This window comes from Scleropages formosus, chromosome 17 (genome assembly GCF_900964775.1).
Source record: "Scleropages formosus chromosome 17, fSclFor1.1, whole genome shotgun sequence".
Taxonomy (NCBI): Eukaryota; Metazoa; Chordata; class Actinopteri; order Osteoglossiformes; family Osteoglossidae; genus Scleropages; species Scleropages formosus.
The window spans coordinates 7,802,029-7,946,207 of record NC_041822.1 but is presented as its reverse complement, the minus strand read 5'-3'; the positions used below and the strand labels follow the sequence as shown (position 1 = coordinate 7,946,207).

The 144,179-nt window shown below is 41.0% G+C and overlaps 5 protein-coding genes across 6 annotated transcripts; 2 read left to right on the top strand and 3 right to left on the bottom strand.

Moving 5' to 3' along the window:
- The first annotated feature begins 19,526 nt into the window (after nucleotides 1-19,526).
- LOC108938652 (ras-GEF domain-containing family member 1B-A-like) lies at nucleotides 19,527-39,061 on the top strand. Of its 2 annotated transcripts, none has more exons than XM_018759455.2 (14): nucleotides 19,527-19,830; nucleotides 24,518-24,700; nucleotides 24,932-25,054; nucleotides 25,318-25,455; nucleotides 28,583-28,795; nucleotides 28,987-29,061; nucleotides 29,786-29,881; nucleotides 29,975-30,077; nucleotides 31,297-31,376; nucleotides 32,165-32,260; nucleotides 34,470-34,565; nucleotides 34,896-35,019; nucleotides 35,740-35,812; nucleotides 37,699-39,061. In XM_018759455.2, the coding sequence occupies exons 2-14, from the start codon at nucleotides 24,524-24,526 to the stop codon at nucleotides 37,721-37,723; spliced, it is 1,419 nt and encodes a 472-aa protein (XP_018614971.1). In that variant the 5' UTR covers nucleotides 19,527-19,830; nucleotides 24,518-24,523; the 3' UTR covers nucleotides 37,724-39,061. The 2 variants fall into 2 exon arrangements, with proteins under 2 accessions (XP_018614971.1, XP_018614970.1); XM_018759454.2 differs by having other exon boundaries at nucleotides 35,740-35,843.
- Nucleotides 39,062-43,069: 4,008 nt separating this feature from the next.
- meiosin (meiosis initiator) lies at nucleotides 43,070-46,891 on the bottom strand. Its single transcript, XM_018759111.1, has 8 exons — nucleotides 46,359-46,891; nucleotides 46,050-46,140; nucleotides 45,760-45,883; nucleotides 45,152-45,269; nucleotides 44,523-44,755; nucleotides 43,556-43,940; nucleotides 43,234-43,323; nucleotides 43,070-43,151 (listed from the first exon to the last, which is right to left on the bottom strand). Exons 1-8 carry the CDS (start codon nucleotides 46,397-46,399, stop codon nucleotides 43,088-43,090), a joined length of 1,146 nt encoding a protein of 381 aa, XP_018614627.1. The 5' UTR covers nucleotides 46,400-46,891; the 3' UTR covers nucleotides 43,070-43,087.
- Nucleotides 46,892-52,131: 5,240 nt separating this feature from the next.
- On the top strand, nucleotides 52,132-68,867 carry prkg2 (protein kinase cGMP-dependent 2). Its single transcript, XM_018759031.2, has 19 exons — nucleotides 52,132-52,189; nucleotides 53,913-54,449; nucleotides 55,971-56,137; nucleotides 56,906-57,019; nucleotides 58,715-58,820; nucleotides 59,272-59,335; nucleotides 61,234-61,311; nucleotides 61,959-62,053; nucleotides 62,193-62,261; nucleotides 62,434-62,532; nucleotides 63,484-63,634; nucleotides 63,851-63,987; nucleotides 64,606-64,695; nucleotides 64,890-65,031; nucleotides 65,470-65,633; nucleotides 65,851-65,973; nucleotides 66,156-66,218; nucleotides 66,906-66,972; nucleotides 68,208-68,867. Exons 2-19 carry the CDS (start codon nucleotides 53,926-53,928, stop codon nucleotides 68,301-68,303), a joined length of 2,349 nt encoding a protein of 782 aa, XP_018614547.2. The 5' UTR covers nucleotides 52,132-52,189; nucleotides 53,913-53,925; the 3' UTR covers nucleotides 68,304-68,867.
- A 4,044-nt stretch (nucleotides 68,868-72,911) lies between these two features.
- Nucleotides 72,912-80,102, bottom strand: bmp3 (bone morphogenetic protein 3). Its single transcript, XM_029259564.1, has 3 exons — nucleotides 78,702-80,102; nucleotides 76,881-77,866; nucleotides 72,912-73,636 (listed from the first exon to the last, which is right to left on the bottom strand). The coding sequence occupies exons 1-3, from the start codon at nucleotides 78,928-78,930 to the stop codon at nucleotides 73,445-73,447; spliced, it is 1,407 nt and encodes a 468-aa protein (XP_029115397.1). The 5' UTR covers nucleotides 78,931-80,102; the 3' UTR covers nucleotides 72,912-73,444.
- Nucleotides 80,103-81,820: 1,718 nt separating this feature from the next.
- cfap299 (cilia and flagella associated protein 299) lies at nucleotides 81,821-137,251 on the bottom strand. Its single transcript, XM_018759061.2, has 6 exons — nucleotides 137,017-137,251; nucleotides 131,926-132,056; nucleotides 120,997-121,087; nucleotides 92,713-92,855; nucleotides 83,206-83,335; nucleotides 81,821-82,470 (listed from the first exon to the last, which is right to left on the bottom strand). Exons 1-6 carry the CDS (start codon nucleotides 137,125-137,127, stop codon nucleotides 82,375-82,377), a joined length of 702 nt encoding a protein of 233 aa, XP_018614577.1. The 5' UTR covers nucleotides 137,128-137,251; the 3' UTR covers nucleotides 81,821-82,374.
- Nucleotides 137,252-144,179: the final 6,928 nt, after the last annotated feature.

Here is a 144,179-nt window from a genome sequence, read left to right as displayed (position 1 = left end):
GAAGTAGAGGGCATGAGGCAGGGTAAACCCTGCACTGGATCTTAGTCTACTGTAGGGCAATCGCGCACACACACACACCACGGGCAATTTACTGTCAAGAATTCACCTGAAACATGTCTTTGGATGTGTGAGAACGCTGGACACACGGCAGAGACCTGTGATTAACCACGGTGGTGGAATTAACCATTGCAGTGCCGCCATATCCTGACAAATGCCATACACATTATTTTACCTATAATATGAACTTGTTGCACCCAATTGACATCCTGCTTGTAATTTTTTAATACGGCTGACTGCTCAGTAAATCAAAATTACCGGCCTGTTTTACTGACAGTTACTCTTTAATGCCAAAAGAAAATCAAGCTCTTTTAGAAATAACTAAGTAGTGCTCATACTTGACCCAGTATGTAAACGAAGAGCTCCTTGAGAGCTGTACTTTTGAAGATCAGGACGAGAGCATGACAGCTGTTTTCTCAGCCTAACTTGGGCTCAGCATGGGAATAGAATGAAATCCTCATCTCGCTTTCACATCCTATTCTGTGAAGAATCCAGTGCATTTAAAATCGTGAACAAAATGTTCTAACCGCATCATCAGAGAAAGACGCGAAACCGCAAATATCCGAGCCAAGATTTTCGGAACCGTTTAGCCAACTGCGATAAAGTGCTTTTAAAAACATTCACTTCAAAAAACTATTTGAAACTTCAAAACTACCATAGAAGCACTTCATTCATTATGGATTAAAGATAAACGAGTGAACATTCCTCAGTTGTTGCAGTCTAGCCATGTTATGTATAGTCATTTCTAATAGACCGTCTCGTGTGGCCCGTATGTCATTCAGACCTCTTGCAACGCTCAAGTGGTCGCCTTTAATAGGAGTTTAATTGTCCCGGATAACAGGACAAAATGTCTTGGCAATAAAAGTATGTGATGAGGGCCACCCAAAAAGAGCCTGAGGGACACAGTTCTGGGCCTACAGAACATGCTCACACAGATGCAGTAATAAATAAATAATAAAGCAGTCCCACACACACCAATAGTGGCAGTATGAAGACGCAGCTGTATAAGGCAAAGGGGTGTGCTGAATGCCTAACGTGGCACGTGCAAAAATACCAATATCCTGTATTTTCTCTTTATTTACCCACAAGCAGATGAGGTTCCTTAAGCATCACGACGATATAAACTGCATCTCGGAAATGAGCAGGAAAATGAGAAAATTATTCTTCCCAGAGCTGAAAGAAAACTGGTTATATCCTGAATGGAATTATTGCTTCTTAAATATCATGGAAGTTATTATTCAGCTAATGTATTATTTACGGAGAAAATTTATGATAATTTAATGGGATATACAATTTTTAAGGTATAGTACTGCTGCATCTTCTGTGCACGTGATTTTTGCAGTCTCAGCTTTATTTTTGTGCTTCCAAAATACGTCAGTGTTTCAACACGCTTTAGATGGCATTTTAAATTTTATTTTGCTATATTTACCTTTAGGGTGTTTTGCACTTTCTGTCAATTTATTTTATTCCTGTCCAACACAGATTATATTAATTGTACTGCTACTGTTCGAAATGTGAACCTTTTCAAAAAAAAAAAAAAAACACTAATTTGGCATGAAATACTTTGTCAGCTGTGAAGCAGAACATGTTAAATGCATTTATGCAATATCAGTTAATTACTACAAATTAATTCATCTATATTCAGATGAAGTAAATGAATGCATTATAATGTAATTAAACACATGGATTAAGTAATTATTCAGTAATTCTATAGTTTTTGATATTTTATTGATAATAAATCTGGTTATTATTATTATGAGATTTGTTAATGTTTCTGGCTTTTTGTCGCTTTCACATCCTGTTGGATAAATACTGTATGACAAGATAGTTATTATTCAGCCATCGTGGCAGTCTGTTGCTGTCACGTGCAACCTTGGGACACCTCTCACATTCCCTGATGGCACACACTTTCAAAAATGAGAATGAATGAACAAAATGTAAATTCTTGAACTCATCCATCGCATCCATCCATCCAGCCTACTTAACTGATGGTGACAATTTCTCCGGTATTGTACAATTTATAGTTTAATTTGCTGTGTTCATCAGCTGCAATTACTAAATATTTATTACAGGATTTAAGAACTTTTTACAGGATATTGCTCAAACACGGTTTGCTATAGGGAAAAAAGAACCTCACTTATAACACATATGGAAGAGAATAGCTTCATTCCAGTCAGCCATTGTGCTCATAATAATCTTACGGCTCCATTCACACCAGCGCCGTGTGTAACTGACCCTACCAAAGCCCTAGGCAGACACGGCCATTGTAAAGCCTTCGCTTTGATCCTGGACTTTCAGAATATATAAAGGAACGTGGATATGTTTCATGGTATTCCTACAGACTCTCTGCCAGCAGATTTTTTTTACCATCGTTTTTGCAAGACAGAGAAGCGTCATACAATACGACTTGTCGCTTTATAGTTTTCTGAATTGCAAACACAAAGTGCTCTTACTTCTAACTGCTGTTTGATATTTGTGAACTGCTTGTCTTGTACCGTGCAATTATGAAAGTATAAGAATCATTAAGACCGAATGCTCATTAGAGCGTAAGTTGAGCTTATTCCTTCCCTGTGCTCCATGTGCTCATAGTGATGCCCATCCATTATTTGCTGCCTTGCACTGAAGTGTCTTCCACTTGGAAGCACCCTCAAGGACATTCCACTCCAAAGAGAATCAACATGAGGACAGGAATGTAAACCCATCTGACAACAGAGACTTATCTCAGAGAGGCAATGAAGCAGTTGGCATCTTTCGGCCAAAAGCACTTTACGGGACACAATAGGAATGAGTAATCAGTCATTTCATGCTTGTGATGCTACCGTACAGGCTGAACAGATACCTTCCTTGCCATTTTTACGTTTGTAATTTGATTCACTTCGCCTAGTCTCTGAGCAGGTATTTGGAAGTTACCAGAAGAGCCCAAGGCACAGCTTCATTTTCTGAATACTTCCAGCTGTTATTTGTTATCAAGAAAATGTTGTTAGACATTTTGTGGGACAGGAGGTAAAGCAGTATTCAAGAAAATGGGATCGTAACCTGAAATATGCAATTTGTTCAAGTTACAGGAGGAGCCCTCAGGCGGTGCCACTGAACATGGTTTTTATAGAACTGTTCCTTTAAAATATACACCCGTACATAGAAACGTGTTCATTATTTATTACGGTTGACCATGTCCTCAGTTTGCTTTAAACTTAATGAAACATATAGCAATATGCATTTAATTATTATATTTTGTATTTATTTATAGATCAAGCTTTGTAAAAACAACATCGCCTAAATAAATGGAAAACACACACACACACACACACACACACACACACACACACACACACACACACACACACACACATTTTCAGAACCGCTTGTCCCATATGGGGTCACGGGGAACCGGAGCCTACCCGGTAACACAGGGCGTAAGGCCGGAGGGGGAAGGGGACACACCCAGGACGGGACGCCAGTCCGTCGCAAGGCACCCCAAGTGGGACTCGAACCCCAGACCCACCAGAGAGCAGGACTGTGGTCCAACCCACTGCGCCACCGCACCCCTTAAATGGAAAACACTAAGAAGAAAAAGTTGGTGTAATGTTACTGAATATTTTTATAGTTGTTATTCTGTTCCCAGGGGGTGCGGTGGCGCAGTGGCGCAGTGGGTTGGACCACAGTCCTGCTGTCCGGTGGGTCTGGGGTTCAAGTCCCGCTTGGGGTGCCTTGTGATGGACTGGCGTCCCGTCCTGGGTGTGTTCCCTCCCCCTCTGGCCTTACGCCCCTGTGTTCCCGGGTAGGCTCCGGTTCCCCGTGACCCCGTATGGGACAAGCGGCTCTGAAAATGTGTGTGTGTGTATTCTGTTCCTTGCTTGCATTCAAAGCAACATGCAGTATATAAGACATTTATATCGTTTGGTATTTTATAGAGGTTAACTCGCAGCCTTCGGGTAACAAGTCTGCATGCTTAAATGCTGTGTTATCTACTGCTACCCAGTTTTTTTCATATTCTTATGACAAGGAATTGCAAAACATGCAGCCTACCGAGACTATCCATCATTTTTAAGTGTCTGCAAAAAGATACGCAGTGGCTTGTGTCAGTGGTCCAAAATACACAAGTCACAAGTGTGGTCGGGCCATGCAGAGGTACATTCTCTTCATGCGCTGGTATTCAGAGCATCCGCCGCTGGAAAATTTTCATGTGGTGCCTTTTAAGAGTGTTTGAAGTGTCATAAGCGATGTTTTTGGGGTAAACAGACACGTGTTGTACACAAACTCTGATTACCCACCAGAAGAAATTATGCAACAATGAAAGAGAGCACGAAGGAAGGTCTGGACTTTGCTTGAATTTCAAAAACAGCTGCAAAATGCAACACCGGTCCTAATTTGACAAGTCCCAGCATTTTTTCTTGAGTGACTATCTTAGTTGTACAGTGCGCTATTATATGCAGAAAAATAAAAATAAAAATAAAAGCAGACTCCAATAGTTAACATCACTGAAGAGCTGTTTTGTGGCCCCTGGGAGACAGTGGAGTTGCATAAATCTCGAACGAGTTTAAGATGGACTTCACTCGTCGTATAGCGCGACCCTTTCGGTTCAGTGTCCACTTTCTGAAGAAGTGCATTTGTCCAGGGTGTAATCATTGTGAACACAGAGAAAATGTGGCGGCGTGGGGTTCCCGTGAAAAGAACAAGGAGCAAATATGAGAGACTTTAATGTATCGGCTGACCCAGCTCTCGGTGTCTATGCAACCAACTAGAATGGTCTCACACACACACACACACACACACACACTGACATTTCTGCTGATTCGAACAAAGTGTCAGCTTGTGTATACTGAGTTCGACACTTGTGACTCATTTGTAAACCTGTGTGTGTTTTGTTCATGTTTCACCTGGGGTACCATGATAGAGACGTTCAGAAATTGTGTGTCAAGAACTTGCAAAGGGGGGTGGAGTGGTGCAGTGGGTTGGACCAGGTCCTGCTCTCTGGTGGGTCTGGGGTTTGAGTCCTGCTTGGGGTGCCTTGTGATGGACTGGCGTCCTGTCCTGGGTGTGTGTGTCCCCCCCCCCCCCCCCCCCAGCCTTACACCCTGTGTTGCTGGGTTACGCTCCGGCTCACCGTGACGGTAAGCAGGTTAGAAAATGTGTGTGTGTGTGTGTGTGTGTGTGTGTGTGTGTGTGTGTGTGAACTTGCAAAGGAGAGAAATTCTTCATTACATACTGAAGGCAGTACAAGATCAGTTTATTATTAAAAATATGTCTTTTACTGTTCCATTATATATAACAAAGAGAAGATTAATTCCTCCTTTTGCAGTAATAAAACGTGTTAATGTTTTCTCATGCTACTCTAAACAAAAGTTCTTAGATGTTATGACATCTCCTGTAAAGGTATAGCTCTTTAAACACTACCAAGTAAAAAAAATCTAGTAATTCTCATTAATAATTATCATTACAGTGACGTCATGTTATGTTCAGGTGGTGCTAAATATTGTAACTCAAGCAAGTGAAGAGTATTGTCATTTTGCCATCTGTGATCGCCCACAAAGTGCTGTTTGTTTTTTGTTAATTTTCTTTAAAGAATCAGTTTTATTTGCTGAAGACAGAAAACGTTAGCTTTAGCTCGCCTCTTTGCAAGTACTTGAGATTCTAAGTGAGTTCAAAGATTTCTCCCGTCCAAAATTCCTTACGGATCCTCGGAGCTGGGATTGCTTTGCTTTTTAATTGTATAGAAATATTTGTGTAATTTGGGGGGTGCGTTGGCGCAGTGGGTTGGGCTGGGTCCTGCTTTCTGGTGGGTCTGGGGTTTGAGTCCCGCTCGGGGTGCCTTGCGATGGACTGGCGTCCCGTCCTGGGTGTTTCCCCTCCCCTCCCCAGGCCTGACGCCCTGTGTAGCCGGGTTAGGCTCCGACTCCCCGCGACCCCGTATGGGACAAACGCTTCAGACAATGTGTGTATTTGTGTAATGTTACGCTCAGATGTGCTGGATTTATGAAAAGGCTGTTGGCGAAGCATGGAGAGCAGCTGATGACAGCACGGAGTGGTCACCTCTCAGTTACTCACCAGCCTGCAGCAGCACGGTCACGTGTGCAGTCATCTTTTTGTCTCCCCGGCTATGCCGCACTGACGGGAGAACTGAGCACTGAATACGTTCCAGGAGATCTACCTCCGGGACTTTTTGCTGGGAAGATGAAGCAACATTCTGCTGCGGAAGACTGATTACTTGCAACAGCGTAATATGTACTTATGGGTTGCAACAAAAACTTGCTGTGTTAACAGTCTACTACTAACAAGTTTCAAATTTATTGTCATAGATACAAGTACCATGTACATGTATCATGAAAATCTTCCAGTCTTGGAGTTTGATTCTAGGCAGCACATATGCTGTTTTATTTTGAAACTTAAAAGAAAAATGACTATTAATCTCTGGCTGATTTGGGTTTTACACCTCAGAACCTGAAGAAGAGTGACCACCTTGCTTTATCATGACTTTTACAGATTTCATAACAGTTAAGAGTATGGTTGTATATATGGTCATTTAGCTGCACGCTTTGGAGTGTTTTTGAAAGGAATGTAAAAACAGTGTAAAAAAAGAAAGCAATTCTTACTTTCTTCAGTCTCGATGTGCACTGATTTATTGACGGAAACAAATGTGTCGTGAACTTTAGCGCTAATCCAAGCACCGGATCTTGATCTCTGTTCATGTCAGAATAATTTGGCAATTTTGCTCAGCGAAAATTCAAAAGTGTTATCGTTGGCCACAACTTTCTTCTTTTGAGGAGTCTTCTACGCACACAGTGGACCTCACAGAATCAGTGAGCTAATAAGGATTAACCTGGACTGACCTCCAGAGGTTTGGCCTCCCGCCATGCATGTCCCCTACAGTCCTGACCCAATGGCAAAGGGAGCCCTGGAAGCCACCTTACCGTCAAGGTCATGACCATGTTTCATTTCCTCACTATTCAAAAGGAAGAACAATGCATAGTTTTTTCGGATTCTGCATGCTGTGATAGGAAGGAAGGCATTGGAAGTTGTGCGCTGAACGGTGAGGAACTGCTTGTGGTGCTTGTGGTCTTGCTCTGAGTTTGGCCTGCACTCGCTAAAGACACATGTGGAGACAGGGAGAAAACACAATGCTGAAGGAAACACTTTACAGGGCATTTCCTGAACAACAAGTTGGTGACACTAGAATAGAATGCAACAGCATGGAGGCGTATGAGACGCCCTTTTGTTTCATTACTTCAGAGGTGTTTAACCGCAAAGCGCTCTGGTGTCACTCAGTTATAATCTAAATTTACCCATAAACATGTAATTATGCCCTCGAAATCTTCAAAGCGAGCTGCTATTATTAGTTTCTGAACGCAGTGGCGAAAGGTTTGTGGGTTCGCTGTAGCTGCGAAGTACAGACCGTAAACGTATCCTCACTGTTTAAAGAATGGATTTTTTGCAGAAGTCTGCTAAATTGTTTAAGCTTCATCTCACTTTTTCAGAAGAATAGTGTAAACCATTATATGCACTATGGCAAGAGGAATGGCAACGGTAATTGATATATTCTAAAGTAAGCATTGAGCCATTGCTTACCTTAAAATATATTTATGACCATTACTGTTTATATTGCTATGATATATATATCATATAATAATTAGGGATATGGTTTGATCATAATATATCTTGTTTAGAATGTATGTGCGGTTTTCTACAAAAGGGAACATTTGTCTGTTTTCCAGCTGTAAACATATCCGTTCCAGTGTTGCCGGAACCCAAGAGAGTTTTTGAAATGAATACTAGCTGATTATTTTCAGATTTGCAAGTTGCATTTTAAATAATACACGCGCATGAGCTGCAAGAAGTGTATTCTGCTGCTTCTGTAGTTCAGTTGCTCTTTTTCCCACATAGCTCAAAACACATTTGACAAAATACTTTATTGTGGAGCGAACATAAAGGAGCACTTGAAGGCTTATCTGAAGAAAACACAATGAGCGTCGGGCTCGGCTGCGTGCCTTTGGTTTCTTCCAGGCTGCTTTTACCGGTCTCACAATTTGATTGCTAAATTGGTGTCGTATGCTTCTGTGCAGCTGCAACTCAAAACATCATCCAGCTGTGTTTACCGCTGTGCCAGTCTAGTTGTTTGAATTCCGCTATTTATAGTCAGGCTAAATTTACACCACATGTTTATCCTGGCTTCTGTAAGGCCGGTCTTCGGAGAAAGGACGAAAAGGAGAGAAGAAGTGCTTCCTTGATCTTGCTACAAATCTTATTTATTTTTTTTTTTTTCCAGAAAAACAAATTAATATCCTCAGGTTGTTTGCGTTTAGAGGAGCTTTTACATACAATAAGTGCGGCTGTCAATCAGTTGAACTTCCCTTGGTTTTATGGTGCAAGACGCACCTTTTGTTTCTCCCGTTTTCTTTGTACCGGAGAACTGTCACATCTGGGATGGCGTTAAATAGCGTTGCCAGAATGTGGCTGTATTACGCTGCACCGGGTGAGGACTTATCTCTACTATTCTATTTAAAACAAAGACCCAGCCGGCTCCATCTGGGCTACGCTTGCGTGCCATTTGGCACTCTGAGAGCAGCCCAGCACTGTGCCATCTGCGGCCTTTTGTCTCTCTACCGCTTCAGGGGCTCGCTGGGTTGGCGGAGCTGATGGGCTGGCCAACGTCACTGTGCTGTCAGATTCTAAGACTGTATTCTTGACCAACTGCTGAGGATGTAAATGCGCTTATGTAATACAGCAAGTGTGAAAAATGATGATTCTCTGTCTTCTGTTCCCTTGGAATCTCGGTGACCGTCAATATATTCTTCGTCAGTAGACGCTATTGAGCAAAAGGAAGGACATGCCCCCCTTGTGTAATCTGAGAAGTACTATGGAGGTTAGACAGTTGTAAGAGTCACAAAGTGACATCGGGGGACATACTCTTGTACTGATTCTACTGGCAAACAGCTGGAGGGCGACAAATAAAGTATCGCAGAGCTTCTGTGTCATCACTTCGGTCACCTACGCACACGACACTTTTAGTTCGTCCGTTTAAGAACAAAATATTTAAACTTTATTCAAGTTAACCTTGCTTTTCGCAGTCCGTTGAAAAAATTAATAAGTACACATTCCGAGCAAGCACACTTAACTTACCATCTGCCCTGAAAGATTTGTGTCTGAAACGATTATTAGTTAATACTTTATTTTGTCTGGTATGTTATTACACATTGTATGTTTGGATTTTTCGGGCTCGTGTGAGTGGTACTGACCGTACGAAAGATAAAATCTGGCCAAGACAACATACCGTTTCAACCTTTCTACTTAGGTGTCCCGCTTATTAATTACATCAGCGGTATCGACTCTTGTTCTCTTTCCCAAGAACCAAGGGAGGAGGGACACCTGCGTTCAAAGAGCTGATGTGGGTGTTGTCTTACAGCTTCCTCTACTTCCTTGAGCTATCCTGGTTCTGTCGCTAATTGTGTCTGTGCCCCACCCAGACTAGGAGCTTTCCCGCTCCAGGATTTTCACACCATCTGCTCCCAAGGAGCTTGTACTGCGAACCTGCGAACACAACAATGTGTGATTGCTTAAAAGGATATCACTGAAAAAAATATTTTTTTCATAAGTCTCAAAGTGTTTTTTATCACCAACACCACAAATTCTTTTTGCTCATACCCCCCCCCCCCCAGATTTACAGTCATTTCCAGCTCATATCAGTCTTGGTTGGAATTTCAGCCTAGCTTCTTCCACTCGAAAGCAGAAGTAAAACAGTTCTGTTATGGAGAGACACAGACCAAAGCGCAAATCTCCAGTCAGTTTTATCATCTCTAATTCACTGGAGAAACCTGTGATTTTTGACACTCTTGTTTTATTTTTCTTTCTGTCCGATTCCCCAGTCGCCAGATCTAAATTGAGCCCTAGGCGCTTCGCTACATGGGACAGAAATTAAACTGTCAATACAAATCAGTGCGAGGCCCTTCTCGACAGTAACCGTCACAGAATAAGAGCGCATAACCCTCTTTCTGAGTCTCTCGACTTACTAATGACATGGTTTACTGTGTCTCCAACTCACTGGTCTGCTAAATAGAGGCCAAGGAAATCAGAGGGAACCAAAACAAAGGGATGTGACAGAAATCAATTCTGCTTACAGAGCACCAAATTTGACAGATTGATTGTGGTGAAGCAGCGTGTGTGTGTGTGTGTGTGTGTGTGTAAGGGATAAGGGGCAGGAGAATCACAAAGGACAGCATGGTGGGAGTAGTTATAGTCACCCCATCCTTTTACTGTGGATGACTGTGACGTCTCTTCTAAGGACAAGATGTCATGATACGTAGAGGTGGTGAATGCAGATAAATGCTGTAAGCAGTTCATTCTGTGTTGTGCTACAAGAAGGTGCATTACAGGGTGAACCATCTCTTCTACATTTACAGCTACTACATTTATTCATTTTTGCTTTGCATTCATTATTCATGCTATGTTATTACCACTAACATCCCCTTGCACACACGCACACACTTTCTGAACCACTTGTCCCATACAGGGTCGCGGGGAACCGGAGCCTAACCCGGCAACTAGGGGAGTAAGGGGTGGAGGGGGACACACCCAGGACAGGACACCAGGCCATCGCAAGGCACCCCAAGCGGGACTCGAACCCCAGACCCACCGGAAAGCAGGAACCGATCCAACTCACTGCACCACTGTGACACCCTTTTCTGCGTCACTCAACAGGCATTCTTTCTCACAACAAGCATGAAAAACACAATGCTTTCTAGATCTTGACTCTCTTAAAAGTGAATAAAGGAGAAAGTATGTGTCAGTGACGAGGACGGGAGTCAGGAGGTAGGGTTTGGACCCAACTGCGGGTGCTTTTATTTCAGTGCCGAAACACAGGAGCAATCGGAGGCAGAACTCGGGGACAGGCGAGGGTCTTCCGAGGTGCGAATGTCATTTCAGGGGCGAAGCAACACTCAGTAAACGCGTGAACAAGCCGAGGTCAAAAAATCCAGGAGAATCTGGAACTTTACACAGGGAACAGGGTATTGGGAAACAGAACGCTGAATTCACTAGCCAGTCGATGGGCGTTGTAGATTCTGCACCCGTTGCCGTGACGACGCTGCCTTTATACCTGGCCATGCTAATCAGCAACAGGTGCTGTCGCTGAGCTTGCAGGTGTGGGCGTGACGGTCTGGTATTCATATATAGTTTTTCTGTTGTACAAGAGAGTGTAAAACTGCCTCTGTTGACTGACAATAAACTCTTGAATTTGAATTCCCTCCTTGTGTCAGAATAAAAAAATTGAATTTTGTATTCATAAAAGGGGGGGCGCAGTGGCGCAGTGGGTTGGACCCGGTCCTGCTCTTCAGTGGGTCTGGGGTTCGAGTCCCGCTTGGGGTGCCTTGCGACGGACTGGCGTCCCGTCCTGGGTGTGTCCCTTCCCCCTCTGGCCTTACGCCCTGTGTTACCGGGTAGGCTCCGGTTCCCCGTGACCCCGTATGGGACACGCGGTTCTGAAAATGTGCGTGTGTGTGTGTGTGTATTCATAAACTTTGCCTACGACTTTGCTGTACTTTCTCCAAAATAACATGTTTTTAAAGACGTGCACACGTACACGCTCTCTCAGAGGGACAACAGTGGTCCTCCTAAACAGTAAGTCAAGCGTGTTACACACAGTCAAACTCTATAAAGCAGGGGGCACATATGGTTCTGATCAATAAAATGATGGTCACTGACTTCCATTGGGTAGGTTGTGGAGAGGATAGGAACCTACTTGTATGGTCAGTACTGGTTTAGCAGAACATAGGCAAAGCTGTTTTACTCATTATACAGACAAAGGACAGTCAGACTTTAGTACTGGGAGTGCACACACACACTTTCTGACCCGCTTGTCCCATACAAGGTCATGGGGAACCGGAGCCTAACCCGACAACATAGGGCTTAAGGCCGGAGGGGGAGGGGACACACCCAGGACGGGACGCCAGTCCGTCGCAAGGCACCCCAAGTGGGACTCGAACCCCAGACCCACTGGAGAGCAGGACCCGGTCCCACCCACTGCACCACTGCGCCCGCCTACTGGGAGCACTCCATGGCAAATTATAAGATTAATAGGACAGTTTCATTCAAACATCAGCCATGTAGCAGAAAGTCAAATAAAATTTACAAGCCTAACAGAGAGGACAACTATTTAAGAATATAAATGTAGTTAAACATTAAAAACAAAGAACATGTTGCATATCAAAAAGTGCAAGTCACCCAGGACAAAGGGGTCAGTCAAGCAGGGAATAAAAAGAATATGAATTTTAAAAAATAGAATATATTTGGCAGTATTATATTTAGGAAGATCCTTATATGACTCAAAGATTTCATTGTGTTTTAATCAGGACATTTTTTCCCTTCCTACGTTTCTTTTTCCCTTTTAACACATTGCATGATACAGTTCATAAAATTATTCTAGGGCACTTATAGTAAACATGACAGAGTGATAGGCTAACACTTCTTACATTTAATTTAGCAGACACTTTTCTCCAAAGTGAATACAATGTTAATCTATCTACAGATATTTACTCATTTGTAGAGCTGGGTAATTTTTACTGCAGAAATTTAGTGTAGGTACCGTGCTCAAGGGTGCTACAGCCAGAGGTGAGATTCAAACCTGCATCCTTTGGGCTCAAAGGCAGTGTCACGGCGAACAGAAGACACGATGGAGGCTGGACCCAAGTTCAGGACTGTTTATTCAGAACCAAAGGACTAGGCTGATTCTCATGGTTGGGGACGGGCGAACGGTCGGTCGATTGGCAAACAGGGCTGGAGTCGAGGGACAAAGCGAGCAGTCGTGACCAGGGAGACATGAAGCCAGGCTAGGGAGCGAAGAGGAACAGAACATGGGATGAGGTAGTTTCAACAGCACAGATGGGACGGTTGTCTCAAGTGAGATTCCACAAGTGGGAAGTAATAGAGTGCTGCTCTTTATAGCCAGCTGCTTCTGGTTGAAGTGCAGGTGTGGTCATGACAAGCAGCAGCTCTAGTCACTACCCTACCAGCTGTCCCTATAGCTTGAAAAACATATTATTGAAAAATTTAAGTGTAATTACATTTATATTACAATGTAATGCATTTAGATATAGCTACTTTGAGCAGCTGAAGTGCAAATAAAGAGTAAACCTGAATATTGTAGCACGCTGCGCTCTGGGTTCGGATGGAGCGTAGAAGGATGCACAGGCAGCGATCATGATAAACATTTATTAGAACACTGGCACACAAGGAAAAAATGCTCTTGGTCTGAGGACCCCGTTGCCTCAAGGACCTACACCTCAAGCCAGCCTTCCCAGCCTGCTAAGTGTCCCTCAAACTTTCTTCCTTTCCCACTGGCAAACATAATCTCCTTGTAAGTCCCCACAAGGTTAAACACAATTCCATTTTATCCATAATTCAGCTATTTACAATAAACACATTTTCCCACCCAAACTCATGGTAACGTGGGTCGCTATAATATGTTCAGATCATAAGGTAGTTATGTAACAAACATAAGACACACTTTGATTTTTTGTATGAATTATTTTTGAAAAACTACAGCAGAGGCCCTGTCTTGGCATGGCATCAGATAGAATACATATTAATAGCGGAAAGATTGCCCTCGTTTTTCAAATTAAACATTAAAGAGTCTGGTATATACATATATGATGCCATTGGAAATATATACAATTCATATTCTGGTGCAAGGAGGGTGTGGTAGCACAGCGGGTTTGGCCAGGTCCTGTTCTCTGGTGGGTCTGGGGTTCGAGTCCTGCTTGGGGTGCCTTGCGATGGACTGGCATCCCATCCTAGGTGTGTCCCCTCCCTCAGGCTCTGGCTCACCGCAACCCTGCTTAGGACAAGCGGTTTCAGTGAATGTGTTTTGTTGCTGGTTGAAGTGAATTTAAATGCATGCCTGTGGAAACTGCTAAACCATTGAGGTCATTATGCAAATATGTCCCTTTTGCAAGTGCAGAATTAACCCACAGTAATAAAAGTCACACTTATTTATATTTGTGGGTGCAAATGCAGTATATATTTACTGACTTTCAAAAAATAACGAACTTTGTAAAAATTCTGGACAAGTTTAAAAAGTGTCTTTCTGGAATTGTATTTACAAATGCACAACCAGCGAACGTGTCTCCATTCGTTTAAAAGTTTGCATTCAGTTTTCCACCCAGGTCTAGTGCCAAGAAGGACAGCAAAACAACTGTCAATACTTAAATACCTTACTTGGGCTCCAGCAGTGTTGTCACACCTAAAACTTTTGGGTTGTTCTGTGAGCACCCGTGCCATAAAGCACCATCCGCTGTAAAACAGTGTACAAATATAAAACAGAAGGTGTCATCCCAGTGGGTCTTAGGTTTCCTCGAAATTTGAAAATTCCAACAGCCTACTTGGCAATGCCACTGCGACAAAGGTGTTCTGCCAGGACACAAGAAAAATGGAAAAGGCCAAATAAATTGTCTCTCCCCAGCTACATTTTCTACCTTGAGCTGCATGTCAAGCCCTGTCACCTGAAGCCATTAGAGATTTGTTTCTGAGAATGAGCAACCATGGTGTGTGATTTTGTTCAAATATCTAAAGTTCACTTGCCCTCATCCATGTTCACGTCTGACTTTGTTTGCCCGATACTTGCTAATAACACTAATATTTTTCTGCCCCCAATAACTGACAAGTTATTACACCACCATTTTCTAGCGATTCACATCCTGGCGTTCGATCCCCGCTTAGTCTGTGTGGAGTTTACATGTTCTCCCCGGGTCTGCATGGGTTTCCTCTGGGTGCTCTGGTTTCCTCCCACAGTCCAAAGACATGCTGTTCAGGTTCCCACATAGTGTGTGAGTGACAGAGAGAGAGTGTGTTCCACTGATGTATGGATGAGTGACCCATTGGAAGTAATGTATCTAGCAGTGTAAATCACCTTGGTGAATAAGGTACGGGCCAGCACTACATAAAGTTTGTTGGACGTCGCTTTGGAGAAAAGCATCTGTTAAATGAATAAGTCTCATGAAAATGTTGATACATATATAACACAAATATGTACCTTTATGAAAAAGGGACATTGTTGGCATATTTATTTTACATTTACATGTATTCGTTTAACAGATGCTTTTCTCCAAAGCGACGTACATCTCAGAGAAAATACAATTTGTGCATTTCATTAGGAGAGAGACATAGTCGCATACATGTGATTCTTAAGTTAATTTAGTTTGTTTCTTTCCACTTGATGCACCGATGTTCATCGCTCAAGTAGGTGCACGAAACTCAGGATAGAAGAATCCTGATCACCCTCCTACAATCTTTTTTTTTTTGTAAAAGGTACACAAACATTTACATACAATACAGGAGTAGCAGCTGTGTAAAGGCTTACCTGGGCATAAAGTTACGGTGCATGAACATTTACGCCATACATGAGCTGGAGAGATCTTGGGCGAAGTGAGTCCGGAAAAGGTGAGTTTTCAGACCCTTCTTGAACGTAGACTGAGTTTCAGCAGTTCTGAGTGAGGGGGGGAGGTCATTCCACCACAATGGAGCTAGAACTGAGAACCTTCGTGCTTTACCTTTCGTGTGCTGGACCACCAAGTGGGCAGAAGTAGACGAGTGAAGGGGTCCGGTTGGGGTGAAGCGGTTGATCAAGTCTTGTAAATAGCTGGGAGCAGTTCTATGATGCTTTAGTAGGCCATAACCAGGGTCTTAAATTTGATCCAGAAAGGTATGTGGGGTGCAGAAGAGGCTCTCTGAAAAAGTCCGCAACAAACACGTCTTCAAGTGCCTGTCAGCCCAGTTGAACGCCCTCGGCTTCTCCGGAAGTCCCTGCCAGTGCAGACTTCGCATGAAAACTCTGAAAGCTAACTGTTCCCAGGCAAACTGCTCAAGGACGTGGACAGTAGCCACCCACGCACCTTCAGATATTATGCAGGAATGGATGCAGTGCTGGGGAAAGTTTCAGGAGAGGACACACAGCTTCTTTTGAGCTCTGATATCAAATCAGAGGAAGACCAACATGCAGCCAACAGTGACAATGACTGCAGCACAGGATTCTGTCAACCACAGCCTCATGAAGACTCTTTTGGCTTCCTTGGAACATCAACTTATTCTGTACCAACAAGTAAGAATCTTAATAGGGCTGCTTTGTAATATATACCAGTTTTCTTTTTAATGAAATGTTTAAGAAACGGCAAATGAGATCATATGGTGGTCTGATGTTAAATCTGCAGTTAATTTATAGGATATTTGACTTATGCTGGCATGTGTGGGAGGAGTGGACACAATGCACATGCAGTCATGAATGGAGCACAGCGGGAGGATGACACATGTACTTCTTTCTATGATACTTAATTTCTCTAAAAGCAGGGGTAACAGGTAGGGTTAGAGCTGTTACCTTGCAACTGAAAGACCCACATTTGAATCCCCCCTCCTGCTGTAATACCCTTAAACAGGGTAATAACCCCAGATTACTTCAATTTCCTTGCTCTTTAAATGGATATATAATTGTGAGTGGCTTATTGTATCAACCTCACATAAACTTATTGTAAATTGCTTTGGAGGAACCATCAGCTAAACACCAGTATCTGGGTCAGGACTCAGGTCCAGCTCCTGATGGTGATTGCACAGGTACTGAGTTTGGAATAGACCTGGACTTAATTTTCAAAACACCGAAAAGTAGTTAGTGCAGTTTTGGTGAACTTTAGAAATATTTTTAATTTACGCGCTGTCATTTCTTGGTCATTCTGACAGCCTTGCCCGTGGAAGAAAATTCAGTCTCCAGATTTTTCAGCTCTTCGCCACAGCCTCCTTCCCCACAATCTTCCGAGAATGGCGTAGACCACTCTTTTAAAACTGTCATTCAGTACCTGGCCACCTGCTTCCAACAGCTGGTATCGGAGTGCCGTCAGCTGACAGCGCAGCTGGAAAGCCAGCGACTGAAGCAGCTGGACCGGCGACAGCGGGAGGCAGCAGAGTGTGAGGCCCAGCGGGAGAAGTCTCGGATGGAGCATGAGTTGCGTGTCCTGCAGCTGCTGACCCGCCTGCAACAACCTATGCCTTGCCGCTGTGCCCAGCCACTGTCCAATGCAACATTATGTCGTGGAATCACAGCCCACAGGAACCCTAACAATAGACAGAAGAAAGTTTGAGTCCTCTCAACACGTCAAAAGTCTTACTTTCAAGCTTTGAAAAATATATTAGACAAAGTTTGTACCAGTTTTTAATACTGGTATTACTACAACTTAAGAAGTTTGATAAGACTTATGTTTTTTATGGCTTTACGGTCAGCTATGTAACGCTGAACAAGAGTGATGTTCATGGGAGGTGGTTTAATGGTATGGGGTTACTTTGCTGCCTCAGGCCCAGAATTACTTATAGTCATCGAAGGACCAATGAATTCAGTGTTGTATCAAGAAATTCTCTATTAGAATGTCAGGGTGTCTGGGATCTAACAGTCAAAATAAGTTGGGCCGTGCACCATAACAACGATCCAAAAGGCAAGTATTAAAAGCAAACATAAGAAATTTTTGGCTGAAATAAAAGATTTCTTTTTTTTTGTTTTACAATGCCCAAATTTGGTTGAATTACTAAAGGGTTCACATACTGACTATATGCTGGGGACAATTGGTAGCATAGTAGTTGGAGCTGCTGCCTTGGGATCTGAAGATTACAGGTTTGGTTCCCACCTCTGGCTGCAGTTTCTTTGAGCAAGGTACTTATCTTAAATTACTCCTGTGATATTCCTGAGCTGTGTAAGTGGATAAACAATTGTCAGTACCTTAATACTTTAAGTTGCTTTGTAGAAAAGCAACAGCTGAATGAATAAATGTAGTGTAAATGTACAAGTGGTGTCCTTGATTGCTTAAACCATTTCTTCAATAAAGCTGTGCCAGTGTAAAATGCTGTTTGAGTTGGTAAGACTGAAGGCTGTAGAGATGTCTCCCCATGTTCAAGAAGGGTTTCCTCCCACAGTCCAAAGATGTCTTTCAGGCATTTTCGCTGTGATGGAACAACATCCCACTCAGGGTGTATCCTGCCTCATTCCATATGCTTTTGGAAGAAGCTCCAGACCACTGCAACCCGGTACCACACAATCACTGAAAATGAATGAGCGAATAATGTCTTATAAAGACTGGAAAATGAAGGACTGAAAATCATTTTAAAATATTGCTAATTTTCATTGTGACAGGCTTTTTTAACATCATTTGAAACTGGGCTGCCACCTTCTTCTGAGAGTGAAAAGATTCCTCCGACAGCTTTTGCATTGTTTGCTGAAAGAGAAGGCAATATGTACTTACCAAACTTACCCAGTCAGGAAGCAACGATGGGTCGAAGACTTTTCACATACTTAAATTCAGACATACGTAGACAATCACGTGCAATATACTGTATACTAATGTGTCCACCCATGTTTAACTTACCTTGTGAAAATATGACAAAAATGGACCACAAGGGTAGGAAACCTTGTACAATACCCCTTTAGGGACATTCCCACGAAACAAAATGCCTCTTGGAAAAGGTAATAAGCTTAACAGAAGTCATAAATTACAAGAAATGTATGTTATCCCCTTTCATATCCTTTAGAGTTTCTAGTGGTGGGGTAGGAATATTTATATTAAAGTGAGAGTGCAATGTCTACAAAATAAAGACATCTCTGTTTGTGTGCATGTGATTGACACTCTCCGGTTTTTCAAAGGGCTGCGTTTGCCTAGAGGGGCCAGATAAACATAGACCCTTGGCCTGCCATCTGGCAACTTGAGAATGGGAAACTCTCTATGAACCTGAACCTGATACATCCATGTGCCCCCTTGGGGGGGGGGTTTGGCGGAAAAGTGTGTTGAGAAGCCCACGTGTGCCATTCCACGAGCGCTTCTGGGGACTTGCACTTTGGACACACCCGCGTTTGTCACAATGGACATCCGCAAAGCGCCAAAAGCCTGTCCTGTGAGATCAGCCCTATATCTAACCTGGCTTTAAATGGTACTTTGACTAATGCTGTGACTAACTGGTCACCTCCTGCTATTCATTCACGTTACACCACTGCTTGAGGAGCTCAGCTCTTCCAGATACAACTAGTCTTTCACCTTACTATTACTTGGGCAGATTACAAACAATGTCAGGTAACCAACTTCACAAATATTTTACCAGACAAATAGGAGGATGGATGGTGCCCTTACTATGAATTCAGTGTAAAATACCTTAATAAAAAAAGGTACTATAGTATAGCAGGAGGGGAATTCAAACGAGGAACCTTCCGATTAGGAGGCAACAATCTTAAGATTTATGCTTAAGACTGCGCTGTTGATCCACTCCAGTTGTTTGTAGGAAAGTATCTTAATCAGAAGCGCAGCTCACGAGTTTACGAGCCGCAGGCACAACGCAATAGGTGAGCAAACGAGCGTAAACGAGGGGTCGCTGGGGGCGGGGCCTCCGTGCCCTTCCCCCTCCTGATTGGCTGCTGCGAAGGAGGTCCGTCTTTCGACTGACACGTTTTAACAGTCGCGCGGTGCCGGAGCTTCTGTTCGGCGCGCGACGGGCTGCCTGGGAAGCGCGTGTGTCGGTGATTCCTCGGGTTCGTCTGTTTTTGTCGGTGGTCAAGTGGGCGGTTGAGCCTGAAGAGGAGTCGGTTACTCCCGAGATTACGAGAGATATGCGTATCTTTACATACATTTCTATGAAGTCGTGAGTGTTTTTTTTTTTTCCTCTGTCGTGCTCAGTTTTAACAACAACACAGGACACAGCAGAGCAGGCAGGGGGGCGGGTTTTTAATATCAGGAAAACAAAACTTTTTTTTAGCTTTTTTTTTTTCCTCAGGTATGTTCATTCTTATTCCATTCAGTTATTTGTAAATAATGCCTTAAATAAAATGTGTGTGTATTTTTCCTTCAAGCCCACATGTTTACAAACTATCGTGCAGTAAATTTTGTGTGCTTTCTTTTTGTTCCGTTCTTTAATTTTGCTTTGGCTGAATTGGTTCGCGGGACGCACTTCGTTCGTTCGTTCGTTCGTTCGTGTCGATTCATCGCGGCGCTGCGGCTGGTCTTCGACGATGTCTCGCACCCGTGTGGTTAACGACATGATGATGATGATGATGATGATGTGTGCTGCACCGCTAGGTTTCACCAAATCAGTGATCAGTTGTGATACACGCAATAAAAACGAATTTTAAATATGAATTAAATGCAGTGTAACATATTTCTCACGATGTCAATGAGGCTGGCATGCCCCCCCCCCAAAAGAAATCATCATGTATTCAATGCGGTACAACGAACATGGTCAAAAAATGCGAAACAGTGACTGATCAGTATTTGGGCTGGTATTAAGTTGAGTCCACACGGGGTTTGGAAAGCATCTGAAGCAAATTTAGAAGATTGCCTTGCTTTGTCAGCACACAGCAGCTAGTGTAGCCTGTGAGAAGTGTGTGAAGGAAGGGGTCCCGTTTGGATTGCTGAGCATGATTTACTGTCACTTTACTGTCATTTACTGTGCACTATTTTTAGGACCCTTCTCTCCAGTGGCCTGTGTGTGAGTGGTTAAGAGGATTTCCCAAGTCGGGATCACTGGTTTTAATCGCCTGTCCTTCAAAGACATTGTCTTGGGAGTTTGTCTGAAAGAAACCCTTGGGTTAAAACTGTTATGCAGTGTCTCACTGTCTCGCAGAGGGTTTGATCCCCACCCAGTCTGTGTGGTGTTAGCATGTTCTCCCTGTGTCTGTGTGGGTTTCCTCTGGGTGCTCTGGTTTCCTCCCACACTCCAAAGACATGCTGTTCAGGTTCCCACATAGTGTGCGAGTTACAGAGAGAGTGTGTTCCACTGATGTATGGATGAGTGACTGATTGCAAGTAGTGTATCTAGCAGTGTAAGTCACCGCAGTGAATAAGGTGTGTGGGCTGATAACACTACATAGAGTTCATTGGAAGTCGCTTCAGAGAAAAGCATCTGCTAGATAAATAAGTGTAAATGTAGGCCCAACAGTGAATTTGTGGGCTGTATTACTTCACTCTGACTTTGTTGTAAATCTGCTTTTTTTTTTTTTGTACGCTTTGTGATCATGGGTAGGGAAATTAATCACCGTAACCTGGATATGGAGCTGCATAAATGCTTAATTGAAATGTAATATAAATGTTACCCTAGGTGAGGTAATACAGGACTAAATATATACTGTAATTCACTGTGAAACCCTAAAGGTAAAGAAGCTCTTGGTTCTGCCACCTTTGTACAGGACCTCTCAGATGGTTATTACTTATCAATATTAACTGCTGGCTTAATGTACATGTTCAGCTGATGCTTTGTCCAAAGCAATTTGCAGTGTTAAGGTTGCTATTTTCCCATTTATACACCTGGGCAACTTTTACTAGAGCAACATTTAGGGTAGGTACCTTGCTTAAGGGTACTACAGCTAGAGGTGGGGATCAAACCTGCAGCCTTGGGATCAAAATGTAGTAACTATAACCACTACGCTACCCCTGTAATTCGAAATTTTTAATGCACATCTTTTTTTTTTTTTAAACTGAGTTTCTTTGTCAAGTGCGCAGGAAACATAAACAGGACTGGCATTCACCAGAGCATGACATTATTACACTATGCATGATGCACATCAGCAGTGCTTTTTGTTGTATGAATGCATTAATAAAATGACTGTGGAACTTTCCTTTGGATCACCTTTGCCTTTTCCTTTAGGGACCCACCAGGGATGTCCCTTGTATGTTTTTCAGTGTGTCCAGGGTGTGTGGAGGGGGCTTAGCTCTTGGGACTGTGGTTCTTAGGGATCCAGCCAAGCCAATAGGCAGCTGTGGCTTAATTTTCCAACTCCTCCACTTTCTGGTATTTGGTCCTTCTGCCATCCCATTGCAGAAAGTCATTTGCACCTCATTGTAGAGGCAGGGAAAATGCTGAATGTCTTCTGCACCCAGTTTACTGCCAGAATACAACATTGACACTGTTTTTTAAAAAAAAAAAAAAAACATTAATATATCATCTGCCACACATGAAAATGAAGCTGTTTGTAGTTTGAAAAACATTCTTAGAAAACTGTATAGCATGGTTAAGAATGTGTGACACGCTTTGCAAGCTGTGATTGCTTTTTGTCATGCTTTTGATCTCAAAAGTAGTGTTTTTGCACATTTTCCACAGGGTCACTGTACTGACCTTTTGTACCATCAATTAACTTCCCCCATAGGAGAGATTCTGTGAGCCAGACAATCACAAGACATCTTGACTCCATTTGTCATCTCAGCAGTCTTTTTTTTTTTTTTTTTTTTTTTTTTTTAAGTGTCCCTCTGCATAAACATAGCATCTCTCCTTCTTGTGTGTATATTTATATCAAACAATTTAGATTTTTTTAAAACACTGACCTGAATTATTTTTGCTGAGTATAATTAGATTGCCATGGAACAAAAATACATCACCATTGTTTAGGATTTTAAACTAATTTATTAATTTGTATTACTTGGGATGTAAATACATACATATGCTTCACTTTCATGATTGCAACACAGCCCAGAAATCACTCTGGAAGTGTTTGCCTTCATTCAGCGGGGAGGTGACTTGTGGCCTATAAATTTGACAGCTGGAAGCAAAATGTAAGCATTTTCATCTCCCCTATTTATGTTTGCCCCCGCCCCTCCCTTGTTTGACACTTTTGTGTCGGGGTTGCGTGTTGTGGCAGCTGCCGTTTGCAGGCATTCAGGGACACTCGGAAGGAAAACTGTAAAGATGCTCTGCGGAAAGCATTCCTCCCAGACAGTGGGAGCACTGCGGTGACAGTTCTGGTTTTGTGAGGAAGGCGCACACCTTTCGGGATGCGTGCAGATGGAGAGGTGGCTGCGAGCCTCTCGTCTAAAAGTTAACTGCTTTAGATGTTAAAAAGATGGTGTTAATAGGTATTTTTCTGTACATTCTGTATTAAAGTACACTGCACTTTCACAAAGCATCGTTTGAGCATGATTGGTGACCCCAATTGTAATAGTTTTGTAGCACTGCATGTCCCAGCAATTTGATTGGATTTGATACTAATGATGACAGACAGCTTGCAGATATACTCAGCTCTTCACATTTGTCTGCAAGGCTGCAGTCTGGATGCTGACATCTGGATGCTCTCCTTGTGATCCCCTGTCTTTGCTGGAATGGGGGAACACATGGTGGAACAGGTGTGGGGAGTTCTCGTCAGACTTCCCAGACTTTCATTTTGATGCAAATGTCTGACACGGCCACGGCAGCGAGGGGATTGCGCGCGGCGTGCCGCTCCCTCCCCGATGCTCCAGGTCTTTTGCACCCGCCACAAACAAATGCCTGGAGATGCTGATGGCAGCCGCAGGGTGGCCTATTGTCTTGGGTTCCTCCACCCCGTGCCGGTGCAGCGAAAGCTTCCATTGTGCACGTGAGGGCCCGACGACGCAGTTCCGCACTGCTAGCGTCGCCTCGAGGGACCTGCCTAATGGCCTAATAGTTGCTGCCCTCGAGAGGCCAATGTGAGAGGGTTGGTGTGAAAAGAGCACCCAGTTGGAGGCAAGCAGAAGGAGGAGGGAAGGTCGGGAAGGGTGGTAGAGCAGCTCATGCTGGAATCCAGATCCCAGCTATACAATCAGGTGACCATTACCACGGCAACATGCGGCCCCTCTCTGAAAAGCACACTTTCTTTGTGAGGATGACCAGGGGGAGGAGATGATCATGACCACTAACCAGTTGTTTACATGCTCGGGGCACTTCTCAGACTCTCTCACCAAGTAACCTTTACACAGGACGCTCCTGCTCTGTGCCCCTCTTTGTTCGCAGTGAGCAAAACACTGTTCTCAAGATCTGCTCTGCGGGTCAACGTTTCTGAATGTTTTTCGCTCATCATGTCATGTGTAAATGGCTGCATTGTGCCAACGCCCACGTGAGGTGACGGCTTGCGGAGGATTGTTGCTCTTAAACCTCGGCATGTGAGATGTTAGCTGTGCTTCCAGGAAGCTAGCAGCACCGTGGTGGATTAGAAAGTATGTTTCACTGCCCGGGCCACATGGGCATCTTCGCTAGGAGCAAATCGCAAGAATGCCGCACAGCTCAGCTGCTGGACACAAAGGAAGGCACAGAATTGTAGGAGGCTTTTGTAGTGGTAGCCATGTTTCTTGTGTATGTGTGACAACCACCTTTTAGTGATGCTTCTCTCACACACACACTCTGTCAGAAACTGCTTGTCCCAAGCAGGGTCACGACAAACTGGAGCCTAACCCGGCAACACAGGGTATAAGGCTGGAGGGGGAGGGGACGCACCCTGGAAGGGATGCCAGTCCATCACAAGGCACCCCAAGCGGGACTTGAACCCCAGACCCACCAGAGAGCAGAACCTGGCCAAATCTGCTGCGTTGCCACGCCCCCTCTAGTGATGCTTAAGTGTCCCCCCCCCCAAAGGTTCATATTATATACATTTTAAATAATTTCATTCTTCTTGCACTGTTTGGAAACACCTTGCAATATAATGTGTCATTCAGACGTTTTTCCTTTGCTCTGTTTTCTTCAGATCAACATGCCTCAGACACCTCATTTCCCACCTATGTTTGGCACCAGTGGGTATAACAACAATCTCTGTCAGACAAAAGAGCAGAGTTATGGGGGTCTGCATTACCATGACAACAACCTTGTGTCAGGATCTCTTGAGGCTCTCATTCAACACTTAGTCCCCAGTGTTGACTACTACCCAGATGTAAGTTCTTGTGCATTTATGCTCAATCAATACATTTGATTTCCTAAATAATTACAGCTATGAATATAAAACTATCCAATGGATTGTTCATTTCTTCTACTACTGTTTCTTTCCAGTTGTGAAAATGTGAGAAGGTACACTGTGTTCAACATGTATGGTTTGGAGAAGACGGTATAACTCTACTCAGCTTTTAATTAAGGCGAATTAACAAATGGTCTATTTTGCAAACAGAGGACCTACATCTTCACCTTCCTGCTCAGCTCCAGGCTCTTCATTCACCCCTTTGAGCTGATGTCCAAAGTGTATCACTTGGTTGTGGAGCACCAGAGGCTTAGTGAACCTCAGGCTGACAAGGTAAGAAGCCACTTAATCCTGATCTTGCTCTGCAGGCAGTATGGATTTTACCGTACCTACAGGTCCTTTTCCCCTTTTTTGCATACATTGTTTCTAAGGAACTAAATACAAGTAATTTTTTTTTTTTTTTTTTTTTAAATCTAGTGAAGGTGCCTGACATCAATGCCATTTTTATTTTAGCATCACTATAAACTATATGAAAAATATATGATGTCTGAGTATGTGTTTAAAGTCATGGCTCCTCATTTGTGTTTCCACCACAGATAAGGTTAAGGAAGATTGCCCCGAAAGTCCTGCAGCTGCTGACAGAGTGGACGGAGACTTTCCCGTATGACTTCCGGGACGAGCGCACAATGCGTCGCCTGAAGGACCTCACCCACCGCTTATCCAGTGGGGATGAGGTCAGTGTTCCCGTCACCCTCTATGCATCTTACCTGTCAAAATGAACTCAAGCTGCCTTTTGATTTCAAACAAGGAAAAACCTGAGTTGAATTTTGTAGAGCAGCTGTGTCTTCTGCAGCAGTTTCGTTGGGGAGCATTAGGGTTCGCTCGCTTGGCGCGTATGTTTCCTTCATTGACGTATATGTGCAGCGTGGTGTATCGCGTGCACTTCGGTTTAAATTGCTGCTTGAACCAATAAAGACCACTGTTCCCGAGAAATGAAATTCACATGGATTGGCAATCAGGTGGCAGTCAGGGAGACAGTGGGGAGTCGGGGGCTCGCATTGAAAGTTCGGTTTCTAGCTGCGAAGCCATATGCACGTGCGCAGGCCGAGTGCACACGGAGAAAGGGCACATTGTTCAGGGATCTGCCAGCTTCTGTCTGCCACATCACTATGCCTTAGGCAGCGTTTAAATTGTCCTGCGAATGCTGACCTGGATGTCACAGGGTTTAACAAATGCTTGTTCTGTTGTCATTTATGGGAGCATTCGGCAGAGTCCTCTCAGTGTTCGTATCGGTGCAGAAGTCCTTATTGGACAGATTAAGAAAGTAGTTGCTTTGAGTTAAAATTGAGCTGGGACGAATTAATAATTCTGCTTTTCAAAGTCCTCTATTGGGGACTGTCACCTAACATTTAACAGTCTTGTTTTTGCCATGTGCTCTGTTCTCTGCACAAGAGAAGCATATGAATTCAGTTAAAATCCTGCCTTCATTTTTTTTTTTTCCCCTATGTCCTGAACTGTATTGTTTAACATCTTGGGTTTTTTTTTTTTTTTTTTAAATCCCCACCTTATGTTATTTTTCCCCTCACCACTGAGATCCCATGGTTTTGTTGGTACTGCCAAGTTGGATACATGCAAATTTTCCTCGCAGCAGGTTCCTGCAGGTCACTGGGTCTGTGTTACCAACAGAGGGATTAATGTGAGCAACTAGAAGCTGCCTTAGACATGCCTCTAGGCAGTGATCGAGCACGAGTGCCTGTAGCAATGCATCGTTTTTAAAATCACTGTTTTGGTTGCACAAATACACGGTTCCACGCCCAGGGCCAATTTTGGCATGACCAGTTTGGTTTGGCCCTGTTCTTTGTGGACGGCCACTGTCAACCTTGCAGGACCTCCTCCGTTGGGTTGTCATTGTGTGGACAGTCAGAGGTCCTCTTTATTGCCAAGTAAAAAAGTGGCACCTATAAAAAGCTATTAATTTTGTAGTTTCAGAATGAATTGTGAATCATTTGGACAGTGACCCAAAGAAAGAACTTGATCTGCTGGGTTTACCTTTGTTGTGGTAATAGATCTGTCAGGCTATTATTGTAACAAACTTGTTACACTGACTTATTTAGTATAATTTATAATTTCATATTTTTAACTTATTCCTTAATGCTTTCCATTGGTGGTAGTTATTTTCAAGCACATGCACTGATCTCTACAACAGCTTTTTTTTTTATACAGGGTATACTCTGCTCTGCACATTGTTTGTGTCCATGTGATGTGCACCAGACAGGCAAAGGTCCACAAGCAGTAGGTTATCCTGGTGCCCCTGGCTAGCACAGACAATCTCTTCATTTATCAGTGTTTCTGGAGTGGTTTGAGAACAGCAGGCACTTTCTAATGTACTTGAACCCATCAGAAATAAACAATTCATAGCAACGTGCTTGTGCATCTTGCTGAGAGCCACAGGGCTCTACACCCTATGCCCCTTCAAGGCAGCAGCCTGTCTTGGACACAAAGTTCAGTGAACTAAAGGCACTTTATTTTCCCCCCTCACCGGATGTGCAACAAACTTCTGCAATGCTGTGCACCCGTAATAGGTTTCTCCGACATCCGTCAGTGGCCATTTCCAGCCCGCTTCACTCCAACCCCTTGATTAGCGGGGACTGTCATTATGGAAGTGGTCAGCTAAATAGAGAATAGAGGGATGCAGGCTTGAGGTGTGGCCAAGCAAAGCAAAACAAAAGCCTGCACCCCTGAGCCCAAGTGGCAGGGGTGTGCGTGCTCTCGTCCACGCACCATGGGTTCACATTCATCCACGCCTCCACTTTACACATCACCATGGGGGCCTCGTGGAGCTTGTCGCAGGGATACGGCGTGATGCAATGTAATGGTGCCAGGATAGAATCGGAAGGTGGCGTTAACCAGCCTCTCCATTAGGGGTCATGCCGTGCAGCAGGCTGTTGCTGCTTCCGTTGCCAGGACCTGCTGTGGAAGGAGGGTAGAAACGGAACATTTTTTTTTCTTTTTTAATACTGTGTGTCAGAACAACAGAGTGGCGTGCTGATTGAAAATGTCAGCTAGTTATCTTCAGGAAGTGTTTCTAAATTTACCTCTATTTGAAGCAGGTGGGGGCGCGGTGGGTTTGGCCAAGGCCTGCTCTCTGAGTGTGGGGTTCGAGTTCCGTTTGGGGTGCCTTGCGATGGACTGGCATCAGCAGGGATTCTTCTGTGTCTTGCTGAGAGGAATTTATTATCGCTGGCTGATAAGTGAATTACGAGAAAGGGGTCACTCATCTGTCTCACCAATAACCATACTGTAGCTGGTTGGTTGATTGGAGCATATTTCAATTTCCCAGGTGCCTAACTGTCTGTTTGACACATGTATCACAGAGAAGATTATACTGAAAACTGTGTTCTTGGGGTCGTCGAACTCCGTGGGTTTGTGGACGTCGACCTCTGAGGATGCGGTTTTGAATGGGCCCCTCACTTAAGCCCGAAAAACAGTGTCAACGGCCTCCTCGGGTCATTATGCAACCACTGTACTCGGTGGTCTGAATGCTTATCTAATGTCATGCGATTATATGTTGAGGTATGAGGAAGAGCTGCAGAATATCCTCTTTAAGCCCAGGATGAACTAGTGCACTAGCGGTCTAATCGGCTTTAGTGATCTCAGTTTTAAGGAATAATTGGTATCCGAGTTAGAGGATGTTAGTCAATACACTATTACTCGTCCTGAAACCTGAATCCTCAAACCAAGTGTATGCTGTTACCATGGTATGATGAACCTTTGTCTGTTTAGTCACAACACATGATTATCAAGAGTGTTTGTCTTTAGCAATAACCACCAGTTCTGGTTTTCCTTGATTTTCTGGTACAGCTCTACCGTAAGGCTGTCCAACAGATGACGCAGGGTCTGATCCGTAAGCTAACGGCCCTTGGTCAATATGAGGAGACCTTGATGAAGATCAGCATCACAGTGACAGACAGGCTAGCAGTGCTGAAGACCAAACCCCAGGCCATCCAGAAGGACATCTTGACCATCTGCAATGACCCCTTCACCCTTGCCCAGCAGCTCACACACATAGAGCTGGTGAGTGATCAAGGGAGTAAATGGGATGGAGAGAAGGATTCAAGTCATGTTTTGACAACTGCCGAGTTCTGAAGAAGAAAACAAAAACTATAGAAAAAAAATTTGGAGGCATTAATGTTTGATTTTGTGCCTCGTACATCAATTGGAGTATTGTGTAAATACAGGTCTGACTCACCTATTCATTTTTTTAGGAGAGATCAAGCTTCATTGGACCTGAGGAATTTATCCAAGCATTTATTCAGAAAGACCCACGTGACAATGATAAGGTAGTGTGGAGATGTTTTAAATCATATTTTGGTATTTCGGGGAGTTCAGAAATTTGTTTTAATTTGGGGAAAAATGCTAGATGACAGATTTCTTGTTCACTTTTCTCCAGTCCTCATTATGACTAGCATTCTCAGGAAAAAGACTACTACCCTGACAGCCAGAGATTTGTTTGGACACATTTCTGTTGAATAAAATCCATGTGGCCTTTGGCTGCAACATACCTGTAATTTTCATGGCTTTGCTACATTTTATCTTTGATTTTTATACGCCCTGGCATGTAAGCAGAATGGAGCCACCGCAGGTAGCGCTGGTGCCTCATTGTGAATTCACGCATTGCTTTGAATCTTGCTTAGGGTGTATGGAGTTTGCGTGCTTTTAATCTCTTGACAATCGTGAAAGAAGTGTGGAAGCCCACTTACTATGAAAACCACGAGTGGTCATCATGACTGCATCGTACCTAGCATAGAAATAACAGGGGAGGCCAGGGTAACATCCCCACCCTCCCAATATTCAAGCAAGTTTGTTTAACTCCACTGAATACTACTGTCATTTTTTTGCGATATTAAAGGTAAAATGTTCATGTTATAAGCAGAATGCTGGGAAGATGAAAGTAGCTCTAGATCTAACATTTACTCCAAACTGCATCACTGGCATCTTTTTTAAAATCATGGAAGATTTCTTGATTCTGTAAAAGAGTGGCTTTGCGTGTCTTTACTCCCACAGAGTCGGTTTAGTGGCCACAAGAAGGCGCGCAACCTCGAGGCTTACGTGGACTGGTTCAACCGACTCAGCTACCTGGTGGCCACAGAGATCTGCATGGTGAGCTCAACCTCATTGGTGGTCCAGCTCTTTCCTTTGTTGCGCCTCATCAAATTCGGAAGGTGAATGCTTTCCTTTCCTATCTCCGTGCAGCCCGTGAAGAAGAAACAAAGGGCGCGGGTCACTGAATTCTTCATCGATGTGGCACGAGAATGTTTCAACATCGGCAACTTCAACTCTCTCATGGCCATCATCTGTAAGTGCTTGCATCTCACAATTTTGCATCAAACAAAGCTGCACATAGTGAAGATTCCGAAACTGATCATGCACCTGTAAAGCACCTTCTACCTGGAAGCAGCTGAGATAGTCTAGTTCAGGAATTGGTTTATTTCCATCGGCAACCGAATCAAAAAAGTGAGCAAAGCTGGTCTTCTCTTATAACCAATAAAACCAACATAAATGCATTTAGAGTTCACAATTATGTGCTCCCTCCATCGTTTGCCACAGCAGGGGCATTATAGGTAGTCAGGGCTCTAAACCAGTCTGCTTAGGTGGCTGTAGAGGCAGCTGGCCGCCTGGTGGGGGAGGGGGCTGTTAGCACAGCCAGCGGGCAGATGGTCAAGCGCTGACCAGGCAAGGCGTTTTGGCTGCAGTGAGGGGGAGAGGCGGTCCATCTGTCCCAGCCTCATCTTCTCTTCAGAGACTTAGCCCCAGGCAGACCCTCTCCTGGGAGCTGCAGAGGGAGAGTGAGCAAACAAGTCATGGGAAAGGTTCACTTCCTCAGCTGTGTTTGTTTCTGTGCTCTGAACAACAAGATTTCTGACATTCTGTGCTATGCAATGTGACATAACAGGCTTCTCGAGAATTAGGCTCAAATATGCTGCTGTCATTACTCATTGTTTAGTGCATGCCTTTATCCAAGCCTGCTTGCAGGGATGTTATTGTTGTGGTTACAACGGCTACAAATTTAGTATTTGCATGGAAAAATCTGGGCCCACTAAGAAGTCTGTTCTTTAAATCGTAATGGCATGAAAAGACAAAGTGAAACAATGCAAAACTCGCATGCAAATATAACCTCTTAGTCTCTGTTTCCTGTCCTGTTGACAGCGAAACATAGTTCAGCTTTCTTCATTTTTCCCTCAAAATATAAGTATCAGTTTCTTCTACGAGATTATTAAAAAAAGAGAGATCCATGTAGGGATTAATGGGAGTAATTTCTCATTGTGTCAACATGAGGAGATTGGGGTCACAAGTCTGCAGTGCTGTCATCCTCCCAAAACCATTGCTATGAGCTAAACAGTGTCTAACGGTGATGCGGACTCAAGTTTCACTATGTACAGTACACAAGCACTGATTTACAAGTGCTTGTGAAAAATGATGCGGCGCAGAAAGTGCCGTGGACGTTTTACTGTCCAAATGTCCTAAATGATGAGCACTGACATGAATGGCCGCAACTCCTCTCCTTCACTTCACAGCTGGCATGAACATGAGCCCTGTGTCTAGACTGAAGAAAACCTGGGGCAAAGTCAAAACAGCCAAGTTTGACATTCTTGAGGTAAGGAGTAGTTTCAAGTTGATCTACATTTACATTGTCTGTAGGCGATTCAAAGTAGTGGTGTTTGTGGAACAGCATTTTGACAACATTAGCAGCATCATTCCTAGACAAAGGAGAATTAAATCTGAAACACAGTACATTGGATTAATGTGCTGTGAGTGCTCTGATAGTTTCAGCTATGTGCTTTCAGTGAAGTTTGCTATAGAATGTGTGAGTTTCTAAAAATATTTCAAAAAAACAGCAAAGGGGAAGCCCAGTTCAGTTCTATATGATACTGTATGCTCCTTGAAAGCACCGATTGAGGAACTTGTGGATTTGTACTTAACTGTTTTTGAGATGCCATACATTTTATCACACACACAAATTCACACTTGCTGAAGCCTCTTGTCCCAAGTGGGGTCGCTGTGAACTGGAGCCTAACCCAGCAACGCAGGGCTAGAGGGGGAGGGGACACACCCTGGACGGGATGCCAGTCCATCACAAGGCACCCCAAGCAGGACTCAAACCCCAGACCCACCAGAGAGCAGGACCCAACCAAACCTGCAGAACCACTGCATCCCCCTTACATTTTATCAATGATTATTTTTACACTATGGGTCACAGGGTCTGATGTTCCTCCTGAGAACTTAGTCTAAGCTCTAATACTGGAAAATGACTCAGTGTCAGCCCTTTCTAGGGATGGTGTGGGATGCAGGTTTTACATCATGTGCAGTTTCCACAAATGACAAAGACTCAAACCATGAGTGTAACAATCGACTGACTTTGCGATATCTGTTTTTATCCCGCAGCATCAGATGGATCCTTCCAATAATTTCTACAACTACCGCACAGCACTCCGGGGAGCCACGCAAAGGTCCATAACGGCACATAGCAGCCGAGAGAAGGTGAATATAATCACTTCTGTTTGGTTTGTATCAAAGAAGCCATAAAAAGGAAAAATTTGCCTGTCTTCAACCTGTTGGATAGTTTTAAAAAGGATAAAGAGAAACGCGCGCGCGCACACACATTTTCTGAACCGCTCGTCCCAGACGGGGTCGCGGGGAGCCGGAGCCTAACCCGGCAACTCAGGGCGTAAGGCTGGAGGGGGAGGGGACAAGCCCAGGACGGGACGCCAGTCCATCGCAAAGCACCCCAACTGGGACTTGAACCCCAGACCCACCGGAGAGCAGGACTCGGTCCAACCCACTGCGCCACCACGCCCCCCTGGATAAAGAAACAGTGACATTAAAAAATAAATATAGCTACATTATTTAACCAGAAAAAAAATCACTGCACCGTTGAGAGTACAAGAGAACTCCATTTCTGGATCTGGGGTACTGCAGTGTGGAACACATTTTGTTCTTATCATTGTTTGGAGGATGTGTTTGTTCTTAGGATCTGAAAGAACTGGGAAACTCTACAACAAAAAAAACAGTCTGCACTCTGTTTTGAAAGCAAGAACAAAACAAAATTCCGCCACGTCATCGAGAAACTATAAACACAGATTAATGATTACGAAGAGGGAGCAATTGAATCGACGACTGCACTATCTAGTCATCTAAGAACAAGTGATAACTCCAGCAAACAAAGTGAAATCCATTGCTTGCTATGAGTTATCACTTGAGTAGAAACTTATTTACTCTAAACATGATGGGCCTTTGGTTTTGAACGTTATATAATCCAAAACTGCAAGTGAAGACATAGAGGTCAAATCAGAAATAGACTGCGATGGGTTTGACATCAAGGGGACGTGCAATTTCCTTCTTAAAAACATTCCGTTCCCTTGTGGAAAACATGGCAGAGGGCCAGTTCACATTTTGTTCCAGGCTGAGTCGCATTCATGAGCACAAACTGGCTGCCCCAGCCTTGAGAACTGCGCGGCGTGGCGATAGTGCAGCTGCCCAAGAATGGCAGTGCTGGTGAAGGCCTGAGCGCCGGTTGACGTGGAGCGACTGTGCTCGTAAAGATGCTTTACGGCTAAAGACCGTGCCGTCATACTCAACTCTGAGAACGCGAACTGGTCACTTCGACTTTGACGGCGAGTTCACGAGACAGTGTTCGTTGTTCCCACAGGGACGTTTGCCCTTGTGACTTTTTGTGTTTAGTAAGACGCTCCCATGCAAATGTATTTTCCCCCCTTGTACAGAGGCAACCTTAGCGTACCGTGTTTTTCTTAAATTCAAATGCACTTTGACTTTGCTCATATCCTTGTAAGAAATTCAAGATAAAAACATGACACACCAACATGAAGTAGCTTTCCAATAATGTTATTATTTATAAATACTTTTTATTTACAAGTATCAAATTTTGCAGTTTTCTGTTTTAACACTGGGGGCATGGTGGCGCAGTGGGTTTGGCTGGGTCCTGCTCTCCGGTGGGTCTGGGGTTCGAGTTCCGCTTGGGGTGCCTTGTGGCGGAGTGGTGTCCCGCCCTGGGTGTGTTCCAAAACCCCCCCAGCCTCACTCCCTGTGTTGCCAGATTAGGCTCCAGTTCATTGTCCTGAGCAGGGTCACAAGTGGCTTCAGACAGTGTGTGTCTATTTTAACACTCAAGTGATACTTTAAGTGTATTATTCACTCAAATACTGAGCATGTAGTTCCTTAAAGGGCACTTTTAGAGCATTGCATAACTATCCATTTACACGTTTGGAATTTTAGTAAAACCAATCTTGGTGATGGAGATGATTATAGATCCTGATAATCATTTCAGTTTCCAACTATTTATTCTTCACTACTGGCTGCTTCTAAATGAAGTATAAACACTGGTGTGAATTTTCTTTTGTTTTACTGGGACCATGCTATTCTGAGATCATTGCTTCGCTACCATCTTCATAGATGGTTTAGGAAAGGTGAAGCTTAGGCCATGACACATTTTTATGAATTTCTGCCCAATTTGAAAAGAACCAAATTATTTGATTTATTGATGAATCACACCAAATTGGCTTTTGGAAGGATTATGGGGGTACTTGAGAATTTTATCAATTGTTATTGTTAGCCTTGTTCTATAGTGAAGTTGGTAATAATGGAACGTTGGCATTTCAGTGTAAATGACTTTCAGGGGAAAGTACTGTGAAAGATTTTGTCACTAAACTATTTCTTTTTTTTGGTTGTACAGATTGTTATACCTTTCTTCAGTTTATTAATCAAGGATGTTTACTTTCTAAATGAGGGATGTGCCAACCGACTACCAAATGGACATATTAATTTTGAGGTAAGTGCTGCACATTTTTAAGAAATACTATATTAAATAGCAATATACTATATATCTGTTTAAACTCCGTTGGTACTAAAGCTCATATGTTTATATTCATTTTCAGTTTTTGTAGATTGTGATGTGGTATATGGTGTGTATACATACATGATTATACTGTATATAATCAGTATATTTGGTATGGCATCATACATTTAGATATAGTTAGTATTTAGTTGCATTTTGTGAAATGAGTCCTACCTTCCCGAAGGCCAGATGTTTGGTAATTCCAAGTGTCACTTTTTGATGTCCGCAATAATCTAATGGTGGCCTGTTCCAACTCTGTCACAGAAATTTTGGGAACTTGCCAAGCAGGTGAGTGAGTTCATGGCTTGGAAGAAAGTGGAGTGTCCCTTCGAGAAAGACCGAAAAATAATAGCATACCTCCTGACTGCTCCAGTCTTCAATGAGGACGGTAAGTCATTTCACACAGAAATGCCTTCATCACGGTCTCTCCAAACAAGCCATGTGGACTTCAGCATGAAGCTCAAAGAGTTAAACTGCCACTCAGACCAGATCATTAGGATATTTTTAGCCTATTTTTGTCTGCCTCGATTTAGTTCATGTCCCTTCAGTTGGAAGCTCAACTGATTCATCGGCTTGACTTCTTATCTTATCGCACATTGAACTGAGATCAGGGCGGGCCGGTGTGCGTAAGCCTCCTGACCCCAAAGCCCACCAATGGAATGTACTGACACCATGGCTTCCAGCTGCCTGGGCTTCAGTTGCCCGGCCTGCAGATTACAATCACAGAGATTAGTTCCAAGTCTGTTCTGATCCACACAGATTTGGTGTGTGCTCCACATTACTATGCTTCTTGCTGGAGCACGCTATGGTTATTGTACGTTTGTATGAGGTGAGGGATGAATGAAAATCTTTACTTTTTGCTTTGTCATAAAACACTTTCCATTCAAAAGGAGTGAAATGGAAACATTTGATCTCACTTTTGATTTTATGGACATACAATGTGAAATATATGTGAAAACATTAATACTGTACATTCCTAGATATCAGTGCTTCACTGATCTATTTTCACAAAGTGCATTCCTCGGGAAGTATTGAGCCTAAGGCCTATTTATTTGTGCAAAGGGATTTAGTTATGATAATAACATACATTTTTTTTTTGTCTTCACAGCCTTGTATCTGGCCTCGTATGAAAGTGAAGGTCCCGAGAATAACACAGAGAAGGAGAGATGGAAATCTCTGAGGTGTGTGCGAGGCATCCGCACTGTGCATCAGGCATGTCAAATTACGTTACTATTGATCCAAGACTTATATAGGTCACAGCCACAGACTAGCTGTTTACTCACCTGATGGTGCAAGCACTTTGTTACCTGTATGAAGCCAATGAAACGAACTGAGGGGAACTGAACTGTATCACTGTCATAGTAGTGTTAAATGTTACATGTCAGTGACATTGAAGCAGTGTTCTGATTTATGGAGTAAATGATAACAAGCCTCATCTGAGTGGGACCTTTTATCTCTAACCTCAGTCACATTCTCAGTAGTATTTTGATTTTTTTTTTTTTTTTTGCTAAAACTATTACCAAAGCTGTGCTACCAATATGTGAGACAATATTTTTGATTTGGAGGAATGCAATGAAACTGTTTGTATGGTTATGGGGAAAGGCTTGATATAAATGTTATTTCTTTGTTGTATTTGCTTCTTTGCCTTATGACTTTGTTCAAGTGCTCTGTGTCACTGTGTGAGAAGAGGGGGGGGTCTATAAAAATATAAAAATAGACACCCCTCCACTTTAGTAAATTTGACTTGCGTAAATCCAGATTTACATAAATTCCCTGCATACACATTATTTACGGATAGTGCTTTTATTTTACGCAAAACATCTGAAATACCTTAAGCACAAGTTGGTATAGTCAGACAAGACAAGAAGCTGCATCTTCCCAGTTCTCGCGTGTCTTGAGCCGTGAACACATCTCCTCTCGTTAGTGTAGTGCTTCCCCCCCCCCCCATTTCATTATTCACAATGCCTGGTTGGGGGTGGAGGGAAAGGGTCTTAAAACTCACCTCTTCTAGACTCACTTCAACGATCTAAGAAGTTCATGTAATGTGTAAATGTTCATGCACTATAACTTTAAGATCATGCCTCTTAAACAATGGATAAACCTTCACGCAACTACTCCTGTAATGTAACTTAAATGTTTATATACGTATATAAAATACCAGGAAGGAATCGTCGATATTCGGATAAAGGTTTATACAGCCACTCGTGTGATGTAAATCGATTCATATGGTGGAAAGAAACAAACGAACTGTACTTAAGAATCATGCATCTGCATCCAAGACTCTCCTTCTGATAACATAGTGACAGTCAACCAATGTCACCAACCGCTTGTCCCGAGCAGGGGGCTGGGGGACACACTCGGGGCAAGGCACCAGTCTATTGCAAGGCCCAACCAGGGCTCAAACCCCAGACCCACCACACAGCGGGGACCAGCGGGGGGGGAAAAGTGTCTGCTAAATGAATAATGGTAAATGTAAGGAAAACGAGAACTGTCTTGCAAAATTGAAAATGATACGGAAGTATGAAGGTGGACAAAGATTATGGTCTATAGCACGGGAACTAGGTTTAGCCATATCGACTGTGAATATGATGGAAGGATGCTGCGCATATAAAGGAGGACATGAAAGGAACCGCTAGCATGAAAACAACAATAATGGAAAAAATGTCAAGGTGCAATAACAGATGGAAAAATTATTAATGTTACGTTGAATTGTGGGGGAGGAGGGGAATCTGACAGACGTAACTTTTGACTACGTAAGTGGTTGAACAGACTTTGTGTAGGTTGAGGGGTGTCTGTCTGTAAATTAAATTTCTCTGAATCTTGTGCCTGCAGATTTTTACCACTTTTTTTGCTTTACAGGCGCCTTCCACATTCATTTTATTTATTTATTTTTTTTTTTTTTTAAAATCCATGCCCCTACCTATATTTAATTTCCTGTCATAGTATTATCAGAAAACATGTTGATGCAATGGCAGGTATAAGAAGCCTTGCAAAGACAAATGGGCATTCTGCTTCTCCAGCACACTGGCACTGAACGGCTTTCTTTCTTTCTTTTTCTTTTTTACAGGTCCACTCTACTGCTGAAGTACTGAAGATGTGCACAGCGTGCAGCGGACTCCAAAAATAAACACGTGTCGCGGTCAAAGATGGGGTGACAGTCTTCAGTGTTTTTTTTTTTTTGACACACTGATAAGAGACTATATCTGTTTGTTACTGAATGTTTCTAGACAGTTTTTCATCTCTTTGTAACAATTTGTATTCTTTTTGTATCTTTAATTATTATGGAAGAAGAGCCAAGAACATAATGCCATTCTTTAATTCATCTGCCACCATGCCATGCACCAGTTAGTTGTCCTTTCCAAACATCTTTACTGTGTTTGGCAGAAAGAGGAGTTTGCCGCTGGTTGGCTTACTCCGTCAAAAATTTTCAAAAGCTGCTCTCTGAAACCAGCAGTGTATCCTACTTCGTTCCAGACACCTGCACTGTGCATCAGCGATATACCTGATGTATCAAAAATTTCACTCCAAGCTTCACAGTATTTGTAGTTTTGTTCCATGTGGAACAAATATATACCTGTGAATAATGTATAAATTAATGCTTCCATATATTTGATTTGGAAGAGGGGTTTTCTTGAAAGTGTGGTTAAACGTGTGTTTATGGTAGTTCCAGTTCAGCGTATCGTATTGAAGTGTAATATGAAAGCACACAAATGCTGGCTGTGACCCACCGGCCCTTATTGTCTGCGGCATTAATAAGGCGAGACGCTTTAATGAAGTGTTTGTGTGCAGATGCCAGGACCACCTCCCTTTTTCTTTATTACCAGTGTTGTTTGGACTCCTCCGTCAGCCACTTTACAAAGTAAATATAGCACTGAAGTACGACTAGTGGTCCAGCGCTTACATTCCTCCGGTGCAAGAGAGGAACTGAATTTCACGCCACGTATTACTAGAGATGTAGTAATTTTACGCAAACCTTGTGTGTGGCAGAAGAGAGAGTCAAAAATATTGACAGTACCTGTTTTCATATAATGTGAAATGTCAGAGATGCACTTTGCAAGTGTGTTTTTGGTCATGTTTTTCTATTGTGTTTTCACATTTTTGAAATGTACGTTTCCAAATACTTTTGGGGCTATTGTCTTTTTCATTTTATTTGCTCAGACTGCTATAACATTGTTCTCAATTCTGCACTAGGTACATAACAAGCTTTGGTAGTTATTGCCCTCGCATATTTTATAAAAATTTATAGGGGGAAAACTATTAAGGTTCCGGTACGTAAAAATTAAGTTAAACCTTTTCGTGGTTATTTAGCTTACCCTGACATTGCTTTTTCTTTAATGAAAACCCACTTGTGTTACATTAAATCATATAGGTGTACTGTGTAAAATATATATACTTTTCTGCGTACTGTATGTATTGTCTCTCCCGATGGGTTGGAAACATTGCTAATACCTGAAGTAATGTAAATAGAAAGGACTAAATAAAAGTTGAATATGTTGACTTCAAGTCACAGCCGCAACCAGGGTTGTACACTGTCTTCAATACTGTTTTGATTAAACATTAACATTTATCTCACACTTTTCTCCAAGGCTGCTTACAGTGTTAAGCTACCTACAATTACTCATTTATACAGCTGGGTAATTTTACTAGAGCCATTTAGGGTAAGTACCTTGCTCAAGCGTACCATACAGCTGGAGGTGGGATTCAAACTTCATGCCATTGGGTCCAAAGGCAGCAGTGCTAACCACTCCAGTACCAGCTGCCCATACATGCTTCAATACTGTATACAAAATTTTAAAAATATTTCAGTAAATCTATACTGAGACAAATTTCTATAAAGCACAAAACAAGCAGTTACAAAGATGTTTGGCTTTGCTGTGACTGAAGTTACACTGAGATATAATTCAAGAGTGTGTCTCAGCTCTTCTGTGGTCAGGTTCTGCTCTCTGGTGGGTCTGGGGTTTGAGTCCTGCTTGAGGTGCCTTGCAGTGGACTGGCATCCCATCCAGGGTGTGTCCCCTCCCCCCTCCAGCCTTGTGCTCTGTGTTAAGCACTGGTTCACCATGACCCCACCTTGGACAAGTGTGTGAGAATCACACACACACACTATCTGAACTGCTTGTCCCATACAGGGTCGCAAGGAACCAGAGCCTACCCGGCAACTCGGGGCATAAGGCCAAAGGGACACACCCAGGACGGGACACCAGTCCACCACAAGGCACCCCAAGCGGGACTTGAACCCCAGACCCACCAGAGAGCAGGACCCGGTCCAACCCACTGCGCCACTGCACCCCCCGTGTGTGAGAATCCACTATAGCAAACCACTGGTCAAAGTCAGGCTGTTGGGGATTTCTATTTTACTTTAAATTAAAGGTGAGGAATCCATGCTGCAGCAGTACAACATAGCATTACTGTCAAGCTTAGGAAATCGAATAAAGTGCTAGAATTAAAATGATGAGTAACTGAAACTACCATTTATGTGTTTGTACAATCAGTCAGGGTCAAGTCTAAGGCTAGGGGTTTCAAGATCAGTTTTGTGTATCGAAATAAATTCTCGGATACATGGATACTTGGAACTTTAATGTACCAAGCTGTACACCACCAAGTGGCGGCTCTGTGACGCCTGTTCGATTAATGTTTGAACGGGCAGCTGTCGCGCGCCACCATGTGTTCGGAGTTGTCGTTGCAGGTTGAAATCCATTGGCGTTGCAACGCGTGCGTCTTAAGGTGGGATGGCAGCACTTCGCGGTGGGCTATACTACACTCAGGTCCTGAAAGTGAAAAGTGTATTAGTACTGTTTGGTGTGGAGCATCTGTCAAAAGTCTGAGTACACATGGGCAACACTTGTGCGGGGTGATGGGACAGAGGAAAGGAGGAAAGAATGAAAGCAATGTAACACAAGTGTCCCACATCTCACACACTGGCTGAAACTACCTAACCCAAGTAGGGTCAAAGTGAGCTGAAGCCTAACCCAGCAACACAGGGCACAAAGCTGGAAGGGGAGGGGACACACCCAGTACAGGACACCAGTCTGTCACAAGGCACCCCAAGCAGGACTCGAACCCCAGACCCGCCAAAGATCAAGACCCAGCAAAACCCGCTGCGCCACCACATCCCACTTCACATCTCACACCTGTTGATTCATTTCCTGACCACCAAACAGCTCAAGGAAAAACCTGGTTTTTTGCAAGTTTACTCACTCTTTTGACGAGTAGAGCTGCTGTCTCACAGCGCCTGGGTGGTGCGAGACAACATGGGTTCAATCCCTGCTCAGTCTCTCTGGGTTTCCTCTGGCTGCTCTGGTTTCCTCCCACAGTCCAAAGACATGCTGTCCAGGTTCCCCTATAGTGTGTGGGTGACACAGAGAGTGTGTTCCACTGATGAATAGATGAGTGACCCATACCCAAGTACTGTATCTAGCAGTGTTAGTCACCTTGGTGAATAAAGTGTGTGGGCTAGTAACACTACGTATGGTATCCATTGTAAGTTGCTTTGGAGAAAAGTGTGTGCTAAGTGAGTAAATATATTTGTATTAGTCTTTGCTAAGAGGGTGAACCCAGTCCTTGCGGTTCCACACTACAGTAAATACTTACGCAAAATGAACAGAAATACAGAGCCAAGACAAGTCACCAGCGCTTTGGGGCACTATTGATGTATGGCTTCTCCTTTGTATAGTAGAGCCTTAACTTGCATCTATGGATGGAGCAGCAAATGGTGGTGATTGACAAAGGTTTACCGCAGTATTCCCCAGCCCATGTCCTGATATCCATTACAGACACATGACTGTTTCTAAAACAGATTGGAAATTTTGCACACTTGGAAGTGGTTTTTGGCCTTGCCCTTTATGCACCGAGATTTGACCGGATTCCTTTATCAACTCATTATATTGTTCACTGTAGAGGGTGAAATGCTCAAAATCCTACCGATTGTCTTTGGGGAAAGTTGTTCTCAAAGTGCTGGCTTATTTGCCGCCGCACTTTTTGTCAAATTGATGAGCTTTGACCCATCCTTGTTCTTCAAGGACTAGGCCTTTTTTGGAGACTCATATACTGTAACATGATTGCCTCATCTGTTTAACATCCCGTTTTACAGCACGTTGTTATTGATGCACACATCGATTTCAGAATAAACATATATCTTCAAAAAACAATGCAACTGATTAGGTGAAACATGAAATACCTTGTCTTTATACTGTTTTTGTTTGAATACAAGTCAAAGTAAATTTACAAATCAATCCTTTTTGTTTTTATTAGATATTAGTTATTAGTACGGCAGTAAGAAGGTGGCTGGGGGTGCCGCACTGTTTAAGCAGTGTGGCGTTATATGGTAGTGGTAAGGGCATGTTGGAGCTGCCGGTAACAAGTTTGGTTGAGAAGTATAAGTGTGCAAAGGTGGGTTTACAGCTGACTCTAGCAGAGTCAAAAGATATGTTTGTAAAAAAGGTGGTGCCATCAGTAAAGACAGGTAGGGGGTGGAACCCCAGAGATGCAGTCCAAAGCGCAAAAGGGACACTGATGCTGTCGGATGTGGTTGGACACGTGCAGAGGGGGAAGGCAGGGTTTGGCTCTGGCCGTATGCGGCAGTTGTGAAGTGCTGCCCCGGAGGCAGACAAACGGGTTGGTTGTTGAGCAGGTTCACAGGCAGGAAGAGGAGAAGAGCCGTGCAAAGGCGTCACATTAGTCAAGCAGGGTCAGTGGGTCAACTGGGAAGGCACAGAGAGGGGGAAGTTATGCTGGCAAGATGTGTGGGCTATGGAGGTGAGTTGTCTTAAGTTCATTGTTGGAGCGACTTATGATGTGCTGCTGATGCCACAGAATGTTAAGCAGTGGGCAGGTGGTGATGGTTCTTGTAAGTTGTGTAGCGGTGTGGTGACACCGAGGCACATTTTGTCAGGATGTAAGGGTTAGTTTGGGGCAGGGGCGCTATACTTGGTGCCATAATCAAGTTGTTACATGTTTCGCAAGCATCAGGTGGTGAATTCCTTGCCTGTTTGAAGCTAAAACAATTGGTTTTGTGCAGGCAGAAAAGAGTAGCACTATTTCAAGGCAGACGTGCCCTGGTAGGTGGGGTCACGCATGGGATTGGAAGTTATTTGCTGATTTGGGCAAAGAGCTCCACGTTCTTGTGTAACCTATTTTTTTAACACTCTTGTCCTGAATATGTATGGAAAACAAATGATGTTTGAAAATTGCTGATTTATGCTGTTTTCAAGGCTTTATAACATTTATTTCAGCTTAGAGTAGAAACCACACTCAATTGATACAGCAGGGGAGAAAAATAATACAACACATACTTTAACACACCTGTTAAATAATACATACTAAGCCAGCACCACTGGTAACAAATGCTTTTATTTTGTGAAATAAGATATAAATATTAACACTATTTTCAAAGCAATAACCAATTTCATAAACTGGAAAAGCAGTAGATACAGAGAGCTGGGCTCTTCGTCCACATCCTAAGCTTCATACTCCGTCCTCACGTTGCGGTTCTGTTGGCGGCTGAAATGCCAAGCTTTCTTGCTACAGCAATGAGTGTAAGAAGGGGGTTAATATTCTTGATGACATTTTCTTGTTACATGTGACTTCCAGTTAAGATACTGACCAGTAAACCTGTTGCTCCCTTTTGGACATGAGGCGCCACAGACTAGCCAGCTCTTTGGTGACAGTGGAGGATGGGGTGCCAGGGTAAGAACTGGAACACAAGCAGAGTCTCTATGCAGTGTCTGTTACACATGTTACGTATAAAAAAGATTTGTGGACAGATCAGCATTTTTTGCTATTTTGACTTGAATTCTGAACAATAAGGCTTTTGGATTATGGGTGGACACATGAACTAGAGTAGAACATGTTAACTGCATACAGGCAGGATTAGAACCCTCACACCCTTGACATAAGATGTAAAATCAGTTCCTAGAGACTCTCACCGATGGTAAAGCTTCCTGTTGATCTGGCAGAACATGATGAAGCCATTGATGCACTTCTTTTTTGGGCTGGGTTGTGAGCGAGGGCGTCCCCTAGTGCTGAACCTTTTCTTTCTGTTTGAATGCCTTCTTCTTCTTTGGGGTCCACGATGGGTGGGTGTACAGTTGAAACTTCCGTCCTCACTCTCAGATGATGGTTCGCCTCTCCCCTGGTCCACCAGTGTTACAGGGGATTGTATGTGTGTAACAGTGTCACTGCTTCCACATTCTTCCTCCTCAGAAGGAACCTTGCTGGGCTCTATCGATGAGTCACCTGGTAGGTGTCCGGGCCCAGCTGCATTGTCTGGGGCCTCAGGTTTTTGGCAGAGCCAGACATCTTCAAAGAGACCTGCAATGGAAAAAAGTTACATACAAAGCTCTGAGATCATAAATATGCATTATATTTTGCGTTGGAGGTGCGTCGCTGCTGTTCGTGGTCTTTCTGGTAAGTGTAGTTGTTTTGCTACCGCTTTTTCCTGTTGCGCATTCGTGTCGTGTAGCTGTGCAGGTTGGTAGATACAATCGGTTGTGTTTATGTAGCGTTGCGTGGAACTGTAATTATTTTGTTTGTAACTGTTCATGCATCGTAACTCCAGAAGCATCCCCAGATACAACCTTTATTCAGCCATTACTCTGGCATTGTACTTGCTCATTTGTGTATCTTATAACATTTAATACAAAAAAGAAAAAAATTGGTGTGGGTATCGGGATTTGTCTATGCTGTGTCTTATGCACCTACTTGAAAGATGAACCTCGGTGCAGCAAGTGGTAAGCAACAAACTAGGTTTGCTTGAGACTTTCATGTCTGCAGCTATGTCTCCTTCTCTTAATGTAATACATAAATTGTACTTTTACTGAGATGTACGTCACTTTGGACAAAAGCTTCTGCTAAATGAATAAGTGTAAATGTGAGATTTATCTATTCTCGCACCTTGCAGCTCCTGTTCCGCCTGTGTTTCCGGGAACAGTTTTTGGGTGATGTCTCGGCTGGGGGAGGCAAAGAAAGAAGGGCTCAGGTTGAGGCTCGCCTCAGGCTTGGAGTGGGGCACTGGGGACAGCTGGGAGCCCCATCTGTCCAGAGAGTCCAGAGCAAGAGTTTCAACTCCCTCATCTGCTGAGATGAGTGATCCCAGCATAAAATCTTCCAACAATACAGACTGCATTCTGAGGAGAAAACAGTACATAATGCATATTCAGAACTGCTCAGTGAAGGTCACAGCAAACACCAACATCTCAGGAATTATCACACTTGATCATCATGTAAAGAACAGAAAGGTACAGTCTATCTGTGAAATGAGAAAAGAAGAATTAATAAGGGGCTATAATGGCATATATGCAAGATAACTTGTGGTTTGTGCAAGATATTTTAAATACGTAATAACAATGCGAAATAAAATGAATACTTTAGGTGCTTGTGATGACACTGCACACTTTACAAATATTTACTTTGCAAACCTAGCAAATATTTTGAAATGCTTATTTTAAAATCATGCAGACAGCTTCTGGAATAAAATCTGTTTATCAACAGATAAAAAAGAGTTAAAAAGCAGCTGTCTTGACCCAGGCGAGTCGAGGACACTGCAGCCAGGGCTGCCGTCTTCACTGCCTGCTGGGCCCTCCGACACAGAAGAGAGGTCACTCTCCACCAGCGAGCCGAGATCCTGCTGCATGCAATCTCCTGGGAAGGTAAGAATAGCATCTTCTAGATGTAAGAAATTTAAAGGAGATCCAGAGAGGATCCCTGCAGAAATCTCGGCGAAATAATATCAATACAATTATCAAAGTGGCCACAGCATAGCACGTCTATAGCACTTAAAAAGATAAAGGAAAGGCTGAAATTTTAATCCACATGTTTGCAATTTATTATTACATTGCAAATTGAAGATTTTGATGGAATAGGACTGACTCTTGGGTTCTCATGTTTGCAAGGTTCTGAAAGGGCTCTGAAAAGGAGTAGCCGTCTGCATCATAACCCTTACATACCGCAGTCAACCAGACACAGACACACAGGGATATCCAGATATTACACTGCTGAAGAAGACAGGAGTTCAAACAATGAGGGAGGGGTATGGTAACCTACCGGGAGAAGCAGACAGTTTAAATCAATGAGGAATAATGCTGAAAATGAGACGTCTAGTAGCATCCCTTCAGGTGAAGAGCAGCGGTACCTGTGCCTCCCTCCTGTGTGCCGCCAATCCTCGGAATGCAGTCGGCAGGGAGGCTGTTCTCCAGCTCTTGGATGTGTTTATCCAGGAATTTCAGGTAACACAGCAGGCAGGTCAGTGTCTCTTGCTAGGAGTCAGCAAGGCACACAAACAGAGAGTAAGATGCCGCTCCAGGACGACACAAGCGGCCCTCGCTATACGTTATCATATTGATGGAGAGTCAAGGTAGCATCACCAGGTGACTGGGCTGCAGGAAGGACCACAGGGTCGGAGTAAAAGAAGGACAGAAATACCTTGGTGAGTGTGTGGCCTTTGAGGTAATTAGGGATGGGCAACATGGCTGCAATCTCTTTTAGGCGGAAATTAATATCTTGCTGCCCTCTCCTACAGGAATAATAATAAATAATACCACCTGGTATTTTTACAAAAAACATCAGGATACGTACAAATGACAAAATGACACAGAACGGGGCACAAACCACCAATCGTGTTTATGAACCACCTATGTCTTTCAGATTTTTATACTCCTCATAATTTCATGCACGTGAGAGAAGTAAAACGCTCTTATTAATGGTAATACCGTGTAATAGCATGTGAAATACCTTGACCTTCTGTCTTCTCTCTCTGTTTCTCCATATGACATTTTCGCTTTGCAGCCGCTAGGGGGTACAGGGACACTAATGATTCGAGGCGGGGGGGAACTGAGCAAAAACGTTAAATAAATTTGATTTGTTTTGGTGTATTTGGATGACAGCCCGCCGACAACTTCAGTGGAGAACAGTTCGGTTATTTCCACGTTAAAGACATAGAGTAGCAGCGGAAATCTCGCGACTCGACTTAAAAGCGCTGGTTAAACACTTGCTTACTCGAAATTCTATTCAGCCCGCAAGCTGATCACATTAAAATTGACTGAAAATCACTAAGATTGAGGGGGGGAAAAAATCCTGACGTAACGGTACAAAATGGAAAACCATCAGTTTAGTCGTGCACTTCTGGAGGGAAGCGGTTTAATACCAGCTCGAGCGCAGGACGGAAGCTCGCGCAACTTCGCCGAGGAATGTTGCCCTGTCGCTCATTGGACGTCCTGAACACCCGAGCAGTGCTTGACTGGACGATCAGATTCCAATCTGTGACGTGATTGGTTCCACCGTTGTCATGTTAAGAATTTCCAATTTCCAACAGTTCGGAGAACCCCTGCTTCATAACTCATTAAAAGCGGTCTTTCCGTGGTGCTCCGTTAAATTTTAAGGTGAAAATTATTAAACCGATCCAAGTTCATACCGCACAGACAACCTTGACAAGTCGTCTTTTTGGACCGCTTCATAAAAGTGTCATATAGTGCATGTTTGCCGAGTAATGACTGTATTTTTTTTGTCATACACATTAATATAATTGCATAGTTCTGAAATATACATTCAGTGTCAGTTATATTTAGTTTACCACGACAACCTTATAACAGGTTATTTTATAAGGTTGTCGTGGTAAATAGACAACCTTAATATAGATTGTTACCGTTATTGCTGAATTGAATAATAGTTGGCGTAAACTGACACTTCTGAGGAAAAAGAGAGAACAAAAAGCTTATTTCCTGAGATCACACCTTCCAAGGGAAAAAAAACACCAAAGACAGTAATGGACCGGTTGTGCTGTTCAAATACTGTGAGAACTACTGTATAGAGATCTACAGCAAAAACGTATCAAAGCCGAATGTACAGTCCAAAGCCATTTTTTCCACGATCCAAATTCTTCTTCCCATTATCAATATACCATTCTGTAGGATTGCCATAGATTTGGTTATGGCCCTGCCAAAATCGAATCGACACAGATCACCCATCCTTTCTCTCGCCCAGGTGGTTTTGTCCGGGGGTTCTTCTTCTACCCTCCACTGTCAGAGTATCCATGATTCCCCCTTTTCTACCAGGCCTGCAGTCAGGAATCTGACCTGGTGTCCTCCACAAAGTCGAATCACGCTGTCTATAGAGAGAGCGCAAACGCTATTAGTTATAATAAGTCTGCTGCTTACTGAAAGGTCTGGAGTTCATTTTCCAGAGGACATCCCGTCCTGTGTCCGTAATTAAATAAAGCTGTGGCGGTTAGACTATACAGAGAGGTCATTTCTAAGAACACACATGCACACAGGCAGCCAGATTTGTCCGTCCGGTGAAATCCAGCGAGGCTCCTTTGTTTGACGAAAACAATCTGCTAATTTTTACTGTCTCACATCACATATTTTATTGGAGAAATTCAAAATTTTCAAATGTACAAAAGCTGTAATGTTCAAAGGGGTTGAACTTTAGACCTTGAGGAAACAAAATGCTAATTGTTAACACAAGGTTGCCATAGGGATTAAAGAACATTATGATCAAGTGATGTGTTTGCGTGTGGAGGATTCTCTCTATGATTTTTGGAGGCGGATTCGACCCCTCAATGGGGCATGGGGTAGTGCTCTGGAAGTACAGGCAGCGGCCTTGCACATGGTAACAAAAAGTAGAAGATTAAATACTATATAACTGCAATGTATATGAAAGAAACAAAAATGCTGTGTAATATAATACATGTACACAAAAGACAAAAATGTAGGCTTCACCAAGGTGTGTCGTCCTGCTCACGTTCCATGGCAAAAAAAAAGTATGCACAAAAGACAGGGGCTTTCTGTTTTTCGACACACTTTTATAAACCATGGTTTAATTCAATTATACCAATGTAAATAAAAATCACTGCTCAAATTCACAGCGTGGCTGAAAGAGACTGAGGAGCGCTTGCGTGTTTTTAGGACCTGCGGGACCTGCTCAGTAGTGATGCATTTTTAATTTTTTTTCTGGATTTCACTTACATAATGTTGGTTACACGAACTTATTAAAAATCAAAAAGGTATGACGTAATTTGTCTGGAGTTTAGTCATCACATCAAAAAAGCTGAAATTTCAGCAAGCGTATGTAAATTTAGCACATCAACTGTAATGAAACTGGATTGAGCTTGGTCTTCCAAAGGATTATATATAAGACTTCTACTGATTATGTTGTTATCAAAGCAGTATGATTATGCTATTGCTGAATTGCTTCCTTCTTTGTTTGGCTGCTTTATATGTTTATGTATGAACATATATGTGTATGGATGTATGTATGCAGGTTTTCCATTGTATGCCCCTGTAACCAAAATGAATTTCCCTTTGGAATTACTCATTCGATTGATTGGTTGATTAAAGTACAATAAAAGTATTTTTTTCCCTTGAAAAATCCATTTTCCCTAAGCTAAATCAATTATCAAGTATTTTTTGTGGTGAAATGCTGGCCAATTGTTTCTAATATATACAAGGTGTACAAACCAATACATTTTCATTGGGAAGGTGATTAGGAATCGGCGATATTCTAGTGAAGTTTTGAGCAGCTACTTCTTGTGTGATGAATATCAGTGCATATGGTGAAGGAAACAAACTACATGGGCTCGAAAGTTTGGCTTAAGCCTTAAGGTGGAGCTCTTTGAAGAAAGGGGTCCTCGGACCGAGAGCGTTGTTTATCTGTGTGCTGGTGTTTAAATAAACATTCAAAATGAGTGCTAATTGTGTGTCCTTCTTCGCTGTGTTTTTATTCTAGAACACCGCGCTCCACAGTGAGTGTAAACATCAGAATCAGAACAAGCTTTATTGCCAAGTACGTTCACACATACAAGGAATTTGTCTTGGTGACAGGAACTTCCACAGCACAGACAGAATGACAGTGACAAGATAGATGAGAAGATAGAGTATGTGAATAAGGGATGAAAAATATACAGTACCCAATACACACACATTTGCACAACCCCTTGTCCCATATGGGGCCGCAGGGAACCAGAGCCTACCCAGTAACACAGGGTGTAAGGCCGGAGGGGGAGGGGACACACCCAGGACGGGATGCCAGTCCATCGCAAGGCACCCCAAGCAGGACTCGAACCCCAGACCCACGGGAGAGCAGGACTGTGGTCCAACCCACTGCGCCACTGCACCCCCAGTACCCCCATATTATATACAAAAATAGTCACTAGTTACAAATGCAAGGGAGTGTGAGTAAGAGATATGATGTGATAAAAAGTTATAAATATAAATAGCATTATGTATTGCACTGGTTTACTCTCTAGGGGGGGGGGATTTAGCTGATCATGAGGTAGATGGCCTGAGGAAAGAAACTTTTCTTGTGCCTGGCTGTCCTGGTGCTCAGTGCTCTGTAGCGCCGGCCAGATGGCAAGGGTTCGAAGAGGAAGTGGCCTGGATGTGAGGGGTCTAGAATGATTTTGCTAGCCCTTTTACTGACTCTGGACGAGTGCAGTTCTTGAAGAGCTGGGGGGGGGGGATGTGCCGATGATTCTTCCAGCAGTCCGAACTATCTGCTGTAGTCTTCTGATGTCTGACTTCGTAGCTGAGCTGAACCAGACAGTTATAGAGGTGCAGAGGACGGACTCAATGACTGCGGAGTAGAATTGCATCAGTAGCTCCTGTGACAGGTTGAACTTCCTCAGCTGGCGAAGGAAGTACAACCTCCGCTGGGCCTTCTTCACAATGGAGTCTATGTGGGGCTCCCACTTCAGGTCCTGTGAGATGGTGGTGCCCAGGAACCTGAATGACTCCACTGTTGCCACAGTGCTGTTCATGATGGTGAGTGGGGATAATGCTGAGGTGTTTCTCCTGAAGTCTACGATCATCTCCACTGTTTTGAGCGTGTTCAGCTCCAGGTTGTTATGACTGCACCAGACAGCCAGCTCTTGGACCTCCTGTCTGTAAGCAGACTCGTCACCATCCCGGATGAGGTCAATGAGTGTGGTGTCGTCTGGAAACTTCAGGAGTTTGACAGAGGGGTCTTTTGCGGTGCAGTCGTTGGTGTACAGGGAGAAGAGCAGTGGGGAGAGCACACATCCCTGGGGGGCGCCAGTACTGATCGTGCGAGTATTGGATGAGAATTTTCCCAGTCTCACTATCTGCTGCCTGTCTGTCAGAAAGTTGGTGATTCACCGACAGATGGAGGTGGGCACAGAGAGTTGGGTTAATTTGGACAGGAGGAGGTGTGGGATGATGGTGTTGAAGGCTGAGCTGAAGTCCACGAACAGGATTCTCGCATAAGTCCCTGGTTTGTCCAGATGTTGCAGGATGTAGTGCAGTCCCATGTTGACTGCATCATCCACAGACCTGTTTGCTCGGTAAGCAAACTGCAGGGGGTCCAGCAAGGGTCCAGTGATGTCTTTCAGGTAGTCCAACACCAGTTTTTCAAGTGACTTCATGACCACAGACATTAGGGTGACAGGTCTGTAGTCATTAAGTCCTGTGATTTTGGGTTTCTTTGGGATGGGGATGATGGTGGAGCGTTTGAAGCAGGAAGGAACTTCGCACATCTCCAGTGATCTGTTGAAGATCTTTGTGAAGATCGGGGCCAGCTGGTCAGCACAGGTTTTTAGGCAGGCCGGTGAGACACTGTCTGTGCCTGGCTTTCCTTGTCTTCTGTTTGACGAAGACCCGACGCACCTCCTCTGCACAGATCAAAGGTGCAGGAGGGGGGAAGGTGGGAGTTGTTGGAGGTGTTAATTGATTCGTGGAAAGAGGGTCTGAATGGGTGTGGGGTGTGAGACAGGGTTCATCAAACCTGCAATAAAACTCATTCAAATCGTCGGCCATTTACATTGCATTACAGGTTTGGCTCTGTGAAAGGCTGATCGGAGCATGATCATGAACATTTACACCTTAGTTACATGAACTACAGATAATGAGCGAAGTGAGTCCGCAGTTTTAAGACCCTTTAAATTATACACACACACACACACACACACACACACACACACACACACACACACACACACACATTTTCAGAACCGCTTGTCCCATACGGGGTCCGGTTCATTAAAACATTAAATGTGGTGGCCCGCCCGGGTCCTGCTCTCTGGCGGGTCTGGGGTTCGAGTCCCCCTTGGGTGCCTTGTGATCCTCTCCCCTCTAGCCTTACGCCCTGTGTTAGGCTCCGGCTCCCGCGACTCCGTATGGGACGGTTCAGACAGCGTGCATTAAATGCGGACAAAGATTCAGCAGTGCTAAGCAAGAGGGGTAGGTAGGTCGTTCCACAACGGAGCCAGGACTGAGAACCTCCGTATACAATAAAACCTATATCTACAGTATGTGAAGCATGTAAAATCATTAACACAGACAATCACGCTGAAAACGTGTACATATGAGGACGCCAATCGCTGTGGATGGGCTCTGCGAACAGCCCCGCCCCGCCGTGCCTCGCCCCGCCTCGCTCAACCCCGCCCCTCTAAGCCCCGCCCCCAACGTATCCAGCACCGGTACTCGACGCGAGGGCGGACGTGTGTTCTTAATCCCGTTTCCAGCGAGCGGGAACTCCGAAAATTAATGTGAGGCCCGACCTCGAATTTGTTGCTGAGTAAAGACAAAGGAATCCTGGAAGCACCTGCCGCCGTAAGTGTGCATTTCGTGAGTGTTACATAATGAACTTTACACAGTGTGATTTACCCTTACTGAATACACACAGCAGAGTTTTATTACAGCATCAGACAAAATTACAAATGATGTAATACACCAAATAAAGACATTTGCAACATATGTAACGTAATTATTGTATGGAAATGCACATACTGTGCTGGACACGCTGCAACGATGTGGACGGAGCGATACGGACTGTGTGTCTGTGGGGGGTGTATATATTATATATATATATATATATATATATATATTTATATATATATTTATATGTATATAAAGGAACTGAACGATCTCTTTCTTTCCGCTCTACTTTTTTACAGCATAAACGGATATTAATCGGCAGAGTCTCAGAGTGTCGCTTTCAAGCGCAAATGTTTAACGCTCGTTACAGTTCAAAGGCTTGCGAAGATACCTCTCTGGTCCGGAAACAAGTATTTATACACTAATTCAGACGTCACAGAGAAGGAGAAAGAAAAATATATAGAGTTATTATAGAATTAGAGTTCAGCAGCTGAACCGGTGATGAAAACGTATTATTTCTGTAAACTAATACATTTTAATCATCGGACGATCTTGCAATGTAGGCATCATACAACTAGATTTAATTTACATATATTAGAAGTTATAGAGAAAACCTCAATATCTATAAAGTCATATATTACGAGGTTTTCTCTGTGATCTATGTTAATTATATGGAACATTTACATTTGTTCATTTAAATTACATCTAGCTGGTGCTTTTGTCAAAGCAAGTTATAAGGTTAAGGTACATTAATTAACATTCAATTATTCACCCATTTAAACAGCTGGCTAATTTTGCTGGAGCAGATTTTTGTAAACAACTAATTTGAAGGCACTATAGTTTAGGGGATTTGATCCTGCAACCTTTGGGTCCAAAGGCAGTCACTGGAAGCTTGACACTACCAGCTTCCCCAAAACCCCTCTTTGTAACATAACTACTAGCCTTTTGTTTAACTTTTCTAATTATATTAAAGGAATACAAACTGTCTCACTGTATTCAAGTATGTTTGCTATTCTGGAATTACAAGTTTTGAATTGGTATATGTGTGTTGGCGTCACTGTTGCTCTGCTCTTTTGCAGCTGCTTACAAGGAAACATTGTGCTCTGGTATTTCTCCCACATACAGGGAGTTACTCAGTGTGTGTGTGGAAAACAGTCACGCTGAAGGCCATATTTCAAAAAATTCATTCATTTCCATCCATTAGGTGGATGAGATGCTTTTTCAAGGATGGCCTGGGTAGATTTTCAGCAAATCTGCCCAGAGTGTAAGGCATTTAATACTTTCAATCTCATGAATATTTAATTAATGGCTCACGGACTGTTAGGCTCCATTTCTCTTACTGAAGTGAGTTATTTATTTTCCGTCTGGAAAAAATGGGAACTTTACTAATATATAGACAAAATGCACTTTAAAACTAAATGCTGATGAGACATTTTATTATTAATAAGTAGATAGGAACTAAAGGGTCTGTTGATCCTTTGCAGTCTGAGTTCAAAGTCATTTTGACTCATAGCAGGAGATTGAGGAAACATAAATGTCAACTACCCCTCAAGAGTTAAAATCAATATCTAACACTGCGTGGAATTAAAAACATCTCATAGTTATTTCCTATTGTTATTTTGTCCTAAATGTCTAAAGTTAATGGTATATTTTCTGTTTTTTTTCCCCTGAACTATAGGTTACATGCCACTATGGGGAATGGATCTGTAAAGCCAAAACAGCTGAAGCAACCACATGGAGCTGTGGTGAACCTCTCTGTTAGCAACAATGGAAGCAATCACTTCAAAGACCCATGCTTTACTGCGAATCCCAAAAGTACGGTAGAACTTCTTAAAACCAAAGTGGCTGATCTAGAAAAAGAAAGCAAAAAAAAAGATGAGGACATCTGTGAAAAAAACTCGACAATAAAGGAACTGCAAGAGCAACTGGCCAGGCAAACCAGAATGATCGCAGAGATTACAGAGGAGCTACAGAGTAAGTGCATCCAGCTGAACAAGCTTCAGGATGTGATGAAAATGCAAGGTGGAGCAGGTCTCCACCCATTGCCGCTCAAAGCAAAGTTTAACCAACATGTCAGCAGCCTCTTCAAGGACACCCTGAACAGGAGAAAAGGAGCCAAAGCAGGAGTCTCAGCAGAGCCCACATCAAGGACCTATAACTCCAGCAGTCTGCCCAAGTTCTCCTTTGATAAGGCCAGGGTTTGGAAGGATTCAAGGTGAGACTAGGCACTCTTGTTTTTCAGTGATTTCTGTTCCAGCTCAAAATCAACCACAGTGAACTTGATGTATGTTAATGTGAAAAACATTTTTCCATGGAGATTGGATGGAAGAGGAGTAATCCTCTAGCAAAAGGACTACAGTTTTATGAGTAAACACAGATGCTACTTGGATTTACTAAAAGCATCTTCTGAGAAGAAAAAGAATGCATGAACATAGTAGGAAACGAAAAACAATTTACTTTCATATTACACCCCTCCCCGGTTAATGGATACAATTCATTTCCTAACATTTGTCAGTTATGTGAATTTCTGTCAAAGGATGAAACCATTTTCATTGTTTCTGGATCATTGGATCACCATACACTGGTGAAATTTATTCCAAGAATAGATTTATTGACCTTACAAGTCTCTAAACAACGTTTAATAAAATGGTATGCGGCAATTTAAACATCATAAAAAGCTGAAGAACCCTGAAGCACATAATATAAATGTTAAAACACAGAAAACAGAGTTATCAGATTTCCCCATCATTCTCTCTGTTAGAAAAAGAGCAATATAAAATATAATCAGATAAATGTCCGAAAAAAAGGAATAGCAGCATTCATTCATTGTTGTAGGTGAAAATAAATATGATAATGGATTTTGGGCTAGGCTACTGTCAAACTTGTATGGCACTGACCCCTCTGAGGTCAGCGACTCAACTATCAGCTGGGGATGGCCCTCAAGGTTGTTCCCCCTTGTGTAGCTTAAAACCAGCTATGGAAGACATATTGTATTCATCTCAGCAAATCATATTCATGCGTGTTCCACGGTGCCACATCTTTCCTCGCTCTTTCTTCACGTTCATGTTGATGGGAGATCTTCAGGGCTCTCGTCTTCATGAAACAGAAGTAGTAAGAAAAAACCCATGACAATCGAACAAAACACTTTGTTTTTGATGAAAATGCAAACAGGAGGTTATGAAACAGAGGAGGGGGGTTGTGGAGGTATTTTACAGTGATGGTAAAGAGTGAGATTCATTTCATATTCAAGCACATAACAGGAAACATATGCTGGGGAGAAGAAGAGCTTTACTGCATGGAGATGTTTTGGACAGTTTGTCCGCTTTAGTGTGAGCTTGTTGCTGAATGAAGCTCAGGTATAAATTTGCTCAGTTTGTTGTAACACATTTCATCTTTGCTATCCAGGGAACGTGCATAATCAGAGATACTGCAGTGTGCTTGTAGGTAACACCTCAAATAAATATAAAAGCTAACACCAAAAAGGATTTTTTTTTTTTGTTTTGACAAAACCAATCTTTTGAAATAACTACATCATCAGTATGTGAGTCCTGGGAATTTTTCTAAAAGTTCCAAAAGAATGGCAATAAACATAGTGAAATTGTATTTTTTTTTCCCTCTTTTTAATTTTTGAGTTCAGCCAAACAATTTAGCAAAACATTTGCAATGGAAGTATAAACATATATGCTTGGCTTGCTGCATGGGACGCAACATAAAAATCAATCATTTATGTTGGCAGTGTGAAGAAGCTCATTACAGATGCCCTTAATAAGAACCAGTTCCTGAAAAGACTTGAGATGCAACAGATAAAGGACATGGTGGAATGTATGTACGAGAAGACCTATCAGCGAGGAGACTATGTCATCAAGCAAGGGGATCCTGGAAATCATCTGTATGTTCTGGCAGGTGGGGCTTTTGTTGCAAAGGTCACCAAACAAAATAAGAAGCTACAGTCTGTTGTTAAAAACTTTGATGATGAGAGGGTTATGCACTTTATTTTTATTTAAGTTTATGAGAGGTCTGCTTCACGTAACTAGGAGAAACTGCAAGAAAGAATATTTATGGACAGTGAAAAACAAATTCTGCACTATACTGGGGAGAAACAAACTTCTTGACTACTTTAAACCTTAAGAATAAGATTTTTTTGCATCAATTGGAAGGGGGTATGGTGGTGCAGGGTGTTTGGCTGGGGCCCGCTCTGTGGTAGGTCTTGGGTTTGAGTCCTGTGGGGGGTGCCTTGTGGCGGACTTGTGTCCCCTCCAGCCTTGTGCCCTGTGTTAGCAGGTGAGGCTCCAGTTTGTCATAACCCCACTCAAGACAAGCAGTTGTAGACATTGTGTGTGTACATAGATATCAAGAGTTTTCCACATTTAAACAATAATTTCAAAAAGGTACACAGTGTACCTGATATTTCATCAAATGTATACATATATTTCAAATTGATGAGAAGTTAAATTATTGCACCTAAATTTTGAGTGCAGTGTGACGGTTGAATGTCTCACCATTTCATACTTCGAAACTTTTAAAGGGAACTTGAGTATTTTGCAAACCCATTAAGTAAAAACAGCATTTTCTTCCTAATTTCACAAATTAGCATTTTAGTGCATCTGGTTTACACCTCGATGCCATACAGCTACTTGATGAAGACTAATTATGTTCATCTTGCATTCACAGAAGGGCAACTGGATGTCTTTCAACACAACAAAATGCTGACTACAATAGAAGTTTGGACCACATTTGGTGAACTGGCAATACTGTATAACTGTACCAGGACTGCTTCAGTAAGAGGTAAAGTGTTTTCTCTTTGCAGAAAAAAATGGAGAGAGTGGTTGGAAAACAACCCACTGGTAATAAGAAACTTGTCTTTTGAAATTTTTTTTTTTTTTAATAAGTCATATTCACTTTGTGTAATCATTAAGAAGACTACAAACTTTTGACATCAAGTTAAAGATGATTCAGTATTACTCAATAATTGTAGTTGCTCAATAGCTATCAAACTGTTTTTTTTCCATCTTCCTTTGGGACAATGAAAGTATGCCTAGAATCATGACCCTAAAGGCAGTGATGTTAAAGATATTACCCAAGGAGCAGGATTGTCAGAATACATTTTACATTTACATTTATTAATTTAGCAGACACCTTTCTCCCAAGTGACATACATCTCATAGAAAATACAATTTGTGGATTACATTAGCAGAAAGAGACACTTAGATGCAGATGCATGATTCTAAAGTACAGTTAGTTACTTTCTATTATATGAACCAATGTCCATCACATGAGTAGCTGCATAAAATTTTATCTGTATATAGATGATTCCTAATCACTTTTCTAATGATAATGATATATATTTTTTTAAATAGACATTTACGTTATACAAGTTGCTAGGTCAAAGTTAATCCATTGTTCGACAGGTATGAATTTGAACTTTAAGAGCATGTACACTTACATGAACTTAAGAGATCATGGGAGAAGTGAGTCTGGAAGAGGTGAGTTTTAAGGCCATTTAAGAACAGACAGAGACTCAGCAGTTCTGAGTGAGAGGGGGAGGTTGTACCATCACACTGGAGCCAGAACTGAGAACCTTTGTGCTTTTAGATGTTTTGTGCATAGAATATTTCCTCTTCACAAGGTAAAATTTAGAAAAGTGAATATATCAAAACACCTTACAAGTTAGGATACTGTTAATAATAGGGAGGGGTGGCGCAGAGATGCAGCGGGTTTGGCTGGGTCCTGCTATGTGGCCTGTCTCCGGTTCGAGTCCTGCTTGGGGTGCCTTACGATAGACTGGGATCCCATCCTGTGTGTGTCCCCTCGTCTCTTGGCCTTGGGCCCTCGCTCGAGCCCCAGACCGGCCACACAGAGGGAACCAGCTGCACCACCACACCCCCCCCATTGTGATATATACATATTGAATTTGTTGATGCTCTGTAGGATCTTTGATTGAGTTTGATGGATGGTGACAGTATGGGCATAAGGTAAGATGAGTTTTCAGTGTAACACAAGTACTAAAGCTCAGGTAATGTGTCACAGTAAACGTGACAATGAAATACATTAACTGATGGTTGAATATTGTAAGCAGGAAGATTTACCGAATAAAATGTCTCAGTTTATATTGTTTTTTTATTTCAGAAATAAACATGTTCATGAAGTATAAATAAAGAACCTGCATATTGCTTTATTATATTCCATTGCAAGCACAACACAAAAATTTAATTCCACATATCACAACAGTCCATATCTTTTGTATTTGTCTGTTTAGATCTGTTTCTTGAAAAAAGTATTATTCCATGTGTTTGCACTACTAAAAATATTTGCTTTCTGTTGTCTACACTAGCTTCTAACATTTTTTTAGACTGCTGAGAAGTGTTCCTGCTCTATTGATGTTTTTAATTTTAAGGAGTATTTACGGTCAAATTAGAAACGCCAAGTCCAGTATCTGACATATTCACCTTTATTTTGCATTTTCTTGTGTTATGTACATAGCGGTCAGCAAAGTGAAGACGTGGGCTTTGGACCGGGAAGTATTTCAGAACATCATGAGGATAAATGCACAGACTCGACAAGAACAGTATCGCAGCTTTCTCAGAAGGTGACAATACTGTGGTTTTGGATAGATTTAATATGAATTTCAGGTCTAATACTGACGCTGATATTTTTGGCAGGTGTAGGTTGCCAGTAATGACACGTGTAATGATTATTTTAGTATGTATTTAAGTATTAAAATCAACTAACAATTTATTCTTGAATTAAAAACAACAATGCATTGTATTCCATCAGTATGTTGTCTTTGTAAGAAAAACTGTGAAAATGTAGTGTTTGGTCAGTTAAGATATACATGCAACAAATGGAAAATTAAAGCTCTTCTATTATGAGTTACATGATTTTTTATCTTTCTTTTGATGTTTATTGATTTTAGCATAATAGTTTTAAGGTTAAAATAAGTTCGTCATATAAATCTTGGAGTCCTATAAGACTAAACATTACATGACAGTCGTATTTCATATTCATTCATTAGAATTGTTCTGTTAATTTTTTTCAAGTGTCTCCTTGCTGGCCAATTTACCAGAAGAAAAATTAAATAAGATAGTGGACTGCCTGGAAGTGGTAAGTGGACAGTTAAGACAGAGTATGAATGTTCAGAGATGCTTGAGATTAAGCAGGATGTTACTGAATATTTCCTAGTTCTGAAAGAACTTTATAGTAAGAAATAACTGGGGTGGCACTGCGGCACAGTGAGTAGCACTGCTGCCTCACAGTGCCTGGGTGGTGTGAGAGAATGTGGGTTCAATCCCTGCTCAGTCTGTGTGGGTTTCCTCTGGGTGCTCTGGTTTCCTCCCCCAGTCCAAAGATGTGCTGTTCAGGTTCCCCCATAGTGTGTGAGTGTGTTTCACTGATGTGTGGATGAGTAACCCCTTGTAAGTAGTGTATCTAGCACTGTAGTCACCTTGGTGAATAAGGTGTGTGGGCTAGTAACAGCCAAAATCTGTTATAAGTTGCTTTGGACAAAGTGTCTGCTGAGTGAATAAACGTAACTGTGGAATACTGTATCACTAGTTCCTTTTAGTCCATTAGACACCGTATCTCCAGATCTTAACTCCTCTTCATATTTTTTCTCATCGTAAACCGTATATATTATTATTTTAATTATTTGAGCATCTCCTAAACAGTGTTTATTCTAGGACACTGGTTATTTGTAGGAGACCTGAGAGTGACAGGGCATATACTGTGTGATGCTGAGAGATTTGCTCAGCCGCCATCTCCTGTTAATGTGGGTTTCCCCTGTAAGTGTGGGATTTGTCAGTCGTGCCTCAAATGGCCCTTTCAGAATGCTTTTGCCATGCAAACTTCAAGGGCAATCCTCTCAATTGTCCTTCCCCTGGGTAGAATGAGAGAATTCTGTTATTCAGTCATTCCTGATGGAGTTCATTATATTCTGTCTGGAGGGAATAGGGGGTATGTAATCCTATAGTACAGCAGATGTCACCTCAGAATAATGCAGATAATGTTGAACCCGATTAGTTTAAAAGAGTGAGGGAAGGAATTCCTAGCGGAGCCTGTCCTGACAAATGTTTATGGGGTTTTTAGCATTTTCCACCGTCTGTCGATTGTATTCTATGGGATTGGGGTTAAAAGCTATGCTTGATCATACATATTTAAGTACAACATATAAACAGAACTCAAATTGAGGTGCGAAGGTAGAGAGTTTTTAGAGAATAGATTAAAAAACTGCCGGACAATACAGTAAATACCAAATGAAAGATTCCCATAATCAGAGGCACTAAAATACTTATATGCATCGTGGATTCAGTTAAGTCAGTTAAATGAATTCAGATGCAGATCTGTGTTTTCTCATCGACTGAGAATTGCCTTGCTACGGTAATGTCACATTTTCTCTGCTGACCAGAAAACTTGAGACTGAAAGCGTGAAGAAGCAGCTATTAAGATAAAACATTGTGGGATTTGTTGCACACTGTGTCAATATCACATGAGCCGGTTTTATCCGTTTTTTTTCTTTTTCATGTAACTGTCACTGTATGACTTTACGCAGAGCTCCATCATTTAAAAACAATGAAATGTATTACATCCAGCTTTTGGGCGGCGCAAGATGGAAAAGTACATGGTTCTTGGCAAAGCGTCGCAAAACAACGCAGTAAAAGTTACAGAATTTCTTCAGATCGAGCCACAGAAACACTGTTAGAATGCAGTAATGAAAGATGTATGTTAAGAAAAGGCTTGATTTTATAAATGACTGAAGCAAAAACATAAACTAGCAGTGTTTATCTGTCAACAGTTCTTGTTACAGGTACAATTTGCATCGTGCTGCATTTCCCCTACTAAAGCCAACATCTAGCTTCTGTTATGGGAAGTGTGTTAAATCAGATGAAACCAATGAATGTATTTCACAGACACGCTAAGTCCTTTAAGGCTCAGTTCACTTTGGATACAGGGGATTGGGTGAAAATCAATGTCTCACTTAAGATAAGGATTTCCTCTCCTGTCAGGAATATTATGACAAAGGGGATTATATCATCCGGGAGGGAGAAGAAGGAAGCACTTTCTACGTTATTGCGAAAGGAAAGGTAAATCTTGTTGCTTCCGTCTGACTCGTGTTGCTTTGTAAGCATGTGCTGTACGGGGAATCGTGCTGTTTCCACAGGGATGGCTGAGCCCTCTGACTTGTTTTCCTGTGCTGAAGGGCTCAGTGATAGCTCAGTAACTGGACACCAGGCCGAATCGGTAGTTTTCCGCTGGGAAAGCTCTGGAGCCATTAGGAGGAAATGAACCGGTGCTGCACCTCTGCGTTTCTGGGCATCAGTGCTAATGAGAGAAGACAGATGTTTTTCAAAGTACTACATTAACGCTGTAAAAGGGGCCTCGTGCCCAACGTCCCCAGCTGTTCTGTTGTACACGGAAACTGCTATCCAAAATAACCCATTAGTGTTTGGCACCGAGTAGAAGCCGTGAGGTCAAACAGGCTAGCAGTGAACAATCGCTTTTCACGCAGATCCTAGGTGAGAATAGTAATAACCTGGATAAGGAATATGTCCTTAGCAACGTTAAAACAAAATCGTTATTGCAACAATGAAGAGACTCATGCACTGACTTACATCTTCCAGCTCTAAGGAGACCTGAATAAAAGTTGCCTTTGTTTAGATGTTCTTCTGTCTTTGTGGAGTGTGTGATCCAGTGGGATGTGTAAATGCTGACTGCTGTATCTGCTGTTCAGATCAAGGTCACTCAGAGTAGTGAGGAGCACGAGGAACCCCAAACCATAAAGATCCTTCAGAAAGGGGACTATTTTGGAGAGAAGGCCCTTATAAGGTTACACTCTTTCATACATCACCGATTTTCCTTTTTTGTCAGCTCTCCAAAGATCCCGAAAATGTCTGTCTTTTTTGGTCGTTAATGCTCGTTCTCATAGTTTCGGAAAGAAATGTGTGTTTTCCTCTCGCTTTTGCAGTGATGATGTCAGGTCGGCCAGCATAATTGCAGATGAGAATGACGTGGAATGCCTCGTGATTGACCGTGAGTGAGTATCCAGCTCATTGGAATTCTGCAATTCTTTTTATCCGCTTCAGACTTTGGGTGACCCAAAATCTATGAAATTGGGGTTTTCTGTTTATGTACAAAAGTATATTTTTGTGCAATTAGTCATTTTTAATATGGAAAAATGGAAAATATATGATCTGTTTTCCTTACAGGACCTTCAGTCAAACTGTTGGGACATTCAGTGAACTTCAGAAGTACCTGCAAGGCTATGTGGAATGTATACCATGTGATGGCAAGAAGAAACATGCTAAGTAAGATCATTCTAAAGAATCAGCCTTGGACATGTATAACTTTGGTGAACATTTTACGTTTGATATGTTGAGAACAAACTATCCAACATATTATTTGAACTATTTATTAATCCTTTTGTCTAGAACAAAAAGCTTTGAGTAAAATAAGGGGATGCAGTTTTATTCAGGTTGGATTATGTTACCGTGTTTGTATGCAGGACGTATTGTACCGGACACTTACCATATGTTTGTACGTATAATAATTGTGCAAAATTTTGCTGAAAAGTATGGAAATAACACTTTGTGTTTATTATTTTATAACACCAAACATAACATTTGTAGGTTTGTATAGCTAGGGTATTATTTTTACAGCTATTTTTAGTTTATAAAATATTATACTACCAATGTTTAAGTACTGCAGGAAGAACACAGGTGTGAAGTTTCATATCCGAATTTCATATCTGGTGTATCTGAATTTTTGCACCACTCTGACTGAGCATGGTGGCAAGCATTGGCTTGACAGAGGTGGGATTACACCATGGCATCAAACAGCCTCCTGCAGGAGTGTCCTTCTGTGGATGTGGGATTGACCTCTCTTCCTTCTCCTCTTTCTCTTTGCAAGTCCATCATAGGGACATGCAGCAGTTTTGATTAAACTCGGTTTTATTGATCTTATCTCATTAAGCCTTCTATGGTAATAAACATAGTGAAATTGTATTTTTTCTACTTTTTAATTTTTGAGTTTTAATTTTTCTCCTATCTCACTGACCCTTGAAGCAGTCAGTTAAGGTCAGTTCAATAGTGTATAGCGTATTCTATAACATGATCCTCTGAAGACTTCTTGGAAAAGGAAAAATAGAGAGTCTGGGGTACAGAGCATTCTAATGATACCTGTGCTGGCAGTGTGCACTGTTCCAAGCGGAGAGAAGTGTACACATGTTTAAGGCTATATTAAGGAAGTCTTCCTTGCAGGAGCTTAACCTCTACACAGCTGACCTCACCACTGCCTCTGGAGGTCGTTGAGCTAAAGGAGCGGGTATCGGCTTTCTCGTCCAGCTCGCCCTTTGAGAGCCTTGATGTCATCACCACACTTGGAGTCGGGGGATTCGGCAGGGTGGAGCTGGTAAGAATATTGTTTGTATTTGAGTTGAATTACCCAGTTAAAGCTAATTTACATATCAATTAAAAAGTGAAGATTTTCTGTTGGGTTTTTTGATTTTCTCATGATTTATGAAATTAATTGTGTTATAGTAGGGGATTGTCAAATAGTCATTTAAAACCAGTATCTATGATGTGTGCATTTGTTAAGAACGTTCATATTTGGGGTGCTGAACTACAGGTGAGGGTGAAGAATGAGGATGTGACTTTTGCCCTGAAATGCATCAAGAAGCAGCACATAGTTGATACCAGTCAGGAGGAGCACATCCACTCTGAGAAAAAGATCCTGATGGAAACCTGTTCCCCCTTTGTGGTCAAGTAGGTTTTTCACTCCATCACCGAGCCACTGGCAGCACTACCTTTGAATAAGTAAGACAGAGTGTCTTGAACGAGCACTGTACTAAACAGGAGAGACTCATATCGGCTTAAGTGGTTTTATCTGAAACACTGCCATAGAGTGCCAAGCAACCACAGACTTGCTGTAAAATCATTATTGTCAGAAATCGAATGTCATATTCTGAAACACTTTATAGTGAGATGCAGGTTAGCCTGGAAGTGTATAGTGAAATTAAGGCAAAGCTCAAGCTCTATTTGGAGCAAATGCGCTTATGGGGAAAAAACAAACATTCAACCACACCCGTCAAGATGAGATGATTGAGGCTACCAGTCTATGGCAGAGGCGTACTTTCTCAGAGATCAAATTACTTGTAACTGGGGAGGCTAGAGGATTTAATAGAACAGCAGGTTGGATGCATTTTCTTAAACTGCCTGTATCAGAATAACACAGTGAAGGAACTGAAGCCACTGCAGAAATCCAGTATTTCCTCTTCTAATTTTGTACTTTAATTCTTTTTTTTTTTTTTGCAATAGTAAAATATTGTAATTTGTTGTCAAGGTGATTTTTCACTCAGATCTCGACCCTTTTGTTATTTGTAGGTTGTACCGTACTTTCAAGGACAGGAAGTATGTATACATGTTGCTGGAGGCATGCCTTGGAGGAGAGATCTGGAGTCTTCTCCGAGATCAGTAGGTTACTATGAAGGTCCTGACTCATCGCTGTGGCTCCTTCTCAAGCATATTAAAGATGCTGACAGATGTATTTAGCTGGTTTAGCATATTTTGAAACAATAACAGACATTTACACCTTGTTTTAGGAGTAATGTTGTGTTTTTCCTGTTTATGCTGAGCATGAAGACATCTTTGTGATTTTTGCTTTAAAGGGGCAGTTTTGATGAGCACACTGCCAAGTTCTGTGTGGCCTGTGTGACGGAAGCCTTTGATTACCTGCATCGCAATGGAGTTATATACAGAGACCTCAAGCCTGAAAACCTCCTGCTGGATACAGAGGGTTACATTAAACTGGTTAGACATCAGTTTTTTGCCATCTGTTCATCCATTTCAACCCATCTCTTGTTTCTTGTCAGGTGTACATGTTACCACGGTGATTCTTCATAATCTAAAAATATGTTAAGACTTTTATCTGAAGTACAATGAGAACAAATCTGCAGTCAGTGTTTTCTTTTTTGGGGCAGCTGCTCTAGTGATTTGTGGCAGCAAAAACGGTGGTGTCACAGACTTAGCATTCAAAATTGTGTATTTGTATCTAAAGCTCCTTGTGTTTTAAAATGCGTTTTTGTATAATGTCCATTGCTTTGGAGAAAAGCATCTGCTGAATGAATAAATATGAATATTTTTTGTTTCAGTAACATACTTTGTGTATGTTCATATGCAGTATAAATGTACTGGCGTCAGAACAAATGATGTAAAACTGCTCCATTTAAGTGGTTTTTTTCTCACTAGGTGGACTTTGGCTTTGCGAAGAAGATTGGGCTTGGGCAGAAGACTTGGACATTTTGTGGAACACCAGAATATGTGGCTCCTGAGATCATTCTCAACAAAGGTCATGACTTCAGCGTGGATTTCTGGTCCCTAGGCATTCTGGTCTTTGAGCTTCTTACGGGCAAGTTAGTACAATATTTTTTTAACTCCACAATAGCAGCTGGAGCCTCATGTCACGTTCTTGCTTTGTGTTTATTTACACCAACACATTGCATGTATGTCACTTGTACAAGAACACAGCAGTCTTGTTTGGAAGGCCGATCTAATTGCTTTTGAATTTTCACTGTTCTGAATTAATTCTTTGAAAAACTAATTTTCCTTTCAATTTTTTGCTTCTTACAGTCCTCCATTTTCTGGGACAGATCATATGATGACATACACATTCATCTTGAAAGGTATCGAGAAGATAGAATTTCCCAAGAAAATAACTAGACGGCCTGAGGATCTGATTCGGAAGCTGTGCAGGTACAGGCAAGGTGTGAGGTGCTGAAGTGAGCTCCCAGTTTTCTAGTAAGACATAGTGATCACAGCTAGTCACTTCAGGTGTTTATTTAGGTCGCACGCAGGAAATGTCAGAATTTCTTAAACGTTCGGCGAAACAAATCATGTATTGTGAGATTTTCTCTAACCTTGTGTCACGTCTGTAGACAAAATCCGACAGAACGTCTGGGAAACCTGAAGAATGGAATCATAGACATCAAGAAGCATCGGTGAGTGCGAATGCATTCTGTACTGAACTGACTCCTTATGGTAACAAATTTCATTTTCTCATTGTTTTAATTCCACTCTCCACTTTGTTCCCTTTGTCTGTGTTGCTGCTATTGATTAATCATATTTGGGTGTCTCCAAGCCAGCTTCCTCAGCCTCAAGAGGCTCTAATGGCTCCTCACTTCCCCTGCAGAGCCTTCCGCATTAGCACGGCACACCAAAAACCCTTTTGTTTAACCCTGCTTTCTAGCTTCAAGCAAATGATCACACAACCACGTTGACCTCAGCCTTTCGTTCGGGCCGCTGCAGTCCTTGGCTGAATTTCATTTGAGGAGCCTGAGCCAAGGACGTGTAACTGTTCACATTTCAAGCCCTGTTCAGAAAATCTCTCGCACTTTTATGTCCCGGGGTCTTGCTCGGTCAAGGACTGCTCGGTTTAGCGGCCAACAGCTTTTAATATGATTTGATGTAATTACGTGATTGTTTGGTAATAATAATTAAATAAAAAGAAGTCAAATGACAGCAGATATTGGCCAATATTTTGAATCTTCAGCACCTTGCTCTTACAACCACTATCCAGCTATATACTCTGTGAATGAATACTATTGCCCTGGTATGCAATGTGATTTTATTAGTGCTGTATTATTAATGTGAAGCATCAAAATTGAATTAGTTTCTTTGATTTGCAGGTGGTTTAATGGATTCAACTGGGAGGGACTAAAAGTCAGAAAGTTGCCATCTCCTCTCAAAAGACAGGTACTGCTATAATTTTACTCTAAGCCAGCATTTCTGTGGATATAGGAGCTCCTTAAAAAGGGAATTTCAGGCAGAGCCTATGCAGACAATCATAAGTTAATTTTGTTTCAGTAATTAAGTAATAAGTCATGTAGAATCCAGATTAATAAATTTAATCAAGATGAATTATGAAATTGTTTTCCAGCCAGCTTTATGTGTAGGCTACACATTTTTGGTCCTCCACATATTTACAGAGGGGAATTTCAGTTGTAGACAATAAAATTAAAAAAAATTTTAAAATTTCCTTGCCAAGTATGTATCAATAATCAGCTGATGTTCCATAATTTCATCAGAAAAGGAAATTGCATTGGGGTTTAACAAGAAAATTTATGAAGACAAAATCAAAAATTTTGTTAGAAGTTTTTTGATAGTTGAATGAACCCCAGTCCAGTAAACTTCCATCTTGTCACGTTCCCACAATAAGCACATGCAGATGACCATGCATCGTCACAGTGTCTCCCTCAGTTTCCATGTCTCCCACAGTGCATAGCAAGTACCAGTACACTAGTAAAAACAGTGTATAATGCAGCGATCATAGCCCTGGAATTGTTCAGGGCAATGAGCTGTTTGTCAGCTTGAGTTAATTCTTGCAGTAGTCTGTTTTCTTTTTTTAGCACAGCATTTTGTAACATTTGCCTATATTTACAGGAGTCCGTACAGAGTAAACCAAAATTATTTCTTAGATGGCATGGTGTTGGAGTGAGGTCTATACTGAAGGCTACAGAACACTGCAATGACGATAGACTTCTCAGGATCACCATGTTTTAATCTTTTAATGCCTATTGGAACTAGAAGAGTGTTGAATAGGACTAAATTTTCTGATAAAGATGGAATCTTATTAAACGTCAGTATTGAAGACAGAGATCATACCACTCCACCAAAAAGAATCGTTGTCAAGAAAGAGCTGTGGAAAACCAGAGACGATGATTAAAGAAACGAAACAGATATTGGACAGAATTACAAAACCTTCACCGTATAGACATTTATTTTTAAAAACGATATTCTGAGCCTGGATTTTGCACATGGGCCAACAAAAGCTCCTCTTATTGGGAAAATATTTGTTAAACACGCAGCCTTTTTTGACAACCGGTCACGGTAAAGGTTTTCGCTAGAAATACATGTACGCAGCAAAGGTTCAACAGGTGGAGCAGTGCAGGTGGACAGATGTGTCCATCTATGACTGTTTCTCTGTGCAGGTGCTTGGCCCCTCAGACCACCGTTACTTTGACAGCTACCCGCCTGATGAAGACGTTCCCTCAGATGAGCTGTCTGGCTGGGATGCAGACTTCTGAGAGCCTCTGTCGCTCGACGCTGTGCGAACAAAGAGAGAATTTTTTTGCTGTCGTGCTGTTCTACTGGCACTTGTTATGAGAGAGCTCAGTGTCCCCTCTGCAATATACAAAGGGGCACTTTAACTTGAGCTGGCCGAACAGTTAGGTGGACGGAAGTGTGTGTTACCCTGGTTTGGATTCCAAGAGAAGGGCTTGAGAATGAGTGCCACTTCTTCCTCCAGTCTGACACTGCACGAGTTATCATCGACTTTCCTCCAGAGCGAGTCCACTTTCCCTCTCTAAATTATGAACTGCGAGTGTCACGGAGAATAGTGTGAAACCAGAGATAATATTTACCGTATGACCTAGGGGTAAACTTTGCGGCCAAGTGAACGGTACTTCCTCTAAATGACAGAGGTGTAGATGACGTATGGGATTTCAACGCTTTCCGACACATTTGAAACAACCGTGGCTATTTAACTGATTCGTGACGTGTGGAATCTCACTCAAGCAATTAGTTGTGGTGCATTTATGTAATTAATACTGTAAATAATGTTTTGCATTTTGCTTATCTTTATGTGTTAAATAGCCCAAAAAAGTGAAAAAGTATATATAAAGGTTGATTAAAAAAAACTTTTTGCATCGCTTTATTTACTGCTTTTTTACCAAATGTTGAATTGCATGACTGACATATTATTTTTCTTTTTAAAAAACATCTGCCTTGAAAACATTTGTAAATTCAAGGCAAGTCTTGCTTTAATATAGGTGCTGTTGTGATGCTTGTATTTGCTGCAATAAATCTGGTAAATGCCCTGTCTAATATGAAGAAGATGGTAAAGTTTAAAAACAACTGTCATGTGTAGCAGAGGATGCGGGGAAGGCAGAACCCGAATGCAGGATCGTTCATTCGGGGCCAAGGGGATAGACTTGTTCTTGCTGTCGGGGACGGGCGAACGGTCGGTCGATCTGCGGATGAAGTCGGGAAGCGAGGCGAATGGTCAGGAACCAGGGAACGAAGAAAAAGACACGAGGACGAAGGGGAAAAGGACATGGGATGTGGCGAGTGCTGTTAGCGCGGAGGGGACGGTTGTCTCGGTGAGATTCCGCGACCGAGAAGGGGCTGAGGAGTGTCTTATAAAGCCTAGTGCTCCGATTACCGTCAGGTACTTAATGGGAGCCCGGTACTGCGGATTGTGGTGCGGGTGTGGAAAGTGACAATAACTTGCAGAACAGCGTATGCGGTCAACAACTTTTCAAAGTAAAGACGGTGACGAGAGAGTCATGAAAGAGGATTAATGTTATACGTTGGTATCTATGGACAAATCACGGTGGGAATATTTTTGTTCCAGAAAATGCGAAACATAGTAAAACAATTTCCTGTGTGATTATTATTTGCAAGCTATACTTTACGTCTTTGGTAAAAGAAAAAGGTTCAAAACACCAAAAGAATTCCTTAATTCTTGAAAATACAGCTGCAAGTTACCCAGAAAGCACGCCAGTGCACAACAGGTCATCACAGCTTGCCTAGCAGATCTTGATCTTATGGAAGAACTTCCAAAGCATCCAGCAGATGACAACATAAGCATTCGCAGTGCACTACATATAATATACAGTATACCGCATTAATACCACTATCAACCCAAGGGGAATCTATGGTTTGCCAGTTGTCACCCGGGCAATGCTGTGCGACTCAGTCTTTATTTTGTCTGATAGTTCTGCTATTTTCTGTGTTAGACATATTAATGTGCGTTCTTTTTTAACATGACATGTCACATAACGTATTTTGCATATGTAACTGCAGTTCTAAAATGCTGTTAAAATGTAGTTGCACAAGAACTGAGACAAGGAGGCGGGAAAGCTACTCCTAGGTCTTCCTGGGAATATTAAGATTTATGCTTTGCGCATCTCAGTAGCATGTCTGGTGTTCATAGGAAGTCGCTTCGGAGAAAAGCGTCTGCTAAATAAATAAATCAGTGTAAATGTCTGTCTGTCGCCAAAGCGTCTTATGCGAAAGCTAAAGAGAACCATGTACAGCAGGCCGACACACAGAGCTTTATTCATTTGTTCGAATGGCTTACAAAGAGGGTTTCCTTTCACACAGGGAGCCTTTACACAGAAATTAGCACGTACATCAGTAGTGACAAGTACCTTTCACAGCTTGGCCAGTCATGTGATGTCTAGCACACCACCCCCCATCCAGCAAGCAAACCGCCCCTTGCCCCTACCCTCCTCTCACCGCACAGAATATAATAAATGCCAGATATGTAAAATAAATAAATGTCATTATGAGTTCCTTTCCATATACAAATATACTTTTATATGAAGTTCATTGTACAATTGTTTTACTTCAAGCTAAAAATTTACAAGAAAGATTGTACAGTGAGGCAGAGGACTATTTTATGCACCCACAATATATTACACAAAAGTTAAAGGTGTACAAGGAAAATCTCTTGGTGGCAGATTCAGATCATAAAAAGATACAGGAAAAAAGCAAGTTATTTCATTTTTCTATCTGCATTAATGGCTAGACACTCATTTATTGCCTATTGCATTACATGCAATTCTTCAGTCAGAAACATGCATGAAAAAATATATAACTACACTGGAATTATGTCTGGAGGTAAATATTATAACGGAGAAAGAGAAATGCAAAATTTCCTCTTGTCTATAAGGTAAAAAAATTTTTTATTGTGGCACACTGGCTGACAACAAAATACATTTTTGAGATATATAATCTATAAATGCATCATGTATTTAAAAATACCACTTATTAATAAAGATTTATTATACTCTTATAAAATATTATCTCGGAAATCACAAAGAAAAGAAAATATTCAGATACTGGACACTGAGAAAAAGAAAAAAAAAAAAAAAGACTTCTTGGAAAAAAGTAGTTAACCTGCATCCCAAGTTTCTCATATGTAGTTATAAGTATATTATTACATAAATACCCCACAAAAATGTGAATGCAAACTAATAATGAATAATGCATTGTGAATTATAATCCATCCATCCATCCATCCATGCACCCACCCATTTTCATTAACCACTTATTCTGATTGAGGTCGTGGGATGAATAATAATGTAAATGTATATTTAGCATTAATATTAAAATCATTTAAAAAGGTACTCTTATACAAAATATAACAAAGCAGACATTTTATACAGTTTATATACAAAACCAATATACAAATCTATAAAATGTATTGGCCTCAATTTTTCCAAATAAATATTTCACTGATCTCAAGAAGGCATAATTTTTGTATTGAAAACAATAAAATGTACAGATTTGTGGCTACAGTTGATTCAGTTTCCTTTAAGTATATCAGATACTATTTACACTGGTAATAAATTTGGTTCATCCTGAAATGTTCCTCTATGCTATACTGGATGTTTTTTTCAGTCATCATTTTTACTCACACATTACTACAAAAAAAAAAAAAAAAAAAAAGCCATAGGATTATATCAGGTAACAGGTTTTTAAAAAAAAAAAAAAAAAAAATGGTTGCTATGCCATTTCCCAAAAGTGCATACTTGTCGCAAACATCTTCCTCGTGATAGCAAGGCCAGATAATGAGAAAGATCGAAGGAAATCGAAATTTTAATTCACTTTTTTTGAAGTCTACGACTGCAGAGCCCATTCAGGGAGCTAAATAACAAGTCCGCATCCTCGCCCCACCGTGTTACCTAATATCCGCAAGCAAGATGTACTGAACGTCTGTCTTCCAGCGCTCCTCTGTGCACGTAAAATGTAACACACAGATGTTGAGCCATTCAGATCCATAATATGGCAACCAAGAAGCACAGTAACTGTGTGTGTGGGGATGAGAGCATTGCTATATCCAGCAAAAAATACCTGTACTGCAGTTCCAGCCTTTTCCTTACACGGTGCCATCTATTTAGCTGAATGAAATCTTGGTTTTCCAGGGTACGAGGCACCGCTTGACTCGTCTTCGGCTGCATGGTAACAGAAACGAAGCCAAGGGCCGAAACATCTGCGGCGCATTTTTTTTAACACAGCTAAATACTAAAATGCCATTCCCTGATCAAAATGTTTTCCAATAAACTGCAGATCTGACGCTATGAAACATCTGTCAGAATGAACCGTTTCATACATCTGGTCGACATCTCGGTCGTCGAAACATTTTCGATTACTACCTTGCCTCTAGACAAGTCTGCAATACCGGAACGCATCATTTCTCACATTATGTGTGTCATTTATTGCGAGTAACCCTCTTAAGGATCACAGGAAACACGAGAGGCGGTTCATACCTTGATCACGGTCATAATCCGGACGTGAACATCATTACATTTCCAGGTGAGGTGAGACAAAGTGAGGAATTATACATTTTAACCAATATGCTTACTGTTGCAGACATCTGTACCGAAGATGGTACTTCATTGTTTGCAATGCTACACTCGCGATGCGAAATGAATGAATACGCGTAGGCTGTAACCATATAGCTTTCCGAAATGAACCAGATTTGGCTTTAAATTATATCCAAGTATAGCAGCCATAAGAATATTTAAACATGATATTAAATACAGGGTAACACGGTTTACACTAATAAAGCAGTAAAACAGATGCTGGTAGCACTGTTTTAAAACGGTGTCGAAGGAGTGGTCTAGTTAATAACCGTAACAGAGAGGATGAGGGAGGAATAAAACGAGAGGTTGACCGTCAAGCGCAAAGCTCAAAAGGTGGAAATACCAGCATCCGTAACGCGTGCAGACAGGCTGTGTCACAATTTACACACGGAGGCTGAGTAAAGAGGCGTTATTCCCACCAGAAATAGCCTCAAATCCTAGGTTCGAATCCTAACTCGGTTACTGCCTTTTTTTAATAAATTTAAAAAAAAAAAAAGGCAAAGGCAACAGGTCTGTTATAGTGTGATTAACTTTCTGGTTAAAAAAGAAAAAAAAAAAAACGAATCTGTGGTGTGCCCTTTTGTGGTCACTAAATTATCCATTTAATTATGACTGTGAATAATGAGGGCTCGTTCCATCCAGTCAGAGAATGGTTAAGCTTCAAGCATCCAAGTGGAAGACAGTCTTCACGAGATCATGTCTGTCATTATTCATCTCTAGTTAGCTACCGAGATGCAGTCTCTCTTCCAGTGCAATAACAAGTGTCGTGAGAATATGCTGGATGGGCTTTTGTTTTATCTGCATGCGCAGGAGTCCACGGTCATGTTGGGGTAGACCTTGAGCACCACGTTCTTGTCCTCGTCGAAGAACAGGATGCTGAGGGAGGACATCTTCTCGGGCACGCAGCAGGGCTCTGGGATACCAGGCACCACGCCAACAGCCCTCACGATGCTCTGGATGGTCGCATGGTTCGAGGGTTTCAGTGACTGAAAGAGGAAGAGGAAACTGATGAAACCTAGAATCACACTGGGACTCTACATTTATTCATTTAGCTGACATTTTTCTCCAAAGCAACTTACAATGCTGAGATACCTAGAATTACTCACCCACATTGGCCATTTTACTAGAGTAATTGAGGGTAAGCACCTTCCTAAGAGCAACTTGAGCTTTAAGTGGGATTCAAACCTGTGATCTTTGGGTCCAAAGGCAGCAGCTCTAACCACCCAGACTTATCAAAAGCTCTTTCGGCTGAGTTCAGTACATTGTCAGAGAACCACTGACAACCAAGCTTCCTCTCAGAAAAAAAAAAAAAAAAAAAAAAAACCCACAAGCCGGGAGTGTGAAAACACTGCATCAAAATTTGTACAGCAGGCCTTTCTCTAATCATTTTCTCTTCTGTCACTAAACTGCTTCAATTGCTGCATTAAACTGGTCATCCTTAAAATACTCCAAACAAGCTATTCAAATGTCATTATATTACACTTCAATATATTCCCATCTTAACTCAGTTGTTCACCCCATATAATCTCACACACATTTATTTGACATTACACACACACACAAAAAAAAAAAATCATAATCCCATGTAACTGTGATGTTTTCTAAAGTGAACAGAAATTCTTGAAATAATTAAATATACCTGGACTGGTGGTAAAAAGGAGGAAATTAATTTGGATTCAAGAAACAAACTTGGAAAATTTCCAGACCTGTTCAGGGGGAAACTGCTAGGCATAGTGGGACCAACAGATTGAAGGCTCGACTTTTATCTGCAGCTTTAGTACCCCTGAGCAACGTACCTACTCAAAAAAGCGCTCCAATACAAAAACAGATTAAGTATCTTTGGGTGAAAAGCGTCAGCTAAACGAGTAACTGCACATTTATTTCTGCCTGTCAAATTTAATTGCGTTTTGCCAAATGTAGCCACAAGATGGTGCTCTTGTCCCACAGTCATACGGGCCAAAGACGCAGCAGATGCAGGGGAGCAAAGCTTTGTGAAAAGAATGCAGACTCAGATTTCTCACTAGGAATAAGGACTTCTTTTCATCAGGGCTTGCGAACTGTATTTGCTCAAGAATGTTTTGAGTTTGAACATTCTGAGTTTGTTTAATACTCAGAGTACGAATGCATTTTTTTATGCGTTAATATAGCAAAACAAACTTAATTCACCTTTTTGTTCCTGATTTTTTTTTTTATTTTCATGTTCAGTATTATTTTAAATAGGACAAGCAAGACTTAGATAAGTAATAAACTGCATTTTTAAATCAGTAAAACTGCAAATATTGTCTTAAAGTCTTATGACGCAAATTGTAATTTGTGGCCCTTTGCATTTTATGTGGTTTAAATGTGGCCTGCTTGGCCTCTGAACTTGAGCACCCCTGCCTTAGTGTATTTTCCTCCGCCAGAGACCCGAACAGAATTGCACATGATGCGCACCGGGGAGTGAAAGTGAAAAATCAAAGTGAAAAATGAGGGAAAACAGGTTCTCACGGTAGCACAGCAAGTTTTGCTTGGTGTCTCAGAGCCTGGGTGGTGTGAGAGGATGTGGGTTCAATCCCCACTCAGTCTGTGTGGAGTTTGCATGTTCCCCCCGTGTCTGCTCTGGTTTCCTCCCACAGTCCAAAGACATGTTGTCCAGGTTCACCCATAGTGTGTGAGTGAGAGAGAGTGTGTGTGTGTTCCACTGATGTATGGATGAGTAACCCAGTGTAAGTAGTGTATCTAGCAGTGTAAGTCACCACGGTGAATAAGGTGTGGGGGCTGATAACACTAGAGTTCACTGGAAGTTGCTTTGGAGAAAAGCATCTGCTAAACAAATAAATGTAAATGTTCTCCATATAAACCTTACAAGATACACTTCCATAACCTTCTACACGAAACAATAACGGCACGCATCAACGTCCCTATAAAACAAAATACACTAATTACGCATACACGTAAATTAAAAGTGCGAACGTGTAAAATAAAGAAACAAAAAGCCGCACGCAGCAGAGTGTGTGTGTGTGTGTGTGAACAGTACTGGAACAGTCACTAAGAGCGCGTGCAAGCTGAGAAAGAGCGACTTGGGACTGCAGGTGTGATCAGTCACACACGGCCGGGTCGGGGGTTCGAGCGCGTTCATTCAGGCACTGTAGTGGCTCCTGTCCGCACGCGCTTCACACACGAGTTCTTTTGTTTGTTTGTTTGTTTGTATTTACTCCCATGTTGCAACCGATCGAAAGCATAAGCCTCACACGCTTCAGTGAAATACGCAACACAACTGCACTACACAGACAGAACCGATGATCCGATGTTAACGCACTTCTCCCGCCTCCGGCTATACTGTGACACTTTGGCAGAATTTCGTCACTGACTGTATTCAGCATGGTAAACCACTGTCACCGCTGGCCTGTGATAAATGTGCTGTCTGGTTTCTCCGAGTGCTGCAAGGAGGACAACATCATTTTATTCCATTCAAAACTCACCTGTTTCGGACTCATTTCTTCCCCATCTCTTAAGTGCACGATAAGCCTGCGTTTATGCTTAATACTTAAAGTTTTTTTTTTTTTTTTTTAATAATGATGAACGGCTTTATGTACACTGATTCAGATGGTGGATCGTGACTAATTGACTGTGCTTTATAATCACGTGCTTGCATCCGGAGAAAAAGCGTCTGCTAAATGAATTGTTAACCAAATTTCATTTCCATAAATGCAGATTCTCTAATAAGAACCCTGACTATAACGAATGAAATCAAAACTGTACTTCATTACCGGATGGGCGGCACGGTGGTGCAGCGACTCGCGAGTATCACTCCTGTCTCACAGCGCCCTGGGTGGCGAGATGGGACGTGGGTTTGATCCCCGCTCAGTCTGTGTGGAGTCTGCATGGGTTTGCTCCGGTTTCCTCCCACAGTCCAAAGACATGCTGTTCAGGTTCCCGCATAGTGTGTGAGTGACAGAGTGTGTTCCACTGATGTATGGATGAGTGACCCAGTGTAAGTAGCGTATCTAGCAGTGTAAGTCACCGCGGTGAATAAGGTGTGGGCTGGAAGTTCATTCGCTTTGGAGAAAAGCGTGTGCTAAATAAATAAATGTAAATTACTATCTTTAACGCGATCGCGTCAATAAAATTTCTCAAAATCGTTTTTGGGAAAGGGCTCCACCTAGCGGAAAAGCGTGCGACGTGCATCAAGAATAGCACCAACGAATCAGAAGGAGCGACGCACGAGAGCGAGCGGCAGCCGAGACTCACCTTCGGCATCGGGAACTCGCAGGACCCCGAGCAGTAATACGCGTCGAAAGACTTCGGGGAGATAATCCACTCGCTCCAGCCAATGTCGGCGAAGTCCACCTTGAGGTACCTACGGGCGCAGTTCCTCGGCTCGTTCCATTGCTTCTTGCGCGCTTTCTTTATCGTGCGCTCGTCGAACTGCAGCAGCGGCATCGTCGACTCTACTTTGTGCTGCCGGCTCTGGTTCTTGCGGAGCTTCTTCCTGGGCCGCTTGGCCGCCTTGTTCTCCAGCGGCTCGTACGGGCCGCTCTCCTCCCAGGCGGTAGTGCTGTACGGATACTCCGGGCCCGGCAGCTCGTTGTTTTGCAGCGGCAGCAGGATGCTGCCGCCGCCGGTGCTGCTGCTGCTGAGGCTGGTGCTGCTGCTGGCAGAGCGCTTCGTCCTGCGCGCCGCCGTGCCGTTGGCGTTGCGCGCGAGCACCTGCTGCTGCAGCTTCTCGAGACCCGGCGGCGCGAGCGGCGCGCTTCCTTTGTTCCCCCGCAGCGTGGAAACGACGCTCTCGGGCTCGGAGATGGCGGAGTCGTTGGCGTACACCAGAATGTAGGGGGGGCGGCCCGAGAGCAGCTTTCCCCAAGGTCCGCGTCCTCGCGGCTCGACGACGCCGACCGCGATCAGAAAGCGGTCGTGCGCTTTGCCCTGGTCCACCGCGCGCGTGATGTCCCTCCACTGCCACGACGTGGAGTCGCCGTGCAGCGCGGACGCGTTGAGGCGAAAGCGCCCCAGAGTTCTCGTTTTGTTATCCACGGAGGCGAAGCTCCGGATGCCGAGCTGAACGTGACGCTGCGCTCCGGGTCCGCGAGGGCCGCACGTGTTGCTGGGTCTCGCGCACGAGCGCGTGCCGTTCCGCAGCTCTCCTACGTAGTAGTGCAAAGTGGCCGAGAGAATGCGTTCGGACCCGGACAGGGAGCTTAGGTTGAATATCTGCAGCTGCTCACCCTCCACAGTACCTGAAGGCACGAGGGAGACAGACAAGTTACCTTTACGTGAAAAAGCAAGTTTAACAGTGGAAGGCGATGCGTTCTAATAATAATGATGCCGGAGAACTACAGTTCTTCGCTGTACTTTCACATGTGAAGTTCTAAGACTAACCGCTAGGTGGAGACATTCTCCCGTAACAAGAAAGGGATCTGAGCCAATACCGTCTTGGACGAAGAGTAACTTATGAGAAACGATTAGTATAACTGTGAAAAGCGTTCCGACGAAATAGGTAACAGGCACGGAAATTTACTTCTGATCGTTTATGTAAAAATATCAATTTTCTGATCTCGTTCACCGGCTGCTCTTCCTGTGCCACACCAGTCTCATCGTTTCACACGCGAAAAAGAACATAATTTTATAAATTTCATGGCATTAATTAATAGAGCCTCAATAACGAGACCTGCCATACAAGTGAAAAATCACTATATAGTGAAATCCATCATAAAGCATAACCGATTGGTGAATTTCTTTATAATGAAGCCGAGTTACTAAATGGAGCCACAAATAATGTGTTTGCTGTCTGCGTCTTACTTAGTTTACAAAGACACACAACAATCAATCTCAGCACTCACTCACTTATCACTTAGCGCTTCTCATTATTTCCCAAAGAGAAACATGTAACTAACCCCCCCCCAACCTCCCCCACTCGCTGCTTCCTAACAGGTGAACGGCAGTCGCTGGCTGGCAAAAGTACATTTATTAGTTTAAGGTTGCTAATAATAATGCCGTCGCAGCGCACTGCATATACAGAAGAACACGCAGGGCAGCCGGCTTCACACGAGGGACGTGGTCGTGGATACGCACCCGCGAGCGCCCTGAAGGCGCGCACCGTGTTTCCATCCTTGAAGCGAAAGCCCGCCGCGCTGTACTTCTCATAGAGACTCTTCATGTGCTCCGACACCGTGTCCCGTAGCAGCGGCTCCCGCGCGTCCTCCGCTTGCAGCTCGTTATCCGCGCGTTGGCCCGACGCGCCGGCCCCGAGCAGAGAGGCGAGGGCCAGCAGAAGGGCGCACGCGTGTTCGCAGGGAGCCATGATCGTGATCACGCCGCGCGGCGAAGCAGCTGTTCAAAGCGCACCTCCCAGCAGCTCCTCTTTCGGATGCGATCTCATCACCTGCAGACACACTGGATGAGAGGTGGCAGGAGCTTCCCCGACACTGAAGATGACTTGCTGGGCGAGCGATCGGCGTCCACCGAGTGACAAGTCGTTCCTGGCTGGAGCTGGTGTGCCGTGTGCCCTCCTCCACCTTGTAGCTGAGAGGGGCAGTTCTCCACGTTTTGTATCTGATGTCTGGGCTGATCTAGGAATGGACAGCCAATGGGACCCGTGCTCTGCTCACTGTGAAGGTGGTGTGTGTCTGGGGCCATGGGGCCAGCTGGGTCCTCCAGAGACAGAGAGAGAGAGAGACACACACACACTCTAACACTGACCTTCGCAACCCGCTCCATTTTTAAACACTTCTACAAGTGTCCGCTTCTAGGCTTCAGCACGTCCAACTGGGCATTGTACACCAGTGTTTTCTCTCAAAAAGACACATCCGTGAGGAAAAACAAACTAAAGGTATAATGATGCTGGCAATATACAGCTACAGGTGTATGCTTAGCTTAATTTTTTTTAGTGCACCGGGGAGTGTCCCTGTTAGAGCAATTGCCATGCAATCCTAAAGTTTTTGGTTTGAATCCCACTCCTGTTTTAGTACCCTTGATCAAGGTACCCTAAATTGATAGAATTGATAGAATAAGAATATCCTGTTGTACAAATGGGTAAATAATTGTAAGGCTGATGATCTAACACTCTATGTCACAACTGACAAATGCATAAGCTAAGTATAGGCTCAAAAGTAATGCGCAGGTGCATTCAAATGTTCAAGTAATTAGTTTCAATTTGATTAATTTACAGAGATAAAAATGTCTTATATATAGAATTGAATTATACAGTCCCGAACCAATTGAGAATTTGTTTGGGTTGCTACGAAATATTCTCGCATGCTTTAAATATTATATTTTATTTTAATAAACTGCTTTTGTCAGATATTCCTTTTTATTGGATGACTCGTTTCTGGACTGCGTATGAAGTTGCAAAGTGAGATCCTGGTAGAATATCTCAGTAGAGCGGAGAGTTTGGCATGTGGTGAATGAAATGGATTATTACTGGAATTAAAGGCTTTCTGCCCTGTTTTGTCAAGTTTAATGGAGTTAAGCACACACTTCCTGAACATTGCAGTGTGATCCGGATACAGCACCACAGCCCTCACACACTAAATAAGAGTCTTATAAAGAGCTTAAATACCCCTTTCACTAATTCTTTTCTATATGCATTGAAGAGGAAACGATAATGAATCCCCTTCTAACAGAGACATTACGTTTTAAAATATCTATTACTGGGAGAATGCATGACAGACCTATAACCTGTATGAGAATATCACAAGAGATATGCAAGATCACCAACACTGGCTTTGAGACATTGGAAACAACCAGATGTATTAATGATTTAATGCGATAAGAGTTCTTTCATGTTTGTTTATCTGAAATATTTTAATAGATAAAACAGTGCTAGCATTAAAGAGAATGAACTTTTTTACAAGCAAGCAAGCAAACAACCAAATGCAAATGTGGATGCTAAATAATTTCATTTAATTCAAAGAAGACACTTGTATGATCATTGCGCTGCTGCTATGGCAGTAAATAATTAACATGCAATTTGTATAAGTGCTGATGAAATTCCTGTCAGGTTTCTTTATCACAATTGCCAAATCATTATAGAAATAATTTAAAAACTTTTCAATAACAGAGGCATATGTTGAGATATGTGGTGGAGCAAACTAATGACAAAGCTGTTTCTTGTATAGGAATTTACATATGGGGTACACCAAGTAAGGTATCTGTTATAAAAGGTTAATCACTTTTCTCATTTTAAATGTATTTCTTCACTTTCAGTTTAAATTTGCCAACAGAACTGAAGCATGACATTTGGCTGTTCTTCTAAATTCATATTGAGACCATTACCGGCTTTGACTGAAATACATTCAAATTGGTCTGCGCATTCGGAAAAAAAAAAAAAGAAAAAAAAAAAACTACATTTGTTGTTTATTTTGTCCTTCTTTTGAGAAGCACATCTGCTGGTTTATTTGTAGGTGTTCAAGTCAAGTCATGCTGCTCTCCAACAGAAAAGTGGGCAGTTTCCTCACTGCCATTACACCACATGAATGAGCTGTGGCCAGAAGACTTAAACCATTTTAAATGTGGGTGAAAGCTCATTTGCCACCCAGCGTTTAAACTATTGTTTTTGTAAAAAGAGAAAATGAAAGGCAAAGATAAATTGCCGAATGAAATCATGTTGCAGAAAAAAACAGTAATACGGAGAATATCTTAAAATACATAATCTTAAAATATATTAGTAGGCAGAACTTCCCCAGTAAATTTTACTTTTAAATTTGCCTCATAATCTTACTTTTAGCCTTTACGTTAATCCCATTTATGCATTCCTGCAAGGACATTTTGATTATTTTTGTTTGTAACTGAAGTAACTTAGCAAAACATGTCAGACCAGGAAATGGATGCTACCTCCCTGGACTGAAATGTGCCAAAAAATATTTAAAATGTGCCACGAGAATATTTTAAACTGTAATCTATAGAGACTTGAGAAAAAGCCATTCAGTGACTGATATGTAAATTATCAAGCACTTTGAAGTTAAGTCTGGCTGGCATCTGTGTGCATGCCAATTGCTCGAAGGCCGCTTTGCTCTTTCTCACAGTGCAATTGGAACTTCCGTAGCTGCGGAAGAACATAAAAGCGCTCCAACGTATTTCAAAGCCTTTACACCCTTAATTTGTTTATACAACAGAATAACCATTTCGGGGTGAAAATGCTATCAAGGTCCCAGAACAGGTTATGGCTTCATAGACCATTTGTGTAGGGATTTCAACAATCTTATAGCTTTCAACTGCAGATTCAATCAGCAGCTTGCACAACACTTGGGTGCCGTGAGAATTTACACAAAAAGAGCATGGTAAAGTCCTTGTAACCGCACAGAATAAGTCTTTGTGACATCTGTAAATTACAAGTTTAAAGTATAGGAGACTAGCTCCCTACGGCAGTAAAAAACAGTCATAGAGTAATAGCCTTGGAATAGTCCATTTCTTAGCATCTTTCATGACCGAAAATGTCTTTTCTGTTTATGATTGAAAAGTTAATATTGCTGTGCTTAGATGATTACAAAAAGTAAAGTGGTAATGTCTGTTTTCTGGGCTTTAATCAATAAAATGCAGCGTATTTTGAATAAATGCACGGTGCTTTACGCACTTACACTTGAAATAAGCCTCAAAATAACATTACTTTGCCATCCCAAGAAACCAGACCTTCCGACCCACGCAAAAACGAGCACGCAAATGGTGGGGATTTGAAGAAACTTTTACTTAAATTAAAGACTTCAGAGATTTTCAAGATGTATTTTAATCACTGTCTCTCCAGATGAGCTCAGGTTGTCCTTCTGGTAACGTGGTCATACATGACAACTTGAACGTAGAGGTCAGATTGGAGAGGAGTCCTTGAGGAGTTATCACCAGGTGAAGCCTTAGAGACAGAGAGAGGGGAGTAAGTTTGATTTAACTGCTCACTCTTTAAGTACCCATCCCTTGTTTCCAACAGTTACCAGTTACTAGGCTGTGGAGCAAAATATAACACTTGACAGGTGTGATATGCTGCAATCCCATCCACTTCTGCAGAGGCATATGTCTATAGAGGCTGTGAGCTCAGAGCAGGCTTCGGTTTTGGGCTCCCGCGTGGTTTCTGAGCCTGGGTTCCCGTGCTTCCGCCTGCAGTTTTTAATGGGCAACCGAGCTAGGCGTGTTCACCGCAGTCAGAAACTCTGCGCTGACATTCCAGCCTCAACAGGAGGGCACAAGTGAATGCCATCCCTGGTGTCTGCGTTTATAAACACTCAAAAAATAGGTCTGGTCCATAAGCTTGGAAAACATGAGCACCATCGAAGTGAGCAGCATTTCCCAGAGTTTTCAGGAGATCTTTGGGTGCAAATATAGAGTGAACCTAGTTCTCTGGACCTCACGCACAAACCTCAAGGTTTCTGGGTAGAAATGGTTTGATAGAAACACAGTTTATTATTGGGAAATCCTGCTGTTGACTTTAGCAGCTGTTTGCTCCAAATAGGGTTTAAAGTATATTATATATGCCAATATGTGTGATTTATAAATTTAATTAATGTAAAATTTGGGTTTTGCTCCTCTGCAATTTGCAAATAAAAATAGGTTGTGTTACTAGTGTTTACTCAAAACTTGTCTCTGTACTTGCCTTTGGATCCACATTAAGTATTTTTCGGTCCCTCTTGTTTTTGAAGAGCAAACCATTTGGATTGTCAGCAATCACTTGATAGTTTGTACTGGAATTGGATGTAGACACCTGAGTTTCCCAGTTGTAGAAACTTGAAAAATAAAAAAAAAGAAACAAGTAAGGTACACACATACATTTAGCTGACACTTTTCTCCAAAGCAACTTACAATGTTAGTCTATCTACAACAATTAGCCCATTTATACACCTCAACAACTTTACTAGAGCAATTTAGGGTAAGTAACTTCTTCAGGGGTACTACAGCTGGAGAGGACAATCAAACCTGCAACCTTTAGGTCCAAAGGCAGCAGCTCTAACCACTACACTACCAGCTGTCCCACACCAGTTCTCCATAGATAAACTGCTATGTACCCTATGGTTAGGTCCCACAGGTAAAATTCATGGTGATTAAACCCAGGGAAAATAAATCAAAATGGGTGGATGAGATGGCTTGGGCCTTCTCCCTCTTGTTTTCAATTACACCTACAGTTAGCTAGGTGCCTGTAGAAAACCCCACTCTCCCCCATGTATTATGCTGCTTGATAAGCCTGTAAAGTGCAAAAAAGTTTATAGAATATGTGTCCTTGAGTGCACTACTCCTGAGAATATGTGATGCATTAAAGGGGGAAACATTTGAACGCATTGATCATTGATCACTAACTTGTAGAATGGGCAGAACAATTAAGATATATCCTCTTTCCAGTTTTACCTTTTTGCAGCTTTTTACATGAAGTTTGATCAGATCTTTTGTCATTAACAGTAGTATATGAATGAAGCTTAAGAGAGAAAAAGTGACAAGTATTGTTTTATGTCATTTCCTTGGAGAGGAAGAGAATGAAATGTGCAGTCATATGTGTGAAAAAGTAATTTCCTCTTTACGGTCACTGTAACAAAATACTTCTGGTAGGTGTTGAGCAGGTTCTCACATTGCTGTGGCCCACTTCTCCACGGAAAACTGCCTTAGGTCAGCAACATGTGAAAGTTTTCAAGCATCAAGAGCTTTTTCAGGTCTTGCTGAAACATCTGAATCAGATTCACATCAGGACTTTGACTAGGCTATTCCGTAACGTTAATTTAGTTTTCCAGCCATGTTGATGTTGTCTTGCAGCATGACCCAGCTGAGATTCAGATTCAGCTCACAGACTGATGCTCTGACATTCTCCTTCAGAATTTTCTGATACCAAGAAGAATTCATAGTCCTTTCAATAATAGCAGGACACCCAAATCTCGTGGCTGCAAAGCATCCCCAGACCAGTACACTACCACCACCATGGTTGACTGCTGGTAGAAGTTTCTTACTCTGAAATGCCATATTTGGTTTTTGCCAAAAGTAACGTGGTCCATGTAACCCCAGAAAGCTCTAAGTTTCATTCATCAGTACATGAAACATTGTTCCAGAAGTTGTGAGACACATCCAGGTGATTTTTGGTGAAGTGTAGATAAGCTTTCATGTTCTTTTTAGTTAGAAGAGGTTTCTACCTTGTCACTTTCCCACATTTCCCATTTTTACACAATGCGTTTCTTGTTCGGAATCATGACCACTAACTTGAGCTGAGGCTAGCAATTCCTTGCATCTTGGTCTGGTGTTCTTTTTCAGCTCATTCATTATTTCATACTTTGCTCATGGAGAGATTTTGACAATACAACCATACCTAGGTAGAGTCACCACTGTTCCAGACTTTCTCACTTTGATGAAAACAGGACTGGTTTACGATTCCGAGCCTTAGAAATGGCTGTGTAACCACTGTCTTCAGGAGCTTCCTTTGAGCATAGCATGACATGATTTTATGTCTTTCCATTTTGCCAACTTAATATTTGCTGTAAGGGTTTAAATAGTTAAAAACTATATTTCAAAATATATTTCTGATTCTTTCAAAAATGGTAACTAAAACTGCCCTCTTACTTAGGCTGATTAAAGTCGGAGGGCTAGTATTTTTTCACACCTGTAACCACATTTCATCATCATCCAAACCAAGGAAATGACATAAAAAACAATACTTGTGGATTTCCTCTCTCGGACCCCATTCGTATACTGCTAGAACTGACAAAATGTGAAATGTGATTTATTGTGAAAAGATAGAGAAAACAGATAAAAAATAGGAAATCAAAAAGGTGGCAAATACTTTTCCACAGCACTGTATGTGTACTATATGTAAAAAATATTCTAATAACCGCCTTCTAGCTTCCATATAACTTTGAATTTCACTTTTCCTTTTTATGACTGCTAAAGGGGAGTTGGAACCATGTTTACTTCATCAGATACACAACTGTGAAACTCCCTCAGTTTTGCCATGCAAAGGGCATGAGACATTCCAGTTGGTCAGAATGGATTTGCACAGACCTTGGTTAGTATCTAAAAGGAGCAAAAAGGTTGGTGCTGTGTGTCAAGCATTTTGAATGGAGGGCTTGGTCCCAGTGAGATGTTGTTGGCCTGATTCTAGCAGTTCTCATCACTAGCTCCTCTGCTGTGAGCCAGCTGCTTTACAGTAATATAATTCCAAATGTCACACTTTTAAGGCGCTGGAAGTTGCTTCAGTGGACCTCAGTCATTCCCCGGCTGGAGATCTTTTCCAAGAACAAAGTTAGACCTTAGGGAGAAGTCTCTTTATAAATCCATGGAGAGGCACATAGATGAGAAAGCTATAATAAATTGTGCATATCGTGGATGATTATGGTAAGAGGCTGGAATAAAGCCAGTGCAGTACATGTTATATATCGCTCTGCTGCTTAATAGTTTGTTACATGATAAACAACAGATGTAAAATGTTATTCATCCAAACTGTCGAAAGAAGTCACGGACTGCTTACATTTAGCCGTGGTGAGCTTTGAATTACCATTCTCTTTGGCTGATGCGAGAACTGAGCTGAATATCTTTTGGAGATTTTTTCGCAATAGCAATGTGTGGTGAAGCATGAAGCCTAGATTAAACTTTGGAATATATTAAATGCAAAAATACTTGTTTACGTTCAACATCAAGTAAACAAATACAATTCAGATACTACTTACACTGTACCTTCAGGAGGAACTTGAATATATATTATTGTAAGGTATAAATGTTCATGCTCATGCTCGGATCAGTCCTTTACAGAGCCACTCCTGCAACGTAACGTAAATGTTTATATGTATCCAAAAAGAAAAAAAAACTACTAGGAAGGTGATTAGGAATCGGCGATATTCTGGAAAAGTTTTATGCAGCTACTTGTGTGATGAATGTCGGTCCATATGGTGAAGGAAACTAACTGTACTTAAGAATCATGCATCTGCATCTATGTCTCTCTTTCTCCTAATGTAATGAACACATTGTATTTTCTATGAGATGTACGTCGCTTTGGAGAAAAGCGTCTGCTAAATGAATACATGTAAATGTAAATGTAAATATTACATTTATAAAATGAATCACATGCTCACTAATAGTATATATTTAACAAACACAGCAATTTTAGCCAGGATGATAACTATTCCAAAACTGAACTGCAGTATAGTATATGGCTGAAGTGAAGGGAGCAGAATAAATCTCTCACACACATAAGGATTCTCCCCAGAAGTCCACATCTTGAGAGATATGATATCTCTGAAAGCCCTATCAGCCTCACTTCCCCCTTCCCTCCCACACACTTAGTGTGGTCTCATCTGCTCCTGGGAGCCATTCCCTGCCTCCAAAATCTCTAGACCATGGGAAGGCAGAGTGGTTCAGTCCACACACTGTGTAGCTAAACAGATACATATTGGCAGTTTTAAAAGTTAAAGAAAAGAAAAGAAATTGGAGGAAATATGTAGGAGGGGAAACTATACATTACATCCTTTTAAAAATACACTTTTGTTTATTTTCATACTACTGTCTTTGATTCTTTCATTACAGTCAATTATTTCAGTGACTGGCAGTACATTAAAAATAGGACAGTGATAGTGAGGCGGAAATGTACAAAGTTGACACAGCCATGTGGGGGAACACAGAAGTACAATATTTTCCCTAGAGAAATAGTCATTTGTATGAAGGAGTTAATTAATCTCATTTTAGCTAAAACCTATCTCAACATGGCTAATCTTAGTACCACACACACACACACACACTTTCTGAACCGCTTGTCCCATATGGGGTTGCAGGGAACCGGAGCCTACCCGGCAACTCAGGGCGTAAGGCTGGAGGGGGAGGGGACACACCCAGGACGGGACGCCAGTCCGTTGCAAGGCACCCCAAGTGGGACTCGAACCCCAGAACCACCAGAGAGCAGGATCCGGTCCAACCCACTGCGCCACCACACCCCCTATCTTAGTACCATTTAGTAGTAATTATTATACAATCTCAAACTGTTGCCAGGAGTAAACTTAAATTCGTGTTGCACGGTTTTAAAAAAAAAAAAAAAAAGAGAAAAAGTCACTGTTTTCATGTTATAAGGCCGACCATAAAATTGTTACACAAGAAAGTCAACACACAGTCAGAACCACTTGTCCCATATGGGGAGGTCGCGGGGAGCCGGAGCCTAACCCAGCAACACAGGGCATAGGGCTGGAGGGGGAGGGGACACACCCAGGACGGGACGCCAGTCCATCGCAAGGCACCCCAAGCGGGACTTGAACCCCAGACCCACCGGAGAACAGGACCCGGTCCAACCTACCGCACCACCACACCCCCACACAAGAAAGTGATTTCTTTAATATATTGCAAACACTTTTTATTTTCTCATCTTGCACACAGAAGTTTAATTCTCTTTTTTTCCAAGAACATTTGATAGTATTTTTAGTTCCTATTTATACCAAAATGTCATGTGGTAGTTAACATACTTGGTTGACCACTTTTTTTCTACAGTGAACCGCTTACATTGCGTAGAGAAAAATAAGATGAGATGTTTAAACTAAGACTGAAACAGGCAGAAGGACCAAAACTCTTAAGTAAGAGAATACTAACTTTCTTCTGTGAAAATGCTTTCATGAGCACTTGCTCACAAGCTTGAGAGTTTTAAGGGCATTCCTATACACTAAAGAAAATCAGCACCAGAGGAGTTAGGCCATATACTTAGAAAATTAATGATACCTTTTTGAAAGAAACCTACCCACTAACTTGCAAAGTGCTACACTTTTCTGTTGGGCGGACAGTTCTATGACAATATACCTGCTGCACTGTACCAAATTCAGACATGAAATACAAAAGAATGAAAACACATTTTTGTCTGGGAAAAAGTCCTGCATTCAATAAAAGACTTTTCTTTCAGTCACACCTGACCGACATCATAAATAGGATAAGTGGCCTGCATTATATTCTATGGTTACCATTTCATACATAAAGATGTCTGCATTTTCACATTTTTGTGTTGTCTCCAAACATTTTTGCTTTCTGGATGTTGGCTGTTCATGATACCTCTTTCGAACTGGATGACAAAACTTTTTCAATTACAAATGCAAGAAAGGTATAAAAATGCACTCACCAACCTTGGACAACATCTTATTTCTTACCTGTGGGAGACAAGTCTACTCCAGCTTACAAATGACTGAAATAAGAAATTCATAACACATGTTCTAACAGTTGAAACTTAGTTTTATATGTGCTTAAGGTGTTATGTTTTCATGTTCTCCAGTGTCGTACAGGCAGCGTGCTCCATTACATAAGGTGGTGACACAATAGGGTGTAATATATTCCTCCATATGGCCAGATCTCAAGTGATTAATAACTTTTCTGTGCTGAAAAAGGTTAACTGTGTTTCATTCCCTGTGGTCTTCTATGTCTTTTAAAGTGAGGGTAAAGTGGCATTATGAAATGCTTTTTCTTCAGAAAATCCCATTCAAAGTACACGACGAAGATGTGTCTGAGATGACTTGTTACATTTTTATTCCTTTTTTAAACTAGTTTTATATCATCTTTTGAAATAGTAATACAGACAGGAGCAATATCTTAATTTCGTGTAAAAAATTGATAGGGAGAACAAAAAAGTATGGACTTATAAATGTATAGTATAGTATAAAAAATAGTATAATAGTATATTTGGCTATTCTTTTGAAATAAATTTCAACTTCCTAAAGAAGAAGTTAACTGAAAATTTAATGCTGACTCTTTTATCAGTACTAAAGGCACGGCCAGTCTATGCTGTTTTTCTTATAATTTCGGTAATCTCACGAATGAGCAGCTTTAATGACAGATTAAAAAAACAGGCATCAACACATATCACAGTAAGAGTTATAAAGAACATAAATAAACTTAATTGAACGTCCGTCCCCTTTATAACTGGAAGAAATAGTTCTCAACTCATAGCTGTGCTTCCCTTGTGTTGATATTATGAAAGAATTTAGAATTTACTCTTACTTTAAAATAATTTGTCATAGGCAGCAGCACCTCAACTGTGCTTCAAAGATATTTCTAAGAGCCCCCACCCAGTATGAACAAAGCATTGGGGAAATATGGTAATTTACATCAGGAGCTGGAATCATTTTCCTTGTGTTAAAAGTTAATAAAGAAAGACAGCAATGCAAATATTTTCACAGTGGCAACGAAGCCAGACACACAGGTGCATTGCAAAAGCTGAGCATAGAAGCAATATGGTTTTGGCCAGAGGAAGCAAGTCATGTTTTTCTTAAAATGAAATCCTTCAAGTTAGATATTTCAAACACTCACAAGATGCACACACTCACACATGTAATGCAGATAAGCTTTTTACGTTACAAATCCTTTGCCTGGGCAGCTTTCACCTGCAGTCAGTGGGCTTCAGAGTGACTGGTCCTTTGTTTGTGAAAACTTTAGGAAAACAGAGGAAGGTGCAAGAAGTTCTTGCTGGACTGTGTCAGTACAACACAAACATTTTGAGGCTCAACTGATAACTTTGCCTGATACTCAACAGTGTTTTTCTTGTTTAAAGCAAATCCATCTTGCGCTCTTGATCAAAATAAAAAACAAAAAAGCCGAAGTTTTCAACAAAAAAGTCATTAGAAAACATTTCATTATACCGACACATAGGACTGATCAGAAATTTAGAACTGCTGTACATCATGCGAAGTTCTTATGCCCGCTTCATAGTTTCTTTGTTGAGCAAATAAAAAAAAAAGAAAAAAAAAAGCTAAATAAATTAGTCTTTCCTCTAACATATGCAATATGCATGGGTGAATTATATTCTGAACACATTTCAGAACAAAGTGCTGTGTCTGCTCAGCATAGCAATGGTTCTGTTCAAAGGATCACTGAAAGTAAGGGGAGGTTAATGTTTAGAGCACATAAACATATGGTCATTTTGCAATGGAACATTAAATAGACATCAGAGATGTTGAAGGCACATCTGGAACGACAGGAAGCTGTATGCATGGATCAACGTTGTGGGATAATTAGGTGATGGTTATGAGTGAAGACTGTGTGGATGTTTCTTGGGGGCTACATTGAACAGAAGCCTGCATTTGTATTTTATGTTTGATTTATGATGATCAGTTTTAAGCACAGTAGAAAGTTATAGACCAACCTCTCCTTTCTCATACCCTTTCATCTAAACATTCATCCTTTATGTCCAACTTCTGTGAAATCATTTTAAACAAAATCACTTAAAGGAACATCTACAGGGATACTGCTCATGAAAAGCAATTAGTCCAAGTCCACACAGTTTTCATATACAGTACATTCGAACACTAGGTAACTTGCTGGTCAACAAAACCTTTTTATGTAAATACTTCCAACACTTGTGCGGCAAAACTGCACAAATGTAATTAAATGGTTATTTAAACTCACAAAAAATCTGAACAGAATGTGTTTTTTAAAATGTAATTATATGAGATGGAAAAAATGTGTTTTCAGAAACAACGTGTGCTACAAACGTGCGTGTGTCAGATAGATGCATGAGATGTTCGATAGGACTTGTGATATAAGAAATTCCCCGATCAAAATGTATTTTCCGGAAAGCTCCTTTTTGATGGTGTAGGACCAACGGTGCAATAAAGGGACTGAATAATAATATAACATAAAAAAGATCAGCATACTGATAGGAGCATTTTATCTGTAAAAATCACCAAGAAAGCTCAAAAACAAAGAAACCCCAAAATCTGCACTGGACTTTATACTCATTCCATTTCTTTGAAAGTCAAGTGTCAAATGGAAAATCCAATTTCATGCTTTTCTCTGGCATATTACTGGCATAACCAAACTTTGTGATACCGCCAAATAAGCGACCGAACACCTGCAATCTCCCAAACTGTTACTTTACCGCTACGACACATGCGCTGTAAGCTGATGGAACGTCGGGCATTCTTACATAATGACAATCGCTCTGTTAAATGAACGTCCGACATGGTGGCACATGGCCTGAAGCGGAAGGGCCGAATGATGCCGAGCGAAGAGACGGAAGCCCCGATGTGGAGCAGAGCCTGCGCATTCTGAGTGGGAGGGGAGTCAGCATCTGCTACCTCTTAGCGACAGCCACATGGAGCGCGGCGCATGTTATTGCTCCCTGCAGGGCTGTGAGAGAACCGCGAGACACGCCCGGCCGCTGCATGAGTGGCCTGCATCCGGGCATGCCCACTCTATGACTCACTGACTTTCCTACACACAGACCAGTTGGGAATCTGCTGGGAATCAGCTGGGAATCTTCACTAGTGTTCCACACCAGGGCATGGTTAGAATGACCACAGTGAGAGTGAAAATTACAAAAGTCTTGGAAAAGAGGCTGTTCTTTTGAGAACACAAATGCAGGAAGGTGGATTAAGCAGGTAACATTTAAGTGCAGCCTCATTAGTTAACTACCATATACCAGAAGCATCCACTACCTCAACAGAAATAAAGGTTTTGATAAAAAGAGCCTAATGAAACAGCTAACCCAAAAAACTACTGATTCTAATATAAGCAATGACACGTGTCTTCTACACACTGAAAACAAAACTGCATAAATGGGTCAATAACTGTAAGTAGATTAACACTGTAGGTCTCTCTGGAGAAAAGCATCAGCTAAATGAATAAATGTAAACGTAAGGATAGTTTTACAGCTGTAGGAAAAAAACTATTTTTCAACAGGAAAAAAAAAAATTCTTGTAATTGCATACTGTTTAATGTTATCTGTTTCATATGGTATTGAGTGTTTCAGTTTAAAGACTGTATTTAAATGTAGCATCATAATGTTAGATTATATGAAACAGAAATTGCAGTTTTTCTGCAGCAAATTGCTGTTCAAGACCACTGGAGGCTGACGCCATCAGCATGTGGGCAACGGAGGGTGAACGTCTATTTAAGGTTACAAAATTTATCATTTGCGTCAATGAGAAATATGTATGGTGCTTGTGTTGCTATAATTCTTCTTTCAGGTTGAAGACGTAGAGTATGTCGTGTAGTGCGATGAAATTGACAAACTTCAATGATTTTACGTCTTAGACAGCAGAATGTGGAAAAATGAACGAGGGTGTGAATACTTACAAGCCAGGCACTGTGCGCTATATAATTATCAGTACACTCATTTCTGTTTAATGGAAACGTGTAGAACCACAAAGGATGTGTTACCTAAAAACAGGCCTACCTTAAGTCAGTTGGCCTTGGCAAAAGTCGTTTCTTTCCATTGAAATATGGTTCGAAGGCTTCAGTTTTGAGTCTGTGGGAGTAGTCTATATACCCAGATATTTCCTGTCCAAGAGAATTTCGGTCCCTTATGAAAATGATAGACTGTAAAAAAAAAACAGTAGGAAAAACTGGGTAAATAATCATGAATGACTTACCCTGTGACCCAGAAAAAAAGAACGATATCAATCACTAATATTGAGGACAGAGAGGGTAGAGGTTTACAAATAATGTCTCCCACACTGGAACAACTTGGAATAAAGAACAAAATATTATATATCAATTATCGACGGTACCGACAACATAAATGTCGCAAAAATTCAGCATCAAACAAAAATTATAGGACTTTAAAGATAAATTTAAGTTTCAAAAAAACTTTTTCGCAGACTTGTAAAAATAAAGGAAGCCACTCACATCACACCAAAATCATACCAAGCCAGCGGTTCGTTAAAGACAACATGAAGCACATGAAAGTCGAAGAGGTGACAGAAGTTGGATATGTTTTTTATGATGATACGATCACAAAGGCACGGCCCTGATAACCTTCAAAACGACGTAAACACTAAAGTTGTTTTGTCTGAATAACAACATCACTCAGAGGGACAAGTGGGGAAAAAAAAAAAAAAGATCTGATGCGGCTCGTCTATTTACCTGGATGCTTCACAATTAAACAGAGTGAAAAGATCTAAGTGAAATATTGCAGCGAGGGATATCACCATTTGTACAGTCATAACTCAGAGCATCTGTAGATTTCCTTACTTGTGGAGGATAAAAGTGAGATAACTAGCACTCCAGACCTCAGAAGAAGGGTGCTCTTCTTTATCTCTTAAACAGATGCTATCGGGTTTACAGCTGGATGAAGGCTGAGCCACTTGCCCCGTCTGTGCCTCCAGCACTGGAAATAAATCACCACGTGGATGCGGAGAATTATAGTCGGAAGACGGAAGCAGGAAGACCACCTTTCTATTCATCACATCAGACTCCAGCGGAAAGCTAACTGCCCCCCAGATTACTAACATTTTAAGGAAAAGGGAAGAGAAGACAGACGAAATTGACGTGAAAGCTGGCGGCAGGACCTCCGAGACCCCGAAGGTGCACCGCCCATGTTCGGTTGCGAACAACAGGTGTTCTCACCTCACTGAGGTTTAAAGGAGTTGCTACTCATTTAGTGGCTTGAGGTGTGAGGAACATATAATTCCACTCATATATAAAGCTGACAGGCTTGATATTCAATATCCAAGTCACTCTTTGCAGATTATTTGTAAATATTTATAAGATGTTATACATATAGCATATACCATTACTAATGACACTTATTCAAAGATATTACTTAGAGATTAAACAGTTTTGAGAATGATAAAAAAAAAAAAAAAAAAAAAAAAGATGACTGTAAAAAACATTAGGGGATTCTTGACTGTATCACAATTCCATATGCACACGAGTCTTCCAGCGCACGTTATGGGTGATATTTAAATACCGCCGGTGAAAAAAGCGAAATTCACAAAATCGGCACGATATTTTAGCAGCAAATATCACCTTGCGCTTTAAGGTGGTGAAAGCACTTTGCCCGACGTCCTGTAAAGTTTCCTCGAAACTGTCATGCTTCATTTAAGCCGCCTTTAGAGTGCGGCACTAGAGAGAGCAGATACTCTGAGGCAGCTGCCCTTTAGCAAACGGAGCTGGTAAAGGAAATAACTGCATTGCTTTATCACAGAGCTGCCCGACACACACAAGGGTGTTTTCTACTGCAGGGTTTTCCACTGACGCACTTATCTAGGGGCGAGCCGTGCGCCAGGGCGGCGTGGCGGCCCCTCTCGGAGGATCACACTTCCACAGGAACTCGAGGGCCTCCCCATGCCCTCCGGCCCGGGAACAATCCTGCACTGTCAGGGAGCTGTGCAGGTGTCTCTGGGTGTCAGCTGGCCTCTGTTTATTATTGGTGGGCTGTGCTTCGGGAGGAATCCCGGGCCATCACTAACAACTGTGTAAATTTGTTGGGGTAATGAAAACACGGGCTCTACAACAGGAATGTTTGAGGTTGGAGCCCTTTTTTGGCAGGCTTGCCCTGGTGTGACTTTAGGTATTTCTTGAAGAGGAAAAAGAGCCGCTTGTTTGACTTGGAAGGGACTTCATAGAGCAGGGTCTGTGTAGTAGATGCAGCAGTGGAAACCAGCTGTTTCGAGGTGTGCTGCTTGTTAGGGACCGAGAGGCGTTGCTCTACACATCCTTCGGAGGTCTGATCTTCGTCAACGGGCTGTTTTACTGAGATGCTCATAAGCACCCAACGGATTATTCCAAGCACGCTGAGTTTACATCAAAGCGCCATTAGTTCCAGAACATCACAGAATCAGATGGTAATAACACGAGAGGGCATTCATTTAACAAACAGGCATGGGTTTTAAAACATTATCGTGATTCATTGTGAATTCACGTTCTCGTCAACATATAATAGCCGTTTAATACACATTAACAACTTCATAGGATAACTAGGAAGTTTCTTTGAGATTAGAGTCACTACTGTACTCCTGATATTTACTTACTGAGTCATCATGGTCTCTAGAAACCCCAAGCCCTTCCTCTAGTGCCCTCGGGATGTGCAAAGTAACCACCCATCTAACCTATTCCTTATGGCACAACGGATGAACTGACCAAAGTTTTCCATTCCAAACACCCTGCGCTCTGGCAACTATATTTTTGACAATGCTACTTATGGGACAGTAAGTCCATTGTAGACTGGCTTGCTATTTGCACAAAAAAAAAAAAAACAAAAAAAAAAGAAACATGGACATGGATTGTGAGGATTAAAGGACTGAAAGGCCATTAACCGAACAACCGCCAGTAGAGTATTGATATGTCTAACTAGAAAATCTGCCGGACACCACATTCGGTGCAAGACTGCAATGTTACAGCTACCAAGAACTTTTTCGCAGATGTTATTCTTAAAAGCATTTGTGGGAGATAGAATTGTTTACCATCTCAAATCTGCGGCTAACTATGGAAGTTGTGGGAAGTTCCCATGCAACGAAATCTACCAGTACTACTGGTGAAATTATGCTTCAAGGTCAACGACATATTAATGATATCTTCCTACTCTGGCTAGATTTCTGTCAACACATGTATGCAGTAAGAATGAAAATAATCGTAATACACTCTTCTTGCTTAAAATGATAGGGTGTGTCTGCAGACAGATGTCTTGGCGTACGGAACGAAAATGTTAAACCATGCTAAAAGACCGCTTGCTGTACTCGGTGGTTACGTTTTATATCTGTGTTGTGCATAAGTGTTGTATAACATTCTGTGTTCGACTCGCACTAAAAATAGAATTAAATGCATTAACAGCAATTGAATATTCCAAGAAAGGGAAGATTGTACACAGAGAGCACGTACGAGGAAGTCTAGTTTAAAGCGAGCGTAATTAAAGCAAACGCAGGTATTTATGAGAGTGACAAATCGTAAAGGCACCTCTGGTGAAAACGTTTTTATTTTAAAGATATATTTTGTATACATGCAAGGCATAGGATGTCTCGGCCACGTGTTTATGCATGTGCTGGACACTACATTTACAAACAGCACTCCGATGTTTGTGCGAGAAAATAAATGCATCCGGGCCAGGTGTTCTGGGTTCCCTCCTCCGAACACCCAGCGGCAGACAGGGTTACACCCTGAGGTTAGCCATGAGGGCAGAACAACTGTGGCCATATACCAAAGGGGCAGCAAAGTGGCCAACCAGTGAGTCAGTGAGCAAAGAGCAGCGATCGCACTGCACTCTGCTTTTTACAGAGGTATCCAGCAGAGCCAAAACCACAAAATAAGTGGCTAGAACCCACATACTTCAAATTACAGGGAGTTCAAAATCAAAAACGCTGTCCTAGTTTTCAAACGGTATCTTAAAAATTCTATTAAAACCTCCCTTTTCATCCCACATTTAGTCGTTTTTCTGATTGTTGCCATGGCACAGATAACTTTTTTCAAGATTGGTTCAAAGCGTGACGAATTCACGACAGCGAGGCACACAAGCAAGGGACGGCTTTCAAGCGATGAAGAGCTATCAGCGATAGACAAAACAGTGTGATAAAAATAGGAGATAAAAGCACTGCAACGTACATAAAAGTTGATCTGGACTTCATATTTGTCTTATGATGCACCGTAGGAATAAGAAAGGACGCTCATACAGACGACATAAAAATATCACGCCGTCTTTTGAAAACAGCTCCTCTATGGAAAACAAAAGAGCAAGGTTAACTGAAGATTTCCTGCGCAAAAAGATTTTTTTCAAAGGTTAAAACGTGCACATGGACGGTGCACGTGAAACGTTAGCGGCAGTATGGTTAAAACACACGATTCTGGATTTTTCCATGCATTCTGAGGGCTGACTAGAGCAAACGAGCCACAGTGCAACACAGACGCATCCACCATTCACTGCCCTGGCGCACACCTGTGTGAGGCTCCTTCATCCTCAGCTGCTGTTGGGCCCCTGTGACGGGTCCCTGCACTGGGGCCTTGATTCAGCCCTGCTGCATCAGTGAATGCGCTTAACTGCACGCAGCTGGCCAGATTGAGAACTTCTGCAGCACCCCTCTGTTCACTGTCATTTGCTGGCCTGGTCCTTGAGGGCCTCTCAATGCATAAGCTTTGCTCGCTTGCACTTGTGAACGAAATTTTTTTCTGCACACCACGAGAAAGCACTACATTTAAGGTAAGAAATACAGAATGATGTGCGGAGACCGAATGCCCGGACGATCCCGCGAGGATGCTTTTACTACACAGTTCAATATCCGTTTAATTTTTTGCCATATGCTGTAGCTGATGGTACATATTTATCGGCTTCCTCAAAATAATTTGATAACAACTAGATACGAACTAATTCTTCACAATTAGCTTCTATTTGACGGCAAATATTATTCCAAATTACCGACTTAAATGACCGTATTGTGACAGAACTTTGCTCCACAGGGGAAAAAAAAAAAAATCTTAAATTAGACACATGCTTGAAGTCTGTGAGGAATTATGGGTTGAAAATAGAGCAGTTGAATTTGGCAAGTGTGGTAAAAACACCAATCACTCAAAGCAGTCCTAGCTACAGATTTTATACACCAAAGTGACCAAACACAGGCATACCCTTTCCTCTTGTTGTGCTCCTGCAATCATTTTCTGAATTCCTTTGGCTTCCAAATTACTTGTGGGGAAGAAAATTTATGTTTAGCATACAACATCTGTGGAGTGGTGCAACCCTGCAGGGACAGCAGAGCGCTTACATTTGTGCACCAACAAGAGGCTGACAAAAAATGTAAAACATGATCAGTCTTCGGTCAACAATTTTACTTAAGACCGTGGATTAACTTTTCGAATTGCGGTAAATTGGTTTCAGTTTACACCAACTGATCACAGACTGAATGCTTGAATCTGATTTTGTTGTATCTCAGAAGAAAACGGAAAGAAAAACTGCAAAAGGTGATGAACATAAAAATGAAAATTGAATAAATGACAACAATTAGTAAAAGAAGAAACTAAAATTGTCATATATGTCTTTGAGAATTTGGAAGTAAAGATCATATACTGTAACTTGAACTGTTGCGCCTTGATACTGAATAATCATCTCAAAACTATGACCCTGCTATTTGATATGCCACTCCGTTTTTGCCAAACCATAGAAACCAGTATTTAGGATACAGTGGTTGCTGTCTGATCTTTAGTTGGTACAGTTCAATTATTCTTAAAAAGGGGTTATAACGAACACATGTTTTGTCTACTGCTTGTTATAATTTAAAATTTTGTTAACTCATACTGGAATATCTAACTGCAGACTCAAATATTGTACACTTTCAAAGATCTAGAAGGATCAACAGACTGACTTTGATAATTACACATTTAATCGCTCCAAGATTAGAGCAAATGTTCCCTGATCTTCTATTTTAAATCTAAAACTTTCACTTTACGAATTTGTGTTTCTAAATGCCTGTCAAAGCAAACCTAATGTGAGATGTAAAAAAAAAAAAAAATCTTGCACAGCCCAAAATACAGAAATAGGTTTCCTGAATGAAGATCTTTATTATCAGAATGTAATATTCAATATGTTTTTCTTCTCACGCAAGGTCTCAAAGTGGCAATAGAATGATTAAGTACTTATTCTATATATGATTATGATTGCCGAGTACATGAAATTTTGTATTTGACGTTTTGGGCCTCAGATTTTTTTTTGTGGCTTTTAGTGAAAGGTTTACTTATATTTCATTTGACATATATTAAAAGAAATTCATTGTTAATTGTGACATTGTTAATAAACCACATTCATACCAACACCCAATCTTCATTTAGAATTATTCATTTATTTAGCATATACACATAAGATGTTAAAAATGCTTGTTAAAGACCTGACCTATTTTCATGTCAAGATCCTTATTATCATTTACTATGAATGGATTGAATTAATTCAAAATATTTTCTTGTAGAGGAAAATAAATAGTACACATAATTGATGGCAGCAAGAATTTAAGGGACAAAGACATAGAACAAATGACACAATATTTAAAAAAAGACTGCAGGACTGCTTTTTAACACAGTACAGGATCAGAAACTCTGACTCAAAAATATGATTCCATCGTTCTTTTTCATGCTCAAACCACACTAATGAAAAAGAAGCAAGAGCAATATTTCAAAGCAAATATTTTTGTGGTCAGGATTAATGTAAAATAAAAATTATGTTTACAAGAACTAATAGGATATTACACTCTTTTTTACTGAAGTGCAATGAGTTTGAATTTTAAAAGCTGGATTAGGTATGCAGAGTAAAAACAACAACTTTCATACGGCCCTCATTATCAAGGACCCTCTTAGCGCGGACAACTTTACAAGCACCAGATTTTTTAGTTATTACCTTACTCTTAATGAACAGAAAAATTATATACATGTATAATGTGTTGCCAAAAATAATATTGATAACCTCCAAGGAATTCTAAAAAAATAATTTCGTAATGTGATAACAAATTTCAGATCTTTGACATTTTAATTTTATTTGGCTTTGAGAGCAACAATTTAATTGTTTATTAATTTTATTTAAGCATACCATATACCCTAGACTTGATATAACACAATGAATGCAAATCAAACAAATGAAATTAAATACCACAAATTATTCTCTGAGACTTTTATTCAAGCAATGTGATGTAACCGGTGAATTATTCTCTATAGCCTTCAATGCTAATAGGCTTTTAAGACTAAATAAGCTTTAAATAAGATTAAAGGGACTAGAATCATGGTAATTATACCGTGCCAGATTTTTTTTTTTGCGTCCCTGTAACTGAGAGGAACATTTTCAAACGCACTTTAAAAACAATCCTGATGAACTCATGCTATAGAGTTCAGTTCAGCAATGGTGTAAATGAGAGATTACCATCACTGGTCAGCTCACAGCTGAAGATCCACCAAAGAAGGATTAAACCCCCAGTAGACACAATTCAGAGGTTCACACCAGTGACTGCTCCCAGCTCCCAGTATAATTAGGCGGTTCTGTTTCTGGATCACATTCAGTTTTACCGTGCTTTTTCACCATATCCCTCAATTAGTCCCATTGAGAACCACTGCCGGCACTGCCAGGTGGTCTAACAGCACAGAGACGTCCACGCAGGATGTTTACTGCGTTGGGGTCTCACTGCTCTGCAAGTGTGGGAAAGAGTTACCACTCACTCCTTAGCAGAGAAGAATTCCTGAACACTCTTATGCAGAAAGGGCAGTTATTGAACTCCACGCTTGACATCAAGCAAAACACACTGAGGCAGGTGACCTTCATAAAGCAAAGGTTTTCCAAAGAAGGGAGGGGAGATGCAGAGTAGAAGATTACAGACTTGTCCTCTATATTACCACTCTGAGAACGTACAATGTACTGAAAACCCAAGAGAAGCAATTATTTTCCCTCCTCTTTCTTGGACATTAGTCTATTTAGTCTTCTATTAGACAATGAGAAAACAAGGTGTTATAGTACATTTTATTCAGTGTTCTGCTCCATAGATAGAGGTTAAACAAAACATTTATAATATGTACTTTCAAATGGAATGCTTCATATGCTTCTTTCAAATCAATACATTTATGAATAATACGTATACTGTTGGAGTGTATATATTTATATTATGGACACACACACACACACATACACCGTTCCAGAGATATTGGGCACAAGGCTGAAGGGGGGAATGACTGTGATGGACTGGCACCCTGGACAGGATGCCCGTCCATCACAGGGCCACAACTAGTTACCACAGGCCAGGCAAAGGTACTGGAGCAATTGCAGGGAAAGTATCTTGCTCAAGGGTACCACAGTCAGAGGCAGGGAACGAAACAACCTTCGGAGCCAAAGGTAACCACTCCAACCACGATTCCACCAGCCGCCTGCTTAAAACACACACACGTTTAATTTCTTTATCGAAAGGTCAAAGGAAATACATTTTAATCAACAAATCTAACAACTTTGTAAAATGTACCTTTAATCAACAAGACCAATGAGAGCAGTAAGGTATGCGTTGAGCAACAGATGAATTATTCTCCCCACACATACATGTGTTTGCAATTTATTTAAAGAGCAATAGCTAAAATGACAATTTCAGAAAGACGATTTTTACAAAGCCAGTCAAATCTACTAAGAACTGGATGTGGAGAGGCCATTACGATTTGAACAAAAAATTTGGACTTTATTTGTAAAATTTATCTGCAGGTAACAAAGATTATTTGGAAATGACATTTTAATGACATTCAGTATGGCCCAACACAAGGTCAATTCCCTTTATTCCCTTATTTTTATGGGAGATTTAAAGGTATACATAAGCGGTATTAACATAAGGACATATGTATTACATTGTTGTTGTGCCAAATTAGATACTGTATCTGATCAGTTATATGTTTCTGTAATTGGCATGTGTCTGTGGGTGTGCTTGATAATCTTACAACAATTAAAGAAAGCTGAGATGAATATATAACGAGGTAAAACGTATTTCAACACATTTTTTCCCTCTGTGCTAAAATTCAGCATTATTCTCTGAGAGACGAGTCACTTCTGGCTTGCTAACACATTCCTTGTAGGAATATTTAACCCCTGTAATCATCCACTTCCACTTTTTCACGCAACCACCCTCTTACGTCTGATAACATAACGTTTTCCCCTGAAACTGCCAAACAACAACAAAACAAAGAAATGCATGACTTTAAAGATGCGGTCTGCTTCCGCCCCTGAAATGTTCAAATATAAAGACCAAGAGCCAGCTTGGAGTTACAGGTCCTGAAACTTCTTAGTTTTAATTCATTATATATTGAACACAAAATATTTATTTGAAGAAAAACAACAAATTAAAAACTTAAAAAAAAAAAAAAAAACAGGCTGAGGACTTCACTTGTGAGAAGATGTTTCTTCACTCCCTGCTGAATGTGCCAATGTAATACATTTGCTTAGTGTTAATTAAATCCAGTGCTGATAAAACAGCTGTGGAATCCAGGCCACCATATAAGAACATCTAAATGAATGATTCATTTAGATATTCAGCTTCTCTGAGTCTGTATCGTCCAGGCTTGACCAGCTTTGACCTGTTTTAAATGATGACTTTACAGTTAGGTGAGGGTGTGTCTCATTATCTTTCGAGTTAAGCAGATCTGCAGACTTAAATCACATTTCTCCACTCTGAAGTTGTTGAAAAAAAATGGAATAAATCTAGCTCTGTCTATGGCCAGATGTTGTTATTACATCCTTATACTTTTTGTTTGACGCATACAATGAAAAATACTGTACACATCTATATTTGAAAAATATTTGAAAATCTGAAGGCTCAAAAACAGGATTTCCTTTTTTAGTTTAAAGCTGTAGAAAAAGTGTTTTATGCAGTGGATTCACATGAAAACAATTACTAACAGTCAGTGCTCTTTAATAAATGTATGGTCTACTGTTATCTATTATGAAATGGTCATTTAGCTATAAATTAACATACTTTAAAAAATGAATAAAAATTTTGTCAAAAGACTCAACGTATCTAAATGTACTGTTAAATATAATTGTTAATGTAACTGAAGATATAAACATACATAGCAAAATTTAATTTTTGGATTCACTTTTACTCAGTCCCCCAACTACTTGGCACAGCAGACTCGCGAATAACTAACGCGTACAGAGTTGGACTGTTAATTTGCACAGTTGGGAGAGGTTGCACGTTTTCTGATTTCTCTGCACATTTTCTTTACTAATAAGATTGTTTACCACATGTATTTTTATGTTAGCAGGATCTATACTGGATGTTATATATTTGTTTTTACATATTAGGGTTTTGCCAGTTAATGAGAAGGCATGTACCAGTCTAGAAAGGGGTAAGCGTCAGACACTAGCATAAATAAAGGCAGACTGACATAAGAGTGAAGGTTTGAAGAAAGGCTGCCTGTATTATGATGAATACTGTTATCTTTATACTTACCCATTGCCTGAAGTTTTGTTATAAATGCAAAAAATAGAAACTAGTTAATATTGTAATTTGTGACAAAAAACAGCAAAATATATTTCGTTAATACTGTTAAACACTTATTCACGTATAACAGTTGCTTAAAATCTCTGTTCCAAAGAATTGCAAAAACGGAATATTTAAAAAATTACATTTGCTAGTTCATTTAAATATAATCTACTATACTATAAATATAATATTATAATTTACATTTACAATTATTAATTCTGCAGACACTTTTCTCCAAAGCAATTAACATCTCAGAAAGTAATACAAAAGTGCATTACATCAAAAGACAGAGAGATCTAGATGCAGACACGAGATTCATGAGCACAGTCAAATTGGTCCTCATACCACTGTATAAACCAGTAAACATTACACCAGTAGCTTTATATAGTTTTTTTTTTTAATCAGATAAGCACATAGGAAATCAGGGGGGAAGTGATTTCAAAAGAGCTCAGCTTTCAGAGCCATCTTGAAAGTTGCTTGAGATTCAGCAGTTTTGACCGAGAAGGGGAGGTCATTCCAACACCCTGGAACCAAAACCAAAAACCTTTGTGCTTTGGATTTTGAACCTTTTGTGTGTGGGTTTGTCAGATAGGTACTGGGGAGAAGATCTGTTGATAGCTTTGTAGGCCATAACTATATTTTTCAACGTGTTCCGGGCAACAATAGTAAGCCGATGGAGAGAGACGAGGAGGGGAATACATGGGAAAGCTTCAGTAGGTCAAACCCAACTCGTGCAGCAGCTTTCTGTATCAGCTGGAGAGGTTTTACGGCAGAGACCATAAGACCAGACAAGAGAAGAGTTGTAGTAGTCCAGATGGGTTATCACCATGGCCTGGACTAGAAGTTGTATAGATTTAATACACAACTTTAGAGTTATAACGAAAATTAAATGTAATATTTTATGAAGACTTATAAATCACAACAGTCTATTTAGCATGCAGCATAATAGCTACGGCTTTTTCCTTGTAAGCTGAAGGTCTTTGATTTGCATTCAATTCTTGTTTTTTGTCATGTAGGAATAGCTGGCTTTATAAGTGGGGAAAAAACTTTGAAAATGGATTATTTAATGCTGTAAATCGTCTTGGGCAAAAAAGATCAGACAGATATAGACAGAAATTACGTTTTGTATGCCAATTTTCTCAGATATAAACTCTGTCAAAAATTAGATATGCGTTGTTGCCTAGTAAACGGAGAGTACACTCATTTTTGTCCAGTCAATTTGATATCATAAACTGAGTCTGGATATGAGTAATGTCAGTGTGCATAATCGAGACATGCAGAACAAGGCACATTGACACAAGCAAATCTGAATTCTGCCTTAATTGCCAGTAAATATACAATTGGTACATTTATTCGTTTAGCAAACGCTTGTCTCCAAAGGGAACTTCCAACAAACTCTATGTAGTGTTATCAGCTCATACTTTATTCACCAAGGTGACTTACACTGCTAGATACACTACTTACAATGGGTTACTCATCCATACATCAGTGGAACGCACTCTCTCTACAGCTCACACAATATGGGTGAACCTGAACAGCAATTTATTTTGGCAATAAGAACCATATAATTATACCATTCACATGGCTGTTATGCTGTGATAAATATACACATACCAAAATTTGACAGTTGGATTGCATTGATCAGAGCATCTCTCCCTTCCCTACAACCCACACTAACTGAAACATTTGTTGTCACTTCTAAGAAAATACACTTTTAAATTGTGGTCTAAATTACAAGGAGCATAATCTTTTAACTCAGCACTGGTAAGCACTGTCTCATGTTTCTTTATCGCACCCTTCAATCACAATACACCCAACACACACTTCAGAGTCAGTACTTAAAAACAGCGACGCTGCTTTATAGCAACTGAAATTAAATGTGACAACAAAAGAGTTGGACCAAACACTGTACCATGGTACAGAGAGACTGAAATTATTTCTAGCATATTATACGTTGTACATTCAGTTAGACTGACCCTCAAACAGCCTAATAAAACAACTGTGACATTAATATGATCTACTCTACATAAAAAATATGGCCCACTCCATCTTATTTTTTCTAAAATAACATTTATTCTGATGTTAAAAATGATCAGTGAAATGGAATGTTGTTTTAATTTGTTAAAACACATTTTTGTTAATGGGATACTCAATAATTAGAGCGTAGACTCTCCCTGCAAATGATGTAAAGGAAAAGCAAATGCAGAAGCTGCACATATGTCCACATAAAGATCCAGCTTTGGCAAATATGGCTGCATTTTATGAGGCTAAGTAGAGATAACAATGTAGGTGGTCAAAAACAATTTAACAAATGAAAGACTTGTGATAGATTGATTTTTAGGTTGGTAATTAAAGACTAGACATAAATAAACAGCACACACAGAAGTGGGTAAGATCAGACCCCTCTGAGGAACTACATGAGCCATAATAAGAAGCTATAGTCATCTAAAAGTAAAATAGATGATAGATAAGAGACACTGTTGGTAATTTATTCATCTTGAAGGAAACTGTACAAATAAATGTCAAGCTATAGTAAGTGAAATAAATCAATGCTACGTATAGACGTCAGTGCCTAAAAACAATACTACCTATAATTCACACCTGTACATGTGTCTTTGCACATAACTCAGCCTCTCCTCACCTGCCTGTATCACACCGCATGCCTCATGATATCTGACCCCTTGGTGCATGCAGGTCTTCTGCCCACTAGTTACTTCGCTGTGCCTTACTTCACATCTCTGCCAGCTGATAATGGAACAAGCTTGTTTCCATTTTCAGGGCAGCCATAAATTGCCTAATGGCATAAATTTATCACTCCACTTTACATGGAACTCAGTACCAAGTTTCTTATGGGATCTGATCATGAACAATCAAGTTCAATCAAACAAACAGAAAAAAAAAAAGTATTTAGCATTCTTATTCATAAGGCCTTTAGATAGGTAGAAAGAATTTTGTTCTTACATTATTCGGACTATGTAAGTATAAGATAACATTTTTGGACCAATACATACACTGAGGAACTTCTTGACCAAAGACCAAAACTACAGTAAAACAATGCTATAAAATGCTGTAAAAACAATGTTCTGTGTCGACACCTTTTCACACAGTCTTTCTCTTCTTAGTATGTGGCTGTCATAGGGTGAAATGCCAAAGTTAATTTACTTAGCAAGATCGCTGTGCCTTGAGGTGTAACACATGTCCTGCCATAAAATGTATTTACCCAGATACTCAGTTCCAGCTAATCGCCAAGTATGTTGAATTTCCTTGTGTGGGAAGGACGAGGGTGTGTGGTTGAGGGAAGGAAATCTTATACATACCAAAGAGGACATGCTAAATTAACTGAAATGTGTTTATAACAGAGAAGGGGTCTAAAATAAACCCTGAAAGACCTGGAAATCATGCTTACTGGCCCTATTGCCCTGTTATTCCACTTCAGTCACACATGCAATGCCAGGTTAATTCTTTTGACCTGAAACCAACCTTTGTGAAATTTAATGGTATTTCTGTGACTGAGAAAAGCCTCCTAAATCTTTTTTGAGTGAAAAGCTTATCACCCATATAGAAGTAGAAGAATGTCAGTAGAAAGAATGTGAGTAATTTGAATGAGTTCTCGTCAAAAGTAAATATGAATATTCATTACAAAGTAAAGACCTTTGTTTAGAAAGTTGTTTCAGGCATTGCATCCTTAGAATCAAAATATGTGCTTCACTTTCAAAAATATTAATTTACTCTTTTAAAGAAATTAATTCATTAAAAATTAAGAAATAACCAAAAATAAATAGTTTTTAAATGTCTAAAAATTTTAAATACAATGAGCAAGAAAGTAGAATTACATACATTTGAAGAAGAAGAATGTGTTCACATATATCCAGTGTAATGAAAATACTAAAAAAGTGGAACAGAAAGACTTTTATATATTTATAGTAAAGATCAGTTTGACAGAAGTAAATTAGTAATTCTAGCTGCGCACTGCTTAATTTATTTTTTACTGGTTAGATCTTGACCGATGAAGTGGACACACCTGTACTTCAAGAGGTGAGATATTCGGGTATAGTTATGCATTTTGCTTGATTGCAAAAAAGAGGAACTCTTGTATTACAGCATGATTTCTTTAACACTATGCTCCCTTGGTTTGACCTGGTAACAGGTCAAAAAAATATGTGCTTAATGTAGCCAATTTTACTAGCGGTTGCCAGGGAGCCTCTTATAACAGCAACATCTGCCTCACACGGGGCTGAATCAGTATGTTATTGATGATACAGACTCATGGGCAATTCCCATTACTTCCTGTAGCTCACCAAAATTGCTGGTATAGGAATTGATATGGGCATCTTGTCAGCAAGCAGGTGAGACTCGAACCCCAGACCTACCGGAGAGCAGGACCCGGTCCAACCCACTGCGCCACCGCATCCCCCTCTAATACAAACATAAAAATTAAAATTTTGAACTTAATTATTGCATCTATAAAATAACGCTATTATAGCTGTACATTTCCATTCCCTTTTAAGATGTGTCTTTAATTACATTCCTGGCGTTTCAGATTGCAGTTAACTCAGAGGTGCAGCACAAAGTTAATGATGTGCACAGGTTCATTATTCTGCTTGCTGAGAAGATGTGACTTGCCAATGTATTCATCATTGAGCATTTAATGCATAGCATTAGACATGTATTATAAATTATTATGAAGCTTAAGCAATATTATTTGAAGAAAGTAATGAAGAAGCAACAAAACCAATGCAGTTAGTGTCATAGACCATGTTTCTTCTATTATTAGTACTATTATTTTATTGTTAGGGGGGTACAGTTGCGCAGCGGGTTTGGCTGGCTCCTGCTTTCTGGGGGGATCTGGGGTTCGAGTCCCGCTTGGGATGCCTTGTGCTGGACTGGCGTCCCGTCCTGGGTGTGTCCCTCCCCCTCCAGCCTTGTGCCTTGTGTTGCTGGGTTAGGCTCCAGTTCGCCACGGCCCCACTCGGGACAAGCAGCTTCTGAGTGAGTGAGTGCGTGAGTGCATTTTTATTGTTATTTTATATCTTTGTTTAGCTGAAGCCTTTGTACACAGTGACCACATCCATATACTATAATACCTATATAAAAATTTAATTTAATAGCCAAATCTTCACTGAGCTCTTGGAAACAGAACCACAAAATATTGGTTCTATGAATCTGAGAACAGGAATGCCTTGGACTTTTCCTAACGACGGACTTCAAGGCTGAAAGAGAGCAGTAAATACACCACAGCATTATCTTGTTTTAATACTTTCTTCTTGTCTTGATTTTAGTCATAAACAGCATCCTTCTGGTATTTTGTTTGTCAGATCCAGACACAACGTATACACAGACAGTAGTTTCCTGTGGGATTAGGAGGGCTTGTTCCAGGCAATCATCCTTTGACTCAAACTATCCTACTTTCCTGATCATTTAAATGGACTGTGCAGCAGAGGGCATGTGCTCAGTGCAAAAAGACAATTGAAAAACAACTCAAATTTTTCCAGCAAAGTAAGGCTGGAATAGCATCTGAACACTGCATAGCTCTTTCAATGAGTTCATAGGTGGGCAGTAAAATTTGTTCATAGGTGGGTAGTAAAAAAAACAGCCAAGTGAAAATACCGTCACTTCAAAACACTCAAGTAAAACAAAAGTACTCTACATGAACAGAAGTAAAAATGTATCAGGTCCAAAAATGATCTATATCAAGTTACTTTGATTCAGATTAGGCTTTTTAATGTTCCAAATGGACCACAAACAATTTTAACAGGTCCATCAGATGGTTTTAGCTTTTTTAAAAATTTCTTATATTTATTATATTATATTTTTGTTGCCTAATTAGTGGTTAATAGTTAGCAAGGCAGCTACACAACGAGAAAAAAGCAACTACTTACCGTGACATGTTCGGTTGAGTGGATCACACCGTACACTGGCACGGATCACAACGCACATGTGACGTGTAGCTGCGTTTACAGTCAATATGCCATCTAGGGTTAGGGTGGATGTGTAGGTAGTAAACCCTCTGAAGTCAGGGTAGATATGCATTCATTACATTTTTGAGGTTCGTGAACTCATACATTACATTTACATTTCATTTACTTATATGCAAAAGTCTTAAGCCCTTAAATGTTTCACAAAAATATTTGTTTTAGACGGTTATTTAATGTCTTCTGCATTAATGTCAATGGGAAAGAACATATTTTAGATTTCCAAGCATTTCTTTTTCCAAAAAATTACAGTATTACAGTACGGGTTTTGTATGTCGTTAAAGAAAGTACACACACACACACACACACACACACACACAGTCTGAAACTGCTTGCCCCAAAGTGAACTGGAGCCTAACCCAGCAACACAAGGTGCAAGGCTGGAGGGGAAGGGGGCTCACCCAGGACAGGACGCCAGTCCATCGCAAGGCACCTCAAGCAGGACTCGAACCGCAGACCCACCAGAGAGCAGGACCCAGTCAAACCCACCACGTCACCGCATCCCCATGTATGAAAAAGACCTATTTTCGGATTATTAAACATATTTAAATCAGGTTGCCAAGCAGAACAAAACTAAGTAAAGATGCAAAAAACTAAACACAAACCTCTGACTCGTTACCACTTCACTCTAATTGTCCGCAGTACACAGAGAATGTGCTGTGCATGTTTTATGGTATTAATACACTCCTCCTGTCAGTTACACATAGCATATAACAGTCTAATGACATGTCATTGCTAATGGATCACAGTAAAGGAAACCCTGACTGACAGCTGACAGTGTTGAACGAAATCCACAAAGAAGCCAGCTGGCAGTGAGGTGTGCGCTGCTAATATGTCACGGGAAAGGTGACTTCTCTGATTTTAAGGAGAGAATGTCAAAACATCAAATCCAAAAAGTTAACAAAAACAATACAAAAGTCCAACAAGGCAGGAGAAAACTGACATTTAGTTATTTAGTTGATGTTTTACTCCAAAGTGACATTGCTAACAATGCTGTTATTTACAAGGATTTACCCATTTATCCAGCCATGCAATTTCTACTGAAGCAATTGTTAGGATTAACACCTTGCTCAAGGGTACTGTAGCAAAAATCTTGGGTCCTTTGAGTGCAAGGTGGCAGCTCTAACCTCTGTGTTACCAGCTTCCTCCTATTGCTTATTTCTTCAGTACGTCACTGAAATACAAGTAACATAGTAAATGTCACTCATTTCTACCCACCTCTGCATCCATTCCACCGAATATTAACTTTAATATAACAATTAAACCTACTCATACTCATAACACATACTTTTAAACTTAATTTCAAGGTTTGGGAAATAATTATCTAAACCAAAAGAACATCAGATATTAGGTACATATTTTATCACAACTTCACAGTCCTTACAATGACACTATGGCAACCGCATAGTATTTTTGTGTAACAAATGTTCCTTCGTGAGCGAAATCTGTCTCCCAAAGACTCGAAGACCAACATTGTATAGACTACTGCTAGACAAAACAGATAATTGCTTTGGAAATTAACATAAAAGGACTGCGAACAATTTATTGACAGCAACTGAAGGGAAACTGTGGATTAGTACATCATTTAAGCACTAGTGTGAAACTAAAGCACTATGCATTTTATGACAGCCTGCCAGATTTCAGCCAATGTCAAAACAGAGAGTCAAATTATGTTGAACTACTCTTCTTTTCCCCTCCTCCCAAGAGTCATAATTTTGCCGTCCCACATAACAACCATCGTCTTTCTAAACCAGATGTCTTAATGGTTTCAATTTCCCTCTGAGAGGAACACTTGGGAGTGTATACGTATGAGTGACACAAGTGGTATATTGTCATGGAAAAAGAGTCAAAGCATCGGATGTCTGGAAATGGTGCAAGCAACAATACTCCAGTAAGTATGCTCTGAACATATGAAATCAATTTTTATAATTGTTCAGCATCAACTCAGATTAGTATAACTACACAATGGGATCGCTATTGTAACAGCTTTACGGAAATTATGTTTTACGGAGTTAAATACTGCAATTAAAAAAACAACAGCAAGAGTCACTCCTGTGTACTTTATCCTCAGGGATCTGTGCGAAAGAAGACACTATGGATGATGTGACACTTTTCTCCAAAGCAAGTTACAGTGTTAAGCTTCTTACAATTATTTATGCATTTATACAGCTGGCTAAATTTTAATGGAGGAATCCAGGGTAAGTGCGTTACTCAAGGGTACTGCAGTTGGAGGTAGGATTCATACCTGCAACCTCTGAGTCCAAAGGCTCTAGCCAATATGCTACCAGCTGCCCTATTTGTATGATATCATATTGCTGAGGATTTTTTTTGAGGTTACATTTCAGTTATACAGTATAATAACCTTGCATTTTATAAGTAGAATTTGTGCGAGGGAAAGTCAAAAAGTATCCACAATATTAAAAACCTGGTCAAAGGCAAGTTGTTACAGATGCTTTTTGACTTACCCTTGTATTTTTAAAGCACAATATTATAGCGAAAACTATTTCGGATCATATAAAACATTTTAGTAGAACAGAGCAAAGTAAGAATTTCTGAGAAAATGTCATTAGGACACTAAAAAGCATCTTGGAAGTGATTAGAACTGATATTTACTATTTAAAAAAAATAACAAGTCAAAAATATGCTGAACTTGCATATGGAGTTGGCAGTTATGATAGGGTTAAATGATATTTTCAGAAAACTAGTTACACCTGTGGTAATTAAACCTAGGAACTTTACAATTACCACTAGAATGTGATGCAAACCAGAGCACCTCAACATGTAATTAAAGTTATTTTAAAACTAATTATAATAAATGTCTCCTTGAATGTATTTTAGTATAAGTTTATAGTCCACTTGCTGGACTGAAAGACATTGGACCTACTGTTACAACAATACATGGCAATTCGAGATTCTCAAGGATACGGTTAATGGACGGGGGACTGTTGATAATCAAAACCTGAAAGAAACCCAGCATTTTTTTTTCTATGTACTCCACCCAAATGAAACCTTAAGTGTTTCAGTTCTCTCATTGTGTTCTCTGAACTATTTTACTAAAACTGCATGTAGTTCTGGCATAAGCTGCAGTGGTAACAATTTCATTTGGGAGACTCATTAAAATATACCTTTAAATACTAAAATAATCCAAATGTAAAAATATAATGCTGGCTACCAAAATCTCTTTGTAGCCAAACCAATTAAATCCAAGTTCCACTATGAAAGTATAAGTACTATTCCCACCCAAGACACTTATCCAAGACACATGCCAAAAACGTGAGTTGCTGTTGTTGGCGTCATCACTAGGAGCTCTTTCAAACTAAATATTGTTCTCCATCTTCCTTACAGGGCTATACAGTAGCACGGTTTCTCTTCAGAGAGAAGGCAATGTTTATGACAGAGCTTGGAAAATTAATGGCGCACCGTTCCCGCGTGTAAAAGAAGAAAGAGATACTACATACCCCACACAAGGGAGCTGTCAGAGCAAGAGTTTTTATTGCACTACATCACAGGCTGACCAGTGTTATCTGTGACTGTTTTCCAGAAGAGATATGTCCTTTACCCTGTTTCCAAGCCAGGATCAAAGTGGGTGACATAAGCCAGGGTACCCTTCCGAGAAGTAAGATAGATGGACAGAGTAGGTCTTTATCAAAGGCTCAACTGTTGGCGAGTCTTGATTAAAGCTCCTGAGCCCCTCTTCCTCCCAGTGGAAATACATGTTCAAATGTGATTCTGTTTTTGTTGGATCACTGCTCTACTGACAAGCTCCTCTGGAGTGCTAGGAAACCCTGAGGCTGTTATTGAACATAATATTCTAATTAAATTCACAGTCTCTAAGTAATGCAAATACTATTTTACTACTAAAACATTATTTCAATTAAATTTCACACCTATAAAATAAATAAAATGCTCTGTAGGTAAATGCAAAGGGATGATAAACACGGAACATGTCCTAGACATGTTTTCATATGCTATGGTACTGTATACTGGGTAAAATACAAAAATAGGCATTTCTGGAACAGAAACAAAAATAAACACTGGATTCTTAACATTTACATCTTTTCATTTAGCAGACACCTTTCTTTAAGATTGTACAATGATTATTAACTAGTATTTAGTTGACACCTTTGTCACAGGCAACTTACAACACTAAACTCCCCAGATTCATTCAGGGCTTTAACAAGATCTTCATACCGACAGGCAGTTTTCTTCCCACCACTTCGTATATTTAACGTACAGAACGACAAAAAGAAAGGGTGACAGAGAGAAATGTAAAAGGGGTCAAGAGTACTAATCTGCCCCTGTATCTGCTGGCAAGTAATTCTCACATGATGAGTTGCAATAAAACTTCCAAACACATGCACATGAACTTCTGAAACAATAATTCTACTTCCAAAATAGCAATGTAATTAACCGGCAAAACTTTTTTTTTGCGAGACAAGATTTAATGTCCTTTCAAAATTTTTTCAGATGGTGAATGAGTAATATCAGATATCACCCACAAATAACAGATAAATACCAGTTCATTTTTGGCAAAGGAAGGAAGTCTATTTCAGACCGTCTTCTTATCTGGCAAGTCTCCTTTACACCTGTGGAACACACTCTCTCTGTCACTCACACACTATGGGTGCACCGACTGTACAATACATTGCAATGAAATGAATATATGTGCAGAATTTGGCATGTCCAGCTCTGCAACACTGGATGTTACAGCATGAGATCAAATTTTTGACTTTTCCAGGGTACCATGCCCATTAATGCAAAAATACTCCGGCGCAGATTATGAAACTACTTGTGGCCACCAGCTGGTCGTTCAAGAAAGGAATCATAAATATGCATTCCTGGACTTCCGCTCAGATGGCAGAGGTCACCGAGACTGTTATATGGTTAAAAACAGCCACACTGAAAGCTAAAGAATGCTCCTGTAATACATATGGACTGACCTAAGTGGGTGAAATACCGTACAGTATTTACTCAGGTGGAATAATACAAATCTAAGTCCATGTGTTGTGATAAAACAAAGAGGATTCCAAAGAATGTGCTCCATGTGTTCCAGAGAGTGCATGATCACAAGCTGATTTGTAGATCACGTAGGAGTGTGGATCAAAGTAAATGTGCTTTGTAGAATACTAAACCCTCTCTCCGTGACCACAGGAACAAAAACAGATTCGTGATTATGACAATAGGTCATATGTCTATAAATTATTTATCTGTAAGGGACATTAGACTGGTCTGATCACTGCAGATTTTAAAGGACATGGAATTTCACTCATGTGTTAAAGCTGCACTTCTGATTCTGATTGTCAAAGCGATGTTGTGTTGATTGGTGTATTCTTGTGAATAAATATTACTATTTTAACATATATGGCATTACATATGGATAAGACCTTTTCTGCATTTGGTTAGATCATTTGAACTGCTCTCAAACACAGAGGAGTAGCAGAGCTGTTCTTTAGACAGATGGAGAGCGAAAACTACTTAAGATGGACTAAGATGGACTTTCAGACACTAGGTGTCCATGGTAATATAAGGCAGTGAACAGATTTACAACGATTGGACTGTTAACCATAGTTAAACCATTTATCACTTAATTTTCAGAAAGCAGTTATTTAAAACAACCCTGGCAGTCCAAAGCAAAAAAGTAATGCCAGGAAGCATAACAGGGCATAAGAGAGGGTAAAACCTGTATACACCTTTAGGAGATTGCAGGGTACTAATGCACACAGTAACACAGGAAATTCAAATTGACCAGTTAGATCCCACATGAACACAGAACTTGCAAACGATGCACAAACAGCCAAGAGTTGCAGTGTGCAAATGTAACGCATATCCATCAACACGTGGACATTTAAATGTATTTATTTAGCTGACACTTTTCTCCAAAGTGACTTACAATGTTAAACTATGTACAGTTTTTACCCATTTATACAGCGCAGTAATTTTACTGGACCAATTCAGGGCAAACAGGGCAAGTCCACAGACATGCTGTTCAAGTTCCCCCGTAGTGTGTGAGTGACAGAGAGAGTGTGTTCCACTAATGTATGGATGAGTGACCCAGTGTAAGTAGTGTATCTAGCAGTGTAAGTCTTTGGGTGCTCTGGTTTCCTCCCACCATCCAAATACATGCTGTTCAGGTTCCCCCATAGTGTGTGAGTGACAGAGAGCGTGTGTTCCACTAATGTATGGATGAGTGACCCAGTGTAAGTAGTGTATCTAGCAGTGTAAGTCACTGCGGTGAATAAGGTGTGTGGGCTAGTAACACTACATAGAGTTCATTGGGAGTTGCTTTGGAGAAAAGCATCAGCTAAATAAATAAATGCAATAAATGTAAATGTAATGTAAATGTAAGTACCTTACTCAAGAATACTACAGGTGAGACTACATAGTGGGCTTTAACCACTATGCTACCAGCTGTAGCATATTATGCATTAAGACATGTAAAACTAACACATTTAAGAGTTACATTCAATCAGTTTCTTATTGCCCCAGCTAAAACATTCAGTTATACTGAAAGCTTTTGAAGGATTTTCCCCTGAATTCTCCAGAATTTGAAAACAGTGGCAAATACTATGTGTCTGTTAACTTCTAGGTAATCTCTCTTTAAATCACTTTTTAAAACAATGTTTTGTCTATGAAAGGAGTTTCTTGGAATGACCAAGAAAAACTGACCACTAAACCCAACATTACAATGTTTTTTTTTTTTTTTCCAGAAATCAGCAAAATCAAAATAAAACCAAGAACAATATTTTGAATCAGATGGTTATATTTGCGCTAATCAGCAGTTGAGCAGTTTTCATCTATACACGACATTTGTGAGATCTTCATAAAAAGACATTCTTTATAAAATACCTATAAAAGGTGAATTATAAATTGGGGTATAGTGACAGGCTAATGTCTTCACCTCTATACAACTCTTTTTTCCAATTACGACCAAAGTCATATGATAGTCTTTTTCAAAACTCTCCCTTCCATAAAACTCTGGTGCTTTGAAATCAAGTTGCCATTGTTATTTTACTGCCAGTGACAGGGACAAAGGCCTAGGGAGCAAGGCTCTGTGAACTGACTGTAATGCTATAGGTCTGGGAAATCGTATTTAATTTTAATGTTAAACTTGATCTTTGGTTGCTTCACTAACCACCTTATTACCTATACAGAGGAAAAGGCCTTATCAATACAGAATTTGTTGGGTCCACGGACCAAAGACAAACTGCCTTTGTGCAGGATGGCACCCTGGTAAGAGTCCACAGTGCTAAATCAGACCGCTGTAATGAAGTATCTGTGGTGAGCGTGCATAGACACCAGCTAATATGGAGACACAATCAAAATTCATGAGAAGTTCTCCATCATTATTTTTTCATTGGCCTTTGATGTTATCGTTTCAATTTTATACATGAATATTTTAACCCAAAAATCAGCCCCCAGAATTTTCACTTGAACGTACATAAAACTACAAAACAAGTGGAGAATATGCAAGAATTCATATACTGAAATATAAAAACTATAAAATGTTCATTCACAATGTATATGTTTACACATACTTTAAAATTACAATAATCCTATACCTCATTACATATTTTGATTATACTGAAATGTTTCTTTTATTCACTGTGCTTCAAAACTCTTGAGTGATAATAAATAGGCCTGCCACTACAGCTGTGTCGGAAAACTTTTTTCCTTTGATATTTTATTAATTACATATTTGTATAGGCATTTTAATAAAATGTTGGAACTCAGCTTCTAATCAGTTCTGCTGTCCAATTAATTGAAATGTGATCATTATATAGGCTAATGTTAGCTGACTGGTTTATATATGGGAAAGTGCTCGCATTTTGGCATTTGCTATGACATAATAACCCTTCTTCCATGAGCCCGAGGGTGACATAATTACAAGACAAACAGTGGTTCTTAAGTACACATTAAACACCTTGTTAAACACCCCATTAAATTTTAATTAGGAAGGTATAATTCGTAATTTATAACAACACTGCATAAACAATAAAAATGAAAAATTATTTATGTAGATTACGCCCTGTGTTGCCGGGTAGGCTCCGGTTCCCCGCGACCCCGTATGGGACAAGCGGTTCAGAAAATGTGTGTGTGTATTTATGTAGAGTAATGAATGAATACCATGTTATTCCTTCTTTGAAGAAGCATAGATGCATCGGAAGCATCGGACAGAACTTGCGATGTCAAGATACCTCCACACCCCCTACAAGTGCAACAAAAAGGACACCTTTCATTTCAAAAACGCACCCCGAACAATAGTCACCCTTAGCTGTACTTCCCAGATGTGACCTGGCTTTGACAAAACCTCACGTCTCACCCTTTTGAGAATACGGACGAAAAGCTGCCCAGGTGCACCTTTTGTTTGCGTGTCACTTTCGGCAAAGTTATAGCTTCCGCAGCCGAAATGAAAAGCACGTCGCAGGCTGGGCAGCAGCAGCCTTTAGAGTCTCAACTGATGAAAATAATAATGGGAGAGCAATTCAAACAGCCTGGAGGCAACAGCATTCACGGGAGCCTGCTAAATTAACCGGCTTTTATTTTGCACCCTCTATGGAAACCGTAGGTCCTCATCCTTTCTTTAAGCTCACGACACACAGGTTCTGCCCTACTTTAGCCTCAGGAGGGACACAAACGGGAGTTAACAGTGCATGAAGGGGTTATTAAAACTTGTTTCTCCTATTAGTTTCCCTAATTGCTTGACAGGCAGACACAGTTCTTGTGTTCCTCTGCAGTATACTTGTACTAGTCTACTAAAAAGCTCATGTACAGCATACCTTCCAGCAGGCCAGTTATCTTTACCCAATGTGACTATTTATCCGTATCAAAGATTCACTAATGACATGACTATCAGAAACTGCTCTTTACTAAAATTGATATACCGGCCCCTTTACTCAGTTTTAAAGCTGTTTAGAGAAAACTAATTTAATCATATTAAATTATATTATATTCATTATTAATAACTATTTAAGCACAGTGAAATGTCAGCGAAATGGAAAAAAAAAATCTTTATTTTCTGCTAATGACAACAGTATTTCTCAAACAAGTATTTCACAGGTACAAAACCCTCAGTTTAACTACTGTTGTACTATGGGGGCGTTTTTGGACGGATCTATATGAAGATGTCAGTACCTTCTTCAAAGCACCTTGTTTAACAGGCTGGTAAGGGCCACTAATGGAAAGGAAGCACAAAATGTCACAAATAATACTGGACATATTATCCAGATCAATGCAGAAAAGGAACAAAGAGTACTATGTGCTCAACAGTCTGTTTTATGTCATATGGAGATGCATTTAACAGAACTACATCTTTTTTTGTTTTGTAAGTTTATATTTCGCATGGTTCACTGGATGAGTTGCTGGTTTTAAATTAATGCATGCTAGAAATACCTGGCATCTTGTCGACATGGGAGTTTGCATACTGACTCAGGGATTACTGAATTCAGGATAATTCGCTTTTCTTAGAGTACCTCACTTCTTCACCTGCGGATTTATTTTTACTGCATATGTCAATGAACATATTTTCACAATATAATTATATAATGTAAAACGACATTACCCTTAATCATGGTACTTACCTGGAACTGATACAGTAAAAACTACCCAACCATATAAATGCGTAAATCATTTTATTGAGCTTGGATATTGTAAGTCACCTTGGACAAAAAGTGCGAGCTAAATCAATAAGGACCGAATGAACATGCATATAATATTTTGAATGGTACATGCATCGTAATGTTCCGATGCTTAAACCTTGTCTGGAGTACAATCACTCGACATAAACATACAATACAGGGAAATCCTTGTCAAGCTATATGAAAATTACAAACACACACACACACACACTTTCTGAACCGCTTGTCCCATTCGGGGTCACGGGGAGCCAGAGCCTAACCCGGCAACACAGGGAGCAAGGCTGGAGGGGGAGGGGACACACCCAGGGCGGGACACCACTCCATCACAAGGCACCCCAAGCGGGACTGGAACCCCAGACCCACCAGAGAGCAGGACTGGGCCAAACCCGCTGCGCCACTGCACCCCCCGTCTGAAGATCACCAGTTACTCAAATAGTATCCAAGAGAAAAGGTATTAAGTGCCCAAATGTGGGTTCAATTTGAAGGGGAGAAGGGAGTGGAGGAAAATAAACATTTTTTAGCACACTTTTTCATGAGAGGAAGGACTTCAGCAGAAAAAAATAGAAAGGGGGAAAAGCTCATGTCAGCACAATATTGTTGGTGATACACAACACTATATTTTGTTCCATATTTTTTCTCTTTTTTTAAAGCACAGGAAGAGGTATATTAGACACTGCTTAATTCACAGCTTTTTTTCTGACTCAGCTACAGTGGTTTCTTTGAACGCCTGTGAAAGGAACAAGCTGTAACCCACTGGTTACACACAGACTTCAGTAACGCAAGTTGAGAAAGTTATAACAGAGTTCTACCAAGGACTGTTTACACAGTCAAGAACCAGTGGGGAAATCTGGGCCTGTCGCCTCCACTGTGCGCCTTCACTGCGCCTTGTGTGATCTTATAATTACAAATCACCTGGGGGCAAGTAAGGAAAGGTCACATTTTACTTTTAAACTTTTTTTTCTTTACGCTGTACTAAGTCAGGATGTCCTTATGTTTGTTGTCATAAGGCTGCCGATCAAAAAGGAATGTAAAACACATCCTTCCCTAGGCTTTAGATCATCGTAAATCATTTAAGGAATACGTTCATACTTTAACCGCACACACAGAAGTCCATACATCTCAATGCAAGATTAACATAGCAGCTTTTAAATAAATACAATGTTTATTTCAAGTCAACTTATTCTTTAAGTTTAAAACAGCAAGCTTGAAATTCAGAATAGGACTGTAACTGCAGTTGTCCTAAATTGCTGTAACTGCTTGAGAAACTTTAAACTAAAAACTTTAAATTAAAAATGAAACCTACAAAATGAAACAATGTCCTGAGCAAAACATACAGCAAAATGTATGTTACTGTATATCGAGGGGTAAGATATAACTATTATAAATATATCGGTATAAATGTTATATGTTACTGTATATAGAGGGGTAAGCTATAACCATTATAAATATATCAGTATATATTGTATCATATAATCATATATGTGTAATCATGGTAGCACAGAGAGTAGCACTGCTGTCTCACAGCGCCTGGGTGGTGTGAGAGGGTATGGGTTTGATCCCCAGTCTGTATGGAGTTTGCATGTTCTCTCTGTATCTGTGTGGGTTTCCTCCAGGTGCTCTGGTTTCCTCCCACAGTCCAAAGACATGCTGTTCAGTTCCCCCATAGTGTGTGAGTGACAGAGAGTGAGTGTGTTCCACTGATTTATGGATGAATGACCCAGTGTAAGTGGTGTATCTCACTGTGAATAAGGTGTGTGGGCTGATAACACTACATAGAGTTCATTAGAAGTTGCTCTGGAGAAAAGTTGTTTGCTAAAAAAGTAAATGTAAATAAAGAAAAATGTAGTTCAGAGGGGAAAAGTTAAGGTATTATCTGGGGTAGAATTTTATCCACAATATAAAGATATGCACCGTTTTATCTACAAGATCATTTGCATTTAACTATAGCACTGAAGAGGCATTTTCAAACTGGAAGACTTTTTGGCATTTCAGGATATTTACATGGTATTTGGAATTCATGCATATTTGTAATTTACAGAGTAGTGGTGTGTCATTCCTTCTAAATGCAACAGTGTGGAACTTGTTAGTGTCCTAATGGAATTACCTTAATATGATGAGGGAATCCCATTACGTAGCAAATGGAGTGCAGTAATAATGTACTCACAGTCATTTTCCCACTGCGGTTGGCCTCCTCTCGCTCTGCCAGGGCTTTCAGGAAGTTATCTTTTAGTTCTTTTCCAACACTTGCCAATGTTCTGGAAAAGACAACATTCAGATGGCTTGAAATGTTTCTTTTTAAAAAAGCTTTTCTACAACTTCAATAAAGATCCTTTCAAGTTTTTACTATCTAACACAACAAGCTTACTGTTCTGTTGTTTTTATCAGTACCTGGGAAATATTACGAATATTTACTGAAGATCAATTCTGGTTTTCATCACAGAAATTTAAAATCCTAAAAGAAATGCTAACACGCATTCTGTTTCGGTAGGTATATGAAAATCTGAAAAGTAGATCCAAGGTCATAAATTTCTATTTGTGGTAGTTTTTACTCTGTGTCTGTGGTAATTCAAAGAGAATAACATCACAGATAAAGGATATATGCCAAATAGAGCACAGCTTCATGACGAGATCTTACATATCCAACAACAGTGTGCCATCACAAGCCATGTTATACCCCAAGCAGGACTCGAACCCCAGACCCACCAGAGAGCAGGACCCAGCCAAGGCTGCTGCACCACTGCACCACCTTCCGTACACAATGTTCTTAATTAAAGCTTTTTAAACGCATTTAATATTTCACCACTATATTCCCACCCACTCTTGTCCAGGAGAGAACCAAAACCTCAGACTTGGAGGTGCTGATTTTTAACCCAGATGCTTCACATTAGACAGTGAGTCACTTGAGTGCACATCAAAATCCTCAGTGAGATGAGGCAAAAGGGCATCATTATCATCTGCAAACAGGAGAGATACCACTCTGATTCCCCTCCAACTGGATGCCCTCCAGCCTTGGCAGCACCTTCTTATCCTGTTTATTCACTCCTGGAAAAAAGTTGGTTGCTCTCTTCAGGTAAAGGGGAGGGTGTACTGCCCAGTGGAGGAGTTCAAGAATCTCAGTCTGGTTGAGGAGTGATGGAAAAGGGGAATGGGAAATGGAAAGGCAAACTGGAGCAGTGCCAGAAATTTTGCAGGCACAATACCAGTCTCTGGTGGTAAAGTGGGAGCTGACACTTTGGAAAAGGTCCTGGTTTACCACTCAATCTATGCCGCCATTGTTGCCTATGGTCATGAGGTTTGGGTAATGTGTGAAAGAACAAGACTGTAGATACAAGCAGAAAAAATGAGGTTTCTCCGTGCAACTGTCGGCCTCACTCCATTACAAGGTGAGGAGCTTGGTGATCTGGGAGAGCTTCAAAGTACAGTCACACACATTTTCTGAACCGCTTGTCCCATACCGGGTCGCGGGGAACCGGAGCCTACCCGGTAACACAGGGCGTAAGGCCGGAGGGGGAGGGGACACACCCAGGACGGGACGCCAGTCCATCGCAAGGCACCCCAAGTGGGACTCAAACCCCAGACCCACCGGAGAGCAGGACCCGGTCCAACCCGCTGCGCCACCGTGCCCCCCAAGTACAGTCACTGCTCGTCCAAATCAAGAGCAGTCAGTTGAGGTGGTTAGAGCATGTTGGAAGAATGTCCCCTGGTCGACTCCTGCTGGAGTTACACCACACCCGTCCCATTGGGATGAGACCCCAGGGCAGACTCATGACACAATGGAGAGATTATATTTCTCAGATGGCCTGAGAATGCCTGGGTATTCCCTAGAAAAAAGCTGGCAATCACTGGTATAAAAGGGGCCTCCCTGTTTAGCTGGGTATCACCATGATCCTCTACAGGAAAAGTGAAACGACTGACTGACTGACTCACTCACTCACTATAAATACTACTATGTGTAAGAAAACATAACTGTCAGCAAGGTTCGCTCAAAACCTCTGCTACACTGTATACTTGGGACCGTACACTGGATGAACCGATGAAAAGTCTTAAACGGCAAAATTTTCATTCGTTACAGCTTAATCTTATGTTTCTTACAGAACATTACCTGTGAATACATCAAAACATCTGTATTACTAAGCTTTCATTGTGACACAGTGGTGGGATTTCTAAACAATCCGAGTAATGATCAGTGTTCCAGTCCAAATTGCAAGCTGAGAAGTCAGCGTACTTCTGTCCTCTGCCCGACAATTAAATAGAGTGACAAACCAATGATTCCCTTTCAAATTGTTGGATCTGAACACTTTAATTGGCTTGTTTCCATAGAAAGTGAGTTCTGGAATGGATTGAAGATTCCACACCTGACCAAACATTGGCAGTAATGTTTCAAACAGTTGAACAGTGCACTACCAGCAATTTCTTTCATCCAAAATTAACATCCACCAACTGTAAGCGTTCAAGACTGAGTTCAAGCCAATTAATTCAACTGCCAATGCAGCTACAATACACTGCATATGATAACAAGAGGCAAAAAATGTTCACTTCAGTATAAACTGTTTTCGAAGACTGAGTACATATCAAAATTAAACATACTTATTTTATAGTTATCGACCAAAAAATACCCCATTTGGGCTTGGAAGGTGCATTTTTTGTTTTTGTTGTTCTGCTCCATATTGTGCAGTGACAGTTGTACTGTCAAAGTTACCTGAAGAATCATCATTTAGATTAAAAGTCAGTGCCTTACAGGTAAAGGATGCCAATGGCAGTTCGTTCAATCATCTTCAGTGTTCTGTTCAATTATTACGACTCTCCCGTTTGTTCTTTATTGATTTGTCCAAGTAATGTCGTTACACAATGAAAAAGTGTAACCCATGGCTGAAATGTGATCGTGTTATTTCATCAATTTTGCATTTTCATTAAATAAAAAGCATATATAGTTACTACTGTGAGTACTGGCCTCATTGCAATTTATTTCGAAAACACGGATGTGAATATCAACACATTTTCTATCCGAATGACACTTCCATACACACCTACTCGGGCAACGTGAGCTAGCAAAACCGTAGTATCAAACAAACGGGCTGTGCTCTGATAATCGTGTGTTTGTATCTAAAGTTCTTTGTTATGGAATTCAGCTGTCCATCTCTTTGGAGAGAAGTGCCTATAAAATGAATAAATGCAAATACATAAATATAGAGAAAAATACAGGTTTTACTGACTATACATTATAATATCAGTACAACACATTTCATCATAGTCCATTTTTTCCCAATGTGCGGAGAAAGAATTACTATAAAAAAAATACTAGAAACTGTTGGTTTTGTGAACTATAAACCAACAATAAACTCCAACCAAGTGTGCTGGTGAATTAGCAGATATAACTAGTCTGGTCTTCAGCAGAAGTTCCATATTGTCATAAGAAATCATATGTCAGCGAACACGTACTAAGCGCTATGTTGCCGTTTTATATACTGCTCAAGATTCAAAAAGCGATGTCTCTGTAGTGTACAAAAAGTGTTTGGTGCCACAGTCTATCTGTTAAGGAAAGATGTGAACACATTTACAAGAGTAAAAAAGACTTCTAAGTCTAACAGCATCTGTGCTTTCGTGGAATATTTCAGAACATTTTTTTCCAATTTCTTTCTGCTTACATTTGGTCAAGCATTTTCTTGACTGATTATACTGTACAGCTATATATACACTAGTAGTAAATAATGAGCTGCACTGTAAAAATTCTCTATTTTACATAAACTCCAAATGACCTTGAGAGTATAATGATAAACCAGGTAAGCAGAGCAAATGTGGAATAATTATGACATACAGTAGAGAGGTTGAAGAGGTTAATTCACTGAAGAAGTTGATTGATTCTTCCATTTGGACGTTCAGCGTTAACAGGAACGCCTGTGTTAAAACATATTATTTCCATTCAACACAAATTGCAAGAAGGATTCATACCTTTTTTCTTTTTAAATATACCAAAATTTCGGACAAGAATAAAGTGACTTTTTATGTAAGATCCACAATGAGACTCTTAGAAGAATCGCATGGTAGTGAAAGTGCATGAGCAGCACATATTTGGAGGCTGGGAGCTTGCTCCATCTCTTGAGTGAGTGAAGGATCGCTGCTGGGTCATGAAGGCCGAGGCCCCAATGTAAACACAGGTGCCGAGGAGGCAAGTGAATGGGGTAACCCCATCCAGTAGCTAAAAAAACATACACAGTCACGCATCGGGGATGAATAACACCTCTACAAACACAGAAAAGAGAGTAAAAATGTTCTTCCCCCAACAAATCCGCTTATCAAGGCTCATTTGCAAAGATTAACAAGGAGTTCACCATCATACTGTAATTATTACAAAAAAGTATTGTATGCTGTGCCGTGAATCCAGGTTGTTTTTAAACCATTGCTCACCGGGAGTTAGGTATTTTTATAAAATCTGCAATAATATTACTGTTCCATTCTGCTGGCTGAGAAAGCAATGTCACAAGTGTAGTAAAGATTCCAAAAAGCTGTCATGAAAACAGCGGACATCTTAAAAAAATTTCTTAAGCACCACAAGCCTTCCAAATCTAATGATTAATAAAACTGCTTTAAGGTTACCAGGTTTAGCAAGCTTTACTGACCAACTTTTTCCATGCCAAAAGCTTGGGAAATCATAATTTCCTTATTGCCATGATTCAAACAATGAGTTAACTAGAACTCATCTGATCATTACCCTGATTTTATTTTAATCATTTGACATATACCTCTCTGTAGACTATTTGAATCTACCTTCCCAAATATGAATGCATTTTTCCCTTGCAACACACTAACCCCAACACGCACAAGGAAAGCACACATCCTCCACTCTCACCCTGAACACTGGTGTTACGCACGGATGTGTGTCGAGTTCTCTGCTGTATGCACTCTTCACAAATGACAGTCTACCCGCCCACGCAACGAACACCCTTGTGAAGTTCACAGATGATACGAGAGTCATCGGTTTGATTATAAACAATGATGAGACTGCCTGTATGCAGTCTCTGATGAGGTACAAAACCTGACATCCTAGTGCTCTGCCAACAATCTCATTCTTAACACCAGGAAGACAAAGGAAATAGTGGTGGACTTCAGGAAGAAAAGGAGAACTGACCTCAGTCCTGTGCCCATAAATGGTGCGGCTGTGGAGCGAGTCCCCAGTTTCAAATTCCTAGGGGTGAACATTACAGAAGACCTCTCCTGGACCACACACACACACACATACACACACACCTCTACTGTCATTGGAAAGGCACAACAACGTCTTATTTCTTGAGAAGACTGAGGAGAGTGAGACTGCCCCAGGATCTTCTCATGAATTTCTACCGAAGTACAGTGTATCGACGTACTGCATTAGAGCACGGTACACCAGTTGCACAAGAGAAGAGAAGAAGGCTCTGCAACAGGTCATGAAGACAGCTCAGAACATTACTGGCACACAGCTACCAGCAGTCGAGGACATTTATCTGTCCAGATGTCAGAGCAGAGCCTCCAAAATTATCAGGGAATCCACTCACCCTGCACACCACCTCTTTAAACTGCTCCGCTCTGCAAGACGATATAGGACAATTCACTCGCACAAGAATGAAAAACAGCTTCTTCCCCAGTGAAACAGCTGAACACTGCTTAATTTTTATCGTATTATATTGTATTATACTGCATTATCTATTTGTAACTGTATTATCTGTTTAAACCATTTTTTTTTTTTTTAAATTTTTATACTTTAGTGTTTGTGTTTTATACTGTTGTTTAAAGAACTCAGGGAATACCACTATAATTTTGTGACAAAGTCTTCAATCCAATTCAATTCAGTAAGATTGCATACACTTAACATACATGTACTGAGCATCATTAGAGCATTTCGGATGTTAGGCGATTTGAATGTTGTGCGAACATCATATACTATAATATTTCAACTAATACAGTACTGTACTACTGTATACATGACTGTCGAGTGGGACGTGCCTAAGTCGTGAGCAATAATATTCACTCCTTTTCCACCTTTGTGTTGTTTAATCGCTTTTAATCGCCAGGCAGTCCACGACTTACGAATGTCTGACTTACGTGCAACCCGTAGTTACGAACCACCTCCTTACTGACCAGAAGTTAATTTTTTTGTTACCCTTAAGTAAAAATCTTATGAAAACTTCATAATGAAGCCTATTATATTAAAAACTTTGAGTTACTGTACATACCATGGTTCGTAATTACAAACGGGCACTACTTTGCGATGTGCATCAAAACATTGTTTGTTTACAGTAGTTTGTCGGCTCGTGGACGGGGCGTGTGAGCCTGGGGTAGGACAAAGACTTTCTTCTTTACAGTCGGACCATGTCGCTGTTAAGTGTCACGTGTTACTGTATTTGGCTTTAATTTTTTTTGTTTTTACCCTCCTAGCTATGGCACCAAAGCGTAAATGTGATGCAAGTAATGGTAACGTATGCAAGAAAAGGAAAACGATCACGACTGAACTAAAGTGAAAATAATAAAGTGAAAGGTGAAACGCCAACGAACACTGGAAAAGCGAACATTAAAGTTTCTTTCTTGTCACACACACACACACAGAGAGAGAGCACTCGTATGAAAGACACTTCTCAACCTCTTCCCAGTTGTGGAATTTCACTCCAGACACCCCCCCCGCATTCTCAAACCTACCTTGCTTTGCTCTTCCAAGTACTGTCTCTCGTCGTTCCCCAGCCCCACTCCATGTCTCTTTGGTAACGACTGCCCCCTTGTCCCTCAACCATGATTTTGGATTCTCGCCTCTGTTCAGTTCGCCGATCGACCAACTGGCCATTCGCCCGTCCCCGACTACAAGAACACATCTAGCCCTTTTGATTCTGAATAAACGATCCTGCACTTGGGTTCAGTCTCCTCCATGTCCTCTATTCATCATAACATTAGCAACATTTATTATCTCTTTCTATGTCGCTCTTTTTTATAAATACTGTAGTTACATTTATCATCATTACACTGTATTATTATTATATTAAAGATGTTTTAGTGTATGCGGCAGTGTTTCTTTAATGTTTTTTAATGCATGAAAAGGTACACGACATACTATACACTACGACAAACATTTGACAAACTGGCATTAGATACCCATCATACATAACTATTTCGACTTGCATCAAAATCTGACTTAAAGACACTACTGAGGACACGGAACTCGTTCGTAACCCGGGGACTGCCTGTATTCACTTCGCCCATGATCTCTTAAGTTCATGTAAGGTGTATAAATGCGCTGTAACAAAAATGATCACTGTGCATGCCCAGAATTACAGTGCAGTAAACTGATTTACTTTAAATCAAAGGCACAAAATCATTCTGAGTTTATCCATAAAATTAAACAGTATTGTATGAGAAGTCTTGTATTTCTTAAAAAGAAATCACAGTATTTACTGTATATTGTAGTTGGTTGAAATACAATACAGAATCTTGGCTATTTAGTCAGTACAAGTACAGTATACCATAATAGGCTTCATATACACACACATATACATATACATATATATACACACACACACATATATATATATATATATATAAAGGGGGGCACGGTGGTGCAGTGGGTTGGACCGGGTCCTGCTCTCGGGTGGGTCTGGGGTTCGAGTCCCGCTTGGGGTGCCTTGCGACGGACTGGCGTCCCGTCCTGGGTGTGTCCCCTCCCCCTCCGGCCTTACGCTCTGTGTTGCCGGGTAGGCTCCGGTTCCCCGTGACCCCGTATGGGACAAGCGGTTCTGAAAATGTGTGTGTGTGTGTATATATAATAGGCATCCATTGTACATATGATGCTCGCACAATGTTCAAATCACCTAACGTCCTATTGGACAGCACATATCCTGGATGTTAAGTGTTACATGACTCTTACATTTTACATTTACATTTTAATCCTTACTCTTAATGACTTACACTACAGAGTTAGACAACCGAGTCCAGTTAACTTTTGTTCAGTTTCGAAACCACTTGGACGAAATGGCACATTTTGTAATCGGTGAGAAATTCAATAAGAACTCATGGAAGCTTCTGGCCTTTAAGCACTACTGCCTTTGACCTTATTCTAGCATTCCCAGATTTAAATAGGTTCAGTCCAATCTATGCCAATGTCCTCAATGTCATGTAAAGGGTAGCTCCTAAGATCGCATTTTAAGTTATTCTTTACTTTTAGAAAAACATGTTGAAAAATATTTTTATTTACTTTATAACCCTGGAGTATACCCCCTTCAGGCCATGCTGAAATCAAAAACTGTATAAAGTTTAGTAAACTGCTCCAAACAAAAACTAGTGGGAATTAGGAAAAGCTCAGAAAAGTAACCAAACCTGTGTCCTCACATTCCGAACAATAAGTATGAGAACCAAATTAAAGTACACCATTTCACAAAATACATTATCTTCAACATTTTATTCGCTTACTGTAGCTGAGACACTTACCCTTAATTATACCCAAGATGACATATGATAAAAAAATATAAGGAATAGCAGTGGATAAAAGTCGCACAGTAACACGAGAGATACACAAGCACACATCTATACCACGTATTACAGCCAGAGGCAACAGAAGAAACAAAAATGTGCAACTATACATAGGGGCTGTCAGAACTCTTCTCTACATTCTATATTATGTTTTATTTGTTTGCTTTGCCTGTCTGTTAGACTTATTTATACTGACAAATGTCTTGGCACAGTTAACAGAGGACACATGCCAGCTGTGATGTTTAAAACTGCATTGTGCGTTTCAGTATAATGCAGAACCACTGAATGAGCACTACATCACAGCAATCAGTTTCAAATTAAGGATAAGGTTTGATTCCCTAGACTATTTCCGTAGAATGAAAATTTCTTAAATGTTAAACCAAGCCAAGCAGAAAGCAATGAATAAATGCAGATGCCCCTCTTGACTCCTTTTTCGTTTCCTCAGGTGGAAACCATATGATACCATTGGTACTACAGTGAGCGGAATGCTTTGTGTTACCACAACATCATGGTGAGTTGAATTCCTGGAAGACAATTTAAAGAGTATTGTTGCCATTTCTCATAAAATTTAGTAGCAAATGTTGTATCAACAAACTGAACACAGACACATTAGTTTTCTATTTAGATCTTCTGGTCTGAACACGCAGTCTGATGTTCTTAGCAGAAATAAAATACTGAACAAGAGTTACTTGTCTCACAAATACTCTCTACTCAAAAACTATGCCTTCTTTCTAAAAACATCAAAAGTACTCATATGCACTCTAAAACTCTTAAAAATATGCTACATTGTTATCTTAAAAACAGTATGAATATAGGGCTTTGCCAGAAAAACAAATGTCTCTAATGTGACTTTGAGTTTTTAATGTTGTTCACCTGATATACAGTTGTGAAACTGTCTTACCCCTAGAAAACTAACAACGGAAATCAATGAAGATTTCGATGATCATCAGCTTGGACCTACTGAAAGCATACGGTACCTGCCCATAGCTGTAGAAATTATATTCTCGACAACATAGGATTAGATTATAATACTGAAAGAGGGTGGCAAAGCTGCTACAACATGTCATTGGAGGTTCAAAATACACACACACACACACACACACACACACACACACACACACACACACACATTTTCAGAACCGCTTGTCCCATACGGGGTCACGGGGAACCGGAGCCCAACCCGGCAACTCAGGGCATAAGGCTGGAGGGGGAGGGGACACACCCAGGACAGGACACCAGTCCGTCGCAAGGCACCCCAAGCGGGACTTGAACCCCAGACCCACCGAAGAGCAGGACTGTGGTCCAACCCACTGCGCCACCGCACCCCCTCATCGGTTCAAAATACATTGATTAAATATCATAATACCTATAATACCCGAAACATCCGCAGTACAAGCTCATTTAAGAACATTTATATTACAAAAATGACAGTTAAAGAGTGGTGGGGTGCATCAATGAATATTCACACCGTGAGAACAGATTTGGTAAAAACACACACACACACACACACACACACACACACACACACACACACACACAGTCTGAAACCACTTGGCCCGGTAAACCGAAGCCTAACCCGGCAACACAGGGCGCAAGGCCGGAAGGGGAAGGGACACACCCAGGATGGGACACCAGTCCATCGCAAGGCAGGACTTGAACCCCACACCCACCGGAAAGCAGGTCCCAGCCAAACCCGCTGTGCCACTGGTAAAAAATACCAAATATCTAAAACAATAAATGTCACAGTTTCTACCACTTTAAAAGAAAACCACATCAATATACTACAATTCCCCATATTTTTTTTCCACATGACAAGCTTATAGAATGATTCATTTATACTTTGCATTACTAGTGAAGCAGAGCTACTAAATACTCCTTCAAATCATAATGCCATTAACAGTGCTTTAGAGAACTCCCACAACTACAACTTTAGAGACCTTTAAGTATAAATGTACTGTTTGTGAGAGCTCATGTTAAACATCTTAAAGCTTACCACTTTGTGCAAAAACTTTATGGGGCTATTGCTCTGTCATTAACTTCACGTCATGCCTGTAAGCACTCACCACTGCCATGCTGCGTTCTTCAAGGTTAGTAGGCGCTTAAATGCATCAAAAGAATGGCATCACCCAGAAAAGTAATGCACAGTGATTTCAGCTGCAAAAACAGTTGGAGACCTTACCTGCTCTCGTGTCATTTTCAGCCACAAGCCCAAAAATGCAGTTTCATGCATACAAGCACAGAGAAGAACAAGGACATTCTTTAACTGCAATGGCCTCTTTAACATCTCATACAGGAAGTGCTACAACATTCATGGGCTCGGCAATCAGCTGGCTTCAACAACTGCAGCACTCCTGAAACACCTTAATCTCCAGGTTTGGGGCAAAAAAGTAATAATATTCGTGCTTTTCCTTAGCTGGATTAAATTCCATAGACTGAAAATAAAAGTAATATTCTAAAATGTTTTATTAACCTTGATAAATCAGTGCATTGTGTCATGCAAAATCTAAGAAATCATTTTGTCAAGCTTTGGAGAGGGATTGAGACTCAACACAATAGAGGGTGTACCTTCTTCTGTTCTGTGTTTGCAGGGACTGTGGGTCAAACTTACTTCTGCTGGCTCCTCTTGGAGAGCCTTGAGGCCTCTGCAGCTGCTTTCCTTGTTTCAAATTCCTCCCTTTTCAGTACCTCCCCACTGCCCCTGTAGCCTAGCTCCACGAGCTGACGGGCCAACTCCTCATCCTGGTGGAGCAATGAAAACGATCTGGAACTCAGAGCGGAACACAAAGAAGGGAAGACCAGACACCTCCCCCAACACTCCCCCAACCCCATTTTAACACTTGGAGCAATATATGCACAACAGTATGGTTCAAGAAAGGTAATTAAACAGAGAGCAAGATTGTCATCTGTCTACAAAGGAACCATTATTCTTAAGTGCTAAAGAGCTGGGAGTGCGCAGGGTGGGTTTGGGGATGTTGGGGGGGGGGGGGTTGTGAAGGGCACCTGGGGTGTAGGGGGATGTGAGGGGGATTTAAAAGGAAGCAAACAACAAGCCATGGGCTTATTTGTGTTACAGAACCATGTGCATGACAAAATAATCTAAATAGAGCTATGTGGGCAGCCCAGTGGCTTGGTGGATCAAGGCTTCTGCCACATGTCATCACAACCCAGAGTTCATGCAGCCTACAGTACCCAGACAAGAGACGTCCTATTTTCTTCCAAAACCCAAGCAACTTTCATGTGGTGCAGCAGCAATGGATCTGGTCTAAGTTATTTGCTTAAAAATAGCTTCAGTGTTCATGGCCTTTAATTCTAAAGCCAATTTGCAAAGAATTCAGCTAAAAATCCATTTACTTTTTCAATGATTACTATATGTTTAAAGCAGCTCATCCAATAATTGAAGCGTAAAAGTATCTGAGTTGTACATATGGCAAAATAAATATAAATGCATATACCAGCTATAAGACATTAAAATGTTTATAGAACTGAACAAATACTAGTTGATTTGAAATGCATACCAGTAACAAAGGAAAAATAATTGATTATTTCTACGTAAACTTCAATGTTAAAAAACAAGGTTTAAAATGTTTTATTTACATCCATTCCTTGACTTAACTTGCTCAATCTGTAGTTTACTGATGCTGTTAAAACCTGCATGCATTTACAGTATAGTTAACAGTAGATCCCAAATGAAACTTCCACATAAAAACACAGACTCGTTTTTTGCCAGTGAAAGGTTTTTTTAATGTTTTTTTTAGCTGTTATTTCCCATTTACCGAAGGTGGTATAAAAGATTTTTACTGCTGATATTGTATATAGGAAGTAAAGCAAGAGATGGACAGTACAACTCATAGTGGCATTAGCTAAACGGAACAGATGCAGGTTTATCAAAATATCAGATTACAAATTTATAGACACATGTACAGGTCACAAATTTGTCCAAATATGATTAATTGTATCATAATGCAACACGTGATGTTACATCATTTATTATGTTTATTCACTTAACAGAAGCTTTTCTCCCAAGTGACTTGCAATGTTATGTTAATTACAATGATTACCAATTCATAAATCTGGGTAATTTTTACTGGAGTAATTCAGGAATAATGAACGAACGAACGAACGAACGAGCGAACGAACGAAGAAATTACACAAAACTTTATCTCAGAGAGAAATTGTTTGGTTGTAAAACCATACAATAAACAAACTATGTGTGCACATACATGTGTACAGACATACATTGGAGACACAAACACTGTAAATAATACATAAATAAGTTACATAAATGAATAAGTTAGTTACTTATGAAAACAAGGGTAGCCAGTACTTCCTACAGCAGGGGGTTTGATGTCAATCCAAGTCCTTTAGGTACAAGGTGGCTCTAACAACTATTACCTGTTGCCCCCACACTGAAAGGTTTTACATGTTTTCATTCAAATAGCAAAATGAAAATATTCCTAACTGAAAAAAGTTTTTCCAGAGAATTTACCTACAAGAACAGTTTCATCCATGAAAAGCATTGGGGCATGTTTTTAAGTTAGCTTAAAGAGCACGGGTTTTAATGTTTAATGAGGTTTCAACAGGGGATGAGGGAGGCAGTGGAGAGTTTCCCTTGAACAATTATACAGCATCACTAACAGAGGCTTAAATGTGCTTTTTAACTGTAAAAAGCTATATAGCACAGGTGGAGAAACTCTAAAAAGTATCCTATTGGTATAAGCTATAGATTTAAACCAGTGTGAAACACTGATACACCAGTATAGAGATATTATAAAGAACTAAGATGTGACAAAAAATTGATTTCCTTTTTAAGAGAACAGTCAGACCACCGTGGTTGATGCCTAAAAAATACGGATAAGAATTTCAACTTGTAAGGAGAGTCGGTAGTGTAGTAGTAGAGCGGTTGCCTTTGGACCCCAAGGTTGTAGGTTTGAATCTCACCTCTAGCTTTAGTACCCTTGAACATGGTACTTCATCTAAACTGCTCCAGTAGAATTACCTAGCTGCATAAATGGGTAAATAATTGTAAAGAGATTCCCACTGTAAGAAGCTCTAGAGAAGGGCATCAGATACATGAATAAATGTATGGTACCACAGGACTGGTTATTTTTAAGAATCTGTTCTGCAGAATTTTATTTTTTGTACAGACATTCGACAAAGTGCTACTGGAAAAAATACAAACATATAATTTTAAAGAAATTCCCAGTGTCTGAAAAATAACCATTGGGTTAGCTGCCACATCCTCTTTGAGCACTGCTGGGGCTTTCTATTTGCTAGTTTATTAGTTAGTAACTAACAGAGTAATAACTACCAGTGGATCTCCATACATAACCAAGCAGCTACACTTCTGTCTGTTACTGAATGCATTGTCTCTCATCACTTTTATTGGAATGAAAAAATATTGTTACCACAATATGCATGTTCAGCTAACTCCATTAATGTTAAATCTTGGTTGTTTATTCACCTTATCTACTTGAGCACCACATTAAAAAAAATCCCTATGAGTGAGAGTTTGGCAGGAAAAAAAAATATTCTGCATTCCTGTCAGGGTCACTGCCAGAATCCTGCTAAGATCTCAACATGGAAGTACAATAAACAAATACTCATAGAGAGCATTCCTTTGTAATAGGTCATACAGTAATTAGGATATGTTAATGACTCTGACCTTAAATTTTTAAAGCATAATCAGCATTAACTGAACACACCTAGATCATTGGAATAAATATATTATAATGAATAATACTTCGTGTTTTCCCACCTTTGTCAATACAGTCTTATTTAATCTAGAATGCCCAGGAGCAGTAGGGGGGCAGCCACTGGCACCTGGACCCCCAGAGGATTTTCTTCTCTCTTGACTTTCAGTTGGGAGTTTTTGTTCCTTTCCTCCATGGCCAGTAAGAATACTTACAGATTTATAAAAGCACAGATAATATATTATGCTAGTTTGTAGTTTGTTTCCTTGTCTGGTGTATTTGTTTCTGTGCTCTGTGTCACTGCGTGAGAAAAGCGCTCTATAAGAAAAGAACTGAATTGAATACAGAGCAGCAGTTACAACAAGATGTGTCCACAGTACATACCAATGCATACTGGTTCACCATCTGAAACCGCCTGTCCCATGTGGGGTTGCAAGGAGCCAGAGCCTAACCCAGCAGCACAGGGCGCAAGGCCGGAGGGGGAGGGGACACACCCAGGACGGGACGCCAGTCCGTCGCAAGGCACCCCGAGCAGGACTCAAACCCCAGACCCACCGGAGAGGAAGCAGAACCTGGCAAAACCCACCGCCCCGCTGCACCACCACACCCCCCTGCATACTGGTTAACGAACCCAAAACAGTTAAACACAGTTTGTACCTAAAATGCATTAGATTCATTACTAAAACACATTATAACAGTAATATCTGGAGACGATATACGACGTGGCTTGCATTACTTTGAAAATACTGGGGTCTACACATGAGAATAACAGGGCCATAGGGCGGGTGTGTCCCCCATCACTTAAGAAAGCATAATTTGCCCCTGATATATATTTTGTATATCTCATCTGACTAGTTTTGGTAATATTTTTGTTGGTTCCCTCAATATTCGACCCTGGGCCGAGATGATGACTGATGAACGTACATAAAACCTTTACGGAACTCTTGGTTTCACATCTCGCTTGATTGTGTCGCCATCTTTCGGAGGACAATGAAATTACAGTACGAGACAACAGCGCAAGGCGGATTCAGACACACAAACCCCTTCCGAGTGTCCGCTCGAATTTCGATGTTCTCGTCCAAAAGTCGGTGGTCCGTTACGAAGCGATTATAAAACATAGATTGTTACCAGTTTTACAGTTATTTTTGGAACGCATGGTTTATAGACCCCATTACAGAAATTAAACCGGCGTGTGTGTGCGAGTGTGAACTCCTGAACGTTAAGAGCGGTACAGCACTCTTTTAGAAAAATAAAGTATAAATATAAAATATAAATATAAAGCTTATATTTCGCCTCATTCGGGCTTTCATTTCCTGACCGCAAATATAGATACAACATTTGAACAGAATTACCGCTCGAGTGTGTTTCCACGGAACTGCTAAACTTGCACACGCTAAATGTTAAACGTATGGAAAACAGATTAAAAAAAATATTTATGACAAAAGCTGTGACTAGATCAAATCTGACCGGACCACATTCCAAAAGGTTGATTAAAAATTTGAAAGAAGAGTAAGTAAATTTACGGTATCAAGTACTGTGCCACTACCGTTTAAAATTATTAAATAATATTCCAACAACTTACTTATGACTACTAACAGTAATACTTTACGTAACAATTACCCTTTACACAAGGACACCTGGTAGCGTAGTGGTACGGCCTTTGGACCCAAAAGGTTGCAGGTTTGATTCCCATCCGGCTGTAGTACCTTGACAAAAAGTACTTACCCAACAATTGCTCCAGAAAATTTACTCGGCTTAATAATAAAGGCTTAACACAGTGTGTAACTGTAAGTCGCTTTGGAGAAAAGCGTCAACGACATAAGTAAACAATAATGCATCAAGCAAATATTAATATAAGGAGAAACTGTTGATACCCACTGTACCATCATCAAAAAGCGCATAACCGATGAACGGTAGGAGATCAGGAGGTGGGGACACCTTCTAAAACTTAGTTCAATTAGCTAGAGCTCAGCTAGTACGTTTCCCTAATTATAAGATTAAAGGCTTACCTCAAGGTAGTATAAATCCAAAGAAGTGATTTGCGAGTCAAGGAAATCCTCGTATGTGTTGAATTCAGTGACTAAATTATCTACCGCTGCTGTTGCATTGTCATCCTCCATCTTGTTTATAACCCTTCCTGTTAGGTTTCCATGGCAACGGTGGACCGCGCAAAAGCGAAAAGGAAGATTGTTGCGAGGTGGCGCTGCGCAGCACAACTGGCCTTCCACACTCGCTCAGAAAAAATGCACTCGCGAAACCTCAACAGCATACAGGAAGTGGATGTTTTTCACCCAATTAGTGTTCGAATATAACATTTCCCCCTTTGTTTTAATTCCTCAATGTTTTCTTATGCGAAAGAACACTTCACAGAGTCCTATGATTGATAATTCACAGTAACAATTCGTTGGAATGATCGCATTATTTTTGGATTACGTTAAACTAGTAAGCTTGTAGAAAAAAACTGTAATAGTTTTAAAAATAATTCTGTTGTGAGTCAGGCTTTTCCCAGTATCTTCTTATAAGTTACTTCTGGTGTTCAAAAAGACAGCATACTGCCTTCAGATAGTTGCTTGTTTAAAACTGGCCTGTCTGTGATGTGGAAGTTTCTGTCACAAAGACAAATTCCTTGTATGTGTGAACATACTTGGCAATAAAGCTCGTTCTAATTCTAATTCTAATTCTAATTCAATTATCTGTGAGGTATGTTGAGTTGAGACTTTGTTTATCCTACATCATTTTACCTCAGTAACTGAAGAATCTTATTATGTGTTTTATGAAAGTCAAACTTTGACAGTGACATTACAGAATCTGAGTAATCCATCAGAGCGTGTTTCTAATTAAGCTTCAAGAAACATTTTTGACAAAGTCTTTCTCATGGGCTTTATAACTGGTTCAGTGTAGCCGCTTGATAAAATGATTAAGCTCACATTGGGGGACTGTGTTTTCAGGGGTAATATGTTCCTCTGGGCAAGCCATTTTTTTCAAGAGTAAACCATGTGACCTTGAAATGATTTGTTTGGCTAAGATAAATTAGGCCTTTGGATGGCATATATGGACAAAAATCCAGTTGTAATAGATTTGGTCTTGGGCACCTTAGAGTTCAGCTGCCTCAACAGCAGTAACAAATGTTGAAATTTAAGTCTAAATTCAGTTAGTGAGTGCCATTAAGCATTCATAAAGAGTGCCTTACTGCTTAAGATGGTTGTTATCCTGTTTTCTTATCAATAAACTAAAATTATCAACAGAAAATAGGGAACATTTGGTTCTTTGTCTTATACTGTATATTCGGAGCTTCATACATGCTTTACCTCCAGGAGACTGTAGCAGATTGTATATGATCTGTTCCTTTGCTGGTTCTTGCATGCTGTTGGATAATTAAAGTAAGGTATGCATTATTCTGTGCTCTGGTTGCCAGCTGAAATCCCCTATTATAGTCAGTTTTTTTACATATTGAGTTGTAGGTTATTACATGTATTATAGTCACTTCATTGTTGGATGCTTGTCAATAGAATCAAAAGAAAACCTATTAGCCAGCTAAATTCCTTTTTCACAATCCTTTTTGGTACAATTTAAGTTTTTTATGATATGATATCCTGCAACCTTCAGATGTATCCCATGGGCAGCTAGCACTAATGAGGATTTTTAATTTTTTGATTGTTTGCTTAAATTAGTCATTTAACTTAGCAGTGCGTCTTGCTAAACTTTCATCAATGTTAATTGTCCGCGGCTGGTAAAGTCCAGATAAAATGCCCTTTCTGAATTCCCGTGTTTTTTCACATGGAAGATGAATTTATATTTTAAAGAAATTGGTGTTGGGCAACATGTTGGTGTAGTAGGAAGTTCTGCAGCTTCATAGCTCCAAGCCTGTGGATTTCTAGCTGGGACTGAATCCTGCTCTGTCTTTGCACAGCTTTTGTGTTATCCTTGTTTTCACATTCCTCCCGCAATCCAATTATGTGTTTCAGGTGGATGACTCTCCTTACTGTGTAACTGTATTTGTGACTGCCCTTTAAATGTGTGATGTTCCTCAAGGGTTTGCAAGATTTTGCAGCTTATGCATCTCTGAACTGGCTCCAGACCACTGCCACAATGCGCTGTTCAAGTGGTTTCTAAAGATGGATGAATGGGTGTTGTTATATTGACAAATTTACATATATTCATTTAGCTGACCCTTTTCTCCAAAGCAACTTATAACATAAACCTGCTTACAATTATTTACACAGCTGGGTATTTTTAGGGGAGCACTTCGGCATAAGTTCCTTGCTCATGGGTACTACAGTAGTGGTGGGATTCAAAGCTGCAACCTCTGGACCCAAAGGCAGCAACTATAACCATTTTGCTACCAACTGCCACATATAGGCATAATACAGTATATATGTATAGTTGGATGCTACATATCCTTTTATGTTGAATTTTTAATGTAATATTTACTGAGTAAAATGAGAATGTCACATTTGGAAGAGTTTTATTTCATGCTGTAATTGTATGGAAAGCTTTGGATTAATTCTGTGCACAATAAATTCAGTTAACAAAGGAGTAAACATACCTTCATGTAAATATGTTTAGGGGGTGCAATAAGTCAAGCTGCTGCCTCATGGCACCTGGTCTGTTTGGTTGTAGGTTTGAATCCAGCTCAGACTGTGTGTAGTTTGCATGTTCTCTCAAAGTCTGCATCGGTTTTCTCCAGGTTCTCTGTTTTCTTCTCACACTCCAAAGGCATGCAGTTCAAGTGAATTTAACACTCTAAATTGCCCATTGTGTGTGTTTACCCTTTGATGAACTGGCATGCCATCCATAGTTTATCCCCCCCACCCCTTGAACCTTTTACCCAATGACTTTTGGCAGTGCTACATCAGCTGAATTATTATTATGATAGGTAGTTGTGACAACTGCAGAAAAAATGCCAACTTGAGTTTAAGAAAAACTTTTGGAGAAGAATGTGTGCATTTTCAAGTCACCACTTTAAAATCTGCTTTCACATCTGCAATGATACTCAAGTCTCATTTGGTTTGCAAATCCTACCTTAGGCAGTTAAGGAAATGAGTTCTAATTAGACTACAGAAGAACAACACTCTTTTAATTTTGGACAACCGTTTCTCTTCAGTGATTAGTTTTGACAGTTCCAGATACAAACATTTGGATTTTTTTCAGCCCATTTGCTCTGCCCTTCTTTAGTTTAAGAAGCAGACTGACCATTTTCATCACCAGGTGAACCCATCCATCCATTAATTTTGCAGACCGCTTGTCCAGCTAAGGTCGTGGTGGCAATAGTTAGAGCAGAGAAGCCCAGACATTCCTGTCCTTCGCAACTTCCTCCATCTCAACCCGGGGGGGATCCCCAGCTGCTCTCAGGCAACTGGGAGATATAATCTCTCCGGTGGGTCCTGGGCCGACCTCGGGGCCTCATCCCAATTGCCCATGCCTGGTATACCTCCAAAGGGAGGCGCTCAGGGGGCATCCTTACCAGATACCCGAACCACCTCAGCTGGCTCCTCTCAATGCGGAGGAGTAGCGGCTCTACTCTGAGCTCCTCCTGGATGGCCGAACTCCTCACCTTGTCACGGAGAGTGAGTCCCACTGCCCTCCGGAGAAAACTCATTTTAGCCGCTTGGATCCGCAATCTCATTCTTTCAATCATTACCCACAGTTCATGACTATCTGTGAAAGGGGGAAAAGCTGGTCCACTGTTCCACGGCCAGGACAGTATCCGCATTGTTTCTTTTCAGTCTGAGGTTCAGCTGTTAGCCGGATCCTCCTTTCCAGTACCCTGGCATAGACTTTCTCAGGGAGGCTGAGAAGTGTGATACCCCGCTAGTTGGCACACACTCTCCGGTACCCTTTCTTAAACATAGTGACCACCACCCTAGTTTGCTAATCCAAAGGCACTGTCCCCGAGGTCCAAGCAATATTGCAGCGGCGTGTCAGCCATAATAGCCCCACAACATCCAGGGCCTTAAGCAGTTCTGGGTGAATTTCATCCACCCCCAGTGCTTTGCCACTGTGGAGCTTTCCAACTATCTCAGTGACTTCCACCAGGGAAATGGACTCTGATACCTCGGAAGCCTCTGTCCCTGACTCCTGTAAGGGAGGCATATCTCTCGGGTTTAGGAGTTCCCCAAAATGCTTCTTCCACTTCCTGACAATGTCTTCATTTGAGGTCAGAGTCTCTCCACCTTTGCTGAGCACACTTTGAGCGAAGCTCCTCCGACCCCTTCTGAGTTGCCTAATGGTTTTCCAGAACCTCCCTGAGGACGACCAAAAGTCGTTTTCCATAGCATCTCCAAACTCCTCCCACACTCTGGATTTTGCTTCTGCAATCGCAGCCGCTGCCGTTTTTTTTGCCTGCCGGTACCTATCTGCTGAGTCAGGAGTCCTCAGAGCCAACCAGGCTCTTCTTCAGCTTGACAGCTTCCCTCACTATTGGTGTCCACCAGCAGGCTCTTGAGTTGCTGCTGTGACTGCCACCCACAGCTGTGCCTGGCTGCTTCCACAATGGAGGTTTTGAACAGGGTCCATTCAGACTCCATGTCCCCTACCTCCTCCGGGACATGGGAGAAGCTCTTCCGGAGGTGGGAGTTAAAATCATTGTGGACAGGGTCCTCCGACAGTTGTTCCCAGTGCATCCTCATTATACGCTTGGGTCTACCGGGTCTGTCCATCAGTTTCCCCCGCCATCTGATCCAGCTTACCACCAGATGGTGATCGGTTGACAGCTCAGCACCTCTCTTCACCCGAGTGTCCAGAACATGTGGCCTCAAGTCAGATGAAATGACTACAAAGTTAATCATTGACCTTTGGCCCAAGGAGCTCTGGTACCAAGTACACTTATGAGCATCTTTGTATTCGAACATGGTGTTTGTTATGGACAAACCATGACTAGCACAGAAGTCCAATAACATTTTACCATTCGGGTTTAGATCGGGCAAGGTGTTCTTTCCAATTACCCCCCTCCAGATTTCCCAGTCATTGCCAACGTGAGCATTGAAGTCCCCCAGCAGGACTATGGAGTCTGTAGGTGGGGTCCTGTCCAGAATCCCACCCACTCTCTCCAAGAAGGTCGAATGCTCTGAACTGCTGTTTGGTGCATAAGCACACACAACAGTCAGAGTTTTCCTCTCTGCAATCATAAGTCGCATTGAGGCAACCCTCTTGTCCACCGGGACAGACTCCAACTGTACGGCAGCCAGCTGGGGGCTTTTGAATATACCCACACCCACCCGGCACCTCTCACCCTGTGCAACTCCTGAGTAGGAGAGAGACCACCCCCTATCGAGGAGTTTGCTTCCAGAGCCGGCGCTGTGAGTGGAGGTGAGCCCAACGATATCTAATTGGTATCTTTCAACCTCCCGCACCAGTTCTGGCTCCTTTCCCCTGGTGAGATTACATTCCATGTGCTAAGAGCCAATTTCTGCTGCAAGGGTCCGCAATGCCATGCGCCACTCTGCCCCCTCGTACTGCCTGAAAGGCACTGCAACCAACCCCATGTTGGACTTTGCGGGTGGTGGGCCCACATGGCCCCCCCACGTTGCCTTTATGGGCTGAGCCAGGCCTGGCTCCAGGGGTAGGTCCCTGTGATCCTATTCCGTGCAGGGTACATGTACTCTTAATCTGTTTCATGGGGATTTTTGGGTTTCAAGCAGGAGGTGTCAGAAAAGTTACCACAGTAATAACTGGCTTGTGGTGGCCAAGTGCTCCTAACGACATTGCTTTTAGATCCTTCGATGTCGGCTCCTCCTATCATTGTGAAGCAGAATTCACCAAGCGTTGCATTGTTCACCCACTAATAGGGAACGTGAGCTGGGGTTAGACCGTCATAAGACAGGTTAGTTTTACCCTACTGATGATGTGTTGCTGCAATAGTAATCCTGCTCAGTACGAGAGGAACCGCAGGTTCAGACATTTTGGTGTATGTGCTTGGCTGAGGTGAACCCATGCTATTGTTAATAGTGGATATTATAAGAGTTGGTTTTTTATTAATGGGGGTGCGGTGGCGCAGTGGGTTGGACCAGGTCCTGCTCTCTGGTGGGTCTGGGGTTTGAGTCCCGCTTGGGGTACCTTGTGATGGACTGGTGTCCTGTCCTGGGTGTGTCCCCTCCCCCTCCGGCCTTATGCCCTGTGTTGCTAGGTAGGCTCCGGTTCCCTGCGACCCTGTATGGGACAAGCGGTTCAGATAATGTGTGTGTGTGTGTGTGTGTGTGTGTGTGTGTGTGTGTGGTTTTTTATTAATTCTGTAAGACAAGGAGTCCTATTTAGTGATGTATGTTTGAAGGCCATTCCGAAATGCTTGGTTATATTTAAGTATTACTAAGGTTTTACGAACTGTGCCTGTTTCTTATTGATGGACAGAATAATGATTCTGCAATTCACTGACACTTGGAATCAAATGAAGACGAAAAATGTTTTATTCATTCATAGTATTGTAGGAAGGTAGATTATTTTTTCAGACAACGTGTTTTCTTTGATGCCTTCTTAAACATACGTAAAAATTAGGTTCTGAAATTCAGCTTTCTGCTCTTCATGCTAGTCATCAGAGGAAAAGTAGGACATGGCACAAGAAAATATGTTTTTAAAAAGTCTTAGGTGCCTGTTGAGCTAATATAATTCCCAAATGCAGTACTTGGATTTGGGAATGTAAACACATACAAGTAAAATTATTTTACATTATTAAAAATGGAATAAACATAAATAAACTTTATTCTTTATGTATTAACTATGAGTTGATTAATGTTTCCTTTAGAGAAAAGAAAATGAGGTCAGGAAGGAAATGATACAGTACAGTACAGGCACACTAGTTATTAAACAAGAGTAAACACTGCGCTCAGTTCTGGTTGGTGTGCAAATTTCTGATACAATGAAATTATATTTATCTGAATTTCAAAACAATATATTATACAGATGCAACTCCTGCACAAATTTATGCACCACATTTGCGTACAATTATTAAAATATATACTGTATATATTTTTTGCCTGTCAAGAATATCACACATATTCCAAGCACGCCTTTCCATCTAGGTTCCATGAAAGACAGTGCCACGCATAGCTTCTTCAACGATGACAGCATCAGATCCTGGGCCATGATACGGCTGTTTGCCATCTGATACACCTATGACTTGGGTCGCCCCCAAAACACGGAGCGGTCTTGTGAGGCATCTTTATCCCCGTGGAACGTC

Excerpts from the sequence above, each read along its gene's own strand:
- LOC108938652 (XM_018759454.2), top strand. The coding sequence starts at position 24,524 with ATGCCTCAGACACCTCATTTCCCACCTATGTTTGGCACCAGTGGGTAT. Across the intron at positions 35,020-35,739 it reads TCCAGTCTTCAATGAGGACG|CCTTGTATCTGGCCTCGTAT; the intron begins GTAAGTCATTTC and ends TTGTCTTCACAG. Across the intron at positions 35,844-37,698 it reads GCATCCGCACTGTGCATCAG|GTCCACTCTACTGCTGAAGT; the intron begins GCATGTCAAATT and ends TCTTTTTTACAG.
- meiosin (XM_018759111.1), bottom strand. The coding sequence starts at position 46,399 with ATGTCATATGGAGAAACAGAGAGAGAAGACAGAAGGTCAAG. Across the intron at positions 45,270-45,759 it reads CACACAGGAGGGAGGCACAG|GAGATTGCATGCAGCAGGAT; the intron begins GTACCGCTGCTC and ends TTACCTTCCCAG. Across the intron at positions 44,756-45,151 it reads AGTGTCCTCGACTCGCCTGG|AATGCAGTCTGTATTGTTGG; the intron begins GTCAAGACAGCT and ends TTTTCTCCTCAG.
- prkg2 (XM_018759031.2), top strand. The coding sequence starts at position 53,926 with ATGGGGAATGGATCTGTAAAGCCAAAACAGCTGAAGCAACCACATGGA. Across the intron at positions 62,054-62,192 it reads GGAGAGAAGGCCCTTATAAG|TGATGATGTCAGGTCGGCCA; the intron begins GTTACACTCTTT and ends TCGCTTTTGCAG. Across the intron at positions 65,974-66,155 it reads CTGATTCGGAAGCTGTGCAG|ACAAAATCCGACAGAACGTC; the intron begins GTACAGGCAAGG and ends TCACGTCTGTAG.
- cfap299 (XM_018759061.2), bottom strand. The coding sequence starts at position 137,127 with ATGGAGGATGACAATGCAACAGCAGCGGTAGATAATTTAGTCACTGAA. Across the intron at positions 132,057-137,016 it reads TGGATTTATACTACCTTGAG|GATGAGGAGTTGGCCCGTCA; the intron begins GTAAGCCTTTAA and ends TTGCTCCACCAG. Across the intron at positions 82,471-83,205 it reads TACTTAATGTGGATCCAAAG|GCTTCACCTGGTGATAACTC; the intron begins GCAAGTACAGAG and ends TCTGTCTCTAAG.
- bmp3 (XM_029259564.1), bottom strand. The coding sequence starts at position 78,930 with ATGGCTCCCTGCGAACACGCGTGCGCCCTTCTGCTGGCCCTCGCCTCT. Across the intron at positions 77,867-78,701 it reads CGCCTTCAGGGCGCTCGCGG|GTACTGTGGAGGGTGAGCAG; the intron begins GTGCGTATCCAC and ends TCGTGCCTTCAG. Across the intron at positions 73,637-76,880 it reads GCGAGTTCCCGATGCCGAAG|TCACTGAAACCCTCGAACCA; the intron begins GTGAGTCTCGGC and ends TTCCTCTTTCAG.